The 130,231-nt window shown below is 37.6% G+C and overlaps 1 protein-coding gene and 1 long non-coding RNA gene across 15 annotated transcripts; one reads left to right on the top strand and one right to left on the bottom strand.

Annotated features, from left to right (window-relative positions):
• Positions 1 to 23,607: 23,607 nt before the first annotated feature.
• EPB41L2 (erythrocyte membrane protein band 4.1 like 2) lies at positions 23,608 to 127,808 on the top strand. Of its 13 annotated transcripts, XM_063390009.1 has the most exons (23): positions 23,608 to 23,696; positions 27,320 to 27,401; positions 69,714 to 70,189; positions 71,198 to 71,410; positions 84,144 to 84,248; positions 88,634 to 88,676; positions 94,492 to 94,567; positions 96,050 to 96,268; positions 96,695 to 96,782; positions 98,033 to 98,185; positions 99,283 to 99,380; positions 103,668 to 103,840; positions 106,632 to 106,813; positions 111,180 to 111,242; positions 113,983 to 114,129; positions 115,488 to 115,592; positions 118,401 to 118,535; positions 119,513 to 119,566; positions 119,773 to 120,333; positions 122,164 to 122,286; positions 122,763 to 122,861; positions 124,949 to 125,029; positions 127,671 to 127,808. In XM_063390009.1, exons 3-23 carry the CDS (start codon positions 69,728 to 69,730, stop codon positions 127,776 to 127,778), a joined length of 3,288 nt encoding a protein of 1,095 aa, XP_063246079.1. In that variant the 5' UTR covers positions 23,608 to 23,696; positions 27,320 to 27,401; positions 69,714 to 69,727; the 3' UTR covers positions 127,779 to 127,808. The 13 variants fall into 13 exon arrangements, with proteins under 13 accessions (XP_063246079.1, XP_063246075.1, XP_063246076.1 ...); XM_063390005.1 differs by lacking the exon at positions 111,180 to 111,242 and having other exon boundaries at positions 23,644 to 23,696; XM_063390006.1 differs by lacking the exon at positions 118,401 to 118,535 and having other exon boundaries at positions 23,644 to 23,696.
• Positions 35,695 to 96,077, bottom strand: LOC134546827 (uncharacterized). Of its 2 annotated transcripts, none has more exons than XR_010079272.1 (3): positions 95,939 to 96,077; positions 65,825 to 65,931; positions 35,695 to 36,241 (listed from the first exon to the last, which is right to left on the bottom strand). It is a non-coding gene; the product is annotated as an uncharacterized LOC134546827 (long non-coding RNA). The 2 variants fall into 2 exon arrangements; XR_010079271.1 differs by lacking the exon at positions 35,695 to 36,241 and adding an exon at positions 64,598 to 65,169.
• Positions 127,809 to 130,231: the final 2,423 nt, after the last annotated feature.

The following is a 130,231-nucleotide window of genomic DNA, read 5'->3' as shown; positions in this document are numbered from 1 at the left end:
AGGATGGAGAAGCAGTTCTGTTGGATCTAAGCTGGAAGAGAACCAGAAGATCTAAAAGCTGATGTGCTGACAGAGAGGTAGTGGTAGATAATGGGAAAGCAGGTGCAGGATAGCATGATGGCAGAGATTGCCTGGCATTTAGGGAGACCTCAATAGGCTGGAAAAGTGGAACAGCAGATGTTGCTACATGAAATTCAACAAAGACTATTGTAAAACCTTTCATATAGGACCTGATGGATTTTGGCAAAAATGGCTGGATGCACATCTGCACTAACTTAATGGTCCATGACATATTTTACCAACTTGGACTCTTCACTGGGTGTGATTGTTAGGTGTAATCTCTACCCTGAACTCCTACAGTCTTCGCTGCCTGAACATAGCATTTATTAAAGCTAATTTATTGCTTTACCCATTTGCCCTGCAAATTGTATCTCACTGGCTAGTTTCAATATTTCCTCCTAAATACTTCAAGCAGCAGACATACAATATACTTTCCTAGTCTATGCTTTTCCTGATCTAATCTTCCTTTCACTTTTCAGCACAGAAAATCCACCAGAAATCTAGGTTAAATCCTCATTCTGCAGCCAAGTTACATCATCCTTTTCCAGTCAACAAAATAAGTCTTCCCTATGTTGCTCCATCTTCAAGTTGAAAGAAGCTATTAATTTCTTTAGTTTTGTCTCAGAACCACAAATGCCATCACTGTGATGTACATCACTACATTTTCCAAAGGGTAAGGTAATTAGAATACAAATAATATAATGGAATATCTCTAGTAGTTCATATTTTGTAATGTGAGTAGATAACTTTCTTTTTACTAAAGGATTTATATACATGCAAACAAAACTGTAAAATAGAAAATAAGTGATTTTGATTACCACCATCTTGTTTCTCTGATTCTTGACAAGTATAATGTGGATTTAAGCAAAAAGTTGCTTGTCCTGGAGACCATTAAGTATGCCAGTCTGCAAGGTGAAGACAATGTTCAGTTTGATAGGAAACTGTTACACACCTGTAATATGAGAGACTGTACACTGAAATAAAAGCAGATTTCACTTTTTGGAACTTTACTAAACCCACTTCACTTTTTAGCTCTAGAGTTCAAGTTAGGTTTGATCTGGAATATCCAGTTTCCTGGAGCTGTTCTTTCTTCCTGACTGAAAAAGAGGTTTTAAAAAAGCATGTGCAGGGGGGAAGTGGATGGAAAATGTTCATGTAAGAGAAGACACTGCCTGCAATTAAAAAGTTTGCGTGAATATGACCAACTACATGCAGAAGTCATGCAGCTGAGACACTAACTAGATCCTGCATTCCTTGAATGAAAGACACTTTACTGGGAGTCTTAAGCAAGTAAAGAATGCATTTTTGAATCCAGAATTCATATTATTCCAGATGTGGGTTGGGGAAATACGTATTTACTTACTAAACTGAAAAATCTTGATTCTACGCTGCCAGTCTGTTCCGTTTCTTGCTCTCCTCTCTCCTCTTGTTGTTCAGTGTGTCTCTCCCTTCAGCCACAAGCTTATTTTTTAGCTCAGGTATTGCTCAAGCTTCAGGTATTGCAGAAACACACTGCGTTTGTCACTCCTATGCAGGCTTTGTGTGTGGCCTTGTGTCTATTTCCATCTTTTATCCATGGATTTTCTGCCAAGTTAGAATGTCTGTGGAATAGAGGCAGTAGCTTTTCTGCACATTTGCAGAGCCCATTGTCCAATTAAGAAAAAAACAATCTATTGCTCCTTATTGCCAGAACATATTAGAATTCTTCCTGAAGTTCAGCTCATCATTCTCTCTTCATGCATTTCTAGTGTGTACCTGCTGGTTTTCCTAAGAGGAGCCTAGACTTCAGTTCACAAGCACTACCAGAGCTTCTGACATTTGCTCATTTAGCCCAGGGGGTGAATGTATGTGCTTTGGGACTTTTCACCACTCAGTAAATACAGAGGCTATGTGAACTGTAATTCATATAATAAATAAACAGTTGTTCTAGAGGTGCTCTACTACCTCCATGAGTAACCAGGACTGTGTCTTGCTTAGACACAATCTCTAATCTGCGTGTTGGTTAGAAGGCTGAAGTTGGGTGAAATGGATCAATGCCCAAATTTTGATATCACCTGGTTTAGAATTAGGAAAAAAACCTGTGGTTTAGCCCAATATTTGCTCTGTCAAAGCCTTTTGAAGCCTAGACAAATTCAATATCTACTCTCTAACTGGAAACACTTCAGTCAAAGCAGCCTTTCTCGATTGTTACACTAACTCTCATCACAATGGAAGAATCCGCTGATTGCTATGGCTAATGCTGCAAAGCTTGAGTGCTCAGAAAACTTCATGCAGTGTAGGTTCTGTGATCCTACCGAGTTACAGCCTACCTAGGAAGAAATAATTAAGCTGTATTTTTTATGTTTTACATGAATTTTGAAATTGATTTACCCCTGGTGTTGCTGGGTGTAACTGTGAAAAAAATCCCACCCACCTCTCACATCAGCAGTCTCTTAAGATGTCTGTTTATATTTAACTCAAAGTCTGAAACAAAAAACCAGTGATGCTCAAAATACCTTTCCTACGAGATATTCAGGGAAACAGTAACTTATTGTTTGAAGAAAAAAAGCACCCCTGACCTCAACATAAACGGGAGATCTCAATTCTAACATTGGTTTAGCTACCACTCACACTTGGAGCAATGTGATGTGGCATCCAGTTTCTGTCACTGAAATCTCTTTAAGAGTTATTGGATCCATCTGTATGTATGGCTCTGAGGCTATTCACCACGTCTTTGGTGATGGTGGAGTTTCCTGATCCTCTTCTTGAGGCTCAAGGTTTTAATTTATAAAATCACAAGAATTAACCAGTTCAAGGCTCCCTTATTTACAATCATGATTTTAACCTAGATCGAAGGCATTAACTCTTGTCTACATGAAAGAAAACCAAATGCAATTAAAGAAAAACACATTCTGACTAATGGGGAAAGAGACATGTTTTAATTCTCCAGCTTAGCACACTGCTGTGTCTTTAATAGATTATATCATACAGTTCTTATCCAATGCTGCAGACATTTGTTGAACCACTTTCAATTCACATTCATACTCTGGCACTAGATGAGCTGCAATAACTGAAAGGGAGGAAAACATTTGCATTCCCAGTCATACATCTAACTTTCAGTCCAGGTTAGAACAATGTTTTAAGCAGCCCTATTGAAAGAACCATGTTTGGGTCACTTTGTCAGGCACGCAGTCTGTCTCCATAGTCCAACATGTGACTGTTATCATGCATCCATGATAGTGGACGAACAGCTGTTTAATATAGCTAGTATAAAGTGAGGCGGTGGAGGGGGAAAACATCTCCCCAGGGCTCTAGAAGAACTGTAGTTCATTTGGTCTGATCAAAACAGCTATTTGATCTTACCACAAGAACTTGTACCCGTGTAGCGAAGAGAAAAAAAAAAAAAAAAAAAAGGTGTTATTTCATGTTATTTTTATTCAGTTTCTGGATGATTTTCATTTTAAGAGAGCTGCACTTGCTTATATGTAAGAGAATCAGTCTACAGCTCAAAACTGGTGAAAGCTTACATATGCTTTGAAACACTGAAAGGAAGGAGCTCAGGCACACTAAAAACACCACCATGATTTTGAGCAAACATATAAGCATCAAAATTGAAAATAACAGGCAAATTGAAAATAGTGTTCAAATAATGCTATGGGACATAGTATTCTGCTGTGTCCTGCAAAATGGTGTCTAAAATTCTAAGAATGACCTTCCTTCCTCATAGCTCTCTAAGACAGGTAAGGTGCATGGACACTTTCAATAAGGGTGAAAATATACCCAGAAAAAGGTTGCTTTATGCTTTTTCCACAGTTGGGAAGGCAATAATAAGATCCCTCACTTGAGGTACATTCAGTGAAAGAACTAATGCTTTCCTGAATTAATGTAGTATGTAATGGATCTGTTCCCTTAAATGACGAGGAAAAGTACCAGCAAAAAACAAGGGGAAATAAAGCAAACTGAATTGCTGAAGGATATGTTGAGTTGCACTTGTGTCAAATCTGTGTGTGGGTCTACAGCAAGCTTTGCCTACTCCCTACTGTATTTGCAGGACTCTAGACACTCATGGGAAATACCACAATGACAGTTGACTTGTCATATCCATGTAATTAGAATGATAATAAGGGAGATTTCAGAGCAAGGGAGTGTGATTAGGTAGAGTTCACTGACTTCTCATGGGATCTGGCAACCTAAGTGGCCTTTGTGCCTTTGAAAACAACTCTGTATGCACTTGCTTTTGTACATGTTATGTCTTACCCATTCAGCTCCAGCCTCAGTCAATATTCTGTTTACATTTGCTGTCTAAGTTCTTCTAAAATTGCATGTTCTGCAGTCCATTGTCTGCCTTACACTTGAATGTCTTATCACTCAAGTCTCAAATGACCCAAGACCCATAATTGTTCTTTGTGGTTAATCAACATCTTTCAAATCAGGGTCAAATTTCTGCCATTGAAATCTTGTCTCGCTTGATTTTTATGATAACGTTGACTCATGATTATCCCACATTTCCGCATTGCCTTTGGAGGATTTGTTTTATTCCTTGATCCCTTTGTGTAAACCCTTAATTTCTTACCATCTTTCATCTAATGAGCAAGTTACCATCTTTATCAAATTTGCTCTCAGGTTTTTCTCTCCTTCATATTTTTCAAATTAAGATCTCAGCCTGACTTTGATCATCTGCTTGGGGATGTCTGGCTTTCAGCCTATGTGCAACATCATTAAACACAGTTCACTCTCGTCCTCACCTTCCTTGTTCCTTCAGTCACCAGGAGGCACAGCTCCTGACTATCAGTACTTATCACATAAGTGTTATGTTTGTCTCAAACCACTCAAAGCTCTTCTCTCTGTCATGTGTTAGGCAGAAATTAACTTTTCACCTAAGACAGAATCTTGTCAATGTAAACTGTAGTGCTTACTATTGAAAGTCTTGTCCAGATCTTTGTCTTATGTCTCAAGTACTGGAACATTCTTTTTTAATTCCCCTCTACAGTAATTTAGAAAGTCTTCAGAAAGGTAACTTTTTTCTACAATTTCAAATTTTGCAATGTGACTTATCTTAAATTCCTCCTCAGCCTCTGTGTTTTAGAACACAACTTAGATGTCTTGACTTTTATTTTTTATGGTTAATGCCTGCCTTAATTATCTCGTTGCTTAATACTGAGAAGGATGATTCCTTTCTCTGAAAGATTTGTAGCTTAAACAGGAGCTATTACTTGTGCCTGCATAGATCAAGAGAAGAAGAGTCTAAATCTTAACAACTGGCCTTGGGTATTGGGACCCGGATGGCTGTGTTTACTGTGGCTGTACATTTGGATGAATATATTTGGTTTCTTAGCCAAGCAAACAGCTCAAAGAGAATACTGTAGTAATGAATTTAGTCTGCTCCCAGTGTGAATTTAAGTCATTCAGAAGCATCTCAGATATCTGTGGACAACGTTGTGTTAGTACTGTGCAGACATTGAGTCTGTAGTTTTTTCCTGCATTCCTTCTTCTGTTTGGAAAAGTACTGCTGTTAGCACCAGCAAAACTACTTTGTTGTTCTCCTTTAAACTGTTGTTTACTATGATATTGCCAGAAAAAAAATCCCAAACAACAACAGCAATAATCCTTACAACTGCTGAACTAATAATGCACTAAGACAATCTTCTAAGCCGTTTAATGCTTGTCATATGGCTCCCTGGTGTATACGCCAGTCTGTCTATCTCAGATGGAGCTTCTCTGCTTTACAGCTAAAGAAATCACCACCACAAAAGTCTGTCTAATGAAAACTGGACAAGGTAACTTCTTGTTTGTGTGATAAGTATCAAGCCTTGACAAAAGAGCTGGTACCTTTTGTAAAGCTCCATTTTAAAATCTCATTTTAAATTGCTAGTAGATAATTTCAGAAAAAAACCCATAAGAATCCAGTAAACCATATGTCATAAAACGTCGTCTTGTAAATACCTATTCCTAAATATTTTAAAGTATTATTAATTGAAAAGTTTACTGTCCCCCAGGTATATTTCATGAAGTTTATTTCTGAGTGATTCATTGCATCCAACACTGTTGAAAATGGTCCGGTTTAATTGCATGAGATTGCATCTATGTTGGTAGAAATCCAGGATCTAAAGCTGTAGTAAAAGCTGTACTAGAAGGAATGGTCTGGAGAATTATAAAGTGGTTTATATTTTATTTAATTCTGCTTTTTTGAAAGTGGCATTTTCATATTCTTTCTCTAATTTACACCATAAAAAGGGAATGTGTATGTTGCCTCTCTACAATTAGGACAGTAGAATATTTAATTAAAGTCCTTTGCAGACAAAAGGGGTAGATGCTTACTGTGATTATGCTGTATACAGATTTTACAGTTACTACAAGGCCATTAGCCCACTGGAAGGAGACAGTGGCTTTTGGAATACCAAGGCAATTTCTGCCAAAAATACTGTCCCTGTCTGTTCTTAGGATCAGAAAAAAATCGCTGTTGCTGTTACGTTCCTGCTTTCACCCATAGACTGTACATGCCCAACAATGAGTTAAAGTTGAGAACAAATACATTTAACTGAGTTAGCTTATTACAGTGTCTTGACTATGTTGATACTTCTGCATGCAAACTGAAAATAAAGTAACTAAGTTGTTTGGAAAATGTATGTTTCCTTACCAAAAACTATCTTATGCTAGTTTTCATGGGCCTTGTTATTGAATGTTTGCTTTGTGGGTTGCTCTATGCTCCTTACTCAGGGGAAAGGAATCTCTGCCAGAATTAGGACTTCATGAGCAGGTCTTGCACACTACAAGACATGGAAGGTTATTAGGAACTGACTGAACCCTGCACAGAAGATGATAATTCTTCTCTCTCTTTGTATATTCTGCCAGCTTCTGATTTTTTGTAAGTATGTGAAACTCGTGTCTTTAGTACTGCCAAACCATGTACATTTCTGGTGTTCATGTCGCTGTCTGCCTCGTTGGTGCCAACTTTATGGAAAATGGGTCACAGTCTGTACTAATTGACACTGATTTTAAAAAAAATTGCACCAGAAAATTTTAAATACTCCCATAAAATATTTGTCTAAACTATGCATGCAAATGTAGGCACAGTATAATTGAAAGTTATTTGTATCCTAAATAATTTCTGAAAAGATTGGGCCAGCTAAATGTGAAGCAATTTTAATTTTATCTTTTGGTCCTTTAATAATTATTTTTCCATAGTTATGATCGGAATTTGTAATGGCAGGGGAGATGCAACTGATAAAGTTTCACAGGTTTTACAGCTCTCCTAGAACAGAATTGCAACTATTGGAGTTTATTCAATGCCACAATGTTGAATTCACGGGATATTTTACTCCTGATGTCAGTAGGGCCTGGATTCTTGCCCTTGTGGTGAGGCTGCCCAAGATGGAATTCTATCCACTCCTCAGTAAAAGACAAACTTGCTGTATCTTCAGTCAGAACAGGAATAACTCAAAATTATTCCACTTCGGTAGCAGATCTGCTTTAAGACTCATCTCTCAGCTCCTTTCCCCAGTGCAGCAGTGCACATTTGCCCCTGCACTACTGAAGCAGAAGAAAAGAGAATGAGAAAGTTGAAAAATTTTGGATCAACGATACCTTAAAAAATTAATTCTGCAAGTTTTTTAATGCATGTCATTTTAATGAGCCACCTTATCCTAGAGTCCAGAGACAGCTCTGTCTGCACAACTTCTCTGTGGATGCAGAGTACAATGTAGATTTGATCAGACTGGGAGCAGTAAACAGAGCTCATCAACTTGACTTGAGCTGGCTTTGCTGCCAAAAGCAGTACTACACAGTTCCACCTTCATGTGTATAATCAGTAGCTTGTACACAAAGAGAAAAGATGCCTGGTTCTTTTCATGATATATGGAGAAGAAAGAGATGTGAAATTTTGGATAAGAAGATGATGTTTGTTGGGTTTTCTCACTTACTACACTCCTTGGATATCATGAAGAACACAACCAAAGGTCAGAGAACTGTGATCAAAAGTACTGAGAATATAAAATATAAAAACATATTAGAAGTGATTTGATATCCTAGTTTCCTTAGGCACATGCAACTGCTGTCAGCCATTGCCCTTTATCATTTGAAGTCAGTGACCAATTTCAGCCATATGTGAAAAAGGATAGTCATCTAAAAGACAAATAATGCTTTACAAGCTTTGTAAAAAAACCCTACAGTTAGCAAGAGGAGAAAGGAAAATAATTCTTTAGCAGAGGGAAAGGTTCTTGGCTGTGCTAATGTCCTTGCTCCAGGTTAGATGCAGTTCATGCTGTCTTTTGGCTGAGGCAGGTGCCACAACGGAGGACCTGAGACCACTGCAGTGGGGAAGGAGATTTCAGGACCAAAAGACAAATCTTTACCAAACCAGACTCCATCAGTTGTACTGCTCAGCCAAATGTGTTGTTTCCTCATAAGCAGCTACAGCACTTTTGTGACATGAGTAGAAAGCCCACCAGCTCAGGATTCTCAGCAAGGCAAAGAAACTGGTTTTCATTGTGAGATAAAAATAAAACCATTTAAAAAGAAGTAAAGAAATAACTTCCTAAACAGCTTGAAGGAAACAGGAGAAAATACCTCCCTTTTTTTCTTCTTTCCTCTTTGCCGGATACAGGGCTTACAATACCCTGGAGCATAACACCTACAAATGAGTGGAATCTGATAACCTATTTTTAATTACCGCCTTCATCTGCACTTCTGTAAAACAAACAAATTAAAAAGCCTAAAGCTGGGCTCACACAGGGAAAGCCTAGGTGTTCGTAGGACTGAATTCACCACACTTCTCTCTTCACTGTTTCTCTTTTCTTCCTTCTGACTTTTGAATGTGCCCTGATGCCCTCATCTGACACAGCAACTACATCAGGGAGAGAGAAAACAGGATAGGCTTTCACTTTTGTCTGGCAGCACAAGCTTGCATTCTGTGCTTCGGAGGTTTTCAGAGGCTCTTTATTCCATGTAATGTTCCTGGAGTGGAGAAGCGTAGCTTTTGTTCTTCCTTATAAAGAGATATTTTTATACACAAAGATATACAGTACACTGAATTACAAGAGTTTTTATGTATTGGATTGTGAGGGTTTAGCACAGAAATTTCTGATGATTCTTTAATTCCGCCTTACCCAAAGCATTTAACTTCAAAACCTTTAAAGCATAGATGAATCAAAGCTTCAGAAACCATCAAACACATCAACTAAATGTAGTGACATCAAAACCAAAATGAGACTCTTAATTTAAACAGGTTTCACTCCTAGCATGCTAAACATGCAGCCTGCGTATATGCGCTAAGCTGCATTATCTCAGTATACATACATATGGCTTTATATACTTGCAAGTAATTAAAATCAGGGAGGACAGACGTACATCTTTCCTGCAAATAGAAATAATTCTTTTATGTTTAAGCATATCTCTTGTTGTTTTAAACGTAGCTTCCACATTTTTGCTCTGACATTCTGTATGTCCAAAATGATAAAGGCTGTATAGGTCTTCTGATTCCTTTAATATCGTTTCCATATTAGATAGCCAGATGGTGGAGAGCGATAATACTCTGTACTAATCGCTTAGGAAGTCTACAGAGTGGTGCTTTGAGATTTAGACCCACAGCCACTGCCATCACTCCTTTGATGGAAAGCCGCAGATACTATCCCAACCAATTGAATGTTTTCAAATATATCAACACTGAACAAATTATCTAAACAGGAAAAAGACTGACAAATACCATTCAGTGCTAATGAAGAGAGGGTTTTGTCCAAAGGAAATAATTGCGTTCACAAGGATCAGAGACCAACATGGTATTATGCAATAGTATTTATACACATCTAAAAAAAAATTTTTGCGCTTTTTATAGCCATAACAAATAGAAGAGACTTGCATTGCTAAGTTACTTCTCGCTCCCAAAAAAGAAAAAAGCCTGGGAGCAGGATCATTATCTCAATGAGTTCCTCAGTGTTTGATTTTTAATTCCACACTGATTTTGTGTTCTGCCAGTTGTAGGGTTTTGTAATTCCAACAGATCAATCAGCAGAAACCTCTTTTCCTACAGTAATATTCATTTATGTACAGGAACACCTTTTTGCTTCTGTTTCTACCTTGAAAATACTTGGTTTCTTTTCTGAATGATGCATTGTTAGTCTGTGGGCGCATTTTACAGGAATAAATGTCAGATGTGCCCATTCCTAATGCCATAGACTTTTTCATATGCTTGCTGAGATTTCTACATTAAAAAAGGGAAAATATTTCTCTGTGAATTTTACTTCTATTGTTAAGCATTTCATAAAAACCCACACTGCAGGCTCTGCTCCAGGCTGGCAACCAGAGGCTCTGGAAAAAGAGACTGAGGCAGCACTGATCAGCACTCAAATATGATAAGCAAGCAGACTAAACATGTAAACAAGTCCTGTGCTGAGTGCTTTGTTTTGGTAGCACCAATTGTCATTTCAGTAGAGGAACAAACAATCCACTTCAGGCTATCTGGTTTATTAATTGTAGAACACTTTAAACAGTAAAAAGAAAATACAAAATAATGTTAAGCTAAAAGGTTTGTAACATACTTCTCAAAACTGGGCTGCTCTAGTAATGCAGCAACTCTGACCCTAGGATAAAATAAGCATCTTCATCATCCTGATATTTGTACAACATTGTACAAACATTGCAGAAATGGTGGGCTTTATAGAAGTTCCCTCCCACCAATCCAGCATTATTTTTTCAGTGCTACTGAACAAATATTTACTCAGCATTTCTGGAAATCAGATCTTTAATACCTGAGAACAGAAGACTGAAGATGTCATTATTTTTAAAAATATTTATGTTTCTTCTTAATTCAGTGTATATTTTTCTTCTTATTATGCTTAGTAAAAGAATATAGTAATGTTTTGGATGACAATATTAAATTGCTAATTTTAATTAGGTTTTTCTCTCCTATCCTAAATCCCCTACTCTGTATCACAGAATGTATCACTGTAGATTCATTAGTTACATTACCATTCAATGTGGTATTTCGTGATGCTGCCCAGTCAGCCTGAAGCCAGAAAGCTTGATTTTAACCTTGAATGATTTCATGGAGTTATTCTTCATACACACAAATACATGAAAACAAACACTGGATTGTAAATGATATAAAATCAGCACTCAACACATACTACTGTTACAGCATGCAGTTGTGAAATGTACATGGGAAATAAACAAAACATTAAGTCTTTAAAATGAGGATGGAGCAGGCACACAGAGAGGAAGAACATGTAAACAAGTGGTGGAAAAGAACAGATGTGTGCTGTTTAGACACACAGGCAACTTGCCCGAGGGAAGTTTGGATTATTGAGCTAACATGGCAAAGATACATAGTCTGTTCACATTTAAATCATAAGAGGGTTTGTGCTTGTTGTGTGAAGAGTGTTACCACTACTTCTCTAAAGTAGGTGGTTTCTTAGCGTACGCCAGAGTCACACATAAAGAAAATTTGCAGTTTAGTTTGCCTAGAAATTTCCTCAGAAATGCTGGTAAATGCTGCATCTTGTGTAAAATTCAACAGAGATGCAAGTTACAGAAGCCTCTTCAAGATTGCTGCACAAAGTCAACCAAAAAAAAAAAGCTTCAATAATCGTGATAACTTCAACAGGCATTAATGGTTTTGTTTCCATGGATACAGCATCCCCATATTAAACCTTTACATTTTTCAAAGAGTAGAGAATACAGTTCAATTCTGCCATTACTGTACACGGGTAGTCCTGTATATACTTCTTGTTTCAGAGGCCAACTTCCCACGACAATGTGTACCATAAAAATACCCCAGCTGTTGGAGTGAGAAGGGAAGAAGAAAGAGGTGATACGACCAAACACTGTGATGAAGTAGTGCAGAGATTCATAGACCACAAATCTCATTTGACTTCTGCCTTTACTTAGTTACAATCCTGGTAAAAATGTAGGATGTACCAAAGAAGAAATGTAAAATTGCATCCTCATTAGAAGAGAAGAAAGATACATCTCTTTGGTTCTATTTAAAGTCTGTTAATGAAAAATGGCTCAGCAAGCCACCAGAGAACCTAGAGAAGGAATCTATTCTATAGAAAAAGCAGCAATTTGTTCATAGTGAAATTAGAGTTAGAACTAAAGACTACAGCAACAATCAGTAGTTTGTTGCCACAAAAATTAGTTGTCCACACGACTCAGGCTTGCACATCTTACCAGTGTCACAATCTCCCCTACACTTGTCCTTGCCACATTTTTTAACTTTGCTGAAGCTTTAGCAGTGTAGGGACTGAATACAGGGTATTACAGCAGTCAGACAGGAAAAGGAAGAGAAGGAGGAGACTGCAGAGGAGAGATGTGATGTCAAGTGAGGTGCAAGCTTTAAAAGGAAAAGGGATGCCCCAACTGGGCCCTGAAGGAATGGACAAACAGGACTTTCCCAGGAACTCCAGGCATAGTATTTTCTCTTCTTAAAGAGGACAACTTAGGGAATTTGTAAATTAAGTGTTTGTGAGGTGCAGAGATGCAGAGTTGGTTTTGTGCTGTAAGCAGACTTTTAGGAAGGCATTTGGTTACTCTTTCTCCCAATGTGATTGCCTTGCTGTCCTTCCCATAGCACCCTATTACTCCTCGCTGGCTCTTGCCCTTTACACCCCACTGCTTGGCTCCAGCCCTTCTTACCAAACAAGAGAAAACAGTTCAGTGCTGCCAATCCTTCTGCAGGGCCTGTGGGTACATTTTAGCATTGGTGACAGCAATGGTGTGCGGGAGCTATGCACAGATACTGTGGACTGATGGGGTGGAAGGGGGAGGAGAGGAGCTGCCATGGCCCTAGGCGCCAGGCACCTGGCACAGGAAGACCAGAAGAATTTTGAAAAGCCTAGCAAAGAACTCTTCCAATTTACCTGATCAATTCTACTGATCTGAGATCAGTAACTCATTTGCTGGCTCACCACAGAAAAGTGAAGAAAAAGAGACAATACAATGGTGATAGGTAGCAAAAAGTGCAAACAAATGATGAGATTAAAGGAACTCAGTGCATCCTTTAAATTGCTTCTCCCTTTGAATTAGTCACAACTACTTCTGAACTGAGCCATGCTTGGCAGAAGACTACTAGTAGACCTTAAAAAACAGGGTGATTGAAACCTTCACAAGTAGGGAGTCTAAGGCTGACAGGTTTCCTGTAGGATAGAGGCTTACAGATTTTATTTGAGAGAGGAAGAATAAGTAACACTACTAGGCTGGAAGCCAAGCCACTAGAAAAGAGTTGTGGAGTAAAGGGGAATCCAGGCGAAGTCCCTGAACACCATCGCCTCCTGACAGATTTGTGAGAGGCTGCTGTTTTGCAAAGGAATGGCTGAATGCTCCAAGGGATACTTAACCTCCCTTCCCAAGGATGTGAAAGGCTGGCTATAAAATATACATGCAGTATGCTGTATAAAACTCTCCTGTGAAGTAAGCATAACACTATTTATATCTATATTTTTATACCTGTACTAAACAAGGTTGACAGTACGTGAGACCCATGCTTGTCACGAGTTAAACTGCATGGGGTTTGTAAACAGTGCGTAAATATGCTATATGATACAGCAGCACGTCACTAATCCACGGTAATGCAGGGAAGCCCCTGTGCAGATTAGTGAGGTTTGTGGATTATGGGCTGAGAGGGCATTTGAGGGCAAGTCAGCTGTATCTCAAGGCAAACTCGCTGCTCCCCTCAGGAGCGCAGTGGAACGCTTGTCACTGGAAGAAGCTGCCAGGGGCACCTCCACTCTGCTCCTCTCCAGAGGACATTATGAGCAATGCTGATGCTGCTATTGCTTCTTTCTCAAATGCTCTAGTAGGCCTGCGCCAAACAGGGAATTGCACTCCTAGTCTCCCTTGAATCAGTTTAAACATGTAGCACACACCTGCTGTGCAGATATTTCAAATCAAATTAAAGTGAAATTATGTGGTGCATATGGATTTTGCAAGGAATTCTAACCTGCTCTGAGCACAGCTTTGTATGGACAGATGTTATTCTGTATCTACAATGCAAAAGTTGGTTTCTGAGGCTAAACGGTAGTGATGTCAACAAATACATTGTTTCTGATTTTATATCTGTGATGTCTGTTTCACTCAGTCAAAAGACAATATCACTCCCTAATTCACAATAATCTAGAATTGCATACAGTAAAATAATTTTCCTTACTAACAATACAACCAGTCACACACACTTTTAACTGTGAAAGATGCTTTTACTCATATGAAACTGAAATACTGCTAAATGTCATATGGATAATAGTCTAAGTTAGTGTCATGATAAAATATCAGTACAGCAATCATGCTGATTAAACATTTTATTAATATATGCATTTTAAAAAATGAAATTGGATATTTGGGCCCAATATTGATATTCATTGTAATTTCTTCTTTTCAAGAAATAAAATAAATAATCCATATTTAAAAAAGAAGAGCGTAAAGTGTTTGGCTTTGTTTCAGGCAAATTTTACGTAGTCTGAAAATCAGGATTCATTTTTTTATAAGATGTCAGAGATGTCTTGGCAATGTCATGGCTATATGTGGTAGGCTTTTGTAATGCTAAAAAGTTACCTGAGGCAAAGACTTGAGATGATTTTAAAGAGATCAGCTCTTTGTGAAGCACATTTTCCCCTCAGCAGTCTATAGGCTCAGACAATGAGTTTGTCCATTTTAAGTTTATTGACCTTTGTGAATACAGTACTTGGAAACTGCTAACAGATTTCTTTGAAAATCAATGCCAGTTGTGAAGCTGTTTGTTATCTATCCAATGTTTTTTCTTGAGTGTGATTAATAAAAAAGAAAATTACATCAGTGAAATTGAAAACTCAAATTGATTGAAAAGGAAACATTCATTCCATTCTCCTTTGCAAAAGCAAAATGAAGAAGAGATGGATATTTTATCTGGATTTACATATCTGAACTACATATATAATAATGCAGTTCACCCCAGATCAAGAAAGTTTCTAATAGTCAGTCCTGAGAAAAGATCATGTGGAATTCTATGCCCTTACTGTAGTAAGAAAAAAAATTAAATTTATTTGCTTCTTTAACTTATTTTGGCCTAAGCTCTCAAAAATAAATCAGTTGATTCACACTGCTGGCCATGTTACAGTGAAAAATATACAGGATAAAACTGAGGCCCCCTGTGCTGTCAAGAGAGGTTGATTTATAGTGATAGGGTGAAGCCAGGATTTGACCTTGGTTTCTTTTGTCACCATTAAGAGTCTTACATGGAATACTGAGAATTAGAAACATCAACATACGTATCAATTTTTCTTTAAAAAATGTTTATCCAACACATTTTCTGACAGCAGAACATAAGGCCTTTTCTCAAGCAGTTTGCTGTAAAGGTAGATAAGCCTAACTAGCTGCATAGGAAATCTCTTGAGGGCAAAACTAGTTTCCAGTTCTGCAAACAGACATAAATATGAACTAGGTACCAAACTGTCTGCAAGACCAATCAATAAAATGTTAACACCCAGTATAGGGTAACTTGTCCATAGCCAGGTTCCCTGAATCAACAGTGTTTGTAATATAGATGGGGCCCCACAAGCTATTCAAAGAAAACATTACAAAAGCTGCTTGCCATTTAATGATTGCATTAACACCATTATCTACTATCTAATCGATGCTGTGATTGACAACTTTGCAAATCAGATTAGCTTTCAGTCTGCCTATGAGTACAGGAATGGAAAATTGTGTGGGCACCAATTTGTGGAAAATGAACAACATTCAAAGGTATGAAACAGAAAATCACTGATACTGCGGATTAGTTGTAACAACTATACCCCAAGATATACTAAAATTGCTCCTGTGATTTTATTCACATCTTGCATCGCATCACTGCAATGTTGCTCGCATACAGTGAGGGGAAGTTCCCACCCAATGACATCATAGTTTGTCTTTGGCTACAGCCAGCTACATATTTTTAAAGAGGTCCTGTTTGTTCCATAACTGAACTCTTCACCTTTTGATTATATGTTTTGGGGGGGGGGGAGTTAAAAGGAAAAGGCCTGCTAGTAAATTTACTTGAACTTGGCATTCACAGTCTCAGACTTGGGTGGGCTGCATTCCCTCCTCCGGTTACACCCTACCTGAAATCCTTGTATGTTAAATCACTTGACTAGTTCAGCCTTAATGATTGGGTCATACCCTGGGAGTAAGCAAGTTCAGAGATACCAGAAATGTGTGCTTACAAAAACACACATAATTGTAGAAAAATATGTGGGTAAACTAAGAGAGGAACACTGAGGCTGTGGAAGAAAACCCCACAGTTATCTGCAAAAAAAAAATTATCTGTGATGAAGTGTCACAAAACACGTATTATATGCTACCCTTCCAATGGCACATTTTTATGAAGAGAAATGCCTCCCCCCTTCCTCTCTGCCTCCTTCCTCCCAATCAGGAAACTTTAAACTATTTTTACTTATTAACACCAACTTTAATATTCCTATCTTTCTCAGCTGCTAGAAATGCATCCCCTGTTAAAAAAACAGATATGAGAAAAAGATATTTCTGTAAATATCTGGATCTTCATAGAAGTGGACTAAGCTATTGATAAGCATGAACTATTGGAGAAGTTTTATGTCACAATCAAGTAAAGTGGATTTATTATTACATTTACAGACACACAACTTTAGTGTTTTCCATAGCAGCAATCTCAAAGATGGGGTCAGCAGGCAATTTTCTAATGGTCTGTAGATAATTGATAGGATGCATAGTGCTGCTTTCTTGCTTCCAGATACTTGGAGGAGTAGCCAGGAAAAGTCAGGAATCTTATTTAAGCACTTGGAATGGGATAGATATAAGTATCTTAACTGCCTCTTGTATGCACTGTCCTCACAGAGAAAGTGAAGGCCAGAACCATAGCTGGAACAGTTAGGAAAGACTAAATATTTTCTTAACATTACTTTTCCATTGGAGCAGATTCTGTGGTTGGCCCTGTTTGTTCCACAAATGAAACCAGAGGTGATCCATGCCACCAGTACTCTGGCCTGGGAAAGTTTACTTTAGAACATCCTCAGCACATATCCTAAAGAAGAGAAGCAGAGTGGATGCTGGATATGTTTTTTATTTTGAAAAAGTTAGAGTTTCATAAATAGTTGTTTATGGTATCAAACATGGGCTTCCCCCTTTGCTAGAATTGTGAAAAGAAACAGATAAGTTCCATTGCAACTTGGGGATTTTTGGTGTTTGTTTTTTTGGGAGGGGGAAGGTTGATGATTTGATTTTGTGCCCATGTTGTGAATTCCTATCATTTTGCCATTGGAAAGTTCCAAAACTTAGCAGGAAGATAGTCAGTGAGTGGTAGAAACTTAGAATTTTTGGAAAGTAAAGAAATATTCTGTTAAAACTCTTGCAGATAATCGACTTTATTCCTTTACAAGTATTCTGATCTATATTCTGATTTTTCTTTATTGAAGTAGTGGTGCCAAGGCTTCCACTCAGTTGTGGGGTTATCGTGGAACTCATCTAATTAAGCAATGTCCTCTTCTCTCATTGTGTGGTCTGTCACACTGCGATATGCACTTTCCAAAGCATTCTTAGTGAATGGTTTGGCTTCCTACCACAGGACACTGTGATACAAAAACTTATTTAAATAATCCTGATGAGTCTGTTCCTACAAGGTGTTTAGTGATTTATACTGAGTTACAATCATCCCCAGTTTCTTCAATCTTTGCTAAGTGCCAAGGTTTCCCACATCTTGATCCCAGGATCTTAAGATGGATGATTCTAGGAATACGTACAATAGAAACTATGATGGTGATGTAAAGATCCATTTTACCATTGAGAACAATAGGACCAGGGTGGGACCTTAACCTATTTGGCACAGCTGTCATGAGACTCTAATATAAATTAAAAAAATCCCTCCCAGTTTACATTTGCACAATTCTATTTATCAGTCCCATGAAAATGCCTTTCAAATGTGATAATTATCTACAGCTCTTTTCAGCTGAGAGCCCTCTCTCACAAAACTTGATGATGACACAAGCTCTCTCCAACTGGAGTCCAGAAACTTTCATCACTGCTTAGTGTATTAGAATTAGAAACATTCTAGACATGTTAACAGAGATTGTATACAAATTGAGAATTATCAGAGTTGAAATCTCAGATATGCAAAAGTAATGTTTTTACGAAGTTACAAAAGATACACATCCTTTGCTTCACTTAAGATGCCTCTGGAGTCTCCGTTGGTTGGTATGGTGCAGCTATGAAATAAGTAACTTATTTTCTTTCTTAATGGCTTTTGTCTTCTACTTTATTACCACACAATCATGTTTCAACTACATTTCTTTAGGCATAACTGATTTTGAGCCCTACTTGGCCTGCCAGGTTGGATCTTTCCATCTGTTGTGGATGTTTGCTCTACAAACAAAATCTAGGTCTTCAGTAACACTTGCCACTTACCCGTGCCAATATTTGTTATCCGCTTCACTACCCAGCCGGTAGTGATGCCAAGCAGCAACATCAAGGGAACACAGGCTTTTCACATGAGCAGTCACTTTGAACTACTAGTTGTTTTTTGCTGTTCAGTGGAATTTATGTTGTGGTTTTGATTGTGACACTTAACGATACTACAGAATCAAACAAATGTTTGTTAAAAACAATCTAAAGACAAAAGAAAAATATAACCTATGGGTATTCATTTCATTACCAACATGGTGTATTTCCCATGTGATTCTCTCCTCCCTTTCCCCTCTTCCCCCTGCCTGCCCCCCTCCATCCCTTCTCTCTAGCTGAATGAAAAGTTTAAATTCATTGTGTTTATCTTGTATCACATACTGCTCATCTGCAGGATTTTATGTTATTTTATGGTTTTCCTTTAACACTCCAGACTCTACAGCTTCTATTGCTATAAAAGGTGCAAAGACCCTAAAGCCTTTTCTTCAGAGATAAAAAGAGGCTTCTTTTCTTTAATTGGATGGTCCAACAATGCACATCTACAGAGACATGTCCCAACTTGAGGACAACCCTTAAACCAGTATAGCAGTAACCAAGAAGACTCTTAGCAATTCAGAAGATGCAGTCATAGGAAAGAGTCCTTTAACCAGTAGCGTCTGTAAGATCAGAATCTTAGTAATTCCAACCCCCCACAATTACATTTATCTGCTTATAATCACCATACAAGAGCTGCAGAGTGGGATGCTGTATCTGTCCTCCCTGTCAGCACCACAGCTGGGATGTGAGAAAACCCATGCCTTCACACTGCAGCAGTGTATCTTGTCTCTTGTTTTGGGCTGTATCTGTTGTGTCAAAATCTGTGGGCAGAGAGAATCCACTACACTGTTCTACTGCCAGAAGCACAAAGCAGAATTACACATTAAAAAGTACCCAACTGGAAGGGGCATTCCTTGACCAGCAATCAAATGGAGTGGCAGCATCCACTCCTGTGATGCCAAAGGGTACCTTTCACATAATTCATGTCCATAAATTTGTAACTTGGAGCTCCAGACGCTGCATACAAATGATATTACTGGGCACATGAAATCTCCTGTGCCAACAGGTTGAAAATATTATCCATGATAAGTGTCTTCATCGATTATGCAGCTTTATCACAGTAAAACTACAAGTAAAATGATCTTCTCCTACTGCACATTTTTATGCTGTAGCACAAAAAAAAAAATTCTGTTCATTATGGAAGGTTTTTTCAGCCATTAATCCAATGCTTTGGAACCTTGCTGAATGCCAGTAGACTAGCCAGCAAACTAACCTCTGGGCAAAACATTTCCTTTCCAGAAAGCAGCCTCCTGGAAGCTTGTTCCCAATCTATAAAAAAACTTTATGGGAGAAGGAGAGACAATTTTCAGGACCAGATTTCCAGACCACTCAGGAATTTACTCATTAGAAACCACAATGATGTTGCTGAGTAACTAAAGTTAGTCACTAAATATAACTGAGTGTAACTAAAGCAGTTATATTATTTTACTGGGAATAGATTAGGCAGTTTTCTTGTGTTTACTTCAGCCATTTCTGGGATCTTTTTCTCATTCACTTTTCCTTCAAAATCTCAAAAAAGGAGACATCTTTAAATACAAGAAGGCAGCATTTTTCCGTATGTCTTGTTTTCTGTTAACATCACACAGTTTATAATTACAAATGAATATTTTTTCCTTATTTTCTTTTGAAAGAGACACTGCTCATGGCTGTGCCAACAGATTAATGTGGAGACTACAGAATGAATATTATAAAAGTGTCATTTAGGTAAAGCAAAGGGGCACAAGAGTTGTGCAAACAGCCATTTTGACTGTAGATTTATAGTCCATAGACAGCAGCCCCTATGCTGCAGCCTTTCTGTCTTTTAAGCAGTGTGTAGGTTGTGTCAGCACTTTAAAGAAATTTTGCAGATTGAGTGCAACAACAGATTGGTAACAGTTCTTGTACTGTGGCACCGACACAAAGTTTAGATATAAACTCAGAGAAGTGGAAAGGGGATTGAGAAAAATACTTGAAACTACATTAATGGGTTTTCTCTAGTGCTAGTACAACAGAGTACATGTCCCCAAAATGTTGTATGTTCCATTTGAATATTAGGAAAAACTTCATTACTGTGAGGGTTGTTGTGGAATCTCCCTCAATAGATATTCAAGAAGTTATCCCACGCAATGTGCTCGAGGATGACCCTGCTTGACCAGGGAGGTTGGATCAGACACTGTGGTCCCTTCAAACTTCACCCATTCTGTGAACATCAGAGGACTAAGAAAATCACTACCTGACATGCTGACACAGACTTTATTTGGCCACCCAGATGTTCCATTACTCTGCTTGAGAAATTGTCTATATACTTTTCCTCTTTAGGACCTGTTTGTCCCACAATAGAAGTTCAGGGAAAGCACACACTAAAAAATGTATTACATTTTATGTTGTTTAAAGAAAAGCAACATAGATTTTTAACTTAATGAAACTGCCAGGCTATTTACTTTTCCAAAACTGTTGATCAGAGAAGCAAAGTTGACCATAAAACCGCAGATTTCTACAGAAACAAATGGCCTAAAACCAGTGTGAGAAGAAATATGAGTGTAAATAAAGCTCTGGGAGGTACCTTTAACTGGGATTCTGAGCAGAAGTGTCCAAATCTTGCTGAGGAAAGAGGAAAAAAGAAGCAGTTCCTTTGATTCAGTTCCTGAATTCTCTGATCTAGGGAAGATTCACTGCAGGCATTCCCATTGGTTTTAGCAAAAGTGGAAACTTTAATGAAGACTGTTGCAGGGGCAGTTGGTTTTAGTACTGTGTCAACTACATTTGCTCGGGCCAATGGTATTAAACACTGGCAGCCACATAAACACTGTCAATGACAGACAGCAGCTGGGATGGTGCAAACTTGGGAAGCCTCTGAAAGCACCAGAGACCAAGTGTCTGCTGTTGCACCCATAAGTTAGGTCTTTTACAGTAGTAGTTACTGATTTTAGACATGCATGGGAAGCTGCTGGATTATTTTCTGGAGAAACTGGCACATATTCTCCTGTCGTTCTTCATGCTTAGTGATACTAGAGCACCTGAGGAATGAACCAGGAAAGTTCAGACACAGAGTTTTAGAATCTGCTTCCATATAGAAAGCATCTAGATGTAAAACTCTAACCCAGTAGTGCTGTGGTAATTGTAGCATCTGCTGTATCAAATTAAAGCTGCAGTGACTGGTTTTCCTGAAAAAGAAAAATGATACTCCATCTCCTCTTTGAAAAAGTCAAAAGGCTTTTTTAATGCTGTTTTTGAATGTGGAGCAAGAGGTACTAAAAATAATTCATCAGCTTTATTTAAATTATGCAGTGTAATACATAAAACATGAAGATTACAACATCAAGCAATATAGCTGGAACAAATTAAAACTGCTTGTGCATTTGCATTATAATTCCTTCTTTAATTACTGGTCCCTAACCTCTTTCAGTGGATGCAGAATAAACATGTGGAATTAAGCACAAATACCTAATAGTGCCTGTTCTCTATTCATCGCCAACTCATTGCTTCTCTCTGCTTACATTAATTTCCTTTAAGAGCACTCCTATGAACTGCCTGGTTGCTTTTAATTCTGAAGCACTAAGATTAAGGAAAAAATATTAATTGGTGTCCAACAGAACTTGATTTCTTGATGTTGCACATTATGAAATAAGTAGAATATACGGTGGATTGCCTGTTGACTTATTTTTCACTAGTAAGCTACCCTAAATAAAATCCCAGCATCTCAAGATTGGCACTGTGAAAACCATCAACATCCATCAACTTCTTCACACAAAATGAGATTAATGCTATGTGTTACATGGCATCACACAGAGATTTTTTGAGAAAGAAAACCTGGTATCTTACAATTTCTTCAAAATTCTGTAAAGAACAGTCAGCAATCTCAGTCAGATCCTATTCCCTGCTTTCTAATTTTCCAGAAATTACACAGGGATTAAATGTAGTAAAATGCCTAATTTTACTACAGAGCTCTGCTCCAAAGTAGAAAAATCTACTCTGTGCACTACAGAAAAAGTCATGGCCTGGTATGCATGAAGGTTAGGCAAGAAGTTTGTAGTTAACTTCAGTTTATAATGCACGAAAGGGATGAACTTGTACAGGAAACATATATTATGTGCTGGGTTTTGCAAAATCAGTATGACTGCACACCATGTAAATAATTTTCTGTTTCCATAGCACTCCCAGGGCCTGCAGCCTGTGCAGCGCAGCAGTTGCCATGAGCTTTTCATATCCAGCCTTTTAGCAGTCAGCACCCACACACACATCCAAACACCTTAGGCAAGTGAAAGCCAACCCCCATTCGAAAATTCAGGTTGTAAGGAGGCCTCTCCCTAAACCTCCAGCTCAACAGCAAGGCCAGCTGCATGGTCAGTCCAGGTTGCTCAGGACTGCATTTGCCTGGGAGTGGACATCCCTGAGGAACCCACTCCCACGGCCCAGCTGTCCGCAGCATGAGTAACTTTTTCCTTACACCCAGCCTGACGCTCTCATTCACCTCACTCCCGTTGTCCCTCAGCAGGACGCTAAAGCCCCTGGCTGCCTCTTCTCGACCGGGTCCCCACGGGTGCCGATCCTATCCGCAGGCCGCGGCAGTCCCGACCCTCCACCTCCCCTCACGGGAGGGTCGCTCCGGGCCCGCACCCTCGGGCATCCCGGTGCTGCGGCCGCTCCAACCGCGCGCGGGGCCGCGGCCGGAGGCGGCACCTGCCGAGGGCTGCGGAGAGCTGGGAGGGGTCACCGCTCCCCTCCGCGCCCGCGCAGCCCGCGGTGCCGCAGGAACCCGTTCCGCTTGGAGACACAGCGGGGCAGCGGCACCGCACCGCGCGCACGGCCGGCGCCCTGCCCGGACTCGCCCGGGCCACGGCTCGCCAGCGGCGCTGCCGGACAATGTCTCTCCGGTGCGATGCCCGCGCTGCGACGACGCTCCCGAAGCCCGTCCGGCCCCAGGCTAGAACCGCACACCCGACGGGCAGCGGCCGCTGGAAACGGCCCAGTAAGAGCGGGCGGGGGCGAAACGCTGCCCGCGGAGATTGACGACTGCGTCAGCCAATGGCGGCGCGGCGAGGGCGGGGGCGGGGCCAGGGCTGCCTTGGCGGGGCGGGGCGGGGGCGGGGCGCGGGGCCGGGCGGGGCGCGGATTGGCCGGGGGGCGGGGCCGGCGGGGTTTTCTCCCGGGCTGGGCTGACGGCCGCGGCCGGGAACTTCGGGAGCGTGCGGGCGCCAGCGGCCGTTCGGGCGGTACGTACCGGCGGGAGCGGAGCGGAGCGGGAGCGGTCCCGAGGGAGCGGGGGATGACGGGGAGGAGGGGCTCGGGCAGCCGTAGCGCTGCGGGGGAATGGCGGTGCGCTGGGGGCCGCTTTGCCGCGTATCTGTCGCCGTTTTCTCTGGTCCGCTCCACTTGCCGCGGGATGCGGAGGCTGCGGGCGGGGCCGGCCCGGCTGATCGGGTTAGAGCTGCCCCCCTCCCTTCTTCTTCCCCTCATTCTGTGCCGGCCCCGAGCGGCGGCGTGGCGGGCGGACGGGGGCTGTCAGCGCCGCGGCCGGCAGGGGGCGGCAGCGGCCCCGAGGACGCGCGTCCGGGGGCGGCGGGGGCGAGCGGCTCCGAGCCGCAGCCCCTCCGCCGCGGGCGGGCAGCTGGCTCCTCCCTCCCTCCTTTTCCCGCAGCCTTGGGCACTGGTCCCGGCGAGGCGAGCCGTGCGGGGCCGCTCCTCGCCGCTCTGTTCCAAGCCTCCTTCTGGGCAGTGCCGCGCCCGCTGGCTCCGGCCGCAGCTCGGGGCAGCCCGGCCGGCGCTGCGCGGGCTCCCGCGGTCCCTGCCGTGCCCCCATCTACCGCGCTCTTGAATCGCCCGCCTCTGGTCTGGGGCCAGCAGGAGAGGCGTGTTTTTCCCCGAAAACCTGCCCCGATGGCTCTTAGTGCTTTCCCCGCATCCGTGGCGTGAATGCTGCGTGAAGAGAGGCGGCTGGCTTCCTAATTTCCTTCCTCCGGGAGCACCACTCCTCTCCTCATGATAACTTCATCTGTTTGCATTTTGGGCTGTTCCTTTCTTTCATCTCTAAGTTGGCAGCTGCAGAAAAATGAGCGAAATAGGCCCCTGCATTGAGGCTGTTTATCAAGAATCAGGTAGGGGGTGAAACAGAGGAAGACTTTGCATCCCTAGTTTCCCTTCCCTTCAGGATTAGGGTAAAAATAAGTGTAGAATCCTCTTATATGGTTTGTGTCTACTGTTTTAAAGTAAGTCCCCTTTTCAAGATCTGACGACCTAGTCTGTGAGCACTATGCACTGAGATCTTAAAAAAAATAGATTTGTTATTTATAAATTTAGGTCCAAAGTTCTTTTCCTATTATTGTTCTTTTGTAAGGCTTTGATTATAGTACTCTGAAGCCTGAATATGCTCAAAAGAGCTATTAACACTGTGGTAACATTTTTTTTTTTAGTGCAACGTTCTTCCACAGGTAAAGACCCCACTGAGTTGAATTTAATCCCTTCTGATGTTAATAGTATTGTGCACACATGTGTGTGGCTAGAAGGATCACTGATTGACATAAAGGGAGTTGTTTTGAGGGATTGTCAGCTTAATGATTATGATTTCCACCTTCTGAAAAAAATCACTGCCAAAGAACAAGTAATAGCCAGCTAGAGTAAGCGTAGGTTAAGGTGCTTTGATACCAGTAATAATTAGGAAGCAGTAGATTTGGTGTGGTTTTTACTTCTTGTAAAGCTCTCCAAGACCTGTTTTTAATTAAAATTATATATTCTCTATTTGTTTTAAAGCACACGTATTGGTTTTCTTAGCTTTATGGCCTCCTTTTCTGTCTGCTGTCATGGTTCTTCCAGAGTGTTAGCGGAATACAAGAAGCACAGTTCTACAGAACTTAGCCTTTAGCAAATTCTCATAAGCTTGTGTGTGACCATTCCTGCGGAGGTTGAAATGAGAAAATGCTTCTTTTAGAGACTGTCTAAAAGAAAAGCTGCATCCTTTAGCATCATGTTTTGAACAGCAGAAAAACTGAGTCCCTAAGCTGCAGAGCCAACCAGTTACAGAACAGAAGCAGTTTTGTGGTGCCCTGGGTTAAGCAGCAGTGGCCCTGGAAGGATATTCAGCAGAAGCCCTCTGCTTCAGCTGCTGCTTTCCTCCCTTACAAGAAGTTTCCATTTCTGCTGGCCATGCTGCTTTCTGTCTGCTCTTGACCTCTTGGTGGGAAGTTGAGCTGCTTTCTGTTGCATAAATTGCAACATTCTGCTGAGTTTCATTACCTTTGGGCTTAGAAAATGACCTTCCCTTCAGTGTTTTCCGAGGTTATGGATCTCAAACAGATGAGCTTCCATTGTAAAAATATAATTTAAATGGCCTAGACAAGACTTTTAAAAATATGCATATTCTCTCTGCACATTTATTGATGGTGAAGAAGAGGGGGAATTCAAACCTCTTAACGTCCAAGGCTGCATGGAATAAGCTTCCAGGCTCCATTCATCTGGAAACAGACCTTTTGTTCCACTTCTATTTGGATAATTTTCCAGTAACTGCACTCAATTCATATTTCTTTTTAGATTCAAAGAGAAACAAAGGTAACATTCTAAAGCTAGTTTGGCTTCCTCGTGTCTTAGTGGGGATTCAGTGACAACACTGAAGAGCTGTCATTTAGAGAAGGTAACCTGAGGAAGAGTTGTATTACTTCTAGTAGCGAATATGATCAGAATCAGTTTGTGAGTGTGGATATGGGCAGGATATTCATTTTTCATGTGACCAGCTCCTGAGTTATGCCTTTAAAAATGAAGAATGTGGGTCATTGGTGGAGAATGGGAAAGTGTTCTGGGAAGTACAGACATGTAAAGAAGGTATTGTGGGTTGTGATAAATAATTTGGACAAAAGTTCTCTTTAAGTTGATGTTTGAAAAATCAAACTAGGTTTATAAGCAACATTTAAAATACATGATAAGGTAAAAAAAATTCTGTAGTTGGTGGTTGTGGGATTCCTTTTTGAACTGGCATTTCCTTTGGCATTAATCTGGGAAGCATGTTTTAGTACAAAAGATGGATCGGTTTTAGGATTAAAAAGAGAAGAAACAAAATGATGGTAGATGTACCTGTTACATGGATGAGAGCTATGAAAGTATTCGCTGGCAAAAAAAGTATCTAATTAGTTTACATTTTTAATAGTTATGTCTAATGTGTAGCTCTACTCTAATTTTTGAAAGAGGAGGTTCTCTACATTTTAATTTACTGTTTGTAAATTTCAGTAGGTTAAAAGTGATTTTACTAAAGATTGCAGTGTATAGCATATTTGCCACTAGATATTTCTAAAGCAAGGGTGAATGCTTTCATGAGGAAGATGTACTAAGTCCAATTGTGGTTTCATTCTGGAATTGGTCTTAAGTGGGGGGGACTGAGAAGAGGAAGGTCAGCTGTCTTCCTCATTGCAAGCAAAATTAACCCAAGAAAAGCAATGTTGGAAAACTGTTCATTGTGTACTCACACAATCGGTGGACACAAGAAAGAGGGTGGGAGCAAGAAAAGGGGATGTGGAAGTGTCTGATTGTTGTCGTCTGGGCTATGCAAGAAGTCAAACTGCATTGTAAGGGGCTATTTCTGACCTATTTTGAAAGCAAAGACTACTTTAAACTTTAAGGGTGTTAGACTTTAAAATAGACTTCCACACTTCTATTTTTTTTAAGAGACAAAAATCAAAGTGCAAGTTAAATGACTGGGTGTGGGATTTCTTTCTCTTCCTATTTGTCAGGGTATTCACATTCTTAAAATGTTCATCATTTTAGCGCTGTTCAATGCCACTTACCTGGTTTTCTAATTTATTTGGTGGGTTAATTGTTTAGTGTAATGTGACTCTGAATGATTCCCTTACAGGCAAGGAAGATACTGTGCTGTTACCCAGTTGTCCTAGTTGATTTCACTCTACAAATCTTCAAGATTCCTACTGGAGTGAAAGGTAATTTATGGTTTATTTTTTTTTAAATCAGAAGATTGATTATTTGAATTTAGTAAATAGGCAAAATTTTGTGTTCTGTGTCAACTTCATTTATTTTTGCTGTTCATATGATAGATATCAGTAATTTATTTGAATTAGGAATAAATATCAGTTGCATGGCTTGAGTTGTCCATTTTGTAATTTTATATGGAAAAGAACATCTTGATGATGTAGTAAACATTTTGACTTCTACTTAGGAAGTTTGTGGTGTTCACTCTTCTGTGAAGGTAGTTTTACTGGTAACTTATTTCCTTCATAGACTTCACCTTGTCTTTGAGAACTTTGTAAAGATTTACGGACTAAGTGAAGGCCATATCAACAGAATATTGATTAATTACTATTGGATAATCCAAAAATAGCTGTTCTGTTTGGCTAGTGAAATGAGAAAAGTATGTTCCATGTATAGTATGAGATTATAGACTTGTGTGTACTGCAGCTGGGACAGTTTAGCAAGAATGCAGGTTTATTTATTTTAACAGACTTAGGGAGGAAAAAGGGTTTTTTTCACTTGCTGTAGTGTCAGATGTCTTAGAGGCACTACAGAAACACTGCATTACAACGACTCTGTGAGTTGGTGTTGTAAAGGAAAATGCCAGATGCCAACCCTTTGCTGTGCTCATCACAGCTGCCTTTGCATGTTTCATGACTGCACTGAGGTGTGGGATGCTTTCAATGCCTGACTTCGGTGAGGTTGGCCTCTTGTGTGAACACTGATTGTCTCTGCAGATTCTCAAAAGCAGGTAGTCATGTTTTGTTTGTGTTTCTTTGGTTGAATTTTTTTCTAAAGTAGATAAGGTACTACTACTGTTCATCTCTGTAGTGCTTTTATTAATAGTAGCATGGCTCTTCAGAGAGTTCTTGTGAAGGAGAATTGCAGGAAGATCCTCTCTTTTAAAACTGGTGACTTTTGTTGGTGTTTAGGGGGTTAACTGGGTGTTTTACTTGATATTGTATCTACCATGGGGCTCATATTTGTCTGTATCTTGGTTTCTCCTCCCTGTATTCTCTCTGAAGGGTGTGATAAAGGTGTTCCTTTTGTCTTTTAGCTTATCTTGCTGTTACTAAGTCATGTGGCCTGTGTGTATTGCAAGGTCATCTTGTTAGAAGATCTGGCCATTGGGTAGTAAAATAGGGTTAGCTAAGGACAGTTGAAAAGAGAACCGTGCGTTGCCGTGGTCCTCTAGGCTTGAATCTTCCCTTTTGCTCCTAACACTGTGTGGTTTAGTTTGCAAAGCAGTAGTTCTGGAAAACTTTCATAGGAAAAGTTTCATAGGAAAAGATGTTCAGTAACCAGAAAATAAAAATAGACTCAGTAAAAAGCATGGACTCTCTGAAAGATCAGTTTCATCTTAAATTGCTTGCACTGATGACAAAGCAGAGTTTAACCAAATATTTATTGTTGAAATTACTCTCTAATTAGTAGTGTTGTACAGCTAAATGTAACACCAGTTTTTACTGTAATTTGCTGCTATCCTATTACTGTGGCTAGAGAAGTATAGACTATAACTGTGGCATTCTTTATAGTGGCCTGGATAAGAATTTGACTACAATGTTTTAAGAACATAGAATGTTATTAACAGTATGAAAAGCTTCAGTATGTATTTAAAATGCATGATGTGCTCTCTTACCACAATGGAAAATTAGAACAGCTTTTTCTAATTTGAAATAATCATTTATCCTCTATATGGGATTTAAAATATATATTCTTAATTCAAGTAGTTGAATTTATACTAGGCAGACCTTTGAATTCTAACTGATTCAGCATTGTCCTCCCACTATTGAAAATCAAACCAAAGTTAAAATCTGGTGATAAAAATGTGCTTGGGTTTCACATTTGTTGAAACACTCTTATTACTTCCAGTTAATCACAAAAGCAGAGATTCATCAGTTAAAATGTCAGAATATACAAAGTATGTCCTGCAAACTTCTTTGTACATTTCAGTTTTGGATCTGAAAGTTTCAATTTCCAAATAGAGTGTTTTGTACTTTGTAGACATTATTTGTAAACAATCTATTTGCTATTTCCTCAGTTGAAAGAAGCTGTTTTATCCCATTTGGCTTCTCCTTTTGAAATTGTACTTAAAAGCTGTGTTTAAATAATATTTTAACTGCTGCTGTTTCATCATCAAGCAATTAAAGAAATATGCCCTGTATATCATTGATCTTCTCTTAGAGGACTGAATCTTTTATCTTGTGTGGCTTTTTTTGGTACTTTTCCTGGTAGGATATTATTTGACCACGAGTCTGAAATAAACTTAGTGTCTGGGAGGGAAGGAGGTGAAGGGAGGGTGGGTAGAGTGGGGGTACCCACAACCAGGACCAAAGAGGGCTGTAGCATTAAATTAATACTTCTGTGTTTTGTCTTATGGCTGCCTTGTCCTCTCTGTGGACAACATTTGTCAAAGATCATCGTATGTTATGGTTAGAGGCAGCTGCTTGGACGGAGGCTGGGATTGCTACATATCTGTGTTACTGCCCCTTCTTTACAAACCCCAGTTGTAAGTGATTCTAGTATTAGATGTGTTTTGGAGCTCCAATTACCTCATTAGTTAACTTATGCTGTTGGGTATTTGGCCTCACTTTCCCAGTGTGCTTTCTTGACTCTGTGTATGTGCTTGAGGATATACTACAGAGAGCAATTAATGCTTCATTAATTAAGTATTAAATATGTGCACTTAGAGATTTATTTTTCGTTCTCCACCCTTCCCTGCCACCCTTGTATTTGCTTATACTGAGACCATTGTATTTCCAAGCATGTTGAATTTTTTCATTCTGAAGGGTGAGACATGTTTCTGAAGGCTGAAATTTCATAGTCTTCAGATTTTCTACTGAGTTAAATTAAAAAGTAAGGTGAAACATGTAGCATATTAAAACATTAGTTTTTTGTCACTTCTGGATTTAGTCCCAGACATTTCAGAAAGTAAGGATACTATTTAAGTGTCATGGCATAACTTCAGAATGACTTAGTTTTGAGGCTAAATAGTTGAGGGGTTTTGGGGAAAAAGTTTACGCTGTTACCAGCACATTGTTCTTGTACTGTAGAAATTAAACTGTAAGAGTGAAGGTAGGAATACTGTAACCCTGGGTTTTAGGTGACAAAATTCTTGGAGGAAAGGTGCCTTTTCCATGAAAGAAATGCTCTGTAAAATGAGCTCTGTTGTGAGAGAGTTGTATGTTTAAAAACTTAATCCAAAGCTAAAATGAAATTGTGCTACAGAACACAGTAATAGATGACAGTGTTCTGACTAGGGGAGAGTGGCAGGATGATGTGGTCAATCTAGTTTTAAGAAACAACACATGTAAATAACATTGCTGCCCCCTTCATATTCCCTCATATGCCCACTGGTTTTAGCAAATTTAGTAAAAGGGACATGACCCTACATCTACTTTCATCCTTAGACCATTACAAGATCAGGAATCCAAACAGAATATCTGCAGTCTTAACTAGAGACCAGGTATTAAATGTGAGACACTTACCACTGGAAAAGTTGGTACAGTTTTAGCCCTGATGTGAAAGGATGACTCCAGAAGCTGATTTAGTTCTTGTCTCATGTATTCTGGATTTTGTTCCTTTTGTTTCAAAAAGCATAATGAAGCTCTATAGAAACACCCACACATTAGATGAAGTATATCTTGCCTGAGCTGATTTGTTTGAAAAGCTAAGAAATCCAATGCTGTATCTTGAGGAATCATGAGATTTGATATATTGGGCTAAGAATTAAGAGTTTTATTTACTGCTTGCAATTGGATTTTTAAAGGCTAGTGTGAGAAAGGCAAAATATGTACCCACTGTATTGGGAGCAAGTTTGCTTCAACCTTTTTTTCCACCTTGATAAAAATACATCTTCTTTCCATTTTTTAGATCTTCTGCTCAGTTTCCCTGATTTTTAAATAAAAAAATTTCTTGAGTTGTATTCCAAAGCAAACCTCGTATGAAACTGGTTGGGTTACCCTAAAATTACCCAGTGGTGGTACGTCATGTCCTGGATAAAGGGCAAGACGTGTTCTACTGTAGCATGTTAACACCTTGGAATGGGTCCAGATGAAAACAGTTTTTACTGGATGAACTGCTTAGTCACTGTCATGAGCCCTTATTTTCTGTCTTGAAACATCTTGTCTTCATAAACTGTTTAATGACATGGGAAGATTAATTTGTGTGGTGCAGTTACTTGCAATAAAAGAGATGGGAAAAACGCTAGTATGTTGTGGTCCACATGTTAAGCCTATTGAAGTCAATATCAGCCTGCTTCATTCTTTTACTGCTGTATGATCTTTGCTTGCTTGTAAAGGATACTCATTAAAAAAAAATCTATGGATCCTTCCTGTTGAAAATCTGTCAAGCATGTTCTTTTATTCGTATTTAAAACAAGTCAGTTTTTCTTTAATGGTATGGTTAAGTGTTTTAAGACTTGAAGTAGTAGTTATGCTACAGAGATTTTTCCACAAGTGTTATTTTTAAAATTCTGAGTTTTCATGTTGTGTTATTCCCGAGGTTCACAACAGTACATGACTCTTGCTAGAAGGCTCAGTATGTAAGCAGTTAAACTAACAGCTCAAGACACAAGAAGTGATTTTATATTCTGTGACTATTTTTAGATCTTTGGTTATATCAAGAAGGTGAGAGCATAAGCACTTATTTTGGGAAAAATGTGGTTTTTTTCTACTTGTTCATTTTGGGTGTTTTTGGTGATGGCTTTTTTTTTTGTGGTGTGTGGTTTTTTGGTTTTTTTTTTACCTGCCTGTCTAATGCTTTGTTTCAGGTAACTCAGGCAGTATGTTTGTGTGTGCCCCGGTAAATGGATCATGAAGGTAGCAACTCAAAGGAAAATAAAGTTAATATTATCAGAGATCCTATTTAATGTAACTTTATTACTTGCTTAAAAGTGGTTTCTGTAGCTTGTCAACTCTGTCTTTTTCTTTCATCATATTCCTGTTTTTCAGTATAAAATGGAATAAAGATGATCCCTCTGTTTATGAGAAACCAAGTTAGTTTCTGTGGGGGTTTTTTTAATCAGTATGGAAATGGATTTTTTCCAGAAAAGAGCAGCTTCTTTTGACTGGTTTCAGGTTATGCCTCCCACCACTTTGTTGTAACCAGTCACTTAGCCCCTGCTATCTCTATTTGCACTATATGTGATTGTGAGCAGACTGTGGTACAGCACCAAGACATCCTAAAGGAGGTTTAGCAAGGAAATAACCCAATTTAGTGTTCCTACTGGAAAACTCCAAACCATGGCTGCTCATTTACTTCCTCACACCTCCTCCCTTTCACCTTCGGTTGGATAGAGAGGAGAATTGGAAACACACAAGGTAGAGGTTGTGGGTTGAGATGAGAGCAGTTTACTAGAAATAGCAATTAAAAAAGAAAAAGAGCAGTAAGAGCAACAGTATTAATAACAGTGTACGAGGGAGGTGAGTGACTCACATGTGAGTGCTCCCCACACAGAGCCTGGTGAATGCCTGACTGCACCACCACACTTCATAATGCAAAAGGGGCTCCTTCTTGTGTCCCCAGAAAATGATGTGAGGTGATATAGAATAATCTTTGTCTCCTGGCCAGGCCCCCTCTTGGCTACTGTAGAAATTGTTTGAACCAGGACATTACCCACCCCTTAGTCTATACCATTCATGTCATGCACAAATCCTACACCTACCTGCTGTATACATACTATATATATACATATATATGTACACACACATAAGCATAGGTATAATTTCAGTAGTCAATGTCCCTCCAAGGCATCCATTGAGTTAATTTGGGCTGTGTCTTTGGGCTCTGCCCATCTTAGTTGTTTTCCAGGGTAGGAGGGCTGGTGTGCTGCCAGGTGGTTGTGAGCTACATCAGGAGCCTCATGTGTCTGGAGCAGACCATATTCATTGCCCATGGTAGTTATGGCATTCAGTGGCAGTGTCTTTCAGCAGCCAGTGTTATAAAATCCAACACTACAGGCTGTTCTCCCTCAAAGATAAAGTCCCTTTAAGGCTCATTGCGTTTCCCCATCCCTCTTCATTACCCACCAACTACTTGAACAGAAACAGTCACGCAGATAGGTTTGCCTTTGCTTTAGGCAGGACCAATCCAAACTCATATTCCTCAATGCACCACAGAGACTTTATCCCCTTTTATGGTATGTGGGGGTTTTCATTGGGAGGGACCAGCTCGATTGGTGGAGCCTGTGGTGTTAATTAAACCAGGTAGCCTTTGCTAAGTGTAGATTCCAGTGTTACAAGGCCCCATCACCCACTGCTTTCCATATGATTTCTAACAATCTGTTGTAGTGCTCAATTTTCTCTGGGGCTCGCACACAATAGGGAATAGGGTGTACCCCCTCAGGGCTGTGTATTCTGGCCCAGATGTCTGTGAGACTAGTTTTGAAATGTTGTCCAACTCAGGGCTGCCATGTTGCCACAGGACGTGCTTTCCAAGGCCCAAGATGGTGTTCTGGGCAGTAGCATCAGGCACAGGCCATGTGCCTGGTGGTATCCAGCCCTCCAGGGATTGTTTCCACCATGGTAAGCGTGTAGCACTTGCCTTGGTGAGTTTGCAGCAGTGTGATGTAATCGATCTGTGGGGCCTCCCCATATTTGTATTTCAGCGCAGTCCACCTTACCACAGAGGCCTTACCTGCTTGGCCTGCTTGATGGCAGCCCATATTTCACAGTTAGGGATGACCTGGGACATAGTGTCCATGACTAAGTCCAGCCCTCAATCACAAGCCCATCTGTGTGTTGCATTGCTTCCCTGATGACAGGAGGTATGATGGGCCCGAGCCAGAAATTATTCACCTTTATGTTGCCAGTCCATATTCACCTGAGACACCTTAATCTTGGCAGTGTGATTCACCTGTCCATTGTTGCAGTGTTCTTTGGTAGCCCAGCTCTTGGGTACATGTGCATCTACATGACATACTTCTACGGCCAATTTTTCTACCCAGGCAGTGGTGTCTTGCCACATTTCAGCAGCCCAGATGGGTTTCCCTTTGTGCTTCCAGTTGACCTTTTTCCATTGGTCCAGCCACCTCCAGATCATTTGCTGCCATCCATGGGTTAGTGTAGAGGTAGAGCACTGGCCATTTCTCTTTCAGCAATGTCTAATGCCTGCTGGATGGCTTTCAGCTCTGCACTCTGGCTTGATCCGCTCAATAACTTCTGCAGCTCTTTGTGTAGGACTTCATCTGGCAGCTTTCCATTTTCGATGCATGGCAGGAGGTGTCAGTAAAGAGGGTGTACTACTTTTTATTTTCTGGTAGATGATTATAAGATGGAGCCTCTTCAGCATATGTTACCTTCTCCTTCGATGGCAGTCTGAAATTTCTTCCTTTATGCCAGTTCTTGCTGACTTCCAGTATCCCTGGGTGATTGGGCTTTCCTATTTGAGCCTGCTGTGTGATCAACACAACCTGCCTACTCCATGTAGCATCAGTGACATGACGTGTGGCAGGGATTTTCCCTTTGAACATCCAGCCCAGCACGGGCAGTCAGGGTGCCAGAAGCTGTCCTTCAGTGCCAGTCACTTCTGAGACAGCTTCATAAGCTGCTGGTATCTCAGTTTGGGTGTTACAGGGCTGGCATCCTTTGCAGCCCTGACTGCAGAAATCATGGGGTTATCTTTGAGTCTCCCTGGGTGCTTCGTGCCAGAGACTTCAGGAAGGACCTTTCTCCCTGGCTGTAGTGTAAAGCACATTTTTCACATCTTGTCCTTTCTTGGCTGACCCAAGTGTGACTGCATGAACAATCTCCTCTTTAATTTGTTTAAAAGCTTGTTATTGTTCAGGACCCCACTTGACTGAAGGGATTTACAATCTGACTCTAATCTGGAATATGCATCCTCCAAAACCCCACAGCGCCTAGGCAAGCTTGTGTTTCCTTTTTGCTGCTTGGTGGGGACATGGCTGCTATTTTGTTGACTACATCCATTGGAATCTGACAATACCTATCTTGCTGATTTACCCTTAAAAACTGCTTTCCCAGATACTTCAGGTATATTATTATTTGATAGCTCAAGTACATAATTGGTACTTGAAAAGCTGAGTGGAAATTGTCTTACTGAAGTTTTTGGGTGTTGTAGAGACTGGAGTGACTTTCTTGCATGACAGAACAGTTAGCTTGGTTTTCATCCAGAAACTAAGTTGGACAGTTTTGCAGTGTATATGTCTTTAATAAAATTAAAGAGAAATAAAATCATAGAATAGCAAATTTGTCATCTGTCAAAGCAAAGCTTCATAAATTTTAAATATTCTTATTAGAACAGCAAGATTCTTCTATAATGGGAATTATACCTGTACTGTTTTCATAGTTGTTTGCTATTATTAGGGTATTAGGACTTTTTTATAAAAGGCAATTCTGCCAATAGATTTTTTGCAAGCCTAAAATTATAATAATTTCAATTTTTCAGTAACATCAAGTAAATTTACAGAGTTTTTTCTTTAAACATTTGTTTACAGAGCATTATTAGCCTGAAATTGCATGTAATCTATGACAGCATAGAGGGAAAATGTACCACTGTGTAGGAGTGAATTGAAACTGGAGATACTTGAGATGTTTCTGACTGTGATTCATTATTTCTTTGTCTGGTTTGGAGAGCTTATACTGTGACTTTTGTACCTTTGATCATGCCTATCTTATATGTGCAAACATTTGAAGAGCAGATTCGGTCACTAACTAGATATTAACTAGATATTAATTCTTTTTTCTTCAATACTAATTTTGAGCTACTTGAAGTAGTGATGTCAGCAGGCAGCTCTGTGTCCATGGATCATGCAAGGCTGATGCTTTTGAACCGCTTGCTCCTATTGTGGAACCTTTAAAAAGAAGAATGCACTTAGGAGGCTTAGTATCTCTGGTCTGAATGGAGGCTGTGTTAAGCAACAGTAGTTGGGTTTTCATTTTCAGCAGTAGATGTACTGTTGTATGGGGTTTTTTTTCCTCTCCTCCACTTCAGTTTATGCTCTGAAGGTGTGGTTCACTATATTTTCCCCCTTTCATCCTTTCAGTTCCAAACAAGCCCTTTGTTACCTCTTCTCCCCACTTCATTTTTTTCTATTCTTTTTTTGGTCTCCCCTTGAATTAAAGTAAACACTGCTGTTGTTTTCAAAGTTCTGTGCTGCTGAAGAGTTGAAGATGGCTTTTGCTGTGCTAGTCATCGCTAAAGAAACATTTGTAGTGAATTGAGAGTGGTCTAATGGTTACATGCTGTGAAGTAACCATTCAAGTAACTGCTGTGAAGTTATGCAAAACTTTTTGTTTCTGATGTGAGCAGTAAAATGTTACTTGATCCACAGCTGTATTTTTAAAATGCTACACTCTTTTAGTATGGAAGGCTTCTTGTGGCTTTATGTGAAAGTGATCACATTCAGGGCTTTAGCTGGAATTGAAGCAGTCATCTCAGAATACTTTCATTAAGAATAGGCAACATAACTATTGCTGCAATGAGATAATCTAATACAGGTCTCACATCAACATGATTGCAGCATAAAGACCCTTATGTAGTATCAAGATAAGCCGAATATGCTCCCGTATTCAGCCAGTGCTTCTGACCTTTTCTTCTGAAAACAGCTGTTGCTCCATTCGCCCTGCTAGACTAAAGGAGATGCCTGGATGGCGGTTAAGGTGTATCTTCCTTTGCATGAAAAACCTTTCAATTTACTGACCTGTCTTTGTACTTGAGAAGCGCTGCCATAGGCTACACTTTCTTTACAATAGTATGCATCAATTCACATGACAGAACAGTCTTTGCTGATACCCTGAAGGCTGGTAATTCTGCAAAGAACTTGAATAGTTTGCAGGAATTTTAGCAATAATTCAGTGCTTTTCAGCCAAGAGAGTGTTCTACTGTATGCAGTTTAAGTTTTTCCGCTGATTTAATTTTTTATTTTTTGGAATTATTTTTATGCTTTGTTGTATTGCTGCTTTTCTTCAAAACACAGCTGCAAATTTTAGCGTAGAAGTTTTGAAGAACTGAACAGAAAGATCAAACTCTTCAAACTCAGCTTGCTGCTACACAAGGAGAAGTGATAGCAAAGGAAAAGTCACTGCATGTAGATTTCATCATTACAGAGATCCTGGGCTTTGACTTCCACTAACTTTCCAATTCTGATTGCTAAGGAGGGCTTAACTTCTGAGGTGAGAACTAAAAGGAGGAATCTAAACTAGTCTTTTTTTCCCCTTAGGTCACCTATGTTTTTTTGTTCTGCAGCCTTTGGTACCGTTAGGATAAGCTGTACTTATTTCACCTAGTGGGTTAATGCGTGTAGTCTTTTTCTCTCACAGCTGATGGGGCTTTGTGGCTGTTTTTGGAGCTTCATAGTGCAAATGGTGGTGATACTTTAAGGTCTGACTTGGAGCTAGTTACTGAATAGCATAAAGTAGAGAAAGTGAGACGTAATCAGACTTGCAGCCTGAAGTGAGGCACTATGGCTGCGGGTTTGAGCTCGCCAGACCTTTGAGGCAATGATCAGTATGATCAGTAAAATGCTGATTTGTTTCCTGTACGGGGTTTTTATTTCCTCTTAATATCGTGACATTTTGACTTAAATGTTTAACTTGGTCTGTAAAGCTAAAATGTTTCTGAAACATCTTCACTGATTGTTGTTGATGTTGACTTTAATACTCCTTATTTTTCTTATTTAATACTCCTTGTTTTTCTTATACAGTATTTAATTAGAGGAATTAATCTCTTCTGATACTATCATTGCCTACAGTAATACCATGTTTTTAAACTGACCTCTCAGTTTAAGAAGTTCTTACATGACAGTAAGGACATACAATGTGGTTAGTTACAGTGATTTTCTGGAATCATTACTAGCAGTGCAGACAAGAGAGGATGTTGAAATAAAGCAGTAGATAGGCATCTGGAAAATAAGTTTTTGAGACAAATTTAATGTAATGAAAATTATGATTATTTTATCCTCAAAATGTAGAGATGGATGCATTAAGAGATTTCTGAATGTTTTATAATTATTTTCTTTTAGGTGGTCTTGTGCCTCTGTTATCTATGTTTGGACTGTAGCTTACATAAACTCAGGAAACTAGAGTGTTTCTAAGTGTGAGGTATCTCCTGACCTTTCAGCAAATGTTGAGATGCCATTGAGAGTTCTAAATCACGTTTGGAAAATTCTTGTAATAAGATGTCAAAGACCCTTGACTTTTTTCTCTTCACCATAGAATCTCAAAAATATCGTAACTTGATTTATGTTTATATTTTCTCCCAAGTTAAGAAACTTAATTAAGCAGCTTAAGTTCTACAAAGCCTGCAAATGAACTTGTCTGATGTATTTTGTGATAGATGCCTCTAACACAGCCTACTGAACTGGTTCTGTCAGTACCTCTTTTCTTTGTTTTCTTATATTATTCCCTAAGTATACTTGATGCAGAACCATCCAAATTGTCACTAGATAAGTATTTATTTTGTGTGGCTGCTAGGTGCTGACAGTAAAGCTAGTAAGACAAATAAAAAAGCTTTACTTAAGGGTTTATACTAGACACTCTTCTCTAGTTGGGACTTCTTTCCTACCAAACTGGCTTTGTCCTGTATAAAGTAAGTACTGTTGAGATCTCTGGACCATTGGTAAATTTGATTCAAATTCACCATTAAACTTAAGCATTACTAAAGAAAAATAACAGATGAACAGGCAGTGTGATTCCATAGATCTTACTTCTGTAGGAAGCCAGGCCAACAACTAATATTTCAAACAGCGTTCTTATTGGAGTTCAAAATAATATTTTCTATCCAGTTCCTAACAGAGTTGGTGATGGTTGATATTTATTGTTCCCAGTTTGATTAGGTTTAATAGCTGGTTTTCTGAAATCCTTAGCCGTTTTGCCTGCTTTTTACTTTTAAGAACGCTTAATATTTTTAGTAAAAGTGAGTGTTTGTAGACTGCCCTTTGCTGTCAGGCAAAGTTTTGCTGCTGTATAAACTCTGTTGTTCATTGGCTCATATAATTGTTCGGGTTGGAAAAGCCCTTTCAGATTATTGAATCCAACTGTTTGGTTAGCACTGCCAAGTCCACCACTAAACCAAGTCCCCAAGCATCACATGCCCAAGTCTTTTAAATACTTCCAGAGATGGTGACAACCACTTCTCTGGGCAACCTGTTTCAGTGCCAGGCCATCCTTTCAGTGAAGAGATTATCCCTTCTATCCAATCTAAACCTCCCCTGGTGCAACCTGGGGCTGTTTTCCTCTTGTCTTATCGGTTGTTACTTGGGAAGCAGACACTCATCTTGCTTACAACCTGTTCCAAAAACTATGTCAAGTGTTTTGCTATATCCTCTCTAAGCTTTTATGTTCACACTGCTGAATATAATTTAGCAATTGAAGTCCCTGACAGCTTGTTATGAGTGAAAGGTCTTATTTCCTCCTTTTTTTGCAAATAGGAAAAGATGTTAACTACCAGAAGGGTGCTGCAAGTTAGGGAAAATAGAGTTGTGATTGTTACCTTAGTAACACTTAAGTAATTTGCTGGGTGTCTTTCAGTACTTGGAAACTCAGCTCTCATAGACCTAAATGACAACTGTTTCTTCTTTGAAATCCTTATTATGAAAGTAAGAGTTTTCTTAAGTGTATTAAAATTATTTTTGATGTAGGGTTTTAACACAGTTATCAGTAACTCCTTCACTGTTTTTGCAGCAGATCCATTGAACATATTGTTATCTACCTTTAGTTTTTCCTTTATGAGGAGTCTTGAAATTCTAGCCTGGGTTTATGTAGTATTTCACAAGTATCTCTCATGGTAATATACTAAATAAATTACTGAATAGTTACACACTACAGTAATGAAGTAAGCTTGAGTGTCTCAGCCCTTAACTGTTGTCTGTTACTTGATTTCTTGATCCACAGATTTGCTTGGCCTTTTTAAGTGACAGAAGCTGTCCCTCAACTTATGTATATCCAGCATTCTAATTTACCTTTCTGACTGGAAAGTTTGTAGCAAACTTCCCCCTCCTCATTTTAACCAAGGGCATGCCATGATTCAAGTGTGAAACCCCTAATCCTTTACAGGTATTCCCTTGCTGTTTCCACCCAGGAGAGAAGCTACTAGTACAGCACACTGGAGTGAGCCCAGGAACAACTGTGACTATGTCCACCAACAAATCCAGCCCTCCAACGTGTTTTGAAGTGTTTCATGAGTAACAGGAGGCAGAGACTCTCTTAGATTCCAAAATTTGCCATGGTGATCGTTATCTGTGTTGCTAAGAAAATACTGATTATGCTTGTTCAAATGAACCTGAGTATTCCAGTCAGAGAATTAACTGAGCTTCTTTTAAATGTGAAAGGCGTGCTATTTCTTTTTTTCTGGCCTTAAGCATGTGGGAAAGAAGATCATTTCTAAGCAAAGGGAAAAGGAAATTGTCTCATATTTATTAAATCCTTTTCCTATCAGGAAGTATGCATCAGGATTATGTGCTTGGCAAGCAAGAGTACATATTTTGGCACATTTTTCTCTTTGTAATTTTAACAGCCTGCCAGCATTGCAGGCAACACTAGCAGCAGCCTGTGTCCCAGACAGTTTTGATTATAAATCCCAGTCTCTGCAGCGGGGCAGAAAGCTCTGTGGGGATGGGTATTGTTTGGTCTCCTTGGCTCCTTTTCCTTCCAAGTGCACTGGGTAAAGAGAGGGTAGGGGATAGATGGAGAAGGCAAGGTTATGGTCATTCTTCTGGTAACTCCCTCTGCATCCTAGTTAAATATCCCGTGAATAAATAGCCTGTGTAAATCTGAGGAGAGTCTAGGCGTGTTGTGATGGAAGCAATGGTCTGCAGTCTAATTGTATCTGAAAGATCTCCAATAAACCATTGTTTGAGTGCACCAACCCCCTGAATTACAAATGGCATTGCCCACACAGGCATTCCAGAAATTGTGGACACAGTCTTTTCTTGCTTATCAAATGAAAAGTTAAAGGGTAAATATCTTTTAAAGCTCTGTTGGGACCAAACATAGTTGTGCACTTTAATCCTCTGTTCAGTGCTCAGACCTGTATTGCTAATTGTGTCATTTGAGGTGGCAGTGGCTTCCCCATTTACAGAAGAATGAGGAAAAAATAGCTGAGCATTGTTACATTTGCTGTGAAGATTTTCTGTGAGAGTGATAACCATGCTGCTGAAATAACTTAGATTTTTTTAAATAAATCAAACTGAAGTGTGAAGGGAGGCAAATGAGGACAGAAGATGTCCGTGTATGGGAAAGATTCTGAGGAACAGGCTAGATGTCGAACTATCCCTTGGTTTTCAAGAAGATTTTAGTACCTTTAGTGCTTGTTTTTTTTCAGATACTCAAATTGCTTACATAAGCATGCTTAATAAGGTAGCTAAAGTGTTATGTTAATACAGTTTGAGTGTTATGTCAACTCTTGTTCTTCTAAGTCATTTGAATAGAGTACAGTTCTGAATTATTAAGAGAACTTTCCATCTAAAAATCCATTTTATTATCATTCTGTGGAATGAATATGGAGAGTAGCAAATCATGGATTTAATATGTCTTTCCAGCTTATGCCTTCAAGGAACTTTTACTGCATTTAAAACTTGCTTTAAAATATGTAAAGCTTACACATTAAAATCTAGGATATTCCCTTTAATATAGAAGTTAATGTTTTTTGTGGATGGGAGAGAGATGCATAAGAAATATTTTGACTAATTTTTGTATTGTAAACTGATTATATGGAGCAGTTAAGTTACATATTGGGTTTTGGTCAATAGGGGATTTTTTTTCTGGAAAGACTTTTTTAAAGCCAGCCAGTTTCTTTGAACACTAAGGAGATTTAAAGGTAGCATTTTAACAAAAAAATGGAAGCTTATCTACTGACATTCTTTTTAACCTCATGTAGGCTATATTTTGTGGTCTGTAAATTTCCTCTCTACCTGTTTGGTTGTGGGAAATGCCGGAGACAAATTGTTAGTTCTCTTAGCTTAGTTTTATCATATCTGTTGGTCTGTGGTTTGATCTCAAATGTAGCTTTTTAAGTCTGGACCAAGGAAAGCTGAAGTTACAAAAAGTGAAAACTTTGATTACCATACATATAGAAGCTGCTCTTTGTAATGCAAAGGAATTGGATTAACAAAACAAATTATTTCTTTTTCCTCAAGGGCGAACTGAAGTGCTGCCAATAAAAGGTCTCTTGACATAACTGCAGTCTTCCACAGTTTCCTTGTATCTGCCACATGTGAAGTGTTTTATATCTTTTTAGAATCAAGATATCGAAGGAGACTTTGTCATGAAGATGAAGGAGGATTTTTTTTTTATCATAGCATGGAATCTGAAATTGAGTTTATAACATCGCAAATGTGTCAAAGCTGCTTCCTGAAGATATTTTACAAGACTAGATTTCTCTGTACAGAGATTCAAGAAGTGGATTTACTACAGCTTGTCAAGCTTGGTTTTTAGGTTTCTATCTTGAGTCAAGGATCCTGAATCTGGTTTCTGAGGACTTGATATTTCCCAAGAGCTTGTAACCATAGGGAATGAAAGTAAATTACATAAATTGTTACTATTTGCCTTAATTGTATCGTATAGATCATTCAATGAGTGGGTATTAATTAGCAGAAAAGTGTTATTGTTGATTTCCCAGACTACGTCTCAGTTTTGTGAATAACATGAAAACAAACAGAAAGGTTTGATTACTTCTTATAATTCCTTTAGCAGCAGTTCTTCATTTAGGAAACTTCTGCCACTGTACACAGTTCTGTATTGTCTTTTCCTTACCACAGTAACAGACTGCTGCTTCAACTTTTTTCACATATCCTACAGAAAGATTGTCCCTTGTTTATTTTCATTTGCTGTTTAGGTGGCTTCTCCTTAATCCACATACCTGAAATAGTTCATTTTAGACATCAGCTGGGGAGTCACATATATTAAACCAAAATTGTAATGAGCAGTTGTAACCTTACTAGGTGGTACCTCAAATCCTTCTTCCAGGTAGGGAATTGCTGTTCATTCAATTTGTTAAAAATTAATTTGGTTAGGAATGGGCACACTTGTTGTGCACTGCAATGAGAAATTTAAAGAGCATTATAAATGATTTTTGCGGGGGATACCAAATGGGGCTACATTTAACCAGATGGGTACCAGAATTTAAAAAATGGTGTCATCCTATCTACCAATTCAATCATGCACTTCTTTGGTATTCCTGAATGAAAGTAACAATACTTACTGCTACAATAATACACAAAAATAAATTTGAAATTATTACTGGCAATTCTTTATGCCTATGACATAATTTTGGCTAAGATGCAAAGCTCTTAATGACTGACAAATTGTGGAGAATAGTGGAGTACAGTTCTTAAACACTTAAAGAATAAGCCTATGGCTGAGAAGTACTAGCAAGTTGTAGATATTGCAGATATCAAGAAGAGTGTTGAAGGGAAATGCAGATGTTATAGAATAGTTTTAAAAATATATATGTATGCCCTGAGTCTGTAAAATACAGGTAGCTGATGGCAACATTCAGTTAAGTATAGCTGTGAAGGGATGAAGAATTTATAGTATAGCTTTGTAGTGTAATTGAAAGCTTAATGCAGAAGAATGTCTCCTGAGGCACTTCAGGAGGTTCAAGTGAAATAATTCACAGTGAATTTAGCAGTAGCTGGAAACAAACTTCTTGTTTTGTTTCAGTAGTAGTAGTAGCAGCCTGCTTTCCTTTCTCTACCCACCCTCACTCCCCCAAAGAATGAAGTTTAACTGAAATGCTTAGTTTAAACCTCTGTGAGGGCTCGTTGGAATGATTATACAACAGTTTGCCAAACAGCTGGGGTTTTATAACTAGAAGTTAATGTTGAGGGCAAAGTCATAGTTTTAATGTTTTTGGAAGGAGGAGGTATAAACAAGATTTGCCTTTTTTATATGCTTTGCTTAGCAGTTTTGTCACTGAATTGATCTGTAGGTGCGGCTGATAAGGGCAGCAAAACCTCAGTCTAAAACCAAAAGATAAGATTGTCTGGGTGGAAGCTCTTTTTTTGTCTGCATTGGCACAAAGGCTGCATGAATGGCTGAGGGTGCTAATGCTGAGTTTGCCCACTCCTCTGCCTCTCCATCCTGCCCTGTCCTGTCCTGGCATTTTATGATGGTGAGGGATGGTAAGTCAACTGCATGTAGTTGCAATAGCTCTCTGTTGAGAAAGGGAGAGGCAAGCGAGAGCCAAGCTTAATTCCTGCAGTGTCCTTAGCTCTGTTTCTGTCTGGTTGATGGTGGTCAGGTTCCTGGGAAGCTGTCAAAGTTGGTAATTTGGACAGAGAGAAGTCAGGAGCACAATAACAGCAGTGAGAGTGGGGTTGTCACTGTAACTCCTAACTACGGAAGAAAGGATGAAAATTGGAGCTGGTACTGTTGCTGCAGCAAAAATGAATTTAACTGGAAAAAGCTAGTCTTGTCAGTACTCCTGGGAAGCCTTTGATTTGTGCTTCCTTGTCACCAAACTTTCAAATGAATTATATTACTCAGTCATGTGACTGGTGCCTCTTAATAGAATAGACAAAAATGAAATATCAGCTATACTTTAAAGTGTCTTTGTGATTCGCTTTTAAAAATGCATTTATAATAAGTGATAACATGCATCTCCTCTGATAGCTTTTCTTAAAATAAGCTTCCTTTTTATTCTTTGGTTCATCAGAATGTTAGAAATAGGATAAAGGGTTGAAAGAACCTTTAAAAGCTTTAGTGTTTCAATAATGTGTACAAAACTTAAAGCTAAGGTAATTTGAGAAATATGGTGCTTGACCTATGACACTGCTCTAGTTTGCTGTTAGAATTGGAGGAACTAGCCAAACCAGTAAATCCACTGTGTAGAAAACAGTACTCTGGAAAAAACCTTCAACAAATCTTTTATAAATCAAATAAATGTTAACGACCATAAAAGTCTTCAGTTTCTCAAAAAAAGATCAATGTAGAGTAACCAGTCTAATATTGGAATAAAGATGGTTGTGTCATGGCAGTGGAAAACTTACTAATGAAGATTTCACTTCTCAAATTTTCTTCTTTCTAATATTTCTGGAGGTATGAAGTGTTCACCTTTAAGAATGTTTTCTACTTATTTTACAGTGCAACTATTTGAAGAGAATTTATTAGTAGTATTTGTTGTACCTGGCGTATTCCTTGGATACCATACCAGTCTTGGACTTGCCCTGACAATGAGTTCTGAGATGACCAAATGTATCTCCTATAACTAACTATAACTAATGCATGTAGTGCCATAGAAGGATATTTATCAGTTTCTGCAATACACTGTGCTTCAAATTGGGACTGATTATATGTTTACATTACATTCCAAATGCAGGCACAGATTAGAGATATTGACAAGTCAGTCATTGCAGAATAAGGTGCTGTGTGTCCCCCAGATGAAACAAGTTTGCCTTGAAAATTTTGTTTCTGTGGAATGACTCTCATTGTGTCTAGTTAGATGCAAACCATTGTATTACGTCAGTCTATGCGAATTTTAGAAAGGAGATTGGGAGAATCTCTCTTGAGTACAGATTTAGTAATTTCTTTATTTTTCCTTATAGCAAATATTCCTTTAAGTATCTTGAAATTTTCAGAAATAGTTGTCATTTTAAATGGACAATGAAATGGGCCTGGTTTAACAGTCAGTAGGAAACTAATTGGTCATAGTTGTTTGGTGCCATCCTAAAGCAGCACTGCCATTAAAGTGACAGTAAACTTCATTGCCCCATGGTTTCACACCAAAATTTTTGTTTGCTGAGAATCCAGGAGCTGCAGACTCTTTCTAGAGAGGGAAGCATCAGCAGTAATTCATGAGTGAGACTGCTAAGTGCAGTGTGTCCCCATGGATTCACTGTTACCTCAGGATGATCCTGTGATGTCCCTATGACTAGGGGTGATTTAGGAGACCCTATCTGCCATTGTGATAGCCTGATATTGATGATTAATTTGGAAGGGGGACTGCCTTCTAGGCTGCCAGAAGATACATTTACTGTAGCTGTGGACTGTCTTGGACCACACTGTTGCTCAAGGGTGAAGGTTGATTACCTTCTGTAAGTCTTATTTGTATAAATATGTTTGTCTTATGCTTAAATCCATAGAGAATATTTGAAAAACACATTACATTTCAGACTTAATTCTGAAACTGAAGACTTCTATAAAAGTGACAGCTGGCAGTTTCTGGGAATTTATAGATAGCCTGTAATAAATATTTGTATAAGGTGTATATAGTGAGGGACATTACCATCAGTGCTTTCTGACAGGAAACAGCTTGTAGATCGGGAAGGTGGTGAGGCACAAAATTAAATAGTTAATAAATCAATGATCAAAACCCACTTTTTTTTTTTTTTGAAGAGAAGCCTGATAGCCTAATTTTGTGGATGAGATTGCTGGAGTAGACTTTGGTCTTGCTTTGTTTTCTTTAGAATTTACTTCTATTAATTAATTGACAAGTGGCAGAATTACATTTTCAGTGTGTGTGAGTCCCAAATGTGAACATTGCTGAGTTAGAGGTTCTAACCGTGGCAGACCTGGTGTATTTGCTTATTGAGTCACTGGTGTCTGACCTAATTGGGTCATAAATTCCAGCTTTTGTTTTCAGCCTTTTTTTGAGGGCTCGTCAGACTTTAATACTGATCGCTGCATGAAAAAATTGCTTCTCACTGAGTACTCTGGAAAACTCAACAATGCTAACCTTTGGAGCATGAAAAGGTCTTGAAAGGTATTGGCTTGAGTTTGTTACTTCAGTTTTTTTGAGTAGATGTAGTGCTGCTCAATTGCTTTACTGTTTTGACACCTACAAGTTGAATGGTATAGTGATTTGTAGCTTAGGGGGAAAGTAACCAGAAGTTTTGCAATACTAATATTTTTGTGCTTGTAAAGAAATAGCTTAAAATTTATAATTTTCATTTAACTAAAAAAGTCGTATTTCATGATACAAAATATTTCTAGGGCTTAAATTTCTGTAAATGGGGGAACAGGCATGATGCTCTTCATACCAGTGTTTGTGTGTATATATATTTTCTTAGACAGCTGTGATATACTGTGGGTTTCTTATGGAAGTCACTTATTAACTTTCATTGTAAAAGCAGTTGCATTCAAAGCAGATTTGCTTCCAGCAGCCAAAAATTCACTTCAAGACAAGGAATACATAAGTGACTGCCTAATACATTGACTCTGTTAATTAGCTGGAATGCATTGTATTACATGATTGAGTGTCCGTGTGGAGAATTAATTATACTCTGACTCGTAGGCAAATCTTGCTGTAATAAAAAAGAAATTATCTATGATTTGTCTGGAAATCTTTTCTGTCAGAGTTAAAGAAATACCTAATCTCTGTATGCTGTGAGAATTGCAATGCTGGCTTAGTCAGGTAATTGCAAAACACAACATAATGCGAATCAGAACATTCCAAATTGTCAGCATGTGCAGTGCTTCCACAGTTTTTCTCCAGATAAGTGTGTGAGACTCTGGCAGACTGTGCAGTGATGTCTGCCATGTCTCCCACATAGGTTGCCCTGTAGCATCCTACTGCTGCCAAAAGGATGGGTGGGTGAGGCTTCTGTACCTTGCCAAGGAACTTAATGGCTGATTTCTTGAAGCGATGCTTCTTTAGTTGGGTCTCTTTTTAAACTTAGGTGTCGATCATTTGGATTATCTGCATATCTTGACTGAAAATGGTAACACTGAAAATATGGGCTTTTTTCACCACTAAATTTTTAATTTTTTTAAAAACAGGATATAAGAGAGAAGAGAACTTTAAGGCTGGATATTATGCAAGTGTTTTGCATATGGCATGCAAAAAGGCAGGATTCAATGAGTTTCTCTGATTAAAAAAAAATTTACATATTCAGTTTCAGCAATTAGCAGATGAAAATTCTTAAAAGGCTTCAGCGTTTATGGTAACCTGAATGATTTTCTGACAATCCTTATTATAGTAGAAATTTAAATGGTGTCCCATAAAGGAGGGTATTTCCTGAGGGATCCTTGGCTTCATGGCAGATAAAACTCTAGTATACAGAATTACAGAATGGCTGGGTTTGAAAGGACCAGGTGATCACATAGTCCAACCTCCCTGCTAAAGCAGGTTCACCTACAGCAGGTTGTGCAGGATCATTGGGCAGGCAGATTTTGAGTGTCTCCAGATAAGGACAGTGCACAACCTTTCTGGGTAGCCACTTCTAGTGCTCTGTCACCCTCACAATAAAGAAGTTTTTCCTCATATTCAGATGGACCTTCCTGTGTTTGAGTTTGTGTCCCTTGTCCTATCACTGTGCACCACCGAAGGGTCTGGCCCCATCTTCTTGACACCTGTCCTTAAGATATTTGTGCACAGTCATAAGATCACTTCGGTTGTCTCTAGGCCAAACAATCACAGCTCTGAGACAGATGCTTCTGTCCCCTAATCACCTTCATAGCCCTCATTTAACTCTCTCCAGGAGTTCCATGTCTCTTTTGGACTGGGAAGCTCAGAACTGGACAGAGAACTGCAGGTGCAGCCTCATTAAGGACGAGTAGAGGAGCAGGATCACCTCCCTTCACCTGCTGGCTTTGCTCTTCCTAATGCATCCCAGGATACCATTGGCCTTATTGGCCAAAAGGGCACACTGCTGGTTCATCGACAGCTTGCTGTCCACCAGGATCCCCAGGTCCTTCTCTGCAGACCTGCTGCAGATCAACTCCTAACTTTTACTGGTGCACAGGATTATTCCTTGCTGGTCTTGTTGATCATCATTGGGTTCCTCTCTGCCCAGCTCCCAAGCCTGTCCACGTCTTGCTGAGTGTCACACATACATTTGTGTGCAAGTGTTTAAAAATGTGTGTACTCATGCCTAACTCGTCTGTCTTGTAACTGCTAATGCATGGTGACAGTTCTTGGATTAACAATGTCTGGATCTCTTAGAGCTCATAGATGTTACTTGCATGACTTCATTAACCTGGCACTGTGAGCAGGGCTTGTTAAATGCGTGCAGGTGTATTGGTCTGACTGCTACTCCTCTACTCCTGATTGTCCTGCAGCCTGCTAGCTCCTTTTAACATTCGTTCTACAGCTGCTATACTTTTGGTGGCAGCTGTGCTTTTGGTCTCAGCAAAAAGAACTGCTTCTGTCAGATGTCCTGTGAGCGACTGTGATGGGATTAAAATTGATTTTCTTCCATAAGCACCTTATTTGGATGAGCTACTGTTAGTGTGATTTAATATTAAAATTTAAAATTTTAATATTTTAATGTTTTGGGGTAAATACTAGCACTATTGCTTGAAGGCTTTCTTTTGTTTCTCCTGAGATTGGGGTGATGAAAGACTGTGAGTCTTCTAGATTTAGCCTGTAGATAATCAGAGGAAAGCAATTTGTTTGTTCACAAACTTTCCAGCCGCTCTGTAATGGATCTCTCGTGGCTGATGCATGTGACTATGTTGCTCGTAAATTGACCATGCTTGAGTGCACTGATGATAAAATAAATGAGTGGATTATTTTTCACAATAGACTGTTATGACTGACAGTGATTAAATTATGAGAGAGTGCAGAATACATTCTTTGAGTGACTAAAAAGAGTTGTCTCTTCAAAGCAGCAGAGAAGGGACATTGGGTTTCTGTGTTCCTGTTCTGAAAGATTTAAAGTGATGCATAAAGGAGATGCTGAGTGCTATGACAGCAGTGTAAATTGACAAAGTCCTACTTTCAGTTTTGGTAAGTGTTAAAATGTTTAAATTGTTATATACTAAAGACTTGGAATAGGTCTCCTGGATCATCAAGAATTGAAAATAAAAAACACCTATTTCAAGACCTTGCAAGTACCATTTGGTTTGTTAATCCTATTGCCTTTTAGGGAAACTGGTCTCAAAACCTCATTTGTTTGTTGTATGAAAAAAACCCAAACCACTTAACTTGCATTTAATATAGTTAGTCCAGAAATTTATAACCATTCATTTTTAGATCAGATTTTCTCAATTAAATTGTTCACAATTTCTTTCCCCTATGGTGTTACTATATAGTTCAGATTCCCTTATGCAGTGGTAGGCGAACTCTGAAAGCTGTTGCAGCTTTTGCATTGCAACAAACAAATGAGCGTAATATGTGTGTGCTTATAGCATGCTTTCCTTACTCTTACACTAATATCAATTTTATTCATAAGTAATAGGATAGAGAATATTCGGAAAGTCGTGCGTATTTAGAGACTTCATTAAGAATTGCTATTAATCACCTTAAACGTCTTGAGCTCTTTTGATCTGTGCTGCCCAGCATCTTGCCTTTCTCATGTTCCTGAGAAGCGGGGGTTGTGTGGCACTCCAGCAAAGTGCTTGGAGCAGAAAGGCTGCCAGCCTGGTGTAGGGCTGTGTTGGAGTTAATGTCTTACAGTACTGAGGTATCATGAATGGAGGAAGAGATTACAGTAAGGAGAGGACCACTCACCTAACTCTTTTTGTCTAAAATGTTTAATGTTATTGATAGATCTGATGGTTTAAAAATCTGGTTTGATATTAGTATTGGGAAAAATTCAAATTGTATTGCACATTGCTGTAAAGACAGATTAATCTGGGTGGTTCCTCTGCACTGTGCAGAGCACTAAGCTAGCTAGATTGTTGATTCATTTAGCTGTAACTATTTTATCTGCAAAAAACCCCAAAAAATCTCAATGGGTAGTGAGAGGTCAAGAAAATACAAGCTTAAAATAAAGGGTTGCTAATGTTCTGTCTTAAATTTTTTGAGTAGTTACACAGCTCCAATTCAAAGGAAGTAATTTGTTTGAAGTTTTTTGGCAAGGTGGAACTACCATACACAGTTGTGGACAAAGTTGTTCATTTTGGTTTTATGCTATTCAGCTGCAGAGTTTGTATGAAAAGTTTCCTTGGAGGGCTCCTGAAGTACCAAGATACACTGGATATTCATGTGGCACTTGCATGAAGGACCCTAACTGGGAAATCAGTTTTATGTTTCTTTTAAAACTCAACCCTGTTCATTGAGACACTTTAAGAATGGAAAGTTTGATTCCATAACGATTTAGTCATTATGTTTTCTTTAATGTTTCATTCCTTCATTGGTAATGTATCAATAGTACATACATGATTTCAAGCATGAAAAGAAATCCCTGGGGGATTCCCTTTAGGGAAAATTCATGGTGCTGTTCAATTTATGAAACTTATATACTATATGAATAGAATAATGCATATTAGAGCTTTGTTCTGTTAAAGTTTGGGTTAGAACAATATGGAGATTTGGTAATATATCCTGTAGGGATCAGAACTTGCTGTATCTTTTTTGGCACTGGCGATATCTAGGTTAAAGCTAGGGAGGGTGTGTTATTCATATAGTAGTCATGCTTCTTGTTCATACTGGAAATAAATCTGTTGGCTCACTAAGACCACCTTTGAGTCAAAATAATCTCACTTCTGCCTAGAATTAGTCTCGTTTGCCTTGCTGATTACATATTTGTAGTTTACAAAGGTAAGGAATAGAGTTTAATAAGGGAAATTAAATTCAACTGGCTTTTTTTCCAATGGTTATGTCTACACTCTTTTTGTATGTTTTCAGAATGTGTTTATCCTGTGATCAAAAATTGGACTGCAGCTACTGTTAATGTAATTTAAGTGAATTGGATGAGGTACCAAAAATGCTGCAGCTTGGGGTATCAGCCCAAAAATGTAATGGGCATGTGCCAAACCAATACACTGGGTTTTACAGTTACTCCTTTTTAACTGCTGTTAGTTGCTGAAGTGGTTCGGGTGTATACAGACACATAGTTCCTGCTTTGAGATACTGGAGAAAAGCAGCTATGAGAACATACATCTTGTAGAGATTTGTGTTTTTAAAAGGGGAAATGTTGGATAAGAAATCCATGTTTTTCAGCAGTACCATTTTTTTGTGATAGTATGTCAAGTACTGATGCTCTTTAGTAGTTACCAATCTAATGACAAGTTTATGTGCTGATGGATGTGTCCAGAATGGCACTGTGAATATAGCTCCTTCTGTCTTAAGCTGTATGTAGTTTTGTTTGGGAATTAAATGCTGCCTGTTAAGAATTGATGTTTAGGAATATAGATATTGGGACACCAAACTTAAATTAAAGGAATAGCTCAAATATCATTTGGATACATTTGTACTATTAAAGTAACCCATTGCAACCTTTGCCATGCCTGGAAGAACTTATGATACATCTTCTTACTCTTCAAACTAGAGTGACAGGCTGTTACAGTGCCATGGCAGAGCTGTAAAGGACCACTGGAATTTTCTGGTAAGTGTACAAGAGATTAGGGAGTAGGAGTGGGGAAAAGACCTTGCTGCTTTGTATGCTGTAAGTTGCCATATGGGAAGACCAAGTGTGTAATTGAGTATCATGACAGCAATGCCAAATGTAACATTACTGCTGAAATAAATCCATTTTAACAACTATTGAGAAGAAAGAAATAGAGGCTTTTTGAGAAAAATCCTGATACCTGTGTGCAGGCATATGCACACAGTTTGATAGAGCAGTAAGTACTGCCAACCAATTGATTTCAGAGGATGTATTCTTTAAGATAGGTTTATCATCCAGTCAGTATAGCCTGTGTGTTTGGAAATCCTCAGAAATAATGCCCTTCTGCAGACTGTGCTGACCTTTCGACATAAAAGGATTTTCACCCCCTTATTAATGGCCTTGGTCAATGCATACTGGCTACAGGGCAGCTGATTCAGGAGTAGGATATGTAACACAGTGGGATACCTCTGTTCTAGGTGTTTAAGAAATACAACTCTGTTTCCAATACATGGTTAGTTCTAGCTCTATTTAGCACATACCTAAGAGTTAGGATCTAACCTTGAGGGCTTTTGTTGCTTTGCCATATGCAGAACTTAGGATTCCTTGGTTTTTGTTTTTTTAGAAAAAACTCTCTATTTATGAAAGGTTAAACTGAATACTTTAGAAGAGCTCCACTGATGTCTCAAATACAAACTTGAAACATCTTTAGAAAGTGGCTTTATGGAGTATTGAAGTCACTTCATTAATGAATTCAAAGATTTTAACATTTTCAAACTAGTTGTCAGATCTGTTTGAGCATCTATAATTAAAGCAGCCTAAAGGAATTTTTAAAACACAGTAATACAAATTTCTTTACAAAACAGCCCACTTTTTTTCTCTATGTTTTTTTATAAAAGTTACCTTTTTTCATGAACTTAGTTTTTAAATGTTAAGAACTTTTCTTGGATCATTCTCAAAATGCTCAGAGCTAGAAGAAGAAAAACTAACAGAACTTCTTAAAATTTGTTTGCATTCCTTTTATTCTTGCTGTGTTTCCTGAAGGGATTAAACACTAAGTAGAAGAAATATTGCACGGCTTCCAAGAAACTTCAGTCTTCTTTCTTTTTCAGCAGGCCCATAATGCTAGGAACTAATGAAAAGACAAATGGCATCTTTCCCTCTTACAGTTTTTCTTTTGCTAATTGATTTTTGTTCCCGCTGGGTTTATTTTCATTTACTCAAGGATGTGTTTATTTTCATATACTAAAGGATTTATGGATTAGTTAGAGCCAATTCTCAAAGTAGTGTCATGGTCAAAATTGAGAGAAGAAGACTGATGTTTCTACCACCTCTGCAGGAGGTCTGCAAGCAGTAAAACCTGCTTCAAGTTGAGTAATGAAGAATATGTATTTTTGCTAAAACATTATATTTATTTGTTGAACTGGAAAATTTACTCCTTAAATAAACCTAGTCCTTCTTTAGAGTGAAGATGAGGGCTATTCTTTGTCTGCCGGGCAGATTGCAGCTCTCCGTGAATCTTAACGTGTGCTGAGATTAACGTAGGCTGTGCAGCACAGCATGCACTTAAGCCCTGGCTCAGATTGAGCAGTCATAAAATGGATTGGTGACTTAGGCTATTCATCCCAGCCATGACAGTTTAAAGGAGGTCGCTGACAACGTCAACAGAGCATACAATCCTTTTCTTCTACACAGGCTTTGCCTTGCGGTTTTTGTCAGGCAGAATCAGAACTATTTAGGCCTGCCACTTTCATCTCCATAACTCAGGGGCTGTTTTGGAAGAAGTTCCATATGAAAGGAAGTCTCTTTTCAGATACCTGTAATCCCTTCAGTTAGGGAGCACGAAAGTCTTCATAGGCTGTGGATCAAGAACATAATCAATCTGTGCTTTTCAGAACAAGATACTTCGGGAGATGTGAGCAGAAGAATCTGGTGATTTATAACATTCTCAGATTTTATTACCGCTTTGTTTAAAGAGTATTTCTGTTATTTCCCCAATTATTTGGGATGTTGAAAACTCTCACTGGAACATGTGTTGTGTGGCACAGAAGAAAAACTGAATCTCTTGAGCCTCCAAGGATCTCTTTGTGATATGTTGGCTGAACTGGTTTCCAGTTCCTTTGGGCAGAAAGAATATCCCAATACTATACCTAGTAGTATAGGTCTCATTTCTTTATTTCTGAAGCTGTTTCATTCACATTGTGTATTTGCCTGTGGCTTAATTTGTCATTACTTGAATGCCTTTTAAGTAATATATTTGAAGTTAGTTTTGTTTTGATCAGTTGGCAAATAAGGAGATTCACATAATTTTGTGAACTGTTTATTTTACTTGTTCTCCTGTGGTTAAAATTTGAAAGAAAAATCCAGCTTGCATATTAAATTATTTATATTATTTTTGTTCAGCTAAACTATCTGGATGTAAGCCAGGCTCTTGACACCGTTTGGCACCCTGGCTTTCTAGCAATGGTGATGGAATTAAGAGTGGAAGACATAATACTTAATTGATAATCAGGAAGATTCTAAAAAAAGCAAGTAAGATTAAGTGAAGGTACTAGAAGGGAGGGAGAAGAAAAGAGGATGAAAGAGATGCTTATGCATGAAACTAATATGAAGTAAGAAGGGTTTTAGCATGTTGCAAATGGTGAAGCCCACACATCATATCTGAAAACAGCTTTGTTGCTATGTCTTGGGAGTTCTAGATCTGCCTCCCATTATAGGATTATGGAACCATGTGCTCCAACATAGTTCTTTCTTCACTGTTTTCATCTAAATATCTCTTGATTGTATGACTATAAATATATTTAAAAGACTTAAATATTCATTTTAGTGTTGAGTAACACAAGCTGGTAATACATTTTCAGAATAAGAATTATATAAATAACTTTGTTGAAATCTTTTTGAATAGTTTAGCATACTTTCTGTTTTATGTGAAGTATTGTACAATATTTTGTATATTTCACATAATCTTTATGGGACAAAAGAATATTTTTTCTCTTTAACAATTTGAAACTCTTACTTGGAAGTCACACCAAACGTACTGTATTACTTACTTGTATATCTTAAAAGGAATGCCTTCAGATTCATTCTCTGGTTGCCTTTTCCAGTAAGTTTAATATTTAAAAATTTTATCTCAAGTGTTACAGTGTATTCTGTAGACATGTGCAGTCTAAAATTCATTCTTCTTTGTTAACGAAGACAATGAAACATTGTTTTAATTGGCATGAGAAATGCTGCAGTTACTCTGTGTGGAAAGAAGACTGAATATTCATTTTGCTTCAAGTATTGAATTGTTTCTGTGCAAATGTGGTCATGGTGATTAATGAAGTTGCAAGGAATCATGTGATGACAGCAGTACCTCATAGAAGGAATCTGCCAACACAGAATTCTTCAACTGATGAGGATTTGGTTCATTTTATAAATAAATGTGGTGCAATTTAATTCAGTTGAATTAGAACGTATAGTTAATATTGTCTGTTTCTTCCAGACTTGAATTGGACTTCAGATTTTCAGTGATGTCATACAGCATGCATTAGCATGGAATATTCAACATAAAAATGTTGTACCTCTTGATGTGCACAAACTTTTAGCTTGTGTGATAGTTTTCAGTAGAAATTAAGCTGGGGATACTTATGTTCTTGTTTATAATTTTTAAAGTAGAAAAGCTAATTTCATACCGTTTTGTAGGTTTCATAATTTCCATGTAAACCAGTTCTGACACTCTGTACATGTAATGTAATTTTTGTGCATATTTAGATGACTTCATAATGTAAACAGATCAAAAAGTCTTGTCTCCACTTTTTCTCTTCTATGTGAAGTAGGAAGATTGCTTTTGTGTAATGAAAACTAAGCTTTGCCTGTGGGCTATCATCCTTATATTTTTGGAGAGAAGTGATTTCTGAGTTTCAGCTGAAAATAAGTGAAAGGCTGTGATTTTCTCTTTATATGGAACAATTAAAAGTACTTGAGTGTTGAAGAGCAGAGGCCTTGAGAACTCTTTTTGTTCTGGTTCTACTACCGTCCTAGTGATCATGCCTCGTATATCACTTTCTCCTTATAATGCTCAAGTTTGTCTAGCTCTAAAATTATTTTTTGCTGAAATCAGAAATATTTCTTTAGCTGTGTCAATTTTATGACTGCTGTAAAGCACTTAGCTCATCTTCATATTGATATTTTACATAGGTGTTTGGTCTTGGAGCTCTTCAACAGAAAGTAAATAAGATCTATAATTCATGATCTGTTTTTAAAACAGAAAGAAGCTTACTCAGTAGGAACTGGTGAGCCAAAGACAGTTGAATTGTTGAGGTAGCGTGCCTCTAATCTTGATGTTGAATGGAACTTAAGGACATGTAGATAAGAAGTGAACTAATCAGAATGCTGTCATTTTATGGATTTGGAGATACAGTAACACAGTTTTTCCAGGAAGTACAACTTTTCACTTAGTTCATTAGGCAATCCAAAGCAAGCATTTGCTTCTTACAAATAAATACACAAAATAATTACAAGTGCAAAGGAAGGAGTATTCTTGTTTAAATCTTACAACAGAGGAGCAAGTCTTGAGACTTGTCATAAAATTGATATACAAAAGTGAAGAAGCTACTCTGGAAGAGCCTTAAAAGTGATGTGTATATAGATGCTGGATCTCCTGCAGCCTAGCACTTGAAGGACCATCGCTTGGAGATCTTGTGGGCTGACCAGTAGCATTGATGATATAACTCAGCCTGTACTGGAATTCTGGTGTCTTCCCACCCTGCCCCCTCCCTGGCCTCACTGCAGCTTTTTGGCTATTAGACAAATCATGACCTTCTTTCCTGTTTTGTCTTCAGCGGCTGTTTCCTGTTTTTTCCTTCCCCACCCCTCCTTTTTTTTTCACTCCTGACTTTCTCTCCAGTGATGTCTACTTTGTTTCATTGCTAGCTTGCTTTTTCCAAGTTCTGTCTTTATAAAAGAAAGAGGGCAAGAGAGAGTTGAGAGCTATAGCATCAGTCCTTCCCTTTTAGTGAGTTTTTGTATCCACTTTCTAGTGAATTTAATAAATGTTAATTTGCGTGGTATTCCTACTCTCTCTGAAAGCTTAAGTCTGTCACATGGATGTATTTCTCTTAGCCAGATATATTTTCTAACTGCCAGAAGTTTTCACACAGTTTTATTGAGATTCTTATGTTTAGGCAGAATTCTGAGACTAGCACGCCTCAGACTTCATCCAGACCAGAGCTCCAGTTCTTGATCTCTGACATCTCACTTTGAGAACTAATCAAGTACTCCTGATTTGTGAAAGAACATGATGTCATTTTAAACAGGACTGTGACTCTTGTCCTTTTGGTTGACATATGCTCTCTATTGCTTCCACACACAGGAGTACGTCTTGCAAAAAACCCCAGTTGCTAACCAGTATACCATGGTCAAAAAATGTTGAAATTAATTTTGTCTGTACACTTCACCGATACTCTTTTTCTTATTGCTTTATTTTTCAAAGTACTTAGGATTTAAATCTAGATAGGACAAGGGAATGACTCTGAGCTCAAACATGATTTTGGATTTAACATTAAATGCATAAGAAACATACCCATGGAGAACAGCTGGGTAAATACACTTTCAAGCATTTCTTCAGTCAGCACATAAACTGATGAGCCCAAAAGGAAACAAGAAACCCATAAGCCAGTGCAGACTGGGAGTGTCACTCAAAGTCTTTTCAGTGCAGAGTTCATAATACCATGCAGTATGTGTTTGTGTTAATAAAATTGTAAGATGATAAATTGCTGTCATCTTGGAGCTGTGTTCAATTTGGACTGTTTCAAAGCTTTGAAACTTTTCTGCAAGTACAGAATGAGCACTGAAAATACAGTCCAAGAAGGCAGAATAAAGCCTCTACTTGGCCTGGAAGCTTACTGTGACAACACACCATCCCCATTTGTATGTGGTCATTAAAAGGCTTTTCTGAAATGGGTGAGGCTGCTTTGGTAAACTGCAGTTTATGATGTATATTCTTATATTTATGTGGGAGTGTAATTAAATTTGTGGCTTGGCAGGACAACATTTTTTCATTGTCTACAGGGCAGTTCTAAATACTCCTCCCCACCTTGTTCTTGGTGTTCACAAATGAATTATTCTTTTAAATCTTCCTTATCTATTGCCATTCCCTAACTCTCCAAAGAAAACTTTGTTTAAATAGTTATTCCCTTGGGACTTTCATGCATATCCTGTTATCTGTTTTATATTACAATCTTTCATGCTGGGAATGTCCTTCCAAAAAGCATAAAACAGCTAAAGCACTTAGATGACTAACAAACATGTTAAGTGCTGAAGTCAGACACAAACTCAGCATTATTAGCATTGTCTTTTGCCTTTTTTTTCCACTGAACTTGTTTCTGACCTCTAGATTCAGAAATGAACTAGGCTCCTTTCACTTTGTCTCACCCAGAGATGTTGAAGTGTTGTTAGTTGTGAAGCCACTGCCATGAAAAGTAGGAAACTTTTAGAAAGTGCTCATGTTTTCATTCTTCTTATCAAATACCAGCATTCAGAAGAGCCCATGGGAATGATGAAATTTTGGCTGCCAGTTTTATTTGCTCAGCTAAGAGGCATCTCCACTGCTTTTTGATGCTTGGGATTGGCAGAGCTAACTCCCACAGGAGCAATAGATGCATATTTTTTAGAAGAGCAGTGTTATTTCTAGTTCAGTACTTCTTATACATTCAGTAAACATAAGTATCTAGGAAATAGTTTGCAGTGTTGCGCTTGACAAGTATCATTTGCCGTGCATTATAATTATTTTGAGTAGGTGGGAAACACTAAGCAAATTGGTTCTGCTTTTTCAAGGGAATACTTCTGTTCCAGTAGCACATGAAAGACTCAGTTAGCTTGTGCTAGCTGCAAACATAAAAACTAAAATACCAAAACACGACCTCTCAGGTGGCTAACCTCTGAGGTTTGGAGAATGTGGGAGAACAGTCAGAGAATATTGAATCTCTTTTATTCATTGCAGCAGGAAGCGAGAATTATCCTGGTTTCAACTATTGTACTTTTAATTTTGGGGGGTTCTTTTTGGTTTGGGATTTTTTTTTGTAAATTGTGTTATACAATTAATGAGCTGGGTTTGCTTACTTGGATGTGCATTAAGCTCTCCACAGGTTCTTCCATGGATGATTCACATACTGGTACCAACTTACCCGGCAAAGACACAGCTGCAACTTTCCAGCAGAAGTCCAAAAGTACTTAGCCATATACCTTGAAACATAGCACTTACCTGGAATTTGGACTATGCTTGTTTAAGATTAATTTCTAGGGATGTAATTTAATCAAGTATTTGAAACTGTATTTTTTTATTGGTAGAAAGTGTGGCAGTATCAATTTCTGTATTACATCTGGAATCCTGATTCAGGAAAACAGACACTAAAAAAAGAGTAGTGGCAGGAGATGATTCTCCTGTCACCTGCATAAAAGGCTTTATAATTTTATTGTCACTTTTTCTAGCTCTGTTTCCCTCAGTAATGACAAACATCTACTGCTATTGTTCAAGTGGCTCGTCTAAGAGAACTGTGCCCTCTGTGGTGCTTATATTTGGCAATAGCAAAAATGAAATGCCCTTTAAAGTGGAAATATGGAACTGATGTTGCTGCCAAAGAAGGCACTTTCGTGGTTATGTTTAGACCCTAAAGCTTTGTAAACATTTGTGGGTTGAACTCTAGTCTTGTACATGCCAGAGCAAACTGTCTTAATGCATTTGTCAGTTGTGTTTTGGCTATGGTTCCTAAGTTGGATGAGCTGAAATAAAAAGCTAGCAGGCATTTTGAATGTGAACTCAGTAGTGTCCACATCTGTATGACATTCAGCCTTGATGTGCTTCTGAAAAAAATTTAATAGTTGTATCTGCTTATGAAAATTACTTTTAAATGTGTGTGTACTGGTATCTCACTACTGAAAGCACAGACTAGTTGCTTGTCTTTTTTTTCCTGACATTGAATCCTGGTATTGCAGAGATTTCTTTTTGCATGCTGTTCTACACTTCCTGAGCATGTGAGAGGGTAATAATTCTCTATATGACTTCCACTGAAGAGGAAATGGATACTTGTCAAAACAATGATGTGCATCTGGAATTCCACCATGCAGGAACTTTATTACGCTGAGGCCTTCCAGTTTGCAGTACAAGTACTTCTCAGGCACTGGTACATTATTTTTCACCTGTTTGGCAAGTGTTTTGATTAACTATATTATTGTAAGTGCCTTGTAAGCATACTGCATGCAAGAGTGAACATAATGTTGTCAGTATAAAAAGAACCTGTTTTTAATCTTGCCAATACATTATAAAGAATGATAGTTGGAAATGGATTTTTTTATTGTGGCATCTGCAAATCAATCATGTCAAAATGATAACAAGGCAAATAATTTACAGAACCCAAATGGGGTTGTCATTGTCTGCCCTTACCTCCCACAGCTTCTTTATTAAGAACTGGAAAAATTTACATGTTTGCCTGTGCTTCAGTGAAATTGTGAGTGTTATAGAACCAGCCATTTGGCAAGGTGGGATAGAGTGGAGGGATAGGAATGGAGACTAGAAGGACAGCATAGCTCAGAACAAATGAATACTCACTGCTGATTTTAATCTCTAAAATTGTGGTTATCAGGAAGGTTTAAAGTGAACAGCCAAAACCCACTGTAAACTTGCAAAGTTGATTTTTAAAATAGGGTAGAGACTTTTCTCAAAATCTGTGTTGTTCTTAGTTTGTTGGACAGATAATAGGAAAACAGAGCTGTCTCTTGACCCATGTTCATTTTCTGTCTGCTGGAATGAATTTGGAACGAAATCCCGTTTTTCCACTTGAGCATGTCCTTCTCTAGCAGTGTCAGGGCTTGGGTGGAGTCACTTGTTCAATACACAGTTTCAAAATGACTGTTGGATTCTCATCAGATTACAACATTTTTTTCAGTGCTGGGGAAGAGCACAAAGCTATCTTGATAAACAGATTATATTTGAGCATATGTACTGTGGCAAAGACAAATCTCTTGATTAGAATTAATTTCCTATTTGAGACTTATTTTTCACCTTGATATAGCAGTGTATTTGTAAATTGAAAATGCAGAAGGAGCAGATTTCAGTTATCTCTGGGTATGGCAGAGATAGCTCCAAGAGAGCTGCAGGATGTATATTTGCTTAAATGTGATCTTAATTTCCAATGTGAGCATTGCAACTTGGCTATGTGTACTATTTATGTTCTGATTTTCTTGAAAGCCTTGGGGTTGAGTTGAACATGTTCTATGGGTGCTGTTACAAAGATGATGCAGTTTTCACTGAATTTCATTTAGTTTGGAAAACAGCACTTTACAACATTATTTCCTTTGTTTTGTTACACATCTTTAGACTGCTGCACAGTGTCAGGAGATAATTTTAACAAAATAGCTTTTAAAGAATTCTCACTGGTTTTCATGTCTTGTAGTATTTTCTTTCTGAAGTTTTCTTCAAGTGACTTATCCATTAAAACTAGACATTTAAAGGATTTTGGTAACCAAGTTATTCACCAGGTAAAACGGAGATGCCCTGTGGCAGGTGTTTTAAGAAAAGCTGAGGCACGTGGGTGATAAGTAATAGGTATGTGTTGTGTTGCTTTAATAAGAAAAAGGATTTCAAGAAATGGTAATGTTCCTGGATGTAATTTGAGTCTACAAAAGAGTTGAGGTGACTTCCTCAGAGCTGCTTTACAGAAATTTGTCAGCATAATAGTTTTATTGTGAAAATATTCTATCTAAACTCACTTTGCAAGATACTCACAGATACTCACTTTGCAGTTTTAGACAGAAATAGTTTTTTCTGTCACATTCAATTTGCTGTCTGTATCCTTGATTTTTTTCTTTGTCTTCACAGCAATCTTCAGAATTACACTAGTAGTTGTCTTAGGCTGTTCTTTCAGAACTACCTTATAAATGCTCACCATTTTATGGAGGAACTTGCCAGTGTTTTTATGATGAGCTGTCTGTGTTCTGTGCATTGCAAGGAATGGTTACACAACTACAATAATTTTCTCATAGTATAAAAACGAGTTCTAGAAACTTCAATATTTAAATAAGGATAAGAATGTTTTTGGAAGAGAAATGTACATGTTTGCAAGTTATTCTGTATATGATGGCATGGATATAAGCATGCAGGCTAATGAAGTACCTGTTATTTTGAATAGTGACTTCATTATCTAGATGAAGGATGCTCATGAGTATAGTTTCTATTAGCTCAGGGGCTGCTAGCCACTGTGACATGCCTGTAATTCCCTGGAAACTAGATTTGATAGGCATAGGACTCTTTGGGAGGACACCATTGTGTGCCATTTCTACTCTTGGAGATAAGCTTTGACATTATGTGAATATGTGTATGTATTTAGACACACACATGTTCATGTAACTAATATGTACATGTACACAGGTAACTAATTTTATGGAGTCATGATTCACTGTTGGGTTCTGAAATTATATTTATTAAAATGTTATGTTTATACTTCTATGAAAGCATTCCATCACTTGTCATAATCTGGGAATTACACTTGAAATTGGAGTAGTGTTGCTGTTTAAGATTTGACCTTTGAAATGTGCTACTGGTTTTCAGAACTATTATGGCACCATCTGCTGACCAATACATAGACTGGCAATGTCAGATCCCTCACCTGGTTACTTCCTTGGGAATAAGCTCCGAGTTCAGGAGGAACCTGAAGCAGAATCATGAAGAGAAAGGGCAATGTTTTAATGGGCTTACATTTGGGAAAAAATTTTACTAGGAGGTATTATTACAAAGGCAATAGTCTGAATCAGTACAGGTTTATTGCTTAAGCTTCCTCCATGAACTGTGAAGCTTTAAAAGAAGGAATTTGAGGTGCTTTTTTGGCTATCTATGGCATAGGATTGGTTTTGGTAGTCTGTTTTTCAGTGTCTTACCTTCTAAGCCTGCAGTGAAGAGCCATGACAGCAAGAGCTCCATCCAGGCCCCAGCTCTGGTGGTCTTGTCACAGCCTGGGAAACCGATGGGCTCTGACAGGCTCCTGCCCTGTGGCTACTGCAGGGGCTCACAAAAGAGCCGAGTCTGCAGTCTGGCCCTCCAGCCTCTGCAGTTAACCTTGAGTTTTGTGCACAGTGATCGTCAGGGAAGGAGCAGACTGGAACAGTCCTTGTCACGTTCAGTGTGTAAATACTTAGGTTTGGGTTCAATTGCTAGAGATTGTCTTTGATCAATCATTTAAAAATAGGTGATTGGACTTCATATGTATAAAATATGTACACAGTTCCTCTGCTTTTTCTGTTGTAACATTTTATCATACTCACTAGTTTGCTAAACTTGATCTTTGGCTTTTGTGTGATCTATTTTGTTTTAGGAATGTGCTTAAAAATGAATGTAATCCAAATTACTAGATTCGGCTTTCAAAGTATGTGTGTATAAACACTTCTGTTTATTTATACATACAGAGAAAGATGCAAGTTCCTTTGGGAGAACTGGGGTGGTTTTGGATGGATGTATGACTGCAGAACAATATTTAATTGGGATCTGTGTAATATAAATGTTGCAGATTGATCTAAGCCAACTTTAGAGATTTTTTTGCTTTCTTAAGGATCTCAAAATTGAAAACTTCATTCTTTAGTAGAATTTATTCCTTGATGTTCAGAGCACCCTATGTATTTTCAATTGTAGTAATCCATTTTAATAATGACTAAAAGGAGAAATGGATTACTTTTTGCTTTGTCTGCTAATAGATTGTCTAGGTTATATTGGCACCTTCAGCAAAACAATACTACACACGATCATGGCATACCATGAGTTTTCTTGTTTACACACCAATGATAAAACAGAAGTTTTAAAATTTGCAGAAATCTAAAATAAAGTTATTTAGTTACTACTTTGAACCAATTTTGAAATATAAGTTATTGTACTCTACAGAAAAGAACTGATTTATGTTTTTGAAAAATTCTATTTGTAGTACCAGCTTCCTCAGATATTACCTACTGTTTAAACCAGATTCTTTTGCACTCCAAAGTATGAATAACTGTTCCAGCTAGGATTTTACTTCTTTAAAGCTTTTATATCAACAAATCTTATATGTTGAAAGCAGCAAGCATGAATGATGTGTCCCAACCAACTGTGAAATGCAGATCAGGCTTCTGCTGAGCTTCAGATCAATAGTATGACAAGAAATAAACAACTTTATTTGGGAGCTTTTTTGCTTTGTTTTAGGCAGTTGAAGTACACATGACCTCGTTTTGGATTTTCATGTATATTTTTTCAGATGTTAGAAGTTTTCTTTGATATTATTTGGGTTTTTTATTTGTAGCCCATGTGAGATAAATATTTGGAATATTTATGAAGGTAGTGATTTAAAAAAATAAATTATTAATAGTATGGTGATCCAGAAAATTACATGACTTGCACCGACATGCATTGGCTTTTAGTGCACTGAGCTGTAATTTATTTCTGTAGAAGTAGGTTGATTTTTTTCCTTTTGCTTCTATGACATGATGGTTTCTCTGTGAATCCTAGTAGACTGATGGAGATACAACTATCAAAGCAATTTTTATTTCTTGAGTTTGCTTTGAATTTCAGTGACAAACTAAAAAAAGGAAGAAACAAGTTTTGGACTGCATTTTCTACTTTTATATACTCAGAAAATAACTAAAATGAGATCCAGAAATGTATGGAAAAAGGATCTGGATTTGTTCCTCTGTGCTAATAAATAAGAAATACTGTAACAGAAGCAGTGAATTAAAACACACATCACTAAAGAAAACTTCATTTCACTGCAGCTGGTTTTAATGTTGTCTGTGATCTTTGAGATGTACTTGTTTCTTCTCTCTCTTTTTTCCTTTTTCTTCCTTTTTTTTTTTTAGACTTCATATTATGTCTCCTGTTTCTAAGTTTATCTATGGAGGCAGGAATCCTTTTGGTCAGAAAACTACATTTCAAGATTTTATGCTAGAAAGTGGAAGAAAGCTATTGACCAGCTGACCAATCTATTCACCTGAGAGAAGAGTGTAAGGAAAGAATGTAGCATCCTTTTCTGCTTTCAGCTGTAAACTCCTGCCAGCACTAAGCTTCTTCTCAGTGCAATAAAAAGAGAGGGGAAGGGATGAATGGAGTGGAGTGAGAATATCTGTTGTCTTCAGTTGCTTCCTGGTCAGCACCCTTGCTTGGGGAAGTTGGAAGAGTTATAAATGGGGCAGATCATCTGCTTCCTGTAAAAGTGGGATCTGTTTGTAAAAACTCACCTTCTCTTCAGAAAATTGCAAAGTGTTTTACAGTACTTTTTGCCATCCCACCTTCACCTTCATCCTTGTAGTTTAGGTAGTCATTCAGGCAGCAAGAGCCAAGTTTTCTGGGGGATTACAAAAGATACAGATGTTATCACTTGTGGTTTAGTGTGCATAGGTTTAATGTCAGTTGCAAAGATTTTTCAAAGATTGTCAAGTTTTTTCTTTTCTCTGTTCAGACATGGTAATCCTTTATTTGAGCATGACCCGAAAGTTCCTTCTCTTTAGTCTACTCTTGCTGCAATATTGTTATTCTACTTTCTCAATTCAAAATGAGACACAGATTTCATGTTACCTTACAATACACTAAAAGGTGAGATGAGGAGAAACCTATGCTGCTACAGTTGTTACAGAGCTTACAAAAGATTATGGGGGCAAAAATATATAGTGTGCTCATGCTAATGTAGTAAGAAGAAATGAGAGTTTACTTGAAGAGAAGAAAACAAGGAAACATGCAGTTGAAGTAGAGAATTTTAAATTTGCAATCTGATTTGATTTATTTCTTCCTGACACCACTTGTGAGACAAATGCTGTCTGCTGCTTGTTTCCATTTCCATTCTGGCACATTGTTGGCTGTTAGGTCAGAGCTGTTTGAGATCATGTGAGGTCTTCCCTATCAAGGTAGGAGTCAGGAAAAAGACACTTTAAGGAAACCTGGTTTCTTGATTGCTTGATTATAGTGAAGGTAACATCAGAGGCTTTACAAACTGTTAGCATAGACTGATGATGAACTCCAGTGTTTTGTCCCTCCCTATTGTGTATTTTCTGTGAACTACAAAACTGGAGGATCTGACAGAGCACTGAGCTAGGGAGTGCGAGACCCAATTTTGTGTTGCTTAAGGGATAGCTAATTCTTGTAGCATGCAGCTCTGGAAAGAAGAAATGTATCCAGCGAATGTGGTAGAGAAGGTAGGTGTTTTGGGAAGACTATAACATACACTCTTGGTCAGTGCCCTTGTTTAGTTAACTCCTCCATCTCTGCACAGTTAATTCAAAGACTTCTGGAAGTATAAAGGAGTATACAGACCCAGCAGAGAGGTGTGCTGTGTGCTTCTGTTTGCAGGGTTCTCCTCTCCCTCTCTCTTCCCCACCCCGAAGAGCACTGAAGTTACAAGCTTATAGGAAATGGAGCTCATGAAAGGAATCCCTCCTGCTGTGGACATCAAATAAAGGCATTAAGTGAGCATGGACAGACCTCTTCAGACAGGGGCTGTAACAAGTTTCCCTTGCTTCTGTAGTATAAAGCCAAGTTGTCTATAATCAACTACAACTTTGACTGTGAAAATTTGGACACTTGGAGATGCAAAACCTTTCTTGTTTCGTGTTGAGCAAGTTTGTACCACCCACTGCTATTCTGTCTAAATTTAATCAGTTAAGATGTGTGACTGTTATCCTCAGTTTCTTTTATTAGAACAGTATCATAGGGATGTGTTTACAGGGTAACTTACTTTGCTTAATTCTAAGGAATTTCCTGGAGATGTCTCCTTTTTGACTGTGATATTAATTTTGAGGGTGGTATATAATGATTTTTTATTAGTTTGTACATGTAATCATGCATTTCTGCATATTTTGAAAAGTAAAACAAAAATGTGCAGGAAATATAGTGGCTTCCCTATAATTTTGAAGATTTGTATATCAAGTCTTATAAAATTGTTTTAGCTACTTTCTCAGAAAAAAAATGGTTCTTTCTTAGAGATGTATGAAAAGAATCTCTGTTAATTATGAAACTTCCCTTATGAAACCTCTCTGTTAATTATGAAATCACCATCTTTGTTAATTATGAAACCTCCCTTATGAATTTCTTAAGTGGTGTGGGTTGATACTCTCTGATCAGCAGAAGTTTTGATTTTTCTCAGAGAAGGTTGAGTTTGGTTTTCTAGATATTGTTCATTTTTCATTTTGATAATAAAATTTTATGTTAATAAGATACCTACCATTTGGAAAGAACAGGAGCATTTCTATGTAACATATAAAGGCGATAACAAAATGTAATTTAATTAAACTAGCATACTAATATATGGCTTTAAACAGCAAATTCTTTGGTCTTAACAGTCAAATAGAGACCTGCCTTTCGGAGGTCTGTTACCTCTGAGATAAATAGTACTTACATAATGTTTAAGACTATCACAACAAGCTTTATTAGTTATATTGAAACTTGAAGTGTTTTTAAAAGTGGTAGAAATGGCTACATAACTGTAATATTTAAGCTTGAAAAGTATTCACAAGTCTCTAGTGTAGCAGTAAAGGCACTAACTTTTAATTTAATTCCCCATTGGGGAATGCTCTGATTTTAGATAGTGAGGTGTTAAGTGATGAACAAAAACCCCACACACACCATGTAGGTCCTTTGGTCTCAAGATGCTTAGCGTGAATCTGCCTGTAGATAGTTCAAAGCTCTGATGTCTAGGCTTTGTAGTAAGATAACTGTCCAGACTGTGTTTCCTTTGGCTCAATATTGCTCATCTCTTTGGTCAGAATGGCTTCTCTTATATATTTAGGCCTCTGTTAGCTTCTTTTTTTTGTATTAGGGAATGGTTTAGTTTAACTATTTCTGATTGCCTATGGATGTGCTTTGGAAGCCTGGAGGCAAAGTGTTGCTTCTGCCTTGTGATCTAAATGAGTTCTCAATTGCCTTCAAGTGCCGTTTAGTGTGCTGTGCAAGTTAATTGCATCAAGCCTGAGCTAGATCACCTTCTTGACTTTTTGGGTATGGGTAGGAGCAGTCGAGTTCAGGAAGAGTCCTGAACCTAAGAGCCTCCTGCCTCTAATGGCATGCAGTGAAGATAATCATAATGAAGAGTGTTCCCATGTTAAAAAGATATAAATGTGATTTTAACTAACCTGCTAAACTTTAGGCCAGAAAAACAGACCATCAATTTAAAATTGTTTCGAGAGGATTGTAAGTAAATACCAGTGGTGAATAATGAAATCTAACTATTATAAACTTTTGTTGGACTTTTTTTTGCTTATTTTTGTTGACTCAATTAATTAGAAAAAAAGTAGTTATACTACACTTTTAAAGCAGTACAGCGCAATACAGTGCCATACTAATAACAACATTTGCTTATTCTAGTTAATAGTTTTTTCAATAAATACCAGTAATGGTAAGTGGAAAGGTTATTATGGCATAGCCTGTTGTTACAGTATTGTGATTTGTCTTTAATTTAACTAAAGGAAGAGTAAGCAGAAGTGATGAGAATGTAAGAGTTGGATATGATTTTATGTTGATTGGTATGAACTTCTTACTAAGAACCCAGTCTTACCTTAATTAAAAATGCATGCTCCCCAGCATTATTAGTAATTTCAACAGTATCACTGATTTATAATTTCCCAATTTTTTATATTCACTATCATGCTCACCTTCCTTCTGTCCTATTCTTTGGTAATTTTGCTCTGTCACTTCTAATAATTATTTTAAGTTGGTAAGTGTCACCAAATAGTAGGAGGATTGTGCCTACCAGTTTTACTAGAGAAGGTGGTTGCTCTTTTGAAAATTCGTTTTCTGGTTTTCCAAGGAGCTCAGTAGAAAGAGAACTGGAGTTACTTCTGGAATAATCTTGGCCAATAACATCAGGAGTACCTTATAATAAAACAAATGCCTCTCAGTAAGCACCCTTAAAATCTTATCAAGAAGGAAATAGATATCATAGATCTTTTTATCTGCAGAGCACTAAGTTTTAGCTTACTGGTCTTGTGAACATAAAATTTGAAAAGAAGTATTTCTTTAACCCTGATGAGTTCGATAATCTACAGGAGTTTATGAATGACTACAAGTTACTGCAAATAATTAGTCAGTAAAAGTAGTGATGCTACATAACAAAACTATTTTTATTGTTGCTTCTTTTAGTGTCTGTTGTGATAATGACAACTGAAGTTGGTTCAGAGACTGAAGTAAAGAAAGATTCTGAGCAGCTGGGACCAGACAAAGCCAAGGACAAGCCTGAAGAAGCATCAGAGACTCCAGGAGATCAAAAGTCCAAGGAAACATCCTCTGGAGAAGCTCAAGATTCTTCTGTCCCAGCACCAACTAGCCAAAGTAGTCCAAGCGGCCAGAAGAAGGAAAAATCTTCACCTGAAAGCAAGGGTATTTCTCGCTTCCTTCCCCCTTGGCTTAAGAAACAAAAGTCATACACCTTGGCAGAGCCCAAAGATGAGCCCAAGAAAAAGGCCACAGGGGAAGAGAAAGGAGTTGAAGAAAGTGAAAGCCAGGCACTAGAGGGGGTGGCTCAGCCAAGAAAGAGCTTGGAAGAAGCAGCTGAAAACCGGCAGAATGCTAAAGCAGATGACAAAGAAAAACACTCTGTTAGTAGTGCTGAAATACAGGTACGTGTGGGAAGGCTGACTGATATTTTGGAGTAATTTTAATGAAACCTGATTAATGAATTATGTAATTCATGTGAAGCTTTATTGGGAGCATATTGGGGAAAAAATGACAACTGTTCCAGTTGCTAGGTGCCAGTCCTGCTTTTTGTGAAGTTGCATGTCAGTTCTTAACATTCAAATTTCATATTCGAGGGTGGCGAAGGCACGTAGAGAATGTTTTGTATGAGAAGGGGCTGGGACAGTTGACACTGGTCAGCCTGGGGACGAGAAGGAGGAAGGGGAATCTTATCAGTGTGTACTAATACCTGAAAGGAAGGAATGCAGAGAAGCCAGACCCTTGTCAGCGGTGTGCAGTTAAATGACAAAAGGCAAGGGGCCCAAATTAATGGAATTTACGTTTCAAATCGTGAGAAAATCTTTTTTACTCTGATGGTGACAGGACCTTTCCTTGGCAATGAATGTGGCCAGGTGGTGGTGGTGCAGATGATAGGCCTCCTAGGGTGGTAAAGGGGTGACTCAGACATTGAAACAGGTTGACCAGAGATACTGTTGAGTTTTCCCCTATGAAAATACTCAAAACTCAACTGGATATCGTCCTGGCAAATTGCTCTGTGTGGCCCTAGGAGCATTGGACCAGATCTCAAGAGATCCCTTCCCTTCTCAGCCATTCTGTGATTCTGTATCACTTGGCTCTCATAAACACTGGGTTTTAGTTAGTACAATTCCTGGAGCTTCTTCATAAATGTTTTTTTTTGGAAGAAAGCCAATAATTCATTAAAAAAAACCCCAATCCTTATTTCAAGGAAAGGGAAGAAAGGCACCTTCTCTGGTTTGAGAGCAAGAATATCTGGTCCCTAAAAGAAGACCTTAATGCTTATGCTGGTTATTGTGTTTCCAGTATGTGCATAACTTTAATGAATGATTACGTCTTATTTATTAGTAGCATATAAATGGAATGAACAAGTTAAAAATATCCTTCCTGAGTTTGTTTATTTGTATTTTATATAGCCTTCCAAAGAAGATGGTAAAGAGACAGAAGTAGAGGAAGTTGCGGAGAAAAAGGAAGAAAAACAAGAAGAAAAAGAAAAAAGGGAGACAAAAGAAGTGCAGACAGCTGAAATTAAAATAGATAACATTCCTCAGAAGTCTCCAAAGAAAATCAAAACTGTGCAGTGTAAGGTGATGCTTCTGGATGGCACAGAATACAGCTGTGACCTAGAGGTAAGGCATCAAGTCATTACATAAAGAGCTTTTTCTAAAGGGAGAAGAAAACTTGCTTTCATTGTACTGAATATTTAAAGCTATCACTAGGAGTCAGTTAATGTTTCAGCTTAAAATTCCATCCTTAAAACCATATCAGTTTATTCTTGAAAATGTGCTCTGCAGTGCACTAACTGATTGATTATTTGACAGCTCAAACTTGATTATTTTTCTAAAACCTTGGGGTTTTCCCGAAGGTAGTGTGACATGCTAATAGAGTTTTCTTGAGCTCATTAATTTTTTAAAATGTTATCTCAGCTGGTGATAAACTTAAACTTTTTAACTTTAAAGTCTAAAAGAAATTTTCTTCAGAAAAAGAAATTCCACTACAGCTGTAAAGCATGTATTTATATTTAAAGTTCTTTTCTAGTTCCAAATTTTCACTAAAGTTGACTGCAGGGTGGTAACCCTGGAGTAGTTGTTGGTTTGATTTTTTTTTTTTTCCACACATAAATCAGGATGTTTAAATCTGAACGGTATCTCTATTTTAATTGAACATGAGTTTTATCTTCCTAGGCTTTTTCCCCATCCTAAAAAGAGACTTAATTGAAGTGGTGGCTTACTACAGATCTAAGAATATAGCATTTTGTATTTATAATTGCAGTATTTTAAATCTGTCATTATTCAGATTATTCATTATTCATTTGGCAAGAAATAAGTTTTCTCATTATTTGCAGTAAGAACAATAGTAAAATTAATTTGAGAGGGGAAAAATGTGGTGAAGAAACAATTTGTTTTATATGTTCATTTGAATTATTTATAGGACATGAGCAGTGCTGACTGCAATTTTATGGATGAATTCATGTTCTTAAATACATGTAGATTTTTTATGCTCTACTGCTATATCAAAATACTTAAAGTCTCAGAAAGCTGTATCAACTGATAATTGAAATTTCAGTTTGTGCTTTCTGCAAAAGAGCCTAGTAGATTTCTGATACTCTTTTTTTAGTCTTCCTTCAATATTTAGTGTTTGGTTAAATGTTGGTTTATTTCTGCTTTTACAAAGTTATTGAAATGATACAAGAGTTAAAAAGCAAAAATCAAAAATTTTGCAGTCAAAGCCCAGTTTACCTTGGTTGACTTTGTAGTAAATCAGGTTTTAGTTTGGGGCAATTGTCATGATATTTGCATTCCTGATGCCTCTTCCAGTTTACTATGGACTGTAGACCAGCTCCTATATTTAAAATAGATATACTTGCTAATGGCAAAGTAAAACTGAAAAATACCTTGTTTTCATTACTGTTATTTGCTGGCTTTTGGTAGAATGCTGGGTTTTTTTTCTAATGGCCATTCTAAACCTTCATGATAATCAGTAATAAAATCTGAGCTAATACACTATTGGGGACTTTTCTGTTTGACTTGCAATCCTATTCCTTTTTTCATGTAGAACTGCATCAATTTGTGCTCACATAAATTAAAAGGAGTGTGAAAGAAAACAAAATATGAAAAGAAAACCCCATTACTTTAGTCTGTGTTAAATTTTGCCAATTGTTTGTTCCTACTGTATGTGTCTCTATATAAGACAATACCTGGGAAGAGGTATAAAAGGAAAGAAAACCATGATGCAGTAGCTGCAGTGTCAGCACATAGATCAGGGCTGATCAGGATTCTCAGTAGTAACTAAATACTGAAAGTTTTGTGGCCAATTAATAGATATTATACAATTTATTAGTAACAGTGATGAATCGTAATTTGAGGACTTCATACTTGAGTTCAGCTGTTATATACCTTAGATTCACTCACTAGAATCCAAATAGGAAATCTTGAATTAATAGTAATGCTTTATTTCTTAAAAAAAAAAGGTGTTGATGCATCAGTCTTAGAACATCAGCTGTTTCAGTCAGGAAAACTTTACTCTTCCTTGAGTATGTTCTGATCAGTAAATGGTTAGTGGCGAAAGCTTGAAGACGTGATTTGGGAGCTAATGGAAGAAGGGAGGGTTATGGTAACATGTGGGAACATTTGAGAGAGACAAGTCCCATGGGACCTTATAGAATACACCCACCAGTACTGAGCGAGCTGGCTGGTTTTGCTTTAAGGCCAAACTAGATCATATTGGAAATGTCTCAGCAGTTAGGGGAACTTCCTGGGATTTTTTTTGGGGGGGCCGGGGGGAAGCAAATGTCATTCCTATTTTCAAGAGACTTTTTTTTAATGCCATCTTACGTTCTCAAAATTCATAGTTTTGTGTATGGCCCTTTTAGCAGTATGGTTAGATCTCACATTTTTGCTTGTAGGAAAAAGCTGTTCCATAAAATCTCACCTGTTCATCATGGTTGTCCAAGTACCTGTTTTTCTCTAGTTTTTTTCATGGGAGTTTTTTGTGGGCTTTCTTTTGAAGTAAGAGAAATCCCTAAATGACTGAGAACTCTTAGGCTTGCTCTGCACTTGTACAATTACAAGCCTGCACTTTAAGACTTCATACTGTCTGGAAGGGCAGATGAGTTCAGGGTAGGGTAATATCCCTAGCATTTCCTATTAACAGCTTCTAAAATAGCAGCTCCTTTGTTACTGCTCATTGAATTCCATGATATATGCCAGTTGTTTAGTCTAACACCTCTCTCTTCATTTCCTTTTATTTTCCCTTATTTTAAAAAGCAGTTTTAGTATAGATTTAGGTGCTAGATGAGGAGTTCTGGGAGGTTCTTTTTTCTGTCCATCCTGTTTTTAATTTTTCGTGAGAGAACAGAGTCTCCACTGACAATAGTCTGTGTGCTTAGGAAGAAATGCCATTTCAGTAGACCAGAAACTGCTCTCTAAACTTCTGCCCATGTGATAGCTAGATTTCTATCCTGCTTTGGCTTTGTGAGCTTAATTTAGTTTTAGACATATTTGTGGTTATGTTTCTTCAGCTCCAGTGATTTAAAACATTTCAATGTACTTAATTTTTTATAACATGATTTTGAATTTTGAATGTGGAAAGAAGGAAGTATTGTTTCATATAATGTCTTGTACAAAACCCAGTTGTTACACAAACACAACCACGCCCTCTCCCACTTTCCATTGCTCCCCAACTCTGAAGCTGATTTTGTTTCTTATTTTGCAGAGTAACATTTGGTGCAAATTAAATTAGAATAATTTCTTGAAGATGACTAAAATAGATTTTTTTAAGCTTAAAAAAGTTGATATTTCAATTCAGTAAAGTGTTACTAAGCTTTTACAGAGTATGTAAAACAATTATGTTAGAAAAGAGGCTACAGTTTTTGCTTGGTGTTTAATAACATTTTTAAATCTAATTTTTAAATTTTTATTTTTAAAAATGTATAATCTCTGAGACTTAGAGTAGGCAGCAAAAGCTCTATAGAGGCTGTTCTGGACCAGGCTCTCCATGCTTCACTAAACATTTTTAGAAATTTAATATTTACCAAGTGACAAGTGGATACCCTAACTCACTGTAAATTGAGTTCAGCTATATTCTGAAACATTTAAGTTCCTTAGTGTGAAGCTGAGATAGGCAGAGGGATTAATTTAAGTGAATTGGTGAAGTCCTGTAAATGTAATGTGGCTGAAGCAAATTTGTGTCTGTTGTCATGCTTATTTTCTGTCCTGGCTACTACAGATTTGGTTTTGTGATAAAAATCTTTATATTCTCAAGGGTCATCTTGTCTTGGGTAGGGCAAGATCCCCTGTAAGCAAGAGCTTAATGCTACATTATTGTCAGCTGGAAAGGACACAGGTGGAAGTAGGTTTTGCATAAGGAAATCATTGATCATGTCACTTTTTTTTTTTTTTTAATTTTATTCTGGAATCTTCAGATGGGAGATTTTGGAGCAAATATATGTAAGAAGTAGAATATATATGTACTATTTAAGAAAAACTATAAACCAGCAAAAATTGCAATCCAGTTATAAACTTAATTATAGCACTAAAAATTTGCATTTATGTGCATTTTGTTCTAACTGGGACTGGATCCGTTTATTTTGGATGGATTAGGTACCTGTGCAAACTTAGCATGTTAATAAAGGGATTTATTATAATTTAAAGTCTAGTTAATATTAAATTGATGTAACTTCTGCCTAATGAGGCATATTCTTGGACTCTGTATTTAGTTAAAGCACCTTTTGGAAAGAAGTAGTATATGCAACATGCCAGTTGCACTGAGAAATACATCAGAGTGAAGAAAAACTGGTTTCTGTGACAAAAGGTTCTGAAAGTGAATTCCTCTGTGACTGATACAGAATGGAAATGGATGGGAGATACTCACTTGGGAAAAATATAGCCTCAAGATATTGAGATAGTGTACTTATATATGAAATTGTGGGGGGGAAAGTTCATTCCTGGTGAATTAGCATGTTTTTAATAGGATATTAAAACATCTTTGCAAATGACTGTAATTTGATGCTGTTTTTCTGTAGTTCAGAATTTGTCATCAAATGTTGCTGTATGAGTTCAGGTACATTTGAACCTTTCTTGTTTCTTTGCCACTTGGGTTTTGTGTATTGATAATTACTTTAAGTTCTTTTTTGCAGCTACCTAGTCTTCTTTGACAGTGGAGTTATTTCTTCTGGCTTGTTTTTGCATGTCTTTCCCATTGCCCCGGGCATGCCTGATGTGGTTGATCTTTAGATTTCAGCATAAAGCAAATCTCAGATATTTCTTTTTTGATGTTACTTTGTAAATTAATTTATCACCTCTGAGACTCATCTGTTGTTTTCCCTGATAAGTCTTTATTTGGCCTTATTAGATCTTCTGACTGGTATGAACTTGCCAGTTTGAACTTTAAGTCAGTAATTCTTTACTGTGGAACTGTTTGAACAGCTATTTCAGTTTCTTTTGTGATTATTTTCTTTTTACTTCTCATCTGTCTTTGTACTTCCATTACTTTTGAAGATGCAAATTTGAAGAACCTGGTTTGTAATCTTTCTGGAGTACAGCTTCTCCAAATATCCTTGTCTCAATGCTAGTGTAGATACAACACCAAAGGTACTCCACTGTCGCCTAGAGAAGTCTGTGACATGAGAGCATTATTAATCTAAACCTTGTGCTGGGTGAAACCTGTTCCTCAGTTCTTTGTAGTCTGAAATTCTCACTATAGTGTTTTGTGGTTTTTGATCTTACCCAGAACTGAACTGCACTCAATTCACCAATGCAGAAATGCTGATTGTAATCTTGCATGGTTGATAAAATGTGGTGTGTAAATAATTACTCTGCGTCTTGGCTACTTGCTCTGGGGAATTAAAATTTGGGTGGGAGCAGTGTTATGAACATTTATATTAGCCATTCTTCAAACTTGCTTTATTTTGGGGTCTTTTTTGACCTGTAAAGTTTTATAAGGGAGCAAAATATTCTCCGTTACAATGTTATATTAAATTCCTTTAACTTTTAGTATTTTAGTTCTTTAAGTCCGTAGGTTCCATATTAATAAAATAGATTGATTTTCTGTGCTCTGTTGCTTTAAAGGATTCTTATGAAATAAATCACAAAATAATACTGCATGCAAGTACTATACTAAACGGCATGAGTTACATGTACACAATATGTGCATTCATAGAGCATGAGCAATTAATTTAATTACTTTAAGCTTAAAATTATTGTAACTCTTAAAGATAACACCTACTTAGCCTCAGAATCCTCAGAGTGATACGTGAATGCCTGGAGAGATGGAAAGAGGAAGAAGCTATTGTTGAATAGTTCTGGAGGAGCATGACTTGAAACAACTTTCACAGGCTGTGAACTGTTAAAAAAACTTTCAGTTACCTTTCATTACTTTAAAGATAGTTAAAGGAATAATAGCTGTAAGTTTATCACAGACAGTTGTCAAGGTAGTGAGGATGAAAGCTAATGAGTGGTATTTGCCAAAAACTGTGACTGAAGCTTTGTGCTTGCTTGAAATGATAGGACCATATTAAAGGATAAAATAACCTTGGTTCATGATTCAGTAGTGTAATATTGGAAATGTAATGGCAGTTGAGTTTTAATAGCTTGAATGTGCAGACTATTGAAATGTTTAAGACTTCATTTTTAGGAGAAATTTTAATTTTTTTTAACACAGTGCAGATGATGTAATTTTGACCTACTCCTTTCCTGATAATTGATCTCTGTGGGAGGTATAAACTACTAATATATTACCGTGAGCTACATGTATCTCTTGCTTTTACAGGGGAAATAAACTTGCTTTTTCCCTCTTATTCAGTGGTTTTGTACATAGTTGTGAAGAAATTCTGTTATTGAATTTGGGATCTGCAGTAAAGACTAGTTCAGATTTTCTGTTTTAAACACAAACTGTGTTTGAGTTGAGAGTAACAAAGTTCAAACAAACAAAAAGAAGTGCTAAGTGCATAATGATTACTAATTAGAAGCAAATGATGATCCTATTGGGTCTGTTTACTGCATTCAGTCAGTGGTCTAATTAAATATTTATGACAAAAGGCATTTAAAGGATGCCAGCACTGACCGTATTTTATGCACGTATGAACAAGTGAAATATATCAGAGTTGACACAGACTCTATGGTTACTTACAGTTTGCTAATACAAAGTAAAAATATGTTTGCTCAATGTACAATTAAGATCAGTCTTTAACCCTGAATTAAGAAAACTCTGAATGAAGCTGATATGAAACAGATGTTAAATTGTAGCTGAGTTTTGATTTGCAAATCTTTTTTCTGACTGCTCAGATGTCTAGTCTAGGTTTATTCAAGCACTAAGTGGTCTGTTTAAAGTATGACATCTTTTATTTAGAAAAAGGAAAATAGGGATGATGTTAAATTTGGCACGTTCTTAAAATATTTGTCCAGATTCAACAGACACCACTGAAAGTAATGTTTATGTGTGAAGTCATCTCAGTCCCTGGGGATTTTTTGCCTTCCTCTGCAGCATTGAGCATGGCCCCTTGCCAAGGGCTTCTTTGGGCCATTTTGCCTGTGTTCTCTCCTGCTGCTTCTGCACCTCCAAGGCATCACTCATGCCCTTGCTCTCAGTCTTTCTTTGCCACTCCAAGCCTGTAGCAGGAGTGAGCTCCTGTACTCCCTTGGTTTGATTTTCCCTAGGGCTGTTGTTTGTACAAGGCAGTCTGGTTTGCTGCAGCATCAGGAGCCGGCACTTTTCAGCTCTCCCTGCATGCAATACAAGTGCAGGCCAGGCATGAGAGCACTTTTCATGCATCACTGGCTAAGAAGCACAGCAAAGCAAATTTTGCGGCCAAAAAATATGCTTGTCATTGATATGTATCATACTTCTGAAAACAACCCAGGCTGTTGCACATCTCTTCCTCTTTTGCTTGTGACCAGTACCAATCCCTATTCTTCAAGTCTCTGGAAACAGGGACGGTCTGATTCAGATTCTGGGTTCTCCTTTCTGTGCCCTTGCATTTGCCAGATTGCAAGGGATGTTTTGATTTTTTTAAACAAAACTGAAGAATGCATTAGCCTGGGCCTGGTTATGGAATTGCATTGTGTTAATGCCTGTGAGCATTGGCTCTTAAACCAATTCAGAAAAATAAAATTAAATCCTTTTTCCTCTTGTATATATGTGTCTTTGAAAATGTTTTTGGAGCTGAAAAAACCCTGGCATTTCAGGCAATACCAGTCTCATAATCAGCTCCTGGATGCTGTTCCTGTGCTTGCCTGTAGACATTTGTGGTTAGCCACTTAGAATCTGGACACTCATTCTGATGAAGTACTGTTGTTCTCAAATGTAATAAAATGTTTTATTACATTTCTCCAAGGGAAATAAGTCAAGCATTTCTAAAAATGAGTACAAGAAGAAAAAAAAAATCTCTGGGGAGATAATAGGTTTTGCACACTTCAAAAAGTCACTCAGTTTGGGAGCATGTCCTGCATTTGGCTAAGAGTTTGGTCTCTGAAGAGATACGTGGAGTTCTGCCATTCTGCAGAAACTCAGATAAACTGAATGAACACCGAAGAGTTTTAAAACTGTACTTGTGTTTGCTGGCTTTTTTTTTTTCCCAAAACTTCTTCAAATAATTAAATAAGTTTGAGATAATCCACAGCTCTCATGCCCATCAGGTATTTGCCTCCTTCCCACACAGAGATATTCAATGCTTAGGCTGGGACATGATTACCCATTCAATCCTTTCTGCTAGTGCAAGGCTGGGAAGAAATGTTGAGATTTTCCTTCGTGTGTACTGCTAGAGAAAGGAGAAGGCAGGAATAAGATTAGGATAGACTATTTCAGGTGGAAAGGACCTCCAGTGGTCACCAAGCTCAGCTACCTGATGACCAACCCTTTAAGGGTAAGGAAGCACCCATGTCACAAGGGCTGACCTAAAGGTCATGTCCAAATGACTTTTAAACACTGACATGCTTGGGGTATCCAGCCACCTCCTAGGAAGCTGTTACATTGGTTGATCACCCTTGCGGTAAAGAAATGCTTCCTCATGTCACATCTAAACATTCTGTGGTGCGGCTTTGAACTGTTCCCACATGTCCAATCACTGAGTCACTGATCTCAGGGAGAAGAGCTCAGCACCTGCTTCTACACCTTCCTCAGGAAGCTGTAGGGACCCATGAGGCCACTCCTCAGCCTTCTTTAATCTAGACAAGTCCAAAGTCCTAAGCCAGTCCCCATAGGACATTCCTTCCAGCCCTTTCCTCAGCTTTGTTGTTGCCTTCTGGACATATTCAGGAACCTTCACATCCTTCTTAATTTGTAGGCCCCAGAACTGCTCACAGTACTCGAGATGTGGCCGTACCAAAGCTGAGTGCAGCAGGATAATCACCTCTTTTGTCCGGATGGTTGAACACAGGGTTTGCTGCACCCCAGGATGGGATTTGCCCTCCTGGCTGCCTGGGCTCTCCCTGCTGGCTCACACTGAGCTGCTGCTGACCAGCACCCACAGATCCATTTCAGCAGGGCTGGTCTCCAGCCACTCCTCTCCCAGTTTATACTTGTGCCCAGCATTACTCTGTCTCGGGTACAGAATCTGGCATTTGCTAAGTTTTATGCCACTGATTGCTCAATTCTCTGATCTATCCACATTGCTCTGCAGGGCTTCTCGTTCCTTAGGGGAGTCAGTAGCACCACCCCCTTGAGTATTATCAACAAATCTGCTAGTGGTGCAGTCAACTCCTGCATCCCTATCATAGATAAATGCATTGAACAGGACTGGTAGCTGTGAATGTTTATATTGCATCAGTATTTGGCAACTCTTATATGGCCAAACAGATCCATGATATCCTAATTCCCAATTGCATAGAAGTTTCCACTGTGTATGTCAGCTGCAATTGCTTTGCTCTGGTTTGCTCTTTTTTTGAGAAGGAGGTAAAGGACAGAAAAACACTTACCTCTGGTTTTATGAGGTGGTTTGCATTATGAGGTGGTATCTGCGGTGTCTGAATACAGGCTTGAAATTAGTACTAGAATAACCTTGGTTACATGTGGTTTTTTTATGTTCTCACTTAGAGGAAAGCCTATCTTGGCAGCAGTACAGAGTATTGCTGATCAGAGTACTCTTGTGTTTTAAACTGCTGGCTCTTTAAGTATCTCGTCACTTCTTAGCCTCTTGGTATAGCTGGGTTGAATGTGCTCCCCTTCTTGTGGGAGCAAGGATGGACTTAAGTTTTTACTGATATTTGTGCATTATAATTTGGAACATGAATATTTCCTTGTTTTCAGTGCCAATATTTGTTGTGCTAAATGTGTGTGTATATGGATGCATGAATGTATATGTATGCATATGTGTAATAAGAACAGTGATTATAATTTGCACATTGGTTGTGACTGTTGCTTGACATCTAAAACACCTGGTAGAAAATGAAATAGAATCCATTTTAAAAAGTAGTAAACTGTAAACCATGTTGCTGCCTTCTTAGGAGTGCCCTGCTCTGTTAAAATATTCCCAACTTCTGAACTGACTGGATCATAACAGTTATCTTCAGTTCATGTTTAAAGACATTCTACTAGGAATATGAGTTTTTCCGGAAAAGTTATGTTATCATATAATTTAAACTGTGTAGTAATGCTTGTCTCCAAATGGTTTACAAAGAAATTGCACTTGAAAAGTTTGGGTTTGCAAATGAAGTACTCTTTTAAAAAGATTTTTAAAACTATATCACTATGTATCTATATATATATATAAAATAACTCAGAGTCTTTCAATTTTACAAGTAGGATCTAATCATGAAAACCATTGCTGGTACTGAGAGGCTTCTTATGCTTTTGTATCCATAACAGAGCTGTATAAATACTAGTTGCTGATGGTATAATGTCTTTTCATTTTGGTGCTCTCTAGAATGTAGACTCACAAACTTGGACTTTGTGACATGTGACATGGTGGTGTTTTTTCTTATGTGGAAGAACCATGCACTGAAAAAAAAATCTTTAAAGATACAGTGGACACTGCTAGTGTATCCAAGTTCTTTGTTGATTATTACTTCCTAATAAGAAACTGTGCAATATTTTACAGTTATACTTGCAATATTTTTCCTGTAGATTTGCCTGCTTTATATTTCTGTACATCAAAGACTTGATATTAACTGTGGGTTTTAGTATATACACTTCATAAAAAAACCAGTTGATTCTAGATGTGGGCTTGATATGATAGCATGTATTATTTTGCACTAATCTGTAGATTTCCTTTACTGAAATTTGTATAACTGAAACTTGCCTTTGCAAGGTGTGATCACTGACCTACATATTGACTTTGGAAAAAAATGGTATCTATTATATGCGCCTAAGATTCTTTGAACTCTCTCTTGCTTATGTTTTTTCTGCTTTCAATTTACCGCTTTTCTATATTGATGGTTTTTCTTATTAAGCTGAAGGTGAAGCTCTCAAGAAAACTAAGTGGTTACTTCAGATGCCTAGAGGAAGTAGTCATCTTTTTTGAGGAGTAAGATTTTTTTGAAAGGACCAAGCAGGATTCCCTGCTCTCTGTTTCATAAGTCACTCTAACTTCTGCTTTCCACTGCCTTGCTAGTTGGGCTACTAAATGTGGAAATTTTATAATTTTGCTTCTGTGAAAGCTTTCTGATATTCCTGAGTAGAATGTCAGCTGGACAATGGGATTTTGAACAAAGCTCTGGATTCTTGGGGAATAAATCAACAATGCCTTCACTCTTTGCTCAGTGTATACCTTCTCTTCTGCCCTCTCCCTCCGCCCTTGGCCTTTCCCGCCCTGTGCCATGGAGCCGAGCTGCGGGAGTGCCAGGATGGGGCACGTGGAGTGCTCCGCCACTGTCTGCAGGGACAATGGCCACAGTGTCACCCGGGCCTACACAGGGGCTGCCCGTGGCATTTGGGTGGAATGGCAGTGGGGTGTGGCATCTACTGAAATCTGTAGGATAAGCAAATGCAAAAATTCCTATAAGCTGGCAGGCCTCGGAAAAGGCCATGTTGTGGCCTCTGGGATAAATGCCACGAATAGCAGAGCTGTCATGAAGGAGTTGGTTCAAACTGGAGACCGCATGCCAGTCATGGTCAGATTTGAATTGTGGAGAGAACTTCTCATCTTCCCACTCCTGAGCATATGGTGTGAGTGATCTGCTCTACATCTTTGTCTCCTTTCAGCAGGAGACAAAGATTTGCCTTAAAACCTGGCACACAGAAGTAGAGCCTGGACCTGTTTTTCATTACTGGCACTACGTACATATGGAATGTTTACATTCCCAGTTTTCAGGTACAAGAATCACAGAATGATAGAATGGTTTGGGTTGGGTTGGGAAGTACCTTAAGATCATCTTGTTTTTAAATCCCCTGCTTAGGCCCAGGACACCTTCCACCAGGCTGCTGAAAGCCCCATCCAACCTGGCCTTGAACATTTCCAGGGATGGGACATCCATAACTGCATTGAGCAACCTGTTCCAGAGCCTCACCACCCTCACAATAAAGGATTTCTCCCTAATATCTGCACCTACTCTCTTTAAAGCCATTACCCCTTGTCCTGACACTACATGCGCCTTCTTTCCCTTCTCTCTGAAGCCCCCTTTAGATACTGGAAGGCTGCTGGAAAGGTCACAAGAGGAACGGATAAAACTTCAGGACTGACTGCCATTTGCTTAAGCTCTGAGATTAATACTGAGCTCACTTTTGAAGTGAGCTTCAAAGTGGCTATTTTAAAATGCTTTTTAAGAATATGTTAAAGTGATGATCAGTCTTCAATTACTGTATTTATAAAGCAGCAGACTATGATACTGAAACTAACCTCAAATAAAACCTTCAGGGTTTTTTTTTCCTTTGTTACTGACTTCCACAAATAGTATTTTTAGGAAAAATAAACGTCTTGAGGATTTCTCTTTTTTTTGAGCATTGAATGAATTTGTTGGGTACTGAGATTTCAGAAATACATGGATAGAAAGTAGCCATCTTATTTTCTGCCCCTCAAAAGAAACCACTGCAGTATAGACAACTAGACATGTTAGATATTAGATATACCAGCTTCTTCTTACATGGTTTTTAGTGATACTTAATAGTGCAAAATATTTAAATATTTCAGGAACTGAATTTTCCTTGTGTATTTATGTTGTTGTTGTTTCAGGTTGTTTTGATGTATTGAAAAAAAATCTCAAAATTTCTCTATTTTTGTCAAGGATATGTGTAGCTTTGAAATATGGTGAAAAGTGTTTGTAAATTATATTTTTATAATCTGCTTTATGTATATTTTAAATTTTCCTGAATAATATCATCGAATAACAGTACCTGTAATTAAGGACCTTACTGATTAATTTATATTAATTTTCTCTTTTTTCTTATTTTTCCTTATTTTTTTCCTTCTTTTCCTACCCTCCCACCTCTCAGAAAAGAGCAAAAGGACAAGTTCTGTTTGATAAAGTATGTGAACACCTCAATTTACTGGAAAAGGACTATTTTGGGCTGTTGTTTTACGAGAATTCAGAACAGAAGGTAAGCCTGTATGAGGGTTTTGTTTGTTTTTCGTCACTGCCACTCACTCCAATAGTTCAGTGAGGTATATTCTGTTAAATGTTTACCATTTCAAACACTTGAGTAAATTTTACTGCTTTTTCTCATAGATGTGTAAGAATGCTTTGTTCATGAATATGAAGGGAATCTAGCTCGTAAGTCTGTAACGACGAGGCCTTTGAGTTCCTTTATTATTAATTTTAAGTTTAAAGAAAATTTTTGTAAAGAGGCTGAAGCTGTTCCATCACTGGTATTGGATGCTAATTTTACAAATGAATGGCAGTTGAGATGAGTGCATTTGAAAGGATTTCTTAGATACCATTTGGTAACTTCTTTGTTCTTTTGCACTTCCTTTTTTCAGATGGTTGAGCACATCTAGTTTGCTCAGCTAAGGAAAATCTTAAATCAGTCAGTGGCAAGTGCTCCATTAATTACCAAAACCCAGTTTATCTTTCTAACATATTAAGTTATTGGCTGGGTTGCCTGTTGCTTCCTCCATGAACTAAAGATATATGTGTAGTTATCTTTTTCTTCATAAAAAAACTTCCAGATGAATATTTACAAATTGAAGCAGGAAAAATTGTTTTCCTTTTTTTTTTATCTGTATTTGTAGTAGAAGCATCATTACATCATACTGCATCTAAAAGTTTTTGCTTTTTTTCTGTCATTTTCCTCTTAATGCTGTTCTTTTAAAAAATTAAGTGTAGTTTCATAGTCTAAATAAATCTGAATCTCTGACAACTTCTATTCTGATGAAGCTATTTTCTAGAGTTATTTGCTTTGCTGCAAAGCTTTCTGCGCAGTATTGAACAAAACATTCAATTCCTTTATATGAGAAGTTCCCATACAACGAGCTTCTTATATCATTACTTAGATATTTAACTTTTGTTCTTGATTTGTAAACCATTTCCAGATATAAGAACTTCTTTGGTGTAATGATGAAGAACATCTCTGTTGATCTTCTAACTAATGTCGTATTATCTGTTACTTTTGCTTGTTGCTTTATTTGGGCTTCTCACTATTGAAAAACTGTACTGTACATACAGAACATAATAACATAAAACAGCAGTCAGATATCTGGCAAGGGAGAAAAGATCTAGTAACCTGGGATCCTTGACCTGTACCAGAAAATAGCTCGCCTGAGTAGGATCCTGGTAGGTAAAAAAGGGAGGCTTGGGTTTTTGAAACTTCAGCAAAAAAGTGTGGATTGGTGTAGAGTTATGTCTTTTTTTTTTTTTTTTCCCCCCCCTCGGGTTTTGGTTTTTTTTCCCTCTGGTTAGACGAAGACTTTCTTGGTATTCTTCAGTCATTTGAATAGAGAAACAGAGGTCCACTCTTTAGAAAGACCCCATCTGTCTTTTCATATGTCTTTTTCCTTGGAGATACTAAGAACTTGACTGGATATGAACCTGGGCAACCTGGTCTGAATCAAAACTGGCTCTTGAATCACACTGGACCGGTTATGTCTTTAATGTGAAAGAGTCCTTGAATTCCTTATCCACTGACTATGAAGGTGGTACTCTAGCAACACTCATAAGTATTTACTTAAATTAAGTGAGAAATATCTGAAAATGGGATCCTTATTCAGAAGTAGAATAGATCACTTCTCACCTGAGTTATGGACAGCAGCAGGCTTTTATTTTAAAAATTCTGGAGAAATCTGGTCCTTTTTGTTATGGAGGCTAAACAACTAAGCTGCTGGATTTTGTCTTTTTCAAACAAATGCATTCCTGGTGTTATTTGGAGAACTTTAAAAAAACCTCTTTACTAGCAAATTTGTTTCACACCTCCTACTTTCTCAGAACTTCTGCTGGGTTTAAGGACCTCTTTTTTGTTTACCTCTGTATTAAGTTTCAGTTACTTTTTAATTTTGGTACCAGTTCTTTCTGGTGCTTTTTTTTGTCTGTTACGACTGTTGCCTATTTAGATTAAAATGCCACAAATCCCTGATGTCCAGGCCAGTCAGTACTAAATGCTGAATGATGTTTTTTTCCCATTCTTGTGCACTCATCACAGCCACCCATTTATGAGCCAGCTGTTGAACCCCATGGCAGCTGTGGCGTGGGGCAACTGAATGCCAGGCACTCTTTTGAATTAGAGCTGCTCCCCAATGCACCATTGGGGTACCATTGGAGGAGGAGTCCCATTAACTCTTCTCCATGGGTGTTCTGTGCAGCTGGGAGAGAGGTTGTGTCTTCCAATCAGACTGATTTTTGTTAGCTTTAGTACACATTTTAAAACTATTTAGGCCAAATTAGTAATTAATGATTTCTTTCATTTTTTGCAAATGTTAGATTTATTAGCCTGAAGTTTAGTTAGAGATTTCATTGCACTGCACTGACCGTTCATGAATGCTCCATTCACACTGTAATTGGTCTGCAGAAGTGTTAGAAAGCTTCTGCTCTTATGTTTTGGGCACCAGCTGGAAATGCTGCTTTTCTGGATTTGTACAAAATACTTTTGTACTGGTAGAGAACATTTTGTTCTTTGACAATACATTACTTTGTCTCATCTATAACCTTACCATTCACAAATTAAACAAATAGATTTCTGCCTACTGAAGCAAAGTAGTATGTATACACTTTGTCTTTTGTTTCGAAAGACAGACCTGTCTATTCTGCATTAAGAGCTGTAATTTGGGGTAGATTCTTTCGTGGTGTTTGTTTTTATCCATGACAAAAGGCACAGATGCAAAAAAACCCAGCCCTGTAATTCTGCCTGTAAATGGAATATAAGCATCTGATTTTATTTGACAGAGCAGTAATGGAAGTTATTGGCTAAGTCTGTTTCCAATAAGCTTATTTCAGGCTTGGAAAAATCAGAAAATGAACTGTACAACTTGTTTAAAGAAGGGATTACTCTTATAATCTTGCAGCATAGTCTGTATTTTATGTTCTTTTCTCCTGCTTTATAGTGAGAAAATATGAAGCACTGAAAGTATTATGTACTCCGAAATCCCATTTTTCTCTTATAGTTAGTCCATGCTATATTCTCTATTTATTTACTTGATGCTATATCTAAAATGTAAGGGTTTAAGATACCTCTAGTTATTGTAGTTGGAAGAATATGACTGCGGGTAATTTTAGAATGGAATTCTTGCCAAAACAGAAAACTAGGATAATAACTGTAGCTGAACTCAGTCTCAGTTAAACTTATTTGAAGACTTGTGTTGTCTTCCAAGGCCTTTCCATGGCAAGGTTCTTCTAGCAGAAAGCAGTTTTTCTGACTTAAGCATTCTAGATGGTATCCAGGATTTTGGATAAGTGCTTTCTAACTCTTCATTTGTAAAAATGTTATGGACTTTGTCCTCTCTGGAAAAATCATGAGAAGTAGAGATCACAGACAAAGTGAGAAATGTGAAATTATTGTCTTGTTTTACACAAATTTAATAGATTATAAAAAGGGAGGGTTGTTTTTAATTTGTAAATAATATTCATCTAGTATATACATGGTGCACTTGTGATGAAATCTACTTGGACCAAGCTTGTTTAAAACAGGTAACTTGTTCCATATTCATGGGAGACACATTCTCTGTCAGCAGGGGTGATCTATGTTAAAGATTTGCACTACTGCAGAAACCTATTTCCCCATTCTCCTAATTCACACAGACCTGTGAAAGTAGACTAGCATTTTTGTCTTCTTGAAAGAAGATAGATTTAGGGTGCAAAAGCCCCTAACAGAGACTGAGGGATATGGTGTTGGGAAACAATGTTGCATCTGAAATTTATTTGCTACTGTAGACTGAAAAAGGTAGGTCACATTACAGCCAGGATGCTCTGCTTTGCTAAGTTAGGTGAGAAACTTTGGTAGAGATAAGCCTTTGGCAACATTTGTGCTGGCACTGAGGTATTCCCTCGGTCTTTAAAACTGCAAGTACCTGCAGTGGCTTGTGAAAAAGCAGGTATTTTCCTTGGCCTCACAAGGCAGTATCTATCTCTTCCCTGCATTTCACATCTGTCTTCAAAATGTTGCAAGACCTGCTGTCAGACTGGCTTTATGTGTTTCTTCCATGAATGTGCTTGTGAGTTTGTGTGTCTGGCCATGGGAAGTAAAGGTTCCAGCTCAGTGAAGGAAAGTCTCAGTAACTGTAAGTAAAAGGTTTATGTTCCTAGTCTCTCAAACTGCTTTTTAATATGTATGGGTAAAACTAGTAAACAGGATTGTCTGAGTTACCCATGAATGCTATGATTCCTTAGTCTCACTTGCAAAAGTCAAGTTGTTGGATGATCTGTCACAAAGCAGTTTCTTTGCTCATATCAGTAGTAACTGAAATGCTAAAAGCTGTTTAATAGGTTGCACAGATTATATCAAAATATTTTTGGTATTGAGGATTTTAAATGCTGGCTGTGGTTTGTTTGTTTTTTCAGAACTGGCTAGATGCTTCAAAGGAAATTAAGAGACAAATTCGAAGTAAGTACTTCTGTGTTCAGATGTTATGCTCCTTCTTATTCCTCACAGAAATATTCTCCATAAATTTAGTAGCCTGGATGTTGATTGCTAACAGCTTGAAAATAATTTCTGATCACGATGTATTGACCTTAAAAGAGGAAGCAAATCTTCTATTTCCATACTCTGTCCAAGAAGGGGAGAGGGAGTCACTCAGCATTATGCTGTAGAAGTTAATGATTATACTACACTATATGTTATTATATCACTGTATTATAATGATTAATCATTATGTTATATTAGAAACTAAGCAAATATGTTATTGCCCCAAAATTTTCCCTTGTGTGAATAATAGTTGGTATTTTTGCATCCTGAAACAGTAGATGTTTTTCAACTTTGTGCTGATAGTTACTTATTGGATGGAGAACACAATTATGCAAAGATGGTCATGATTGTTGCCATATGACTTTCTTACTTCAAAGACTCACCAGAAGAATATGAACCTGCAAAAAGAGAATGAAAATGTTTTACAGAAAATGTGTATTCTTCAATACTGATCAGTCCAACATTGACCTTTTTGATCATGTCCATCATTTTCAGAATGGAAATGGAATAAAGGGCATAATCTTGGAATGTCTCACTACAGTGCTTTTCAGTCTGAATCTGCTTGAAATGCCTTTTTACTTCCAGTACTCAGTACATGATGAGTAATTTATTTTACTTTGTTCGCATAAAGCTCTGTCAAAGCTCTTCACTATGTGGGTAGCTTTTGTAGTAAATGAGGAGTGCATGGAGAGTAAATCTAGGTGATACTCTGCCTGAGTCTGCAGATCACAAAATAAGTGGCCACTAAAACATGCTAGACAGCCCTTGCCCTTACTGAATTTATTGCCATCACTTTACTCATTTGTGACCAACCCAGGTTTTTGTTGTTGTTTTGGTTTTAGTTGAAAGCTTTTGCTAGTACCTGATAGGAAAGTGGGGAGAAGAGGGTGATGATAATATATACAAGCCTAGACTTACAACAGGAGAATTGAAGCTAAGAAAGACTGACTGTACTTGTAATTAAGAACAGCAGTTTTTTATTTATAATGACAAACAGATGGTTTCTTTACTGCTGTTAGCTCCACTGTTTTAACGCAATACTCATTTTTTCCAGAAGTTATAGTGGTGTTAATTCCTTTTTCTTCACATCTTTGCCTATTAATGAAATCCCTTAATCAGAAATTGTGCTTTTATATTTTTAGTATAGAAATGAAAGTTATAGAAGCATCCTTGGAAGCTGTTTTTTTGATCCAACATGTTCTTTTGTAAGCAAACTAGACCTATTAAAACAGCGAATGTACTAATAAGCAAGTAGCAGCCATACCTTTAAGGAAAAGTTACAGGTATTGGAACTTCTGCAGGTCTTCAGTGAAAATCTATTAGTTGTCCAAATATGCAGGCTAAAGGCTGTTTGATTCGCTTCTAATAAACTACAAAAGATGGAGGATGTTGATATTTTTTGTATCAACTTTGTTGATACAAATGTTGGTATCTTTTTGTCTTCTGTAGCAATTTGCAGGTTATCTAGCCTACAAGTTAGTGTCACAAATTGGAAATGTAAGAACTGACCTGAAAATTTTTGGATGCGCTCGACAAAGATCTTTTTATACTGTATCGTATGCACTACAAAAAAAAATATGTTAAGGGGGTTTGATTTTCCATACAGCATGAAGACCTACATTTTAGACTGGAGAGTAAGTCCAGTTATTGAATGAAGAAACATGCCAGGATGTTTTTTCCTCTAATCTATAGTATTTCAGAGTTGATAGGCATAGTAAAACAAACAGCAAAGTAAGAACATGATTTTAAAATAACACTTGCTTACACCAATATGCAGGTAATTAGCATACTGTTAGTTGTGTTCCTCACCATTAGTCTATTAAAGTTTCCAGATATTGGAATCTTACTGCAGGCACATTTAATCCTCCAGCTACATAAGTATCAAGTAATGAGACCTTTTTATTTTCAGGCTTAATTCTAAATATAATTGTCTTTATTCAAGAATGGAAATCCTGTGTACAAAAATACTCATTAAATTTAAGATACCTGTGAAACCTATTAGTCCATTTGAAAGTTGGAAATGAAAAAACTCTTGAACCTGAGATTAGCTCAGTTGGATAGAGCCTGGTGCTAAAAACAAAAAAGAAGCCAAGGTTTTGGGTTCAGTCCCCTCTGTGGGCCATTGACTTAAGAGCTGGACTTGCTTTGTGGGTCCCTTCCAACTCTGAATATCTGGTGATTTCTTTTTCTCTGGTATGTGTGGCTCAAACTGAAGCATTAGCATGCTAGATTTGGACAAATACGTTGATCTGAACACACAGAGATGACACTTTCAGAAATGGAATTCAACACATCAGTTTCCAGCACACCTTTACAACAATCTCTGGCTCTCTCTTAAATGTGAGCAACACCGATACTCTGCACATTGGGCATGTATATGCCACCTGTGACTGGGAAAGACAAAATAAGAATCCTGTAGTCTCCCCATAGTCGTGTTCTGCAGGCTGTCCCTTGCTGTGTCACAGTCCCCAGGCCCTCTGTGCGCTCTCTTACTTGTACAGGTTGGCCTTTGCCTGGGCAATTATGTTGGATCTCAGCAATTACTGATGTTACTTCAGCTAATGAACATGATCCACAAATTACTGTCTCTGTTCTCAGGGCTACAAAGGTGACAAAAATCTTGTTTGCTTTCAGCCAGCCTGATCTCTTCAGGAAAATGAATTCTTGACTTTTTTTAACTCATGTACTTGGCTATCCACTGGCATGTGTTAAAACCTCTAATTACTTCTTTCAGGGACAGGTAGGTAATTACATTTCTGTCACTATCTTTTTGAAAATTGGTACATCTCAAGTGAAATCAGGCTTTTGCAAAACCGAAAATCGCAGCTAGAATATTGTAACAATTGGTGGTACAGGCAATAGCAACTGACCTTGAAATAGTCAAATCTCAGACTACACAGAGAGTGTGTTGGGTCACCCTCATACAAAATTCAATTTGGGAATTTATCTGTTTAAATCAAAGGTAATATTATCTCAATTGAATCTTTTTCTAGCCTCCAGCATGGTTAGTATTTTTAGTGCAAAAAATACTCCCACATCAAATATTCTGTGTTCTAGGTCTTGTAAGAAATTGAGAGAGTTCAGATGTTCTGAGAACAGAATAGGCTGGGATACTAAGAGAAGTTTTAATTAAATTAGGAAAGAGCTTGTGTTTTAGGTGCACAACTCTGGCTGTCTGATTTTAGTGCTAACAAATGTATGGGTATGCTCAGGCATTAAAATATGGTGGTCACTTTATGCAGGTTCACTTTATTTTATATCCATCTATTTTATATGTATTTACCTATATATTCATAGGAGTTGTAGCTAATTTTAATCTAAACTGATTACACTACAGAGTAGATTGTTATTGTTGAAGAGAACTAAGTACCTGTGCCAACAGAAGGGTTTTCTTGGAAAAGCTGACATACAAGAGGTCATGAGTAAAAGCCAGAAAAAGCCTTTACTGAAAAAAAACCCTCACTGATTTTTTCCAGTTTAAATGGGATGAATCATGTTAATTCTATGCTGCTAGCTGGTTGGTTATATTGCATTCTTTTTCCTCTAAGAATGTGCCTACAGTTGCCACAGAAGCATTTTTGATGTAACAAGCTGGCTAGAAAAATTTTTGACATTTCTGTAGCCCATACTACTGAACATCAAAACAGAGAGCCTTATCAGGGACAGAATGCTAAATACAATTTTAAATTAGCTTTGGACTTGTTCTTTTTTTCTTCGCTACCAACTCCATAAAGTGCCAGCAATAATGTGCATCATTATGTGAGGCAACCTATGATTGTATGCTTCATTTGTGCAGCTATAAAAAGTATGCTTTAATGAGAAGTAGAAATATATACTGTGCACACTTAATAAACTTGCTAGTCTATATTTAGAGGATAAATGTATTTTCAGTAATTAGGTAAAATACATCGTCACCAGTGGTCCAGAAAATATTTAGTACAAAATCAACTTCAATATTTTTAAATAAATTAGCAATTTAATAAGTGTGAGTAGAGACATACATTTTCTCACAAAGCAAACATTTGGAGATTTTATGCACTTTTCATAGAGAATATAATTTTTTCAATTTTTTTTCTTCAAACCACACCTAAGTCTCCTGACTGCAGTGCTTTCTGAAAGTTAGCTGTAGAAATACTGACAAGAAAGAGCAATAGTTAAACAGGAATTCATATGAGACTAGTTTAACTGCAATTTTAGATCAGGAAAACCTTGACGACTGGTTTAGTACTGCTGTGGAAGGACACATCCTTCCTCCATTTCTCCACAGCTCTGTTAACATGACAGCTCTCCTTGAATGCTTTTTGCATAGATATTTTGGCCCTATTGCTCATACTCATCACATTGGTTTACCCAATATCAGCATCTTTTCATTAAATTATGCTTATTCCCTGAGAAATGATGGAAGTAGATTGATTTATTCCATCTTTAACTGTGTTTGTTATGCTGTATGCATTCGTTACTGTTAGACTTCTTTTTTCTAAGGTATTTCTGTCTTTATTTTGTTTTTGCTACATTGCAGTAGGCAATGCAATGATAAATGAGACCTCATTTACAAATCCTGCCTAATTTTGTACACAAAATTGTACAAAAACTTGATAACTGGGAATGTTAGGATCCATGAAAACCCTGAGCTCTTAAAAAGAAATAGTGGCTTAGCAGCCAGGTATGGAATGAAACAAAAATTGAAGTGCTTCAGTGAATAGCCATGTCTGAAAAATCAAAATAATTTTTTAAATGTTGGAAGACATTAAAAATTCTGACACATCTCTTTACCTTTAGTATATATGGAATTTCAGAATGGGTTTTTTTAAGGATGTAATCTTGTAAATAATGTCAGCAGTTTTTGCTAGCATCGTGTTGGAAGTGGCATTTCAGTCTTTTTTTGTTGTAAAAAGACACATTTTTCAAAGAATGCTTGATCCACATAACACAGATTTCTAAAATCATTTACTGTCCAAAGTTTTAACATTCTGAAAATGTATTTTAATTATTGATGTGTGACTTAGCTTTCAAAGCTTAAAAATTTATTTAAAAACAGACCTATGACTAAAGGCAACATTTTATACCTTTTCAAGTTATTAATCTATAATTCAAAGTATTTTAAGCAGGCTTTTGCTCTAAAAAAATACGTGTGTTATTAACAATTCTAATACCTGAGAATTTAAATATCACTGCTATTGCAGTTTAATGTGGTGTTTACTAGAAAAATATTTTAGAGTAGGAATGGCTAATATTTTTGTCGTCCATGCATTCTTAATGAATAATTTATTGTCTTTCTATTGTATACAACTACACAGAGCTCATTTTGATGTTTCATGTTCACAGTTACTGTACAGTCTCTCAAACTAAGTTTAGACAGGAGGAGACTGTTAGCCTTGGAGGAGTGGGAAATAAATTCAATGCAAGTGCCTTTGAACACACAATATCTTAAAAGTATTAATATATTATGATTATTTTCAAATTAAAAATGTCTTCTGATATTTGTGTAACTTACTGTAAAACATTATTTAAAAATAAATTTTAACATGCTAATCTTTCATTATGTCTGTGGGTCTCTATCTGCTAATGAAAATAATCTAGGCTTCTTAACAATGTACAGTAAAAAAGAGAAAAAAACTTCCTTCAAGATTTCAGTGATTAGATTTATTCTTCTTTCTAACATTTTTCTGTAAAGTTTTTTCTTTGCTTACTTGGACTTACTTGAGATTAACAATCAGATATTTCCCATGTTTAGGTTTACCTTGGATATTCACCTTTAATGTGAAATTTTATCCTCCTGATCCGTCGCAGTTGACTGAAGACATCACTAGGTAAGCATAGATCCTAATTTTAAACTTTAAATTACTGTTAGTCTAATTTAAAAGCCACATAAATTTTCCTCTTCAGTTTCTGGGTACTGTACACTGTAGATACTCTTACATACATCAACTACTTTTTGGAACAAGGTTGAAAAGATAAAATGAGGAAGGAAGAAACCTAAGCAAGAAGAATTTAATAATAAATGAGGATATGATTTGGGCAGCAGGTAACGTGTGAGTTATAGTATGTGAAAGAAGCTGGTGGTTTATTGTCAGACTGCTGCTTTATTATGAAACAAATGAGGGCACAGGAGTCTTGAGCAAAGCTCAAGGGATCCAAGATACTTCAGTAGTAATCTAGACTAGATTGACGAAAATGTGGGTTTATACATATGCTTTAAATAAAGCCATAAAACATAATAAAGCCTGGAAACAGCTATCTTCCAAACTTGTTAGATAGACAATACTTGGAATGCAGTGAATACTAAGCACCTAAAAATAGCATTGCAAGGCTGATAACTGGGAATAGAGTGCAAGGAACTGATTCATTTTTCTCATGAGTTACAGGAAACCTAAATGCTTTGTTTTGGAGTTAGCTGACTCTGCTGATGCAGGATATATCTTACTACTACATGTTGTGTTGGATCAGTCTTCTGCACAAAATAAGATAGCTATGCAAGTGTGCAGCTAATAGATTGCTACAGGTAGTGATTTGTAGCATCATAAAAGACATTTAGTACAGAGTGTATTTACAAGAAGTTGTGTGTGTTTTCTTTGAAAATTTTCAGTGAGTTGGTTGGTTTTTCAATTACGTGTTCAACTCATAAAAACATTTTTTGGTTATATCTTCAATTTAAGTTTCACTAGTAAGACTTTTTTTTCTCTTACACTTTAAAAAATCTCTGCTAAGGTAGGATGTCTGCAGATGTTCAACTTGTTAAATTTGGTAGAAGGCTGTATAAGTACCTGAAAGATTGAATTCTAATACATACATGCTTTAAGAAAGGTAATTATGGTTTCAGTACTAAACTGGATTCCTTTTGCGCATTACATGACATGATTAGCTTGTGAACTGCAAGGGATATAAAAGCTAGAATTTCAAAGCCAAAAGGAAATGTCAGAGAAATGCACAGCTTATATATTTAAACCATAGATACCTACAGGCTACATTGTGAACTGAACGAGTTCCTAAGTCAGCTTTTGTTTAAAACTAGATAGCTTTTTATTCTTTTATATTGGGAATCAGAATTTTTCCTGCTTTTCACATTTTTTATGAAAGTAATATTGACTCTTAAAAATCAACTGAAATTTACTGTGTGGTAATAATGCTCAAATAATACAAGATCATTATTAATGCATTTGCTTACTTGAAAACACACTTACCCAGTTACATGCATCCTGATGAATTCTGCCATATTTCTCATCATCTGCCATAGGTAACCCTTTCTTTGTTCTTACTTCTCTTTGGTTGTTTCTTTCTCCTCTGTCTTGCAGGTATTTCTTGTGCCTACAGCTTCGCCAGGATATTGCATCTGGCCGACTGCCGTGTTCATTTGTGACTCACGCCCTCCTTGGTTCATATACGCTGCAGGCTGAGCTGGGTGATCATGACCCAGAGGAGCACCGCAGTGATTATATCAGTGAATTCCAGTTCGCACCCAATCAGACTCAAGAAATGGAAGACAAAGTGGCTGAGCTACACAAAACACACAGGTATGTCAGATACAATGGGATTAAAAGAAGTCATCCTGCTTTGTCACATTTATGTCAGTTCTCCTAGGAGTATGTGTAAAACTGCTGAGGTAAACTTATTGTTACTTTGGAAATCGTGTGTTATAGAACTAAAAACTCTTACTTTGGTGTGTTTAGTTTGAAAATAGTAGTTGCACGAAGATCTTGGTAGAGAACTTTTGGTAAAAAGTATTTTTATATTAATTAGTTCAAGTAACACAGATAGTTTGAAAGAGTGAAGTTGGAAATCCATACTCAAGTAAAATAATATGCTGTGAAAGAGCACTTGTCCTGTAGAGCAAAAATACTGTTGATACCTTATAAACTGAAGGTTTTGTATCAATCTGAATTCTGGGATTCCACTCAGGTTTTTTGTCAATAAACTCAAGGCTTATTCAATGCTTTTAGGGGCTTGACTCCAGCACAGGCGGATTCCCAGTTCCTAGAAAATGCTAAGAGACTCTCCATGTATGGAGTGGATTTACATCATGCCAAGGTATTGGGGATTGGGGTTTTTTTGTTTTGTTTTAGGATAGACATGCTGAGTATTAAAGAAAATATTACATATATAGATTATTTTTTAAAAAATCATTACAGCTTAGTTTTTGGCTGTAAGCCTTTATCTCTTGGTTACAATAATTTCTCAATTTACAACTCTAACATCAGGAGAATTTATGTATAAGTTTATTTAGTGCATAGACACGTGCAGCTTGGAAATAATATTTCATTTGTAAGAGCAGATAAATGTATTTAAAATGTCATATTTTCTATGTCAAGGAGATGTGGAGCCAATAAAATAAAGGCTAAAGGAACATGTAATTGTTTTCATTGTATCATGAGAGTTAAAAAAATATGGAGAGAGGTCCTGGGGGAGGATTTTGGTGCTTTTTCCACTTCCAGGAGTAGGTCAAACAAAATTTTCATTTCAAGTGGGAATTTTTTTTTTTAATGGTAGAACCCCAAAAGACAAACTAATAACCTCTTCCCACTCCCTCTCATAAATCCAGAATCTCAAATCATTAGGAAATTTAAGATATTGTGAGCATATCAGTCTTGCATTTAAAAAAAGAAAAGCAAGGTTTTTAAGTACTGGAGAAACATTAGTAAATTTTGTTTTGTTAGTTCTGCCAGTGAAGCAAGTCCATAATGATAGAGTTGGTATTTGATGTAGTTGATCTCTTATTGGGGAGGACCTGAGATTCTGCTGTATTGTGTAGTGTATCAGTAAGTGATTAGTTTTGTAGCTTGTAAAACTGGCATCAAATGCTGTCAGTGAAAAAGAATACTGAGAAACCTATCCATTACTTCCTCCATCTTTGCTGGAATAGTATGTGACTGTAAAAGATCACCTTGATCACCAGCTGGTCCAGACTTGCACTGAATGCATTAAGTGGGATAGGCCTGGTATTCATTTTGCTTCTTTTAATATCTGTTGAAATTATTGCTAGCACACACTGGCCATACCTTTCCTGCTTTTAAGTTGTTAACTTAGTCCCTATTACCAGAATATTGAAGAATTTCCCAGAACTGTGGCATATGAATGCCAAAACTATTACTTAGAGTCCAAAGTCTTTTCTATAAAATGAATATACTTAGCTATTTCTAATTTAAGAATCTCATTGTCAGAGTCAGGTTTGAATATGAAACATGTCCCAGTTACAATATTCCCTCAAGGTATGTCAGCAATAATTACTTGTTTGGAATGTTATTGAAGTGATTTTTATGAAATTGTCTCATACCTGGCAGGATTCTGAAGGTGTGGATATCATGCTGGGTGTATGTGCTAATGGTCTGCTGATCTACAAAGACAGACTCCGGATCAACCGCTTCGCTTGGCCAAAAATTCTGAAGATTTCCTACAAGCGAAGTAATTTCTACATCAAAGTCAGGCCAGCAGAAGTAAGTAGCACCTTTCAGTCTTCTTTCTTTTGTGAGATCATTTCTGTCCAGCAACAAGAAAACATTCTCATTTTTTCCACAGTTGTCCTCCTAAGCTTAAGATATATTCAAGCAGAACTTATCAGTGCTTTTTCCTCTTCAGCTTCTAATGATTGTATTAAACACTTGGCTTGATTAGTAAAAGCAAACCTATTTGCTTTTACTAAGAAGTAGAAAGAAGAAAATCTATTTTTTTTAATAGAAGCTGCCTTGTTATTTTATTGGGTTTTTTACACAAAAAGCTAGTTACATTGGCCATATTCTCACTGTGCGGACTTGAAGTCCCAGGAGAGAGCCAGCTGCTCTTCCTCCTCGGGTATAATTGTTCACTACATGTCAGCACATTAAGCTTATGGCTGTAACCAAAGGCTTGAGCTGTCCTGTAGAATGTTATAACTTTGTTAGCTGCCATGGAAGTAGTAGATTTAACTTTCTCTTCAGTTACTGCTAAAAGTTTCTGGGAGTTGCTGGAGGGGGTGTGTGCGTGTTTACATTTTGAACTCTTTATAACAGGAAATGTAACAAAACCCCCAAAATATCAAATACTGTAAAGCTTTTTTAGATTATACTGTAAAATGTTTAAGGTGTTTTTTCCTGTGTGAATAAATAAAATAAAAGAGACATCCAAACGCCAGTTTTACAGTACTAACATTGTGGTTATGTAAGTTTTCTAATACAGGTGTTTTGTTCTTCCATTCACTGATGCTGTGCATAGATGAATTTTTTTTGCTAAGAAAGTATTGTATTGTGACACAGCTTATATAAGTTTAACACTGCTATATGGATTTCAGACTTTTATTAAATCCAAGCAAAGTGCAAAGCACAACCTGCAGTACAATTGCTTCATGCAGTTTATCCATCATGACATAGCCCATCAAGTATAATTCTTTTAAAAGGCTGGAAAGTCTGATATTTTTAAAAAATGTGTAAAAAAACCTTAGGAAGTCTTATGGCAGGAGTGTTACAGCTTGATACAGTAACGGAGCTATCTTAACTCTACCTATTAATTAATAGCCAGCTTAAGGAAATGGGTTAATTTGTTTGTTGATTCCTTCCAGCTGGAACAGTTTGAGAGCACTATTGGATTCAAACTGCCAAACCATCGGGCTGCTAAAAGGTTATGGAAGGTTTGTGTGGAGCACCATACTTTCTTCAGGTAAATGATAATTCTCTCCTTCCCCTGCTTTGCAAGGTATGCTTGTATCTTTATTTTAAAGGATAGGAAGAAAGTAAAGATTTCCCCCTTGCAGTATCACCTCTTAGACAGAAGATGCCCTGACAATAATTGACCCCAAGTTACCAATTCCTAAAGTCCCAAGTACAATTAACTGCTTTATCAAAACTTTCAGAGTGCTAAGAGGCTGGAACTAAGCAAGTGGTCATGGAGCACTGGAGGTATGCAAGAACTGTGTGGCCTCAGTCGTGTGCCATGTGCTCTGGAATGAGCAGGGCGGTTGGATGAGGTGACCCACTGTGGGCCCTTCTAACCTGACACATTCTGTGGTTGGTGGTAAGATTTCCTGAGAGACTGGCTTTTCAGAATGACCATCTAGAAAGCCCCTATACATCATCACAAGAAGCTCTTAGGGCTTGGCAGTAATCTTTATTCAATTTGAACATTCACCTGAATTTAATGCTAAGCAGGTGTGTAAATGCTTCTAGCTGAGTTTTTCCTTATGTATGAACTAGGCTGCAGCCTAGGAGTCACAGATCTAGGCTGAATCTCCTATGAATTGTATAGGCATTGAATCCGAGTTTTTCCTTCAAAGCACGGTACCTAGGGTGTTTAAATGGTAAGCTTTCTCCTTCAGTAGCCTGCTTGTTTTTTAAAAAAAACAGTTGTATTTTAAAATAGTAATTGTATTTTAGATGCAATCCTGTTGCTGAATATACTTGCTAGACAGAACTTCAGGGAACTTGGGGACCAGGAGGCCTAAGCAGATGATTACTGGAACAGTCTCATTGGATGGTTTTCAGTTTTCAGATTTTCATTGAATGTGGCATGTTCTTGAGTGCAAAGGTGGAACTTATGCTGAGATTACCAAATCTCACCATAAATCACTCTCCAAATGCTTAATTTAGAAGCACTTCTTCAATAAATCTTGATCAGAGATTTTTTTTCATGTTGATGGATTCATTTATTAACACATTCCAGCATTCTGTTCTTGAAAATTTGAAGTCTGCTTTGGCTGGTGGTGTCTATAACCACAAATAGCATGCAGTTCTGTTCACAGTGAAAAGTTTAGTACTCTTCAAATAACTTACACAGTGATTTGCTTTGTTGGTAAGATGTATTTCCTAGTTGTATAGTAATAAAATAGACCTGAATAAGGAAAAAGCAAATCTTGTGGAAGCCAAAAATCCTAAACTGACAACTACCATTTGCAAGTCAGAAAGCTTTCAGGAGCATTAATAGGTATGAAATAATCTTACTACAGAAATTTGAACATAATAAAAATAATTGGATTTTATTCCAATCAGAAGTGGCTTTTCCTAACCAGGAATGACATTATAACAAGAATTATGTAACAAATACTTGAACCGTTCTGTAAATCCATATACTGCACTGATGTCATCAGAGAGAAAATCCTTAGAACCTCTCATCCTGATTTAAAAAAAGTAAAATAAAGCCAGCTCTATTTTCCTGCAAAGATAAAAAGCAGAAAGCAATTGCTACAGTCCAAGAGACTGTAGCTTATTCAGAGTATGTGTAAAGCTTGTGTAGGATGCCACAGTAAATTGTATACAGTTTACGTACATATTTTTAGCTTCCAAATCTCTTAGCATGCCTTATAAAACAGAGTATGATTCCTTGCATTGTCTTATGTAATGTTTCACTTTGTCTCAAATAATCACATCAAGATCCATTTTCTTATAATGTATAGGAAATTCACCAGTATAAGAAGTTATTTATAAAAATTGTAATGAACTGTATTGAAAATGACTGCCAAAGGGCATTGTATTCACTTGTTATCAGCTCAAACTTAGAGGATTCCAGTAGCATTCTCAAAGAGCAGCAATCTACTTTAAAAATACACTCAGACCGTATATCTACATAAAAATTTTGAGATAAGCTTGGTTGACAACTCCAGATCTTAACCAGTGTTTGTAGAAACGTGCTTATGTTTGCCTCTCTATGATGTTTTATTTGGTATTTTAATGATTTTTTTCAGCATCTCCTCAGAATGTCTTAAAGTGGTAAAAGCATGGTTTTCAGTTATTTTACGTAATTAAGCCTGTAATACAAAAATCCATTCAAATGCCCTTAATCAGGAAGTAATTAGTTCTCTTGTTTTTTCCACATTAAAAGATTAAAAGTTTATCTCAGCAGGGTGGAAGATAAAACTGGCAGTTAATGCTACAACCTTGCCAATACTGGAAAATCAAGAACTGAAGGAACCTTGGAAAAACCCTTTTAGCCTTCTTCCTCTTAGTACATAATGCACTCCCTGTTGGAAATAATAGGGAGAAAGACTATTTTATAGAAGCAATGAAAGTGAAGCCTTAAGTTCATAAGTAGCCTTAGTGCAGAAGGGTGGATTACTTTGTCTTGAATTGTTTTCTTTATAAATGTTGGAACAGATTTAAGATTCAGGTGCATGCATATGCATCTTAGACATGGGGAATTGTATGCTTCTGGCTAGTGCCCCAGTAAACATCCCCTCTTAGGGAAAAGGGGGGAAGGTGTTTTTCAGATTTAGATTTACTTCTCATTTCCTACTCTGATTTGATTGATAAGAAATTAAATTAATTTGTTCCCAAGTCTAGTCTGTTTTGCTCATGAGTGCAATTGATGAATGATGTCTTCTTGTCCTTATCTCACCCATAAGCTGCTTGTTGCATGTGCCTCTCTTTTGTCCAGCTGAGGAAGGGGAGTGTCTTTGGTGGGGCCCTGGTATCCAGCCAGGGTCAGGTCACCACACTAGCTCACTGTTCTGTTTGCCAGGTATCTGAAAATTCTTCAGCTTTGCTGAAACACATTTAGAATGACTGTTGTAGTCTTCAGAACCCAGTACTGGATACTGCCTTAACAGATGTTGGATCGGATTCCGCTGACACAGATATTTCTGTGCAAATGCTTCAGAAGAGGAAACAAAGTCAGCACAGTTTGAACTCTCGCTTGCCCATCTGTGCCATCCGCAGTACAAATGGCACATGCATTGCTGGTTCTGCTTGAAGGAAGTTGATGTTCATTGAGCTGCTCATTCTTTGCAAATTCTCAAATCAAGAAGCTTTGTCTGCAGTAATCTGATGGTTTTATACAGAGAGAGAGAGAGTAGGCCATGATAGGTAAGCATGTATTTGCAGCATTACATGCATCCAGGAAACAAATTCAAAGGCCTTTCCAGAGAACCAGGGACTGGGAAGAGTTCTTGCAGTGATGACTGTTCTCCTTATCAGCAAGGATAGCAGTAGACCCTCAGTGTTGCAGTAGATGCTCAGATCTCAGAAACAAAGTACAAGCAATAGAAGTGAGATGAGTATGAACTTGAAGTCCTCATACTGAAGGAAATTCAGGGATGTAGAGAGAACCTGTCTTTAAATTCACGTGATGATGGTACAGAATCAACCAGGTTGAAAAAGCTCTTGGAGATTATCAAGTCCAACCTATGACCTAACAGCACTTTATCAACTAAAGCATGGCATTGTCTTAGACTGAAGACTTCATGTGGAAGTCGTCTTTTAAACACCTCCATGGACAGTGCCTCCACCACTTCCCTGGGTAGCCTATTCTGGACTTTCTGACAAGGACTCCAACGTTTATGGTACAAATGCATATACCCAGCATTAACAGTACATGTAACTCTTTCTCACCCTTTTCACAATATGCTTCTTCCTTATATTACTCCTTATATCCAGTGAACATCAACCTATATAATTTTATAAATGACATTGTAAAGAAACTAGTCTGAATGTAGACTGTTAAACTTGTTGTCATGTAACAACTCATCAATCTTCTCAATTTTTTTTCTCTTGATACTCCCTCCTATGGTATACCGCTTTGAGATACCATTCCCTAGCTTTGAGGAAGAGCAGCTGCTGTATTGGTACCTCAGAATATAGGAAAGTGGAAGTGGAATGTATAGCTCATACTATAAGTAACATTCTAAGGAGAGATCTGAGCCTACATGACCTATAATGGCTTCAGCTTTCCACAAAAAATTAAAATTTAACCAAGCTAGCACCAAAAGATAGGAGTCCCTGTTGCTTAGTCATACTGTGGAAAAATGTGATGGTTATCAGCATCACTTCGACTCCAACTGCAAACAATAAATAACATGCATTGTTTTTAAGGTCTTTGAAGAGCTTACAATTCTTTCTTGGGGAGCACAAATTATGCACTGTGAACTGAAGTTGAAGCACAATAAGTAGCTTCAAATTACCTCATTAAATACTTAAACTAAAGCCTTTTAAACTGACTTTCCTCATATTTCCCTTTTAGGCTTGTATCACCAGAACAGCCTCCAAAAGCCAAGTTTCTGACCTTGGGTTCCAAGTTCCGCTACAGCGGCCGTACGCAGGCACAGACACGGCAGGCCAGCAACCTCATCGACAGGCCCGCTCCCTACTTCGAACGCACCTCCAGCAAACGTGTTTCCAGAAGCCTGGATGGAGGTATGAAACTTCTCTTACTTTTTCAGTGTTGTGATTTCATTGTGTGTTGTCACTCTGACCTGACCAACGTTTGGAAACATCAACATTACGGATGGCTAGAAGGTCATTTGACAGATTTATGAATTTCAATTTCTAAAGCCACTTTAGGTACTTGTCAGTTTTAGGGTTACGTTAAGTTCAGTCACTGCCTAAATGGCATGGGACTGCTGTGAATATATGGATTTCTCTGTACTGGGTATGTAGCATCTGTGTACACTACTCATACCTTTTTTAAGGCATAGGCACACACTATATACTCTTAATAAAATTGTTTTGTCAGTGGCATCTTTTGGGATCTGGGTTGGCCTGAGCATCTCTAAACAGAAAAGGCTGAATGAGTTGTTCCTTAGAGTTTTCCATCATTTTGCTCCAGTATATTGCTATCCTAGTATATTTATTCACTACTTCAGTGTTCCGTTAACATTTTTTACATTGATTTTGAATAGCTAAAGGCTTTTTTGTCATTACTGGTATTTGATTTTTTGAGCAGAAATACCTTCTGGTTTCCTTTATTGGAAACAGGCATTCTTTCCAAAGGCAGGTATAGGAGCACTATATGTGAGAGATGCAAAAGCACATGTCTTACTCAAAATCACTTCTGCAATAATATATAATAGAAAACACTTCAGCAAAATAACGTGAAGCTTGACTTAGATTCAGGCATGCACAACTTCACTGGAATAAAAGTGAGCCATGACAGTGATGTGAGTTTAGCTACAACTGACCTGTCAATTTTACCCTATTTTCTTAAAAAACAATCTTTGCTTAGAAGAGTTTTACTTCTGTAAATAAGCTCTGTGCTATGACAAATGAACAAACTGTTACACTTGCTTGGGAAACCTACCAAGTATTACCTTCTGAGAACTGAAGTAAAAATATGAGGCAAAAGTGCTTGCACCGGTGTAGCATGTGATGACTTCTTGTGGCACCCAAAAAACCCATCACCACATCAGTGTTTTATAATCAAGCCTCACTGGCATTCCTTGTACATCATCTACAGAATATAGACATGCAGGCATGTGTGTTCAGGCCCTAACTTTCACTCTCACAAAATTTTGAGCATGATGAAACATTGCTCTGAAACAGCTTTGCACAAAAGGACCTGGAGACTCCTGTGGAGCAGGCTGGACATGAGTCTACATGACAGGGCCATTACAGCAAAGTATGTCAGCTGTATTAGCAAAAGTGTAGCCAGCACATCAGAAGTTATTGTTCCTCCCTATTCAGTACTTTCTGAGACCATGCCTGAAGTACCGTGTTCATCTTTGGCCTCCACAGTATTAATTGGGCAGTGACATATTACAAGCCCATTAAGGATCACCAAGCTGGCCAGAGGGCTAGGGGCCTGTGATATATCAGGAGAGGCTGAGGGAACTGTGGTCCTTCAGCTTTAAAAGGAGAAGGCTGTCATGAGGTATTGCTGTCTATAGCTACTGACAGGGAACCTGTAGAAAAAACAGCCATGTGTTTCTCAGAGGTGCCTGGTGATGAGGCAGTGGGGTGTATTTTTGGTTTGAGACACAGCAAATTTCAGTTACAAGCAACAAATTTGCTTGTTTAAAAAGACCTTGGAGGTACTTAAAACTCAACTGGACAAGCTCTTGAGCAACCTGGTCTAATTTGACTTCTGAGCAGGGTTTGGATTAGCTGACTTCTGCATGTTCCTTCCAACCTAAATTATTCTGACTTTTCAAAACTTACTTGTGGAACTTGTGTGGTGTATACCTGAGAAACGCTCTATTTGCCACCCACAAAGGGATCAGAAGTTTAAGTTGCAGAACTTACAGAAGCTCCCCAAAAGCCTTCCATTCCGAATGCCACGTTTCCTATTAGCTGGGCTTCTCAGCATCTTGGAGTCCCTGGTGTGAAGCTTGGTCTTTTCAAAAGAGGATATCTCTCAAAGGTACTCTAAGAAACACCTCTTCCTCTCAACTTTCTGCACCTCAGTTTTGTAAAGCAAAGGCACATGGAGGTATATACAGAACATTTACCAAATAATTTAAGTTTGGATCAAAGTTGTATTCATTAGAACTCTTTCATTTAATGAATTCTCTTCTCATTAGTACTAGTATTTCGTTGTTTTGACTAAGCCAGTCATCATGATTTAAAAACAGCCATCCTGCTTATTAGTCCTCCTGTATGCTGAATCAAATAGAGGAAGATAATTTAAGGCCTTTCACTTTGCTTTCCACTTGTGCTTTGACTATATTCAGGTATACATGTTTAGTATTTCCCCCTTCCATTTTTTGCAAACATATAGGGAGGAAAGTTCTTACTTTCACTGAGCTGTTTGTGCAGTTTTGCTACAGTTCCAGTGAAAAATACTATTATATTGACAATTATTTGCATAGCTATTTCTAGATTGGGTTAAAGTAGTCCTCTCAAATAGTGAATTTCCAAAAATACTGTTTCATATTTGTCTCTTTTTTTAATGATGATTTACACACCCAAAAGAACAATATCTTCAATTTATCTTCTAAGTCTAATCAAAAAGTTTATAAATACTTGTCTGATACTTTTCCATATATAATAAGTGCAAATTTTATGACAGGGGCACATTGCTGTTCATACCAGTGCCATGGGAACTACAGACTTCCTGTAAGGCAAAGAAGCTGAAAAATACTGTATCCCTCAGTAACTAGCCTGTATTGATCATCACTGATATAATCATAAAGTGCTTTTCCTAAGATGATTTAAAACCAAAATGTTTCACCTTATCCAAATTAACCAAAATTATTGTGCTCTCTAATAGCTCCCATGGGTATTTCAGACCAAAGTCTTCTAAGAGACTTCTCTGCTACTGGAGGGCAGGCTGCTGGAGATAAAATCATTGATCTTGAAGCTGCTGGTCAGGCCAAGTTGAAAGAAGGTGGCAGAGAAGAAGATGAAAGTCCACTCAAAACTCCACAATTAGAATTGACTCAGGATGGAAAGGTATGTCTGACTTTCACACCAAAATTATTTATTCATGTGATATGTGTGTCCATGTGTGATTATTCAGTGTCTATCAGTTCTGAGTATCATACAGAATATTATATTAAAATATTAAAGAAAAATTGTCAAGTGTTTTCTGTGTGTTTAACTTAATGTAAGCATACGTAAGCAAAAGAGAATACAAACTTCTAAATGACACTGACCGAGAGTTTCCTTTATTGCAATAAATCTAATTTAAATGCGCAATAAGCTTGCATGAGTTCTTGAAAAAATGTTTCAAAGGGTAAATCTTGTTTTATTCACTTCCTCAGTTTGTTTAGACTTGAATCAAAATGTTAATGTACCATGGTTATGTACACTCTACAAAGTTGGGTATATTATGATTGAGTTTAATTACCATAGGTAACAATTTTGTTTTAGTAGCCATTGCAGAATTATTTCATCCTTTAAAAACTTGTATGTTGACTAAGGTATAGATTTCTGTGAAAAGTTAAGTACTGTGATGTGTTCTCGTTGCAAATGTTTGCTTGTCTTGTTTGTTTGGGCTGCTGGGTGAATAGGTCAAAAAAAAAATTATATTTTGTATGATTTGATGTAAAAATTTCCTCCCAAAGTGTCAGGTAAAATCTGTGTCTCTTTCTCTCTTGAAGATCATTTCTATTTCAGCAATTCTTCAGAACTTATTTTAATATTTAAAGAGTAATTTTGTCCTCAAACATTTTTGAAAGTTAGATGCCATTATATTCTTAGTGAGATTGCTGAGTTCTCTGTGCAGTTCATATGTTCCCACTGCATTCAAGTGTAGGAAGACAACAAATACTGCAGCTTCATTTTTTTTATTTGCTGGCAAGTTGAAATAATTTTGAAATAGATGAGAAAAAAGTCATTCAGTTTCTTTATGAGAGAAAAATGGTGAAATAAATTACTATGTTTTGCCTCTGGGCTTGGTAAAATGGTGATTCTCCTTTGTTTTCAAAGTATCTTTCAATATTTGAACCAAAACAGTGGTGGAGGGGAAGGCAGTATTTCAGGAAGTTGTTCAGTACAGTTTTGTTACATGTGCTTATTCTGTGAACAGCTTTTTCTCTTTCCCCTAGTGCAGATGCTTCTTTTCCTTTCTGGTTCTCTTTAAGTCTTAGAGAAAACAGTTATAAACCCAAGAAGTGCCAGCTTGTGTTTTGTGTACTGCACTGTCCTCTGACCTTTCTGCCAAAACTTTGAATGTCTGTCTGCTTCCATCTGTTTTAAGTGACTATTACAGTTCAAAAGTGCACAGTTCTTTACAGCCTGGGAACAAAACATTTGTAATGGGTTCCTTTCATAATCCACAGAAGTAAACAAGTTGGCTGCTTGTAAAACACAGTGATATTTTTATTTTTATTTCTATTGCGTTAGTAAAGCTATCCCTTCTTCTAAGTAAAAGTTTTCACTAACTAATAATTTCTCTTTTTTCCCCTCTTCATGTGCCTTCAAACTTGCATTTTTGTTGTGCTTTCATTTTCCACTGTACACAGAATTTTTTTCTTCAGCTCACTCACGTACACCCATCATCACTGCCCATCCATCCTGTGTCATCCCATCTCACAAACTTGTCACCTCTCCCCGAGATTGACATGCTTTCAGATATTTCAGAGGAAGATCCCTTTGAAGAGCCCCTCCTTACCATTCCAGACATTTCAGAGTGCAATTCCATGGAACAAACATCAGATCATAATAAAACCAGAACAGCTTCACCAATTAATACCTTTGAATCTATGAGACCCCTTGCTAGTCGAGGCTCCCCTGCTGTTGAGGGAAGAATCCATACAAATGACTACAAAAGCACTGAGCTGTGCGTCTCATTCAGCTTCTCCAGATGCCTTTCTTTTAGTTTCCGTTCGCTGCTTGATGAGGATGGCTATATTACTTTTCCTAGCCTTCCTGATGTTTGCATTTCTTTCCTCCCACCTGGCCTTCAGCACTATATTCCTATTACCTCTCCTTCCTTCATCCCCTCTTTTCTCCTTGTCTTTGTCCTGCTCCTGTCTGCTTTCCAGTCTATTCCTTTTTCACTCACATTTTCCCTTCCTCTCGCTCTGTCTCTCTGCTACCTGGAGCCTAAGGTGACTTCCTTTAGTAGCTCTAATGGCAATGACCTGAATGACAAAGCAGAGGAAGAGGAGGTGTGTAATTTTGCTGCTTAAATGTTGACACTTGCACATTGCATTTATGCTTGCTCTCATGAGGCTTGCTCAGTTTTGCACACTTCCTAGTTTAGAGGTGTGTCTGTGGACATGCCTGTAAATGCATATATAAATACACAAATGCACATGTGTATATCTGTATCTTTTTAGCATTTCTCATTTGTGCAAAATTGCCATTGTGGGATTTTTAGTCAATAGATAGCTCATGGTTTTTCTGCGTAATTTCCTACAGCATGCATAATCTCATTGAATTCCTCAGATACTGAGCTGCAGGTGGACTTGCATTGTAGTTCAAAATGTTAACAAGCACATAAACCTGAATGATGAAAGTGCCCTGTGTAACATTAGATATGTTATTTGATACTATTTGCAAGTTCTATTTGCACTGTCAATTGGTTTTAAAACGCCTGTCTCCTGCATGCATTGACTGGAATGCACATCTCTGAAGTTCTGTTTAGATCTGAAAAATGAAATTCCTAAAAGCTGAATTCAGAAAGCTGAAAATACTTTAAAATCAGTGTTTTGTTAATCCGGATTTCAGATGTTTCAGCTCTACAAGGGTGTGTGCAAAGCTGAGTCTGTCCAAAGCACTTTTTCTTTTTTTACATGCTTTGATTAATCTCTAGTAGTGGTGGAGACTGATTTCATTCATTAGCTGGATTGCAGGTTATGTCAGACCGTGTCACTGAAGTCTGAGCATTCTTTGGAATACACTGCTAAAATGTACACAAGCCTCAGTCACACCAGTATGTTGCTCTGATCACCTGGAGTGACTGACAAACTGCCTCCTTTCCTTACATCTGCTGCACATGTTACAGCAATACCACCAGAAAAAGGTCTTCTCTTTTGTTCCTCAAAGAAAATATTAAACCAATTATTATAGAATCAAAATGGAGGAGGATCTGTTTAATGTTACATTTAACAAAGTTTGCTAAACCAATGTACATATTAAAGATGTGTTAAATATGATACAAGGTCATTATAATACCAGTCTAAGTGTAAAATAATGAAAAACATGACCTAAAGATTTTCTCAATTTTTCTGTAGCCTAATTCAATCAATAATTTGTAGCACAGTCACAGAAAATAGAACCCCAGATAAGTCAGACATTAATAAAATGTTATATGTACCACATCTTTCACACAGAATCTAAAATGCAACAGTATGCCCAGTAAAGATCCATCTTCACATTTATGGACTTGCACAATGTTGACTTTAAATGCATCTTTTCCTAAGATTACCAGTTGATATTTGTACTTGTGGAAAGACAGCCAGGAAGGGGTTTACTTTTTAAAGAATGCTGTTCCTTAAGGCATTCAGAATACTTGGAGATGAGATATGAAGGTTAGCTACAGAAAATTACCAACAGAATGAATTGCAGTTTAAGAATAAATATATTCACTTAACAAGGGGTGGGTGTGTAAATAGTTCATCCCAAGACAACAACATTCCTAAAATTTGTTTGCTCCTATTCCTAAAGTTTGTAAATAGAGTGTTTAAGTGTTTGACTTGAACCCCAGACTCTCTTCCCAAAAGAACTCCTGGATTAGATTCCATTTTCCCATCAATTTGTTGCAGAATTTAAGTCGCTTACCATAGAAATTATGCATATCATTTTTCTTTGTTACTCATTCTTAAATTTTCACCCGGTAAACAGTAAAAAGTGCAACAAGAAAGGGAACACAGTGTGAAACTTCCATTTTTCATGCCACTTATGCCAAAAATTACTTCAGCCATTCTACAACAATGTAGGTGCAAGAAGATCCAAGTCGCTTAATTTCAACATCTGGGGCCGAAAAAGTAAAGGTCTGTAAAATCCAGCACACTTTGCAGCATTTACAAAGAGATGAAGCTTCTGTGTTAGTCTGTAAGCCAATGTTAACACTTTCTTTTCTTGATGATTTGTCGTGCGCTCATGCAGGTGGAATACGAAGAGGAGGAAGCACAGCAGAAGGTGCTTGGTTGTTCTTTTACAATTGAACCTGGCTGTGGCTGCCTGCCTTGTTAGCATCCTAAATTTTCTGTGGGTTTTGTTTGAATAGTGCCTTTTCACCTCACCCTTTTATTTGCTTTATTTAACTGTCTGATTGTAAGGGTCCTTTTTTATTTACTCGCTAGTCCATTTTATGTTCTTCATGTTTTATTTTTGTTTTGTTTTTTGTTTATGTGGCTCAATTTCACAGATCAGTTCCTTGAGAGTAGACGGGGAAAATATTTATGTCAGACATAGCAATTTAATGTTGGAGGTTTGTATGTAATACAAAAAGTACTCTCCGTTCTCACGGGCTGCCAGGCTGCATGGGATGGGAGGTCACCTGCAGGCTGTTATGGACACACTGCATGAAATGCATGGGGAAAACCAGCTTGGAAATGTTGCATGTTATCATTCTAGTTTCTGAGTTTAAAAAAAAAAAATGCAAAATATGCACAACCAACCCTCAGCTTGAACATTGAATGTAAATTAGTGTGTTTTTAGTAAATGTTTTCAAGGTGGCAACTGGGAATAATAGCCCTGTTTAGACAGAGCGGACACTTTGGGTGCATTTCATAATTCTGAATGGCTTTTTGTACATTGCACCTCAGTGTTTGCATCTTCTATTGAGTAGTTTCCAACTTTTGCCAGTTTAATCAACCTTCCTCAAATACATAGCTGAATAAATAGAGTTATTAAGGGGCAAGCAGTAGAAGTATAGAAAACTGATTCTAGTTCTGACACTGGTTTTAGGAACATTGAGAAATGATGCAAAGATCAGATATTCATAGGAATGTTTGGATATCTCCTGAAATACTTGCTTTGTTCTTTCCTTTTCAAGTAGAAGTTAATTTTTCATCTTGAAGGTTGGTTTTCATTGCAGATGAACAACAGCAAAGAGCTTTGAATATTATGTTCATGTGTTGCCACTGAAGTAGAGATTTTTATTATAAGAATTTTCATATAGATTGCTAATCTCAATTATTTTATAAGAGACTGTCTATAGTTATTATCAGTATCATTTAACTTGTAGTTAATAACTTAAGCTAATAACCAAAGATGTTTTAAAAAATCCTGCTGCTGTCTTTATTTTATTCATCCAGATGGGGCTATAAATAATTCCCTTTGTCACAAAAACAGGTTTTTTAAAAATCATTGGTTTTGTTCAGTAATAAGGAGATGCGTGGATTGCAGTAACCCAACTAATGTTTTATGGCTTTTTGCAGCTTTTGATCACTATTGAAACTTTGCTTGTGTATAACTTACTGAAGCACTGAGAGTGTGCATTGCATAACTGTGCTTTGATCAAGTCCAAGAAATGTGCCTTGTGTCAAGCCAAGACAGGTCTTAAAATAATGATGGGATTGTTACGAGCTTCAGTTGTGTAATACAATGCCTTTGGCATAAGATTTTACTTCACTCAGAAAATACAAACTTTAGGGGGACATATATAATGTCTCACTTGTTAGTCCAGGATGAAAAGTAGTCCTGTGACAGTACAAACCTACTGAGTTGCCAGAAGGAGAAAGGTTCAAATGTTCAAAATGCATGCGGGCTTATCCCAAGGTTAGGAAATAGATGTGCAGCACCAAACCCTTACTGGGGCTGAACGTGCAAGTGAAAAGAAATCAGAAACTAATGAGTTTGGGTTGTGGGTTTTTTGTGACTTAATGTGAAGCATCTTTGCATTGCAATCATTGACAATAAAAATCCTAACCTAAATGGTAGATTCAGGAACATTCTGCTAAAAAGTGTTTAAAACCTTGTAAAAAATCCAGATTCTTTTTCTACATAATTATTTCTGATTATATTGACAAAACTTCCTTAATAATTATGTCTTCATTGGTAACATTTCATTTCAATCTTCAGTCTTTTAGTTCTTTACTAAAAATGGATCCAAGGCTTAAACTTGAATATAACTACAGAATACAGAACTACAGAAAAAGGACTCTGTTTAGAGAGAGCATAAGCAATGTGGGCTTTTCTTGAGACCTGGAATGCTAGAAGGAGGACAAATTGTGAAGGCAGGATGAAATCTGCTTTTCCCACCAAATCACAGCCATTGTATTTAGAAGACAATGAATTCCCAAGAAAGCTAAGCATATATATATTTTTCTGGTTACTAGAGCAGTTACGTTTTGGCATAGCTCCTGAGCCTTACCTCTGCCCTGTAGCTGGTACAAAGTGAAAGAATGCCTTGTAGTTATTTGATCCAAGGTGCTGCAGTTTGGCCTCAATGGTCATGACAAAATCTAATTTGGTATTCACATTGTGGTGTCCCCTTTGGCACTGGTCTATGGAGGTACAATTTGTATCATTTTTTTTGGTACTGGCATGCACAAAAACTTGTCTGCTGCTGTCAAGTTCTTAAAAGTAGAATTGGCAGGTAACAGGTTTTAAGTCTTTAAATCTGATTCCCTGGTAAGTTTAAGCCTGCAGGAGAGGCACGATGAGTTGTCCCTCTGAAGCTAAGCAGGTGTTAGCTGCTTGTGTCTTTGGCCTTGTAGTATTGTGTTCACAGATGTAAGTATTTTTCATGGAGCTTATAATATCAAGAAAGATGCAATTTTGTGCTCCTTGGGTTAAACTATTCTTTCTTACAGCTAGCTTCAGTTATGTTAAATGTGCAGTATCCTGAAACATTTGCTTCTGTGCTTACAAATTTCAGGTGAAAGCAAACTGCTTCTGGAAATTATTATTGTTTCAAAGGGCTAGTAATGTCATATTTTGCTTTGCTAAATAGCCATGTACAGCATTATTTTCCTTTACTTTAAAATACGGAAGAAACAGTGTATGAGTAAGACCTTCAGTACCAGAACAAAACCAGAAAATCTTGGTCCCTTATAGCCTTAAACATTTTTTATTTTGAGGCACTATAAAGAAGGTCACCATTTCAGACACAAGGCACTTTTCTTGGTTTGGTTGCTTCTATTTCTTTTTTTATTTTTTTTCCAGTTAAGTTTGCTTTTGTTGTCGAGTTTTGTCCTACTTTGTTTTATGTTGTGGGTTGCTAGGACCTGGATAAGACCCAGGACGACTTACTGAAACACCAGGCTAGCATTAGTGAGCTCAAGCGCAATTTCATGGAATCCACACCCGAACCACGCCCAAATGAGTGGGAAAAGCGGCGTATCACACCTCTGTCCCTACAGACACAAGGGGTATGTCACTGCACACACCTGTCTGCATGCCTTTCCATACAACCCTCTATGTCCTACAGCAAATGCAGTTTGTCCTTCAGGTTAACACTTCATTTGTCTGACATAATATTTGTTTATACTAAATATACTTAACTTTTTTACCATTACAATTGGACCTGACTTTGAATAGCGGGTGGAATTTTATTCTTCTACATGAACAACTGAATTAGAAGAGAACAGAAGTGATGGCAGTATTTTCCTGTATGTTCAGGATATCTTGAATTTCACTCTGATTTACACAGATTGATAATTTTTCAGTGACAGTAGAACTTTTCCTTCCTTTTCTATATCTTTATCTCTTCATAGACAGCTTGTGCATAAATACACAGTCTGTGATTTGTTTCAGAAGGACTTTATGTGATCAGTTATTTTACACTGTTGACTTTGGGACACATTTAATGTAGTTGTTAAAATTTACCTATCTTAATCTTTAAAAGTCTGTAAAATGAATTTATCTACTTCTCTCTACCTCTCCTTTCTGACTAAACCTTGAAACAGCAGTATGGAATACAGTTTTCTACAAATATCACCCTCAATGCCTGTAGGAAGAAACCTACCCAAATTTCTCATGCTCTTGTGAAACTTTTAGTTATACTGGGTTATTAGCTGTTTCTTTCATACAGTAGATGAGTAAATCAGTTTTTTAAAGCAATCAGTTTGTTGTGTTGTTGTACTTGTCTATCACCATGGTTCCCACCCTTCCTTCCTTAAATGTATTGTTGTCTTATCCCCCTAAATTCTTCAGCTTTCTTTTAGTCCACATAATGGTGAGCTTTCAGTTAAGCAGGCCTGATGCTACAAAACTATTTTTGATAATAGGACATTATTTCATTAAGATCTGTAAGTGATCTGAACTGTGAGTATGTGCATACAGAGAACAGACAAACTAACTATGCATCACTTCTTTATTTTGTTAATTTGTGGTTACTGCCAAGAAATTCCTCAAATTACTAAGTAGTACCTTAATATTTCTGTGTACAGTGGTATATGCACAGGTACCTATGTTGGTCATATTTTCAAACATTCATGACACAGTGATTCACTTAATGGCTATAAATATATTTTTGGTGGAAAGAGACATTTATGTAAAAGTGAACTTAGTTTTTATCATGTGGTTGTGTGTATTTTCTGTGTTGATTTCTTTCTTTTGAAGTTGAGGGTCTTGCAAGTTTTTATCTCTGGTGGTTTGATTTTGGTTTCTTTGCTCATCTAGTATGTTCTGTCACTTCCAGATGATTTGGTTTTATGTTTATGTATAGTGTATGTCTGTCTCATTGCTTGTTGATTTACACTGGTTTTATAAAATGAAAACCAAATAGAAAAAAGGAGACCACATTTTCCAAGTGAAAACACTGCCTGGGAAGGAGAAACAATGGATTGCAATGCCATGGATTGCAGGAGCAAAACCAGAGGAAACCAATAAGGTGGCTGCCCTGAAACCTGCTGCTTTTCCACTATATCTGCTTTGGGCTAGCTTGGTGGCTTGGGCACTTCTTCCTTCTTCTTTTTCTTTTTTTTTTTTTTTCTTCATGGAAATAGCTTTTTAAAGGCAATATTGAAAGGAGAATGTTGAGTTGGATCTCTGTGTGTATATGTGTACAGATACACATATATATGAATGCCAGCAACGTTTTGGTTAAACATCAAAATAACCATGAAGTTCTGAATGGCCACTGGAAAGAAACCCAATTTTTCACTGGAAAATTACTGCATTTGATGTGACTAGGATAACAGCAAAATGTATTTTCATTCTAAGGAAATAATTGCTTGCAGTTATTTGACACTTCACACAAGAACTTTTGCTTTGTGTGTTCGCTATGTAATCATTATTCAAATCAATAATGCTGTGTAAGCAGCCTCATTTCAAAAGCAACCTGTTCTGAATACCTCTGCATTCTGTATGTCTCTTTTCATTAGGAAAAGAGGGAGGTTTTGTCCCTGATAATGTCTATGCAATGAACAGCACTCTAACCAGTGGGACTAGCAGCAGTGTGATAGTGATGATGAGCAGCAATTGTGATGTTGCTTTTTTACATCACTTTTGGTCTGTTAGGTTAATGTGAAGCTGGCAGTCCTATTTCATATATAACATATATAAATATGACATTTGGGGAACTGTGTTTCCATCTTGAATTATTTGTTGAGGGATGCCTCTTGATCCTTGCCTGTCCTTTAGGATAGCTGAATAATAGATGAGAATAAAGCAGGGATACCACTGCTAATATTCTTTTTCTTCTTTTGCTTCAGCAAAAATGCTTACAAATAATCTTGTGTGTCCTAGAAATGTTATTTTGGGTACATCTCATTTGTGTCACTATACTTCTAGATCCACCATACTCTTGCAACTGCACAGCATCTGTGACTTAATTAAACAAAAACTGACATATTGATACATATGTTGCAAATAGGGGAAATATTTCTATTTTAGGGATACCCACCATTTTTTTTTCTTTAACGCATCCCCCACAGCTTGTAAAAAGTATTACATGTTAGAGTGTATGACCGTGTACCAAAAAATTTGCCAGGAATTTAAACACAGGCTGATACAAAATTGATGAATTCTATCTATACATTTAATCCTTTTTTACTAAATGCTCCAGGGGACAAGGGTTACATTATCAAACAAATTCTGTGACTGACATTTTTGTTTTAAATGACTGGGAGACCCAAAAATTTGAAGGTGGGAAAATGCTAAAAGATGGGTGGTATGTGCCTGTCTTTAATTATATTTATATATTATATATTATTATATTTAATTATATTTAATTTATATATGTAATTATATTTATATATTTAATTTATAAGAGGGAGCAGGGATAGAGATGTACACAGTCTGACCACCTACCACATTTTGTTTTCCCATGCCTTTTTTTTTTTTTTTTTTTTTTTTTACTGTTTTGAGCAATCAGAAAACAAGGTACCAGAGTATTATGAAAGGAGGATCATGAACATTTTTGCTGTTTGATGTAATCTGTTAATAGATGAATGTTTCTTGGGGGGAGTAAACTAGGGAAAGAAAGTAGGGGTAAGGAATACATTGCCCTAGTGGATATTCAGTGTTGCATGAGGGCAGATTTAATAACTTGCATTCTTGTTAACTCTTCTTAGCCAGCATTGAAATAAACTTTGGATTTTAGTATATGGGGAAAAAACCAAACAAAAAACCCAAGTTAGGGGTTCTTTTTCTTTTTCCTTCTCTGTTCTTCTGCATGCCATACTCGTTGCAGTGTCCGTACAGTGGCACGGTGTAACCTCTGTCAGTTCACGCCCCACATCACCGCTCACACGGCGTCCCCACGGCTGCGGTTGTGTGCATGGCACCTCGGCTTTTCCCTGGCGCCTGCTGCTGCCACGAGTCTCTGCAGTGCCCTTCGGGAAGGCTGAAATGCATCTCGTGGAATGTCATCAATATACGTGTTGTGTCTGTGTTGTGTATCTGTACATTGTTGGCTTTTTATTTTAACCACTTTTACATCTCACTTCTTACCAGAGCTTGTGGAATGAAAACTGGCATAAAGAATTGCAGCCTTTTCAGAGGCTTGTACCCACGTGAACTTTCAAAGTTTTCTTAACCATACAGATTTATAGCTCTGTTTTCTATAGGGCTATAAATCTGTATGGTTAAGCAAACTTCAAAGGTTGTGAACATAACTTACGCTTTAAAGCAATGTGTCACCTTTTATGTATGTTTGAAAAATACAAGTTTTCCCGCTAAAATGGGGAAAGGCTTTTTGAAAACAGATTTTTAATCGACATGAATTTGCTTTAGATATTTAAATATTTGAAATATGTATATATAACATTTATTATTAAAAAGTAAGAGTTATTTTAACATTTCAGCGCCGTGGGTATGTATTCTAAGCAAATGTATCTGACAGCCCTAGAGCTGTGATCCAGCTGGGCTTTAGAATGTGTCAAAAATGGATTTTTAAAAGGAAAAAAAAAAAAGAAAAATCCCAATAGTAAATACGGAGTTAGCAGCTAAGCAAACGGTGCAGTTTGGGAGGTCCGTGTAAATGTCGGTGTGTAAATGTGGATGTGTTCGTTCCCCCGGTGTGTTGCGCATGCTGCAGGCGCAGCCCCAGCTCACGGCTGTGCCGCATCCCCCTGTCCGCGCCCCCTGCTCCTGCCTTTATCACGTCTCTCTCTTGCCAAACCTCTCCCGTTGTAGGTGGCTGCCGCTCCGTCCGCCGCTGTCTAATTCTTTCCTTTCCCTTCTCTGACCCGTCTAGAGCCTGGAAGAGGAGATTACCTCCATTTTGTTTAGTAAGGAGCGCTTCGGCGCCGGCACCAGCGGGCCCTTCGCCGCCAGCCCGGGGCCAGCAGAGGGCGCTGCGGGGGAGCCGACGGCCGCGCCGGGGCCGCAGGTGCTGCTCGGGCGCGGGGCCGGGGCCCGCCGGGAACGGGACAGGGACAGCGACAGGGACAGCGACAGGGACAGCGACAGGTCCGGGCTGCTCCCGTGCCCCCGGCCTGCCGTAGAGCGGCGTGCCTGCCTCAGACCCTAACTCTGCCTCTGCAGCGCGCCACAGGCAGGGAGGAGTCAGTGCTTGGCTAAGCTTACGCTCCGTAGGTGCTGCGCTAGGTAAACAGCAATAAAAGCTAGCATTAAGTCACAGATGGTGTGTTGATTTTGTGTATTCTTTTCGCTTGACCTCTTAATTTTGCTGCAGACTGTTCACTAAAAGTATGTTCAATTTAAAAAACCTGACGGCATAATACATCATTTGCTGCCTGCTTTCAAATAACCATCACTATTTTGTTATGGAACAAATACTAATATAGCTACTTCATTATCATCCTTTTGGCTCTGAACTGAATTCTTACAGGATCTTCTTGGTAATCATTTATTGCTTTTCTGACAACATACTACCCTAAGCAGTCTTCCTCTCATTATCTCTTAAGTTGCCTAAAGTAACAGACCAAAGACAAGCAACTAATAAAACCCTGCAATAATGCCTTTTATACTATTTTTTTAATTATGGCAAACTGGTAGTAGAGCATTACTTTTTCTGTTTACTTTTGTTTAATATTATTTATTCTTAATTCCTCATTTAACCGAGAGAAATAACTGCCTCAGTAACATCACTGGCTAGTACATTCATCCTGTTTATTTTCAGGCTTTTATAATTCAATTCTTACACCAATAATAATTTCCATAATTCTTACCTACTTTTGATCAAATATTTTGGTGAAGTGTAAGGCAACTAGCATCTTGCAGTGAATATGTAGCATCTCTTTAGTATCATGTGTATGCACTCTTAAAAGCTTGCTTGGAAGATGGTGCACTGTTGAAAAGGGTTATGCATTGATTTTTGTCCTCTGATTGCTTTTTGTTTCACAGAGACATGCTTCCAGAGCAGAAGGGCCTTGTACTGGAGTCAGCGATGCTGATAAGGTTCTGCAGATTTTTTCCATGGCTAAATTTGGCTCTAACACTTCCAATCCATCTTCATTCTTTCCTTCCTTCTTTTTTCAGTTAACCATCAGTCATCTTTTGTCTTCCATATGACATGAACCAGCTATCAGCTGATTTTATTTGCATCATTTTAATTTATTCATATACTCTACTTTTGTTTATCCTCATCCATGTTTTTTGTGCAGAGTTCACATGAGACTCTGGACATAGTGGAGGAGAAGAAGCAGGCAGAGTTTGGGATAGAAGAAACACTAGTCGTAGACGAAACCAACAAAGGGAAAATGCAAGTTGCTACTGATGCTGGGGAGACATGTAAGGTGGAGCACGTGTCAAAAAAGGACTCTTCATCATTGCCATCAGATAGTAGCAGCAGCAGCAGTAGTAGTGAGAGTGAGGATGAAGAGATGGGAGAATACCAGCCACATCATAGGGCAATTGAGGAAGTCATCAGGGAAGAACAGGAGGAAGAGGAAGACATGAAAAGAAAAGAACGTGAAGAAAATATGCAGCATGTGGAAGCCATACCAGAAGGCAGTAAACTAAATGTACCAGTTGAGCACACACAAGTTACAGCTGAAGATTTGGTCCAGGAAAATACAGTTACTGTAGCTACAGAAGAGAAGAATTTGTCAGAGCAAATTAAGCAAGATTTAGGTGAAGAAAAGGAGGAGGAACAGCTGAAACTCAATGGAGATGTGTCTCATGTTGACATTGATGTTGCACCACAATTAATTTGTTGTTCTGAGGTAAATGGTAGAACAGTATGACAACTAGATTAAGCAGAGATATTTCTTGGGGTGAAAATATACCTGCCTTTCTTCTTCTCCTATTCCTCCACATCTTCTGGCATCCAACAAGATTCAGATCATTTGGAAGGGGAAACCATTCATGAGCAGTGAAATTCTGTCTCCTTCAGTTATGGTTTCTGACTTTTTTGCTAGAACTGAGTGAAAATCACCAGTAAAGGCAAACCTTCCGAAGACTGAGATCTCTTTTTTTTTTTTTTTTAATCTCCTCCATATTTTATATGCACATACATGATGTGTATTGATTATTTACATGTTTCCAGCGTTTTAAGTCTTGTCTTGTCTATTCGTCAACTGTTTTTGACAAGTCCATGACATGTAATTGTGACTGGAAAATTATTGCAAATTGAAATTAGAAAGCACCTAACACAAATTTTTGTTCCTTTTTTCCCCATGCTCAATCACTGCTTTTCTTGCCTTTTATTCCCTCCTTCAATAAAACATTACGGATTTGTAGGTTAGAATATGGATGGCTAGAAGTGGCATAAGCGAGAGCACTGCACTGTTAAGTGGTGAGGCTCACGTCACAATGTTTCCATGAAGTCTTCTAGTGCAGTAGATACACAGGAAGCATGCATGGGTTCCTGTCACAACCAGTTGTTTTAAGCCAAAGAAGGTTGAAGAGTTCATTACTGAGCAAATGATAAAGAAAAATAAAGGCAAAAAATGAAAGACAGGCATGCATGTCTTTTTAAATTTGTCATGATCTTCTGCTGAGTTTTTCACCACTTCAGTGGGTTTTTTGTAGTTCTCTACCTGCTTGTTCTTGTAATGGTGGCAATTTTTTTTCTTCACTTTTTAATCGAAACAACTCACATTCTTTCTTTTGTTGTCTTTTGCATACACAGCTGTTCTTATTAACGACGTGAAAGAAATAGTTTTAGACTTTTAAAATTTGCAAGTACCCACGCTTCCTAAAAGCACAGATAGTTTGGAGAAAGGGGAGGAAGACTGCTGTGTGTGCATGCATGAAGGGGCGTTTGGGTTTTTTCCTGGGATTTTATCCTATATGTATTCAAAATCAATATAAGATAGCAGCTGATGCATCTAGAAAAATATTGAAAGGCTTTCATTCTTATATCTAATGAAAATCCTCTCCAGTAAGATAAGTAATGAGTTCATTAGCTTACAGACCCCAGGTTAATTGTTTTGTTTGTGATATTGCAGAGAACACCACTATTTTACTCTAAAATTCTTGAAGTAGCTTTTTAGAATCTTTGTCAAAAGAAGTCATTGACTTACAGAAAAATTTAGACCACTTAAAATCCAATTTTCAAAAGTTTTTCTTTTCCAGAAGTAATACATATTAAAAAGTTAAACTTTCATGGAATTTCTAGTCTTATTTGCAAACTGAGGAGTGATAGGTATTTTCCCAGATTAGTTTTAATACAAAGTTTATCTCTCTGACCTGTCAATTTCTCTATGCAAACTAAGATTTTTATTTATTTTGTAGTGATGCTTTTACACATTTTCAGCATGTGTGTTGTAGCTCTGTTTTAGCAATTGCTCTTTGGTGTGTACTGTTGGTTGAAACACTGAACTTTGACAAAGTTGTTAGGAGATTAAATTTTCCTACAGTGTTATGGATATCCTAGAGGGTTGATGTATTAATCTTCATTACATTTTGCTTATTTATTGCATGCTTTTTGTATGGGAAGTCAGTCAGATCTTACTGTTATGCTTTTCTTGAGCTTTTGGTTGTGTTTTCTTGGTCCACTTTACAAAACTTCTTCTGTCTTTTGAATTGATTGTTTATTTCTTGCATCACAGCCTCCAGTAGTGAAAACAGAGATGGTAACCATTTCAGATGCCACTCAGAGAACTGAAATCTCCACAAAAGAAATTCCAATTGTTCAAACAGAAACTAAAACTATCACATATGAATCTTCACAGGTACAGTGACTGGTTTGTTTGCAATCTTATTTTTATTCCAGTTATGTAGATCAAAATAGATGATGTCCAAAAATGCTTTTCAAAAGCATATACTTTTTTTCTAGCAGATAAGATTATACTTTGGCTATGAATTAGGTAAGTGAAATGTTACAAAATCATATTACTCAAGAAGTTCTAATCTTCTTTTCCTATATAAAGACTTAGTTGCTGCCTGCAAAGCAACTTTAGTCTAGTTTTAGAAACTTGATTAAAATATCTCATTGCTCCTGAAAGGAATACATAAGTGCGAGCATGAATTCTCCACAAGAATGGGCCATAATAGTAGCATCACCTGACTCTGTGAACTTGGATTGCTTCTATTCAGATTTCAGTTCTAGCTGAATTAAAGAATATGTTTAGTAAGAAAACTAACCTTTTCTCCTGTGAAAACACAGTTGAAGTGCCATTATACAATAATACTTTTTTTTTTCTTATAGCTTGATGGCAATGCTGTTGGCGATACCGGCGTGCTGGTGAGTGCACAGACCATTACATCAGAGTCCATTTCTACTACCACAACTACACACATCACAAAGGTAAAATATATTTCATGTCTTTCTTAATTAAAATAGACACCAGACCCTCAAACCACAATTTTACATGAAGCTTCTTGTATATCTGCTAATTCATTGAGGAAAGCTAACTTGAAATGGAAGGGATTCGTTCCAGGCATGTGTAGATTTAAATCTTTCTGTGCCAAGTTTGAAGACAGAAGTCCTAATGAATAAGCAGGAATATGTGGGAATAGTACATTGAAAGGGGGAAAAATATGATTAGTGGTTTTTCAGTAGTTCTTATAGGTCTTATTTCGGTATTTGACAAATAAGTATGTAATTAAAATTTTACAGATTCAGTCCTATCCTCACCCACTGATATCTTACAGAATCTTTGCTAGTGTAACTAACTTGTCTGAGACCGACAGGAGCCCTGCTAATGGCACCATGATGAGCTGAAACAACGTTTCCCAGACTTTGTATTGATCATCCTTGTGCTTCTAGGTTTAGGGTATGTTTAAAACCAGATCATTGTGTTAGATTACTTTGCAAGCATGTTTGGCTGCTGAGTTATTTCCTCTGCATTCAGTGCTTGAAAAGGAAAGGAATACTCAGTGTTAACAGGACATCACCTCTGTTTCATGGAAAACGTGAAACATGTGATGTTTCATGCCAGAGTGTTAGTGTTAGAACTACCAAAGTGTGATGATGATTGTTGCTAATTTATGTAAACATTTGTCAAATTTTAGGCATGCCTAAACAGCACAGTTTTCAACTCTTCTTTGAACTCTTAGCATCTTTTTCTAAGAAAATTATAGAAAACATTGTTTTGGGTAAAGAAAAATGGAAGAGGGAAACGAAGTGTGAGTTCAGGATTCCACCCCCCCCCCCCCCCCAAGATACAGAAGTTTTACAACATGACAGAATTGAACAATAACTCACTGCTCACTGGATGTATTTTCTAAAGATTGAAATATTCTGAAGATTGAAAGTCATATGCACAAAATGATAGTGGAAGAATAATGTTGGAAAGTGAGTCACGTGAAATAAAGTAAGCTCAGAATTAAAATGCATATATTAAAAATGCATTTCTTATAAACACTAGTCAACAGATCTTTTCAGACTCCTGCTCCTTTTTGGAATCATTAAGCCATCACCATTTTAGGAAAAAATCTTCATTCAGTGAATTGAACCACAGTTCTGACAGGAAGGGTACATTTTCTTGTCAAGTTCAGATGTCAAATAGTCTTGCTTCTTGGACAGAACAGTTAAAGAAAATGGTTTCAGTCTTGCCTTCTACTGAAAAATTACTGGAATTACCATGGTGCAGCAGATCTTATCTTTTTTGAATTGATGATAAACAGTCAGTAACAAGATTGTTTGAATTTTCTAAGCTGACTTTTTATTTTACATTTCAAATTGTTCATTACTGATAAGGGGACCTTCCAAAATAGTTTTAATATTGTAATGATGTTCTTAACAGAGTCATCTTGGCTCTTCCCTAATATGATCAGTGTATCTTAAATAGTAGTTTCTTCTTTTCTCATACACAGGCTGATTTAAAAGGCAAATAATGTTATTTCTGTGAGAATTTTTTTATAAACTAAAGTGTTGTAATCATTAGAGTAAGAAGTGAAGAAAAAAGTACAAAACTGTTCAGCAGTGTGAAATATGCTGAAAATATCTGATGAAGGGCCTTGAATGACAGAACTAAAAACCAGATCATCTTTGTGTTTAATGGCATAGGATTATGGCTATGGAGAGGCCCATGATAGATGGGTTGGAAGAAAAGAAGAGACTCCTGGAATTTCCATGCTGCCAGATTTATACAGGTGGAAGAAGTTGGAATTACAGTTTGCCAAACATGGGCTCTAATAACAGGAGTAATTCTCTATAGCTGGATTTTTGTCAAGTTTAGCAATTGCTAGGAGGTGACCAACTGCATAGCTGAAAAAGGAGAGTATGATTTAGCACTGAACACATTTGCTACCAAATCCAACTCAGACACAGAAATCTATTTGTTTCAGTGCAACAGGAGGTTGTGCTTTGTAGAAATACGGAATAATTTCAGGGATGTTTTTTTCTGGTTTTTGTTGTTGGTTTGTTTGTTTGTTTTCTGACATCTGTAGATGGTAAAAGGTGGAGTATCAGAAACAAGAATTGAGAAGCGCATTGTCATTACTGGAGATGCAGATATTGACCATGATGAGGTGAGTATGCAAACTTAACACTTAAAATGTGGGATTTGTAGTCTGGTGAGATATAGATGATGTTTCAGAAATTTGAAATAAGAGAAAGGTAGAAAAATTGAATAAAACTATACAGAAAAGCCCTGAGACTGTTAATTGTGGCACAGCAGTTGTGTTATTAAGCAGTTGTGTTTTGCTATTAAGAAGCCTTTTGAATATATGTGAAAGAAAAACAGCATTTGTAAATTTGCATCATAGATCATGTGAATGGATTTTTGCTATATTTAGAGGGATTACTCTTTTTGGAAGAGACCCAGTTTATTTAGTACAGCTTTTGTACTAGGAGGAAAAACATTGCTGAAATAATCTTCTTTTGATGTGCTGATCTGGATAGATGTGAGTCTCTACTGCATTGTTTCAGCAACATCTGAATGCAGCGCTCACTGTGATTGAAAGCTTTGAAATACATTAAAACATTAACTGCTTGAATTTAAAAATTAGATTTTGGCCAGTATTTGTAGAATTATGTGTAACAAAAGTAATTGTTGATCTGCTGTAATTGTTTGTACCTTTTAGCTCCATCAGTACTGAAGCAGTATTTTATGATGTCTTAGAAACTAAGGTTAAAATCACTTCTATGTGCCCAATTAATAAGGCTGAATTTGTGCACTACACAGGAAAATAATTATCAGAAGAGTCAATTATCTAGTCCTTGTAGTAATGATTACTCAGGGTTTCTTTTCATCTAAGAAACTACAGTAACAAAGGCAATCTACAGTCATTGGTGAATACAAGTGGAAAAGCCTACCTTGTGGTGAATACACTTCTAACTTTGTGAAGACTTCACAAATCAGCATAACAGGGTTCAGTTTAACTTATGAATTGTAATATATTGAGAGGTTTCAAGGAATTTATTTTCACATTTTGATTTGTGTCCAGAAAGTGTCTTTTGACAAGTTGAATTTCTTCCTGAAACTTGCAATTAAATGACAGGGCTGCTTAGCATCAGGCACGGGTGGCTCTTGTTTGCCTTGACACACATTCAATGCACTTCAAATGTCTAGAAAGGTCACAGAATAGCTTTAGTATACCAGACAATTCTCAAAGCCCTTCTTTAATTTGGGATAAGTGAATAATGAAGTAAAAAAATGAAATTATAAAAAAGAGGAAGTACAAAATACAATTTTAATCATTGAAGTTTAAAACAGGAGTGAGCAGCTTTTAAGACACTTAAGAAATATCTACCACTATTTCTTAAGTGAATATAGTTCTTAAATGCCCAAAATAGATGCCCAAATTCCCAAAATGAATGGTTTTGATTTTGTCTATTATCTGCCTATATCACTAAAACAGTTTTCAATAGGAAAACAATATTTCAGATTGGAGTTTCAGAATACAAATGTTAGTATTATTTGTTGTAATTTAGCAGTTAGAGTGTTAAGATTTTTTCATTGTTTATGGTTTGATTGGTAACAAACAGCAAACATCAGTGTTGTACCACTGTATATCATGTGTCCTGTACTTATTCCCATAATAGGATTTCAAATTCAGTGTCACATAATAGTTAGGGTGCCTAATGCTGGTGTTTCCAATCTCTCTTCAGAGTTAGTTATTTCTTTTCTCACTTAATACCTGTAGCTAGCTCAGGAAATAGTCACTTTTCTAAATTAAGATAAACCTTTTAGTTGCATTGTATCTTTCTTGCTCCTTGTAGTATTTTGGGGGTTTTTAGTTGCATTTGGTATTAAGGTGAACAGGTGAACTGTTGCTTCTGAATACCTTCCCATGTCTTTTGGTTTTTTTCTTATGTTAGGTTCCAGCAGTAATACAGCCCACTGAAAGCTGTGTACTAAGATGTGGGCAAGAAAGAGAAGGTCCCAGGTGCTATTTCACCTGTGGTGATTCAGAAGGTGCTCTTATGTTGTTGACTATGATGTAGAATAAAATACTACATTTCAGTTGGAAGGGATCTATGATGGTCATCTGATCCAACTGGGTGTATTGGTACATCTCTTAAGATGATAAAATTTCTTAAAATGAGGAGGGATCATAAGCAACTGATGATATTTGCATTTACACTTCCCTGAATTAAGCTAGAGAAATTTCTCTTAAGCTAGTACAAGGAGAAAAATTGAATTCTTGTGCTGAGAAATTTCTGTTATGATCTTATTCCAGGGTTTCAGTACCATATTTTATATACCAAAATACCCTTCTGTTTTGTTCAGGAAACTGAAGGGCACTCTTGTTTTTCTGTACTATCTTATACTCTTGTTACAGCATTATTTGTAAGAAGTTCAAAAAGTTCTGGGATATAGAAATACTTTTTTTCTCCTAAGATGAGCTAGAAAGTTATATTACAACTTTAGGATTACTTGTTTCTTCCTGGAAATCTTGGTTAATTTTTAACATGGTGAGGAGTTTTGGTTGTTTGTTTTTTTTGGTTTTTGGTGGGGTTTTGTTTGTTTGTTTGTTTTTCTTTTGTTTGGGTTTTGTATTTTGGGAGTTAGTTTGGTTTGGGTTTTTTGTACCTTTGGTCTCAAGTGCAGAATATACAGTTCTGAAGAATTATAACCAAATTTTCCAGAGATACTCTCCCATTCTCTGCCCCCACATGATTGTCCTTTTGGTTTTGTTGAGTTCCATATTTCAAATACATTTGCAGGCCCTGGCACAGGCAATCAAAGAAGCCAAAGAACAGCACCCTGACATGTCTGTGACAAGAGTGGTGGTGCACAAAGAAACTGAACTTGCTGAGGAGGATGAAGATTAAATCAAAAATGCCCTCAAGCAAATCCTTCAGGTAAGCTTATGTATATAATTAACACAGGAAAACGTGGCATCAGTTTTCTGTTGCATTCATGTCTTTTCAGCTGAAAAATATGGGGCATCTTTACAATAGGCATTCACAGAAGGGTGAGTTGAAAAAGGTGCTAATAGAAGACTTAGTGTAAGAATTTTTATCTTAGGTCTCATCTGACATTAATTTCTGTTGCAAATGTTTCTATATACATCTCACAGTTTTGTCACAGTACTCTCATGGCATTTTCTACAATGTTTAGTCAAGTTGTATTGAAGTGAGTTTGGGCTATTTCTGCAAAATATGAAGGATGTGTCACACTTTTCTGTTTACCTGCACAATTATAGTTCTTGCCTAACATCTTGCTTATTTAGTAGGAAGACTGTGTAATTTCCAGCAATGAAAGGACATACTTGAACATTTGAGTTCAGTCACTAATCCTTAATTCTAAACACACTGAAATTTTTGGCCTTTTATCCTTTTCCTAGGTAAGAAAGTACTTAGAGATAAGAACATACTTCTTTCCTAGGTACAAACATACTTTCCTAGGTAAGAACATACTACTTAGGTAAATATATTGGAAGCTCAACTTTTAAAGCCTTTCATCAGTTGAAAAAGCTTTTTGAAGTCATGTTAGTTTATTAGGCCCTCCTTTCGAGGTTGAGAAAAAGAAAGAAGAAAAAACCCACAATACAGTTCTCCTTCATGAGTTCAATAGAAAGATCAGGATGAACACTGAATAAATCTGCTCTTGCACTCATTATAGGCTAATGTATTAAAGTTCAGTAACCATTTGGGGGTTTAAAGCTTCAGACTTCCTGTGCTTGTCATGTTGTTGTTATGAGACTCAAGCTGCAGGTTTTTTCAGACTTGAGGGTTTGTTAATGATTGATTCAGATTCAAGGAAAAGATTTTGTTAATGGTTAAATGGTTATATCAATGAGAGAGATTTATAAAGAAATGAAGTTTAAAAGCTAGTGGTTTAAGCCTTCATTAGGAGACCTCTGAGTTTTTACTGACCAGTCTCTGTATTTAGCTGGAAGAGCAGTGGTGTTATTGGAACATCTCAAGAAGGAAAATTGATTTAGTACAACTTCAGACTTTTAATATGCACTTGGTCAATGTTGATGTAGGGGGAGACGAGGTAAAAGAAATACATTTTGTATTTTTTAAAGAAATTAGAGTAGTCATGATTCTTATTTCCCTGGTTCAGTATTTTATACAATGGTGGTTGTGGCCCATGGACAAAAGACTTCTATGTCCTATGCAGGCAGGCAGTGCCTTAGTACTGAACAAAAATCTTTACACAAGGAAACTCCTGTTATAAATTTCAACCTGCAGCTTTAGCAGACTTGAGCACAGCCATGAAGTGCCAGGAATATATGAAAAATGAGACATTGACTTGATTCCAAATTTGGTGTAAGCTACTAGAGGGGAGGGTGTTTTTCACATAATCCTGATAATTTGTCATGTTAAAAAGATCCATTTTATTGCTGTGCCTGAATTTCCTGAAAGCTCAAGATTTAACTGTTAACTATCACTTCTGGGATCCAGAAGAGAAAAGATGCAAGTATCAGTTGAAAAGAGTTGATTTACATCTATTGAATGCTATTCCATGGAGCGTGACCATTATCAAAGAATTGGAGTCTTCCTGAGCTAGTCTGATTGGAGATGCATATTTTCAGCTGAAGGATAGGCTAAAGCATTAGTTTATTTAATCTATCTACAAGTGTCTCTTTTCTTAACATCTGGATAGTAGTTGGAGTGGCTGAGGAAGTGAAGAGCTAATATCCATTGCCAGCTGTTGACATGGACATGGTCAGTTAAGAGACTGCCCATGTGGGGTATTGGGGTGAGAGTTTTTCTCGACTGCTGGCAGAATTGTTGGGTCTCATCACTGTACACATAACTCTCCTGAGAGCTTGTCCTGAGCTCCTGCTGTGTGCATAGAGCAGCAATGATGAATGCTGTGGAGAACATGAGGATGAGAGCAGGGTGGCCTGTCCTCTGCCTGCAGACAGGAGGTTTGTCCACCTTCTCTGTCAAAGTGGTTCCAATTGCCCTTCCTGACCTTGTACAGATAATGTTAGAACTACAATGTTTGTTTTTGTCATGTGTGTTTAGACAGTATTTTCTGGCTAGTTTTCCTCTGAGCTTCTCAGCATGTAAATTTACAAGATTTTTCAGGATGTAAAACACAGTAGAACTAAATTTGGGCTGCCTCCAGCAAATGTCTTCAGATTTGGTTAGATTATTGTGTGTTTGAAAAAGAAATTAGTATTTTTTGTTCATAAATGTACAAACCAGGAGAAAACATGGATCATGTTCCAAAGTGCTAGATGAGCACTCACGAGGATATTCAACTTGTAGCATTAATGCTTTTAAAATTATTTCCACATTAGACAATGCTAGAAACCAAAAATAAA

The sequence above is a fragment of the Prinia subflava genome, chromosome 2 (assembly GCF_021018805.1).
Source record: "Prinia subflava isolate CZ2003 ecotype Zambia chromosome 2, Cam_Psub_1.2, whole genome shotgun sequence".
NCBI classification, from domain to species: domain Eukaryota; kingdom Metazoa; phylum Chordata; class Aves; order Passeriformes; family Cisticolidae; genus Prinia; species Prinia subflava.
Note: the sequence above shows the minus strand (reverse complement) of the source record. Positions and strands in the feature narration are given on the sequence as shown.

Bases quoted from the DNA above. Each gene is read 5' to 3' on its own strand.
- EPB41L2 (XM_063390009.1), top strand. From the start codon at position 69,728: ATGACAACTGAAGTTGGTTCAGAGACTGAAGTAAAGAAAGATTCTGAG. The intron at 122,287-122,762 runs GTACAGTGACTG...TTTTTCTTATAG, and splicing joins TCACATATGAATCTTCACAG to CTTGATGGCAATGCTGTTGG. The intron at 125,030-127,670 runs GTGAGTATGCAA...ATACATTTGCAG, and splicing joins CAGATATTGACCATGATGAG to GCCCTGGCACAGGCAATCAA.